At 35.9% G+C, this 121,896-nt stretch overlaps 2 protein-coding genes across 3 annotated transcripts; one reads left to right on the forward strand and one right to left on the reverse strand.

Annotated features, from left to right (window-relative positions):
- The first annotated feature begins 16,859 nt into the window (after window positions 1-16,859).
- On the forward strand, window positions 16,860-57,018 carry LOC150093737 (ras-related and estrogen-regulated growth inhibitor-like protein A). Its single transcript, XM_090413100.1, has 4 exons — window positions 16,860-17,139; window positions 42,870-42,926; window positions 53,642-53,718; window positions 56,334-57,018. The coding sequence occupies exons 1-4, from the start codon at window positions 17,079-17,081 to the stop codon at window positions 56,781-56,783; spliced, it is 645 nt and encodes a 214-aa protein (XP_090269226.1). The 5' UTR covers window positions 16,860-17,078; the 3' UTR covers window positions 56,784-57,018.
- Window positions 57,019-60,443: 3,425 nt separating this feature from the next.
- LOC150093738 (ras-like protein 1) lies at window positions 60,444-121,622 on the reverse strand. Of its 2 annotated transcripts, none has more exons than XM_090413098.1 (5): window positions 121,536-121,622; window positions 87,406-87,595; window positions 63,837-63,893; window positions 63,365-63,444; window positions 60,444-61,167 (listed from the first exon to the last, which is right to left on the reverse strand). In XM_090413098.1, the coding sequence occupies exons 2-5, from the start codon at window positions 87,563-87,565 to the stop codon at window positions 60,475-60,477; spliced, it is 990 nt and encodes a 329-aa protein (XP_090269224.1). In that variant the 5' UTR covers window positions 87,566-87,595; window positions 121,536-121,622; the 3' UTR covers window positions 60,444-60,474. The 2 variants fall into 2 exon arrangements, with proteins under 2 accessions (XP_090269224.1, XP_090269225.1); XM_090413099.1 differs by lacking the exon at window positions 121,536-121,622 and adding an exon at window positions 112,145-112,214.
- Window positions 121,623-121,896: the final 274 nt, after the last annotated feature.

The following is a 121,896-nucleotide window of genomic DNA, read 5'->3' on the forward strand; positions in this document are numbered from 1 at the left end:
TTAGCCAGTGTTTACTTTTGGAAGATATAAGGCAGAACATCCCGTTGAGTTCGTGAATATTTCGTTCTCAATCCCTAGCCATACATGGGGTGGATGAAATTAGGGAGTTAAATAGCAAACGTCTTGTTACTGTCATTCTTTCTTTTGTTTCTCTGAGTAAACCACTTATAAACCCGCTAGGCAAACAAACATAAGTTGGTTCCAGAATTCTTTTAATTCCTTAAGTATGATAATTCTAGTTATCACTGGAAGGAGTTAAAAAAATAAAACACGGATAACTTTTGTAGAGATGAGGGGGGAAGGAAAATAATACAATAGATTATGCAAATGAATATAAAGAATTTATTGCAAGCCGACCTTCTTTCATCGGTTAACTTCAAAGAAATTCATTAGATACGATTAGAATTAGTCAACGAATTAGAATTTCGTTCTTTCTTAGTTTCTCCTTGGACACTGCTTCATTTCTGACACGATATCGAGGCCATTCTCGCTATCTTTTGTTTGCCAGTAAAATAGGAGGTTTCAACCATCCTCGACTTGTATGATACCTTTACTAAGCTGACAGCCGAAAATATGCTGACAGGTATGAGAGCGCACAAACAGAAAAGGAAGGTGAGATAAAACAGGCGGTTTTCTGTACCCTCTTATTAGACGAAGGTTTTCCTTGAAGATTTAGAAAAGTCGTTTATTGGAACACACACAGAGAAGAAAAATTCCATTTCCTTATGGTTTCCTTGAAATAATTGTCACAAACATGACCATCTATAGTAAGTATTAAAGAAGACTAAAGTGTTCCTCGTAGGTTTTATTGGCTTATTTCAACAGGATCTTTTTCAGGGCATGTAAGAGAAGATTTGTTGAATAATGATGTTTCATGCTATCGCCATACTTTTACAGATCTTACATGATTAACTAAAGATTATAATATTTCTCTAAGAAATAATAATGTAAGTTATATTTAACTCAAAAATATTTTAAACAATAATTTTAATTATTTAAAATTTTTATAAATTTTCCAAATATTAACCATACCTTTTATGTTTTCATATCATAGTATAACAATTGAGATATGACAGCAATCCTTCATGTGTGGATCGTTTTAGTTTTTTCAGCTGGAATAATTGTCTATACATCGTGTAGTTGTTTTAGTAATGTTCGAAGCGTTCTTCATTTATGAAATATCAAGGTAAAGCTTTGATTAGATGCAATTTAATTACTATTGCTTTCTTTAACCTACGCTTGATATTGCTGGCAGTCCTTTGCGGCTGCGGGATATTCTATATTCTATAAAAAATTTCTGCTGGCAGGTCTTTAGACCTGCGGGATTTTTATTAACGCTCATACGCAGTTAAAACGATATGAGCGTACCCGACCTAGACGTATTCACTGATTTGCTCGATAAAGAGTCGGCTCTTGTACTTATTGATAAACTCCAAAAGAAGTTCAAGCTGACATGGCCTATTAGCATGATCGACCCCGACATCATTATCGCGTCACTCGATAAAAGGCTAGCACTCACTTTTATTAAAAAAGCTTCTCAAAACGTTTGAACGGGATTGGCCCGGCTACTTAAACTTATATTCTTCACCTGAAGTCGACGTTGAGGAAAATGAAGACTCTACTCAAATGGAGGAAAAACTCAATCTAGTTGTCTCTACCTCTAATCCTTCTGATTAAGGAGAAATCTACGCTCGTAAGAAGAGAAAAACTCTCGCTGCTGAGCCAACAAATGATGTTGGTATGGACGAGGACATTCCCATTACAGATCCCTCTGCCTCCCCCAATGAAAAGGTGCCACCGATTATCCTAAGGGAAAAGCAGAGATGGACAACACTTAGAACCATCATGGCTAACTTACAATTAAGTTATAGATCTGCTAAAAATGTAGACGAAGGCATAAAAATTCAGCCCACCACGGTGGCTGATTATAGAAATCTTACAAAGGAATTGGACGCAAGAGGAACTCAATATCACACATTTTCACTTGCTCTGAAAAAAATCTGAAAGTGGTACTACGAGGAGTCTCCGAGGATATTGACAAGGATGAAATAGTTACTGACCTTAACTTACAGGATCTACCTCCCATAAAGGTCACTAGAATGTTTAGATCAAATAAGACACCTATGTCTTTAGTCTTAGTAGAAATTCATAACATTTACAAAGACATCTATAATCTAAAATCAATCTGTGGACTCAAAATAACCCCAGAACCATTGAGAAAGAAAGCATCTTCTGGGCAGTGCCACAGATGCCAAAAATTTGGCCATGCCCAGAAGCAATGCAAAGCTCAATTCAGATGCGTAAAATGTGGCGAGAATCACCCCACAAACACCTGCGCCAAGCCAAAATCCACCCCGGCTAAGTGCGCTAATTGTGTGGGTCCTCACCCTGCTAATTAGGAGTGGATATGCGGACATCACTGAGACAGTTGAATGTATATAATGTACCCGAGCCAGTACTATGGACAAAAAATGGGAATGGGATATTTAGAATAACGCATCAAGATAGGGGTGGGATAAAGGGATCACTGCACTTCATGTATACTAATGCCAGGAGTATTAGGAACAAGAAGGAAGAATTTTTGGCCCTGATTGGCTCTTCCTGGCCACAGGTTAATGGCATTAGTGAAACATGGCTGACGGAAGATGATATAGTTAGTGGGATAGAATGTGTAGGTTACAGTGTGTTCAGGTGGGACAGAGAATAAAATGGGGGGAGGGGTGTTATTGATGATAGCTGATGAACTGCAGCCAAGGAGAATTGAAGTTGTATCGCAGGATAGTGAAAAGAGCTCATTTGAGGCTATTTGGTGTAAGATTGAGACTGGCAGAACAAAATATACAGTTGGCTGCTGCTACAGACCAGGTGATGGAATCGATGGTGGAGATAGTATGCATAAACAAATTGATGAAATGAGTGGAAGGAGGGTAATTATTATGGGGGATTTCAACTATGGTGACATTGATTGGAAGGAGGAGAGGACACACATGTGAGGAAGGAAATGGATTTTATTCAATTATTAAGGGATAACTATCTGAGACAGCATGTAATTGAAAATACTAGGGGTGTGAGAGTGCTTGACCTGGTAATAGCATCTCAGAATTTGACTGTAATGGATATGACCATGTTGCCGCCTATTGGTGAGAGTGATCATAAGGTCTTGACCCGGAAGGTGGCTAAAGGTGTGGAATTTTCGGTTAAGACAGGGTATATGTGGAATTACCGTGCTGGCAAGTATGACAAGCTTAGGAGATTGCTTAGATCAGTGCCATGGCATGTACAACTGCAAGGGCTGGATGTCGATAGAGCATGGAAAGTGCTCAAGGAGCATTTACAGGAGGTTATGGCTGATTGTATACCTAGGGTCCAAATAGTAAAACAAGTAGGGGTTAAATGGATGAATAACACCATTAAGCTTGAGCTGCAAAAAAAGAAACAACTGTGGAGGGAATTTAAAGAAAGGGGTGACCTGCAGGCACACGAACGGCATAAAGTGCAGGCCAAAAGGGTAACGAGTGTGGTAAAAAAATGAGTGTGGTAAAACTAGCTATGCAAGCTAAAGAGAATCCCAAACAGTTCTTTCAATATGCTGCAAGCAAGAAAAAAACTGTACACGGCAAAATGATTTTAAGGAATGACGATGGTAAGGAGGTCACTGAATCAGCCGATATAGTGGAGTTACTAAGCGAGCACTTTGCAAAAGTAGATCATCCAGGTGGTGACATTGAAAAAATGAAGGAACCATTAGTTTATTCGGGAATTGTGATGAATGAAGTGGAGGTGACTAGTTTATTACAGAACCTTAATGTGAATACATCTGTGGGATTCGATGGTATACCGTCACGAGTCTTGCGTGAAGCGGCTAAGGAATTATTAGTGCCCTTGACCATGTGGTTTAATCTGAGTTTCGGGTCTGGTTTAGTCCCGAAGGTGTGGAAAGAGGGGAAAATAGTTTCACTGCATAAAGGAGGATCCAAGACTACGGTTGCAAATTACCGACCGATCAGCATATCAGGAGTCGTTGTCAAGGTCTTGAAGAAAGTAGTCAAGGGAAAAATACAGGAATCGCTTGATGAAAATGAGATACTGTACGAGGGACAGCATAGCTTTGTGAAGGGTAGATCATGCCTCAGTAACTTGCTCAAGTTTTATAACAAGGTGGCGGCTGAACTGGATAAGGGTAATGGGAGTGATAATGCTGGACATGGCAAAGGCGTTTGACAGGATACCACATGGAATTCTAATCCGTAAACTACAACATATGGGAATGGATATAAGGTTGGTGAGATGGATAGGTGGGTGGTTGATAGAGAGATATCAAAGAGTAATTTATTCAGGAGTAGAGTCCAAAGACGGCCTGTGACTAGTGGTGTGCCGCAGGCTTCTGTTCTTGGACAACTACTGTTTAATCTGTTCATTAACGATATAGGGAAGGATCTAAGTGGAACAGTTCCTTTGTTCGCTGATGATGAAAGTTGGGTAGGGCGATAGTGAATGCAGAAGATGTCAAAATCTTGCAGGATGACTTGGATAGATTGGAGTTCTGGGCTGAGGAGAATGGATGTCAATTTAATGTGACAAAATGCAAGGTTATGCATTTTGGGGTGAAAAGATTAGCAGCAGTATACCATATTGGTGGAACTGTACTCCAGGAGATTAATGAGGCCAGGGACTTGGGAGTGTTGGTGGATAGGGAGATGAAGTTTAGGGGGGGCACATTGCAAAAGTAGCTAAATCAGCTCATCAACTCACTTGGTTGTTGAAAAATACTTTGACTTGACGAGCAGAGACAAGCAAGTTATTGTACCTCTGTACCGAGCCCTGATAAGACCTCATCTCGACTACTGTGCCTAGATTTGGTCATCTAGGTTCCTCTTGATGGGGAGGAGGTGGAGAGGATCCAGAGGCGAGTGACTAAGATGCTAGCGGGTCTATGGAATGAACCATATGAGAACAGGTTGAAGATTTGCGGGTTGCAGAAATTAGTTGATATGCGGAAAAGGGGAGATATGATTGAGACATTCAAATTGCTAAAGGGTTTATATAAGATAAATTGAGATGATATTTTTGAGATCAGGATTGGTAGTGGGAGAACTAGGGGACACCGATGGAAGCTGGGCAAGAGTGTGTGGTTAGCAGGGGTGTTAGAGCTGGGTTCTTTACTTTTAGAGTGGTAAATGAGTGGAATAAGCTGCCAGAGTCTGTTGCGGGTGCTTTGACGGCGAGTGAGTTCAAGGCAAGATACTGTGAGAATGTCGTATAGTTGTGTGGACATGATGATTAGGGCGTCCCTCGATGAGTCTAAGGACTCCCTGGAGTCTCCCGTATTAATAATTATAATTGTTATTATTATTATAGAGGGTGTATACATCACCCCAAAAAACAGATGGAGCGATCCAGATCATCGGTCTACCTCGTCATCTAGTGCGAGAGTTCCTGAAACTCAGGCTCCTCAGTCCTCCAAGAGTGAGATCACGAAAACAGGTGCTCGCCCATCATTAACTGAGCCCTTAAGAAAATGAATCTTCAACACCAAGCGAGAACATATGCTGATGTGGTCCGCTCCAAACAGATAGTATAAACCCAGAACCTGGCTAATCCACATTCAAATCTATCAGCTGTTATCACCTCTTCTCTTGCAAACATGCTGCAGGATTTCAGCAACTCAAATCCATCACTAAGTGTTAAAAAAGATTCTTGCAGCAAACCCAATCCATATTATCTGCACTCTCTGATACATAGGGAAAAAATCGCCCCAAATTCTCTTAGGATTCTTGCTTGGCCAACGGTATCAAAAATAAACTGTTAGAAATCCAGGAATTCAATAATAGATACAACCCAGATATATTGCTAATCAATGAAACTCACCCGAGGCCTGCTGACGCCCTGAAAATCAGAGAGTATCAGATTTACAGAAACGACAGACTTGGGTATAGAGGTGGAGGTACAGCCACCCTTATCAAAAACCATATCAGTCATCATTAAATAACTAACCCTACAACCACTAACCTCGAAATCACAGGAATTAATGTCCTCACAAACTGAATTGGAAACCTAAAATTTTTTTCTGCTTACAACCCTCCATTAAAGACATACTTGACCTCAGATCTGGATGCCATCCTTGGAGTAAAAGGACCGGTCGTCATCGCTGGAGACTTCAATGCAAAACATCCTGCTTGGAACAGTAGAACTACCAATAAAAACAGTCCCATCCTTTCTAGCTACACAGGATCAAACTATGCTGTTGTGGCTGGACCTACAGAACCAACTCATCTCAGTACGTCTGGCACTGCTGACATCCTGGATATAGCTATCCTGCAAGACATTAAACTAAACTACAGTACAGCCTTAAATCACTAAACGAGCTGTCGTCGGATCACAACCCAATTCTACTGCAATTGGGAGAACAAGAATGCCTGTCTCCTCCCTGTCAATCAGGCATATCGTGGGAGAGACTATCTGAAGCACTTAGGGATCAAATTGGACCCGTCCCTCACATATGCACACCAGAAGATGTGGAATCTGTAGTGACTAGCCTCACCCAACAGATTAAGTCAACTATAACGGTTGCAACCTTTCACAAACCTGTTCCCAAGCTTGGTCGTTTACTTGAGGATATTATGGAGCTGATCAGAGAGAAGAACAGAGCTAGGAAGAGATTTCGTAACACTCGCGCTCCTCAGGACAAGACAGTGCTTAATAGATTGAATGGAGCAGTAAGAGATGCACTTAAAACTCACAGAAACCAAGTTTGGGATAAAAGGTTAGCCTTTATCTCACCTATTGATCACTCTATCTGGGGGTTACTGAGAAACATTAAAAATAAAAACAGATCCCCCATAATCTCAAACCAGGGCCTAGTCCACACAGATGCAGATAAGGCAGAAGTCATACTAAAGAATCTTGAGGAGCAGTGTAAACCAACGCTGAGATGGACGGTCTTTCGCCCACGATTGAGTGGCCTAGGGATCGTCCGAATTTTTAGAGACGGCTTTACCTTAACATATGGCGGGGATGGGGTGGCCAATGAAGTTTATAACTGAGGCTCGGCTATTGCTAATATGAGTACGCTCTCTTAAGGTTTTTGCCTTAAGGGAGCAATTTGAGTCTCCGGGAAACGCGTTTTTCGTCACGGCCCGGTGAGGGGCTTTGTTGGTGAATGCTTTTCTTCGGAATTTGAGCGGTTCTGCTCGGTGGTGGTGGTGGGTGGAAGGCTATCACTGAGTGGAGCCAACGCTGAGATGGACGGTCTTTCGCCCACTATTGAGTGGTCTAGGGATCGTCCGAATTTTTAGGGACGGCTTTACTTATTCATAAGGCGGGGCTGGGGTGGGATTGTGTTCGAACTAATTATTACATTACAAACATTTTCTGAAACCTTCCAAATAGATGGACGGTGTGTTGCAATTACCAGTAGGTCATTATATTGCCGTCAATCTTCGAAGAGTTACAACACTTTTGAAGTGGCGCCATAAGGGGCATGCGCATACCTCATACCTTGCGGCTGCTAAGTATGAGTTTGTTGTGAATTACTTTTAGATTGTAATGTTTTTTTTTTTTTAATCGCTATGCTCTGTGATTTTCGAAATGAATTTGAAAGAGCAATAGTTCGTGCAAAGTGCTTCGGAGACTTTTGAAATGTTTTTTTTTTTTCTTTTCTTAAATAGCCATTATTGGAAAGATTCCATCTTCCCATGTTCAAAGAAAGCCAAGAAGGGCCAGTCGAACATCATAAATAAAGTGATTGTTTTCTTTGACTATGAAGAAGTTATACATCCCGAATTTTGCAGACCAAATAATAATTCAATGTTAGTGTTCTTTGCCTTTACTCACATTGCACTGTCTGTTCATTGTTTTCGAGCCACGAACCACACAGTCATGGCACCGAACTCTTCAAAACCCCGTTGACTTGGCTCCTGAAGTTTCCTATTTTTTGTCCTTACGAAACTAGCTCCTAAAATGGAGACATCAGGAAAGTTTGAGCGATGTAGAAGGAATCAGAGACAGTGCTGAAGACTTTCTCAAAGAACGATTACTAATTAAGCTTAAAACAAGCAACAATAAACTTTAAACTAAGTTGCACACAACCATCATGAGGTACTGAGACTTACTGTCCAAAATCTCTGTAACAGCTCCGCCACCAGTCTTTATGTGACAGATCCCACAATTCTGTTGGGTCATCTGCAAAATGTAGTGATATAATAATTGTACAATTTTATATTATACCATTAGTCAGTAATCCAAGATCTGTGCTCTTTTTACACCACTATCGAGAAGTTTCTTTTATCACCGCGAAGAAAATAAAATTGTTTTGTCTGTTTAACTAAAACACTTGAGACGTTATACTCTCTCTCTCTCTCTCTCTCTGTGTGTGTGTGTGCGTGTGTGTATTTTCACTGGTAATTTGTAGTTAATATTCGTAAGCTAAACTAGCTTACAAAGAGCTACTTGTACACCATCTGTATTTTGTTTTAAATCAAAGGAATGTTGTAGGTTAAAAAAAAAAACTTTTAATCTTTTTCCCTATGCAATAATGAAAAAGTAAAACAGTGGGATGAAAGTAAAAGATTGAGCAGTTTAATTGCACTAGTATTTTTATATTGTTCGATTTTTTATGTATTTTTTGCATTCGTTTATTTATTTTAATTCCTGGGGGGGTGAAACATCCATGGTCACGAATGTTTTCGAACTCGCAAGCCTATTGGTTGGCAAGAGGTTTGGTTAACCACTTGTCCAACCAGGCTGGTCCGATTGTCTCTCGCATCCATTGGGTCCTCACAGACTATTGAGCTTTACATATTGAGGAAAGATGACAACATATTTGTATTTAGAATAAATAAATATATTATGATGGTTTCTTTTTTTTAAAAAAAAAAAAAGAAAAAGAAAAAGAAAGAAATAAATAAATAAAAGAAAATTCTTCCCAGATATAATCTTGTGGGAGTTTTCACTTATGATTGAAATCTATTATTACTAAATTGAAACAATAGATTTCAATTAAATACTTTAATATCGATATGTCATATTTTTAATGGGTTTTGAATAAATCAACAAAATTCCTTAATTTTGCTTAATTTACCTTAGTTACCACAATACTCGCAATTTACTTGGAAAAGTGACGTCACCAATGACGTGAATTCCATCGTAACCTTTGTGTTGTTGAAATCAGCCAAACGGTAACGAGTATGTCATAGGTCGGCACCAAACATTGTAACACTCAACAGCTGATAAACATAAAGCAGATGTTACTTCTTCCTGAAAGAATTTTTGCGTTTACGAGAATTAAAAGGCGATGTTTTCTTTAGTTTTTCTCCTTAGAATTACATAATGTGCGAAAATTCATTATATTGTGTAATATAATTTGGATAAAATGTAGCAGGCAAGCCAAGCCATAAAGTTTACTTGAAAAGAGGTACATATTTGTCTTCTTTGTAATGTACCAACAATTAACTAGTAGTTAATTAATTTTATAAAAATAAAAAGTAAATAAATCCATTAACACGCATTTCAGTTCCACAAAAGGAGTAATGGGTAGAGTTTAGCCTTTTATCTCCCCTCCCAAAACTCGTATTTTCATCCCGCATGCAGGCAAATCGACCAGAGTACACAAAGAATTTACACACAAAAATACTATTAGTAGGAACATGGCGTTGTGTACAGATAATGGGTAGTGGAGTGCTCTATAGTGGAAAATTACATGAGGTGATGGGCTATGTGGAGTGTCCTCCCAAAACGAGTCTTTGGATTCCTTACTGGTGTCATTTAATAATAATAATAATTTTTTTTTTTTCAAGATACTTCAGGAAGATATTTCAAAGTACTTCCGAAAGCGTTTTTGGATTCCATAAAACTATATTGTAAAAAATATTATTATTATTAGTAGTAGTAGTAATAGTAGTATTTATATGAATCTCATCACGAGAATGTTGCAAAATGTCTGCTGTATTAGCGATTTGTAAATAAACAAGCATACATTAACTTAGCTAACAGGTGTAGAGTAAGTCACTTCAAACCTCCAGTAAGCAAGTAGAATGGCCTCTCTCTCTCTCTCTCTCTCTCACACACACACACACACACACACACACACACACACACACACACACCGGATAATGATATTTATCTCCCATCTAAAGGCATAAAACGCACCGTCCTCTGGTCTAGAATTTTGCGAAACAATTTTCCCACACAAGTTTCTCTTTTATCTCTTCGTTGAGTTAGCAGAATACCAAACTCAGTTCTGTCCTATTAACAATCAAAATGGTATAATTCCCACTCTAATGAAAACGAGTTTTTTTTTTTTTTTTTTTTTTTTAACTACGCGAAGGACACATTCTTTCCATCATACAATTAGATTGCTAGTTTCAAAATTATAATGTGTAATGAGTGTAGCCTAACGAATCTAACTGTGTATTTCAACAACGATGCTGACTTCCGTCTTTAAAAGGTCATGCATAAATGTAAAAGTGTCAAAACAATCATCTTGGAAAACTGGGCTGTCTATTGATCTGTCTCTATGACATCAGTGCTATAAGTTACTATAAAGATTTCTTCTGACCTATACTTATTTAAATATGCATATCTCGTAAATACCTATGAAGACAGTTGACAAGCAGTAGTTAAGTTTCCCCTGCTTGACTTCTGACTTTACCTGAATGGCCAAAGACATGACTGACAATTTCTGATTCAAACATTAAGCTTTTTCCAGAGTATAATATTGATCTAATTTTTTATTTGTTCTTAGGATTTCACCGCGATTAATTTATCTCGACTTTACGGTACGAATGCGCTGTAGGTTTGTAATCTGTAGAGTGCGGATCTGATTATAAAACATTTTGGAAACTTAAATATTCTGACTGGGCTCAGCGACAAGCAAAAGAACGTAACATGGCGATTTTCCAATATTTTTTTGAAAGGGACTACAGACGGAAAGAAAGGATAGAAGAGTTACTAAGGGAGGAAAGAACAAGACACACACACACACACACACACACACACACACACACACACACAGAGAGAGAGAGAGAGAGAGAGACCTGCAAAAGACTGAAAAAGAATAGTTGCAATACAATTCAGCATTCATTCGTTTATAATTTTAATTTTCTGGCACGGAATATTTTAAACGCCAACCGACTGAAAGGGGAGAAACAAACAAACAAAAAAAAAAATGAGGTCATTCCTCTCCCCTTTCAACACCATTTTTATTATGGCAAGTACGGGAATGCCACCTTAAGATTTGTTTAAGGCCATATCCAAAGTAGTTTCCCGTGATTAGCACAATGACCCTTTGAAATGTTGACAGTAACCTTCCCGTCTCGATGTCGATAGTTTCAAGAAGGTTCTCTAAGACTTCGCCCTCACGACGCCCCGTTAGGCGGCACCACACACGTTCTTTAAGTAAAACAATGAACATAAAGGCCCGATCGTGTTTGTCTGGGTGACTAAAAAACCACCCTGTTCGTTGTGACACTATCTGGCATTAGTCTTATCACTACACGTGTCTTGATTATGTTTTATATCCCTTGGAGTAAAAAAACTGTCACAAAGAGGTCGTGAGTTTCCGTTTCTACTTGAAAAACTTGAAGAATCGAACAAGTTGGGTTTCGAAATTCGTTAAGCAGACAGAAAATATAGCAAGATTATTTATGCAAGGAAAATTAAAACAATAACAAGGAAGACAGAATCTCATCTGAATGAACAATGACATCAGATGCATCTGTTATTCAAAATGGCTGACTTTCGGGCACTATGAATTAATATAATTGTTCATTATATGTCAGCACTCATTGTGTTGACATTTAGGCCTAATTAATACGTCTTATTTTTAGTTAGATCCTTGAGATAATCTAGCCTGTCAATCATAGTTCCAGTTTGTGCAGTACCATAGAAACCGTTGCTATGACTTTGACAGAGAGCCTGACAACCAGAAAGTAGGTTACGAAAAAAAAAAAAAAGATTATAGGTGCGTGGTGACACCAAATTATCACTGCAAGGTGATTACTCGAGTTTTTAAACCTGATACTATCGAGAGGCACTTTTTGAGGACACCACATAGTAACATGACCGATATTTTGTAACTGCATTTCAAAATAATCTTGAGTAGGACAGAGGTTATTAAATATAATTATTTTTCATAACCTCTATTAGATTCTAATATTAGATTCTGTAGATTTGTCGATTGTTTTAGGGATGCTAGTCTAGTCCTTGATTCGTTGTTTATGGATTATTATTTTTAAAGCATAGCGTGGAAAGCCCAATCATAATTTAAACCTCTTCTATCTACTTCTAGTGGGATATTTCTTGTACAGCATGTTCTCTTGAATCGTATCCTACTTAGTTTGTCAGTGATCGATAGAAGTAAGCAATACAAGGTTATCAAATACAGAACGCGATGAAGGTAAAATAGCTAAAGCGCATTCGAAGATTTGTAGTATCGTCTCTCTCTCTCTTCGTTGAATACATAAACCTACACACGAAGCAAATATCCAAACAGGTCAACGAATGGATCTTCAAGATATGGACGATGCAACTGAGGTCGATGTGTAATTCCTGTTAATTGTGTTTGGTGGGTATTATTTTAAGAACGAAAAACTTCCATAGTTTTCCTTGGAGGGAGGAAATCTCTGCCAAGTGCCGTACTAATTAACTCGCCTTTAGTCAAAAAGCACTTATAAAGTGTTCTCTTTGCATCCTAGAGGAGGGGTGGGGTTTTTCAAACGAAGGGTATCATTGCTAAGGTTTCCTGAATTTTTATCGAATAAAAATAAATGTGCATTATGATATACTCAATATGTAATAATTATATAACAAAAAATAAAAGATGTATTAAAATAAAATAAAACATATTATTAGTATTAACTTTATTTTAAAATTATGATTTATATTCCTATATGTAATTATATTTTAATCAATATTATTAACTTATATTTAGTTTCAATTTATAAAATCAATATTATTTACTGTTTTGCCACCGAAGATAAGGTGGCTAGCCCTATGCCTCTCGGTGTGTCCTATGTCTGTAGATGCGTGTGTTCACGGGGCCGGTTTGCCTGCGTGCGGGAGGAAAAACCACAGATAAACTGAGGAAAAAAACTTGCTTTCCACGCCCAACTTGTCTATGTCTGAGAAAGATCCTCGCGTCAGCGACGGGAATCGAACCCAGGATTCTTTTTTTCCCAGGCTAACCATGCGGACACATGGCAATGCTATCAATGGAAATAATCACGTGTCTTTTGAAGATGGTTCTTAGTATATTCGTGATACGTTTACATTATTATATTTCTTTAATGGGAAATAAATTCATCTACTAATGCAAGAGCATTTAATTTAACATAATTAATAGAATGAATTTAATAATAAAAAATAAAAAAAAAACGAGTGTACGATTTTTTTCATGATTTTTGTCAAACCAGAAAGAAACAACTCATCATCTTAATTACATGACGAGTTAGCACAGTGGAGACAGTCATCATGTTGGCAGATTAAGACATGAACATCACATTCAATAAACAGATGATGTATCATGATATTCCATTAGCGTGTGTGGTAAATGAAGATGACATTAAAAATCTCACAAATAGTTCAGCAGCGGCATATGATTATTCAGAGCGTTATTTTTGTCCTCCCACTCCTAGTAGGAGTTTGGTAACGTTTATAAGAAGACTTTTCCTGAATAATAACCTTAAATTTTCGTATTTTATTATTTTATATTTACCTGAGTTCTTTTTGTTTATTCATCTCTCCTTTGTCAAAGTTTACATGACCTAAGGTTTGATTTTTGTCCCCCTAATTTAATTAAATAAATTAAAATCACTTTTATTTCTACTTTCTTTGTAATAGGAAAAAGACACAAACTTTAACACATACTTGTTTAGATTTATTCATCAAAATCAAGCAGTCAGATAACAACTTTATAATCGCTATAATAAAACAACAGACCTATAGATATCGATGAGAGCAACTAAGACGTGCTTTATTTATTGTTTCGAAGTCTGCTTTCTGATGAACCTCATCGTCCAGTGAGGAGCAACCCACCTGCTTATTGCAAGTCTGAAGTGGCTCGTAACAAGGTCTTTTTGGTCCATAGAGCTGGTCTGCAGATGATCTAATCCTTAACTTGTAGGCGATTCTAATGTACTATAAACTAACAGCATTCTGGGTAGAATCTGTATAAAAGATCTGAATAAGAAGCAGCAGGTGTGATTTCTATTTCAAAATGCTAATGGAATAGTCCCAATGTAGGGATAAGAATAGCCCCAATGTAGTTCATGCATGTCGTACGAGGCGACTAAAACGGGTACCCAGGGAGGGTAATGGATGGCAATGCTGTAGCCAATGAAGTTCTAACTGAGGCTCGGCTATTGCTGTTACCCTCCTGCCATGATCAGAGCTTTATATAGCTCAATAACACCTTATCCTTACACTGTCCTCTACAGATAACGGAGAAGATGAAAAGCATTCTTGCTTCGCCTTTTTAAGCCACTCCTTTCAAGGACTTTAAGGTTTATCACGATAATTTAATGATAATAATTTAAAGAAAGGTTGATATCTCACAGAAAAACTGGACACTACAGATCCACACTTTTTTAAATATTTAATAAAATTGAATAAAGTGTACAGAGACCATTCATTCATCTTTCAGAATCCCACGAAGGAAAAAAATTAACTCCTGTTTGCATGACAGGTTTCCACCATGAAAAAAAAAAAAAATAGTTGCTTTACACAAGGTGATCGATGTAGTACATTATCAAGAAAAACAGGCTGTAAAGAGCATTCCCATCCGGCCTGTCTTTAATTACAGAGTTGTCGATTCCCATCCACAACTCTGTAATTAAAGACAGACGTTTGGTTATTATTTATACGCACATCAGCTATTAAAGAAAAACTTTCCTTAAAAAATTGTTTAATCATTCCCCTGCTCGCTCACATGATGGTATCCCAGTAATGCGGTTAATAATATTTTAAATAAACGCATGGTTTAATCTGTGTTTAAACATTTGTTAATATTTCCAATTTTTGATTTAAATTAGAATATTAAAGTGGTAATGTAAATGAAACGACTGAAGTATTTATAGATTATTTCTCTCTTTCTCTCCAAAGACATTTATTTGCTATTCCATAGAGCTACTTTACAGAACTACTTTTTATATAAAATATATCGATTTATCCCAATATTAGTTCCAATGTTAACAGCATTTTCAGAAGTCTCCGTTTTGAACTCGGCAAATTCCACTTTTTTTTAGTGCTAATTTAAGTTTCGGGAAAAAGAAAGCATCACATGTGGGAAGTAAGTGAGATAGGTATAAAACAATAGCCGTGCCATTTTTGACTAGAAATTCTGCATACAAAGTAGAATGAGCAGGAGCATTGTCATGATGAAGAACCTAATCTCTAGTAATTCAATTCTCGGTGCTTTTTGTTGCACATCTTTCGAAGACGCAGCAGAACAAATGAATACGCATATGAATATATAAATATAATGTTGGGCCACGGTTAGAAATATCGTCGGGAATGACTTCATAAAAGACAATTCTATGAATGCCAACGGATGTGCCTCTTTAAACTACACTCTAAGTATGTTGTTTCTTCTCCAAAAGCAAGTTTCAACATCTCGGAAGCTTGTGTAGCAATTATTCTTCCAGTTTGAAATAGAAATAATTTGCACTTCCATTTCTGACGAAGAAGTTGTAAAGTACGTAACCCACGAAAGATTGTAATCATATTGTAGTACCATAAATGGGCTAAGAGTCAGGCAATTTAGATATTCTGCTCTGGATACCCAACATGAAACATTTTGAGCCACTTCAGTCCTCCAGTCGGGAAAGTGGTGGTTTCACACCGCCTGATACAAATTGTCTCCCACTTAATATATAGTAGAATAGGCGGCATGTGACGACAGCATATACATATCAGTATATTTCATTCTAAAACGAGAAGAGATGTTCCAGTTATTTCAACATAGTGTACATTACAAGTCGAATATTTGTAATGTTTTAAGTTGCAGAAAACATTTAACTAGTGCAGATAAACAAAATTAATTACACACATCAACATTTATTTCATCAATCCGTAAAAAACCTAATATTTCACCGGTAATTTTTTTTTCCGGCATTGGCCTTTAAAAAACAATTCAATTTTGTTATCGATGTCTCAGAAGATGGTCAAAGGAACCGACAATGCTTACAAGAACTTCGTAAATATGCATTTAAAATTTCAATCTACTGAAAACCATTTAAAACTGTTACAAGAACTTTTTTATTAATCCGTAAAAGAATGCTTATTCAAATAACTCGAAATCACAGACTTTTGTTTTAGGCTATATAGAAAGCAGGAATTCAGATACAAGTAAGTACCACAAGAAAGTTATGTTCTTTATTGTGGTTATATTAGTTGCTTTAATATTTTTGTTCTAAGTTATCAGAACGTTAACCCCCTCCGTATATCTAGCTCAGAGTAGAGATGATTTGTCTAATCATCTCTAATTTGATAATACAATCTGAGCAACATCTCTTTCCAAACAGCAGCTTTGTTTTGTTTATGCAGGGAGAAAAAAAAATACAATTTACATGTCATATGTTTAGATTAAGGTATTTCCTTATTGCCGTGATTGTTTCCTTGCTTTGAAAACATGCGGAGTACTCACTTCTAACATTAACAATTCCACCACTTCCGTTCTCCAGTCCTTGACATGTGACGAATCCCTGAAGTTATGGTGCCAAGATTAGTCCAAGCATTAATAACGTCATGGCTGCTGGGAGCAATCCACTGAGAGTTCAGAGCAGTCAGACTACGCATCCACGTGAGCACGCACGTTGTGCGTTCTATAGCAAAATGAGTGAATTGTTAGCTTTATAATGGTGACACACGATAAAGGTTTGAGGTCTAGTTAGTGTTATATGCAGTTGTTTTCTTTAAATGAATTTTTTTGCTCTTTTGTGATAGCAAATAGAGTTTTAAATGACGGAAATAATCCTATATCATTGCTATTCAAAATATGCAATGGTAAATAAGGGTAAAACTAAGTGCATACCTGGGAAATTTCTGTTCAATGAACTGCCTTGAAGTTACCGGTCTGAAGAAACATGACAAATCTGTTTTCTATTAAGCTGATTGTGCTTGGGAGCAAACTAGTTGGGAAATCAGGTAAGTGAGAGTTAATTCAATCTCTGATTGATTTTTATTAAAATACTTAATTTAATTTGTAAATAGGTGTGTCTTAAAATTTTAAATTATATTATGATTTTTTAAAATTTGAAGATTATTTCATTTAAATATCTAAATTATAATTGATGCATTTAGATTATACATAGAAACTTAATTTTCTCAAATTTAAGTAGGGTAGAGGCCTCAAACCGTGATACTACATTGATGTACGACCATAGCGTGATTCAAACACTGCTGCCTATTGGTTAGACGGAATTTAGATTTAGATTTAAATATAGAGCAAATTTGCGGAATGCGGAATACTATTTTGTGTGTAAAATATTATTTCATATTACCTGAAAAGAAAGAAAGAGAGAGAGAGAGAGAGATTTATATATTTAATCTAAATATATATGTATATAAATCGATATTACATGCTTATAAAATACAATATACTTTTACATATCCGAGGAGCCCATTTATATTCTTAACATGTTGTCCATTTATCTTTATAATTGAGCAGAGACAACTTGCTAATCATATTAACGAGCTAACTAAATGCCGTTTATACAATTTTTTTGTTATTCTTTTGTGATAATAGCTAGCAATAAAACTAGCGTAGGAACAAACAATTAGCCACATGTTCTGCTTGTTTACTCAAGAAAAAAAAATTAGCTTGAGATTCTTCTGCTTGCTTGCTTGCCTTAAAAACTACCGTGACAGCTCATACTGTTATCTTAAGAAATAAACAAAAATAGAAATAAAATCTTATGTAAACTAGAATATTAATATTCAATATCATATAAAATTCCTTTATTTCCTTAATAATCTTTGATTATTTAAGAATCTTTCATATACCTTTTATCTTTACATATAATTCTATTATATGAAAAATAAAAAGCAACAGAACTGTTATATACATATATATTTGTTTTTCTATTTTTAAAGAAGAAATTGTAATAAAAATTTGAATAATTTTTTAAAGAAGAATGAAATCGAATGTACAGAGTAACTGCTGTGTGATATGATATGATATATTTTATTTTTTATTCATCGTTAAAAAAAGTGAGTGCATGTAATTGGTTAATAAAAACATTCGTTTAAGCTGATCATCCTCTATTGAAGATATTTTAGAGAAAATATCATAAAATATGAGTGTATTTGTAAAACGAATGGCTAATATTTACTTATGATCGTGTATAATAGTGTAAATTTTCTTTTTTTTTTGAGTTAATGGAATCACACCCACAAAAAATTTGTAAATTTATAATATAATATACGAGTGGGAGGATTCAAAACTTTTGAATTCCAGTTGAACACGAATAAAACTCCAATTGAATACGAATAAAATTTATGATAGTGTGTTAAAATTAAAACTTCAAATTAATAGGAACTTGTGCCTTTTTGATGGGAAAGACCGTGTTCGAATCCGGTCTCAGATTCGTGGAACTTTTTAAAGTATTTTTCGAGTTAAACTGAATTAGCCGGTTTCCTTCGCCTAAGGAAAATTGTACTAAATGAGAAAAGTTGACAGAGGATATATGCATTTGGCATATATTCTCTGTGAAGTCTGTCAGATGATTTGGTGAATAAACAACCAGTTAGTTAAATATCTAGATTTAACCTCTGACTAAGTTGTATGAGTGCATGAATACCATTCTCAACAAATAAACCAACAAAAAAAAGGGCTACAGATTCTCATTTATCTAACTACATTTAATTCATCAAGCTTGAAGCTGTTTAAAGGTCGAACTGTCGCTCAGGCACAAAGATTTTTAATATCATATACAAATCTTCTTGCAAGCGTAGTTGTGTTTGAATGACACACAATATTACCGTGTAACAGGCGGGTATTTCGTGCATCGGGCTGGACAAGCACAGCTACTTTCATATCTGTAATAGTGAAAGTTGCCGCACACCCACAACTTACGAGAAGCTATATTAGAATGCGTCTAAGATACAAAAATATCTGCGAATGGCAAAGTTCCAGATTGCTTTCATTGAAAAGATCTGGGGCTTCATTTTATTGCTTGTTTGTTTGTTTGTTACAAGTAAGCACTGAAAAGTACTCCTGCATAGTATAGAACAGGGATGGGAATTTTCAGGTCGCGTTCCGTTTTTCATTTTTGTATCAGTCGCCTCCTTGATTTCTAGACTCGCAGACTCTTTCTCTCTCTCTCTCTCTCTCGAGAGAGACTATCCAAAACTTTTCAATTAATAGTTAATTTATTTATATTAATTCTACTTATTCGCTTATTAAAATGTTAATATTAAATTTTATTTTATTATTATGAATATTTATTTATTTTTTGTGTGAAATTTCGGACTGCTTGTCGGAAAGTGGGAGGGAGGGAGGAAGTAATAGCAAAACGATTCTCCGTCATAAATAGACCACGAGAAATATTTCGTATTTCAAGTTTTGAACAGGCTTTTTATTTTATTTATTTTTATCGCTAAAGCGTGTTTCAGATTTCGATGGGATTGCCAGAAGAGAAGTAGCGCTGATGTCGTTTAGATAAGCCAGCTGGGATGACTTATTGGTGCAAGATAACTGGCTATGAAAACGCTTGCGAGGTCCGATTACACTTAATTTAGCGTAGCTAAGGGAACGGACAGCTTTTTAATAGAAAATTACGTAAGACTCGTTTGTGACGGAGGAAAAAGACGAAAGGAAAAAAAAAAAAAGAAAGATTCATCTCGGTCTTCTTGCATGCTTTGGTAATCGGACTGAAACGTTCCTTAACAAGAAAAAAAAAAGTTTCTGCATCTTATAATAGACAAAGTGACGACCTCCCATGATACTTAGCGAGAGTACCGCTCAAGACAGTTTTTCAGGTCAATGCATACCTGCTGCGTTCCACTAGGTAATTAATTTTGCTAGCGCGTGAGAGTTTGCTACCGTCGTTTCGGTCGAAACGAGGCATGCAATTCCAGTTGACCATCATCTGTTATCTCTGAATGGGAGTGTATGAAACTGAGAAAGTTTATATTTTGTTTCATCGCTCCCACACGCGAGCGGCCACAAATCCTACGGCAAAATTAATGCCGTTCAGGAATCAATAGAAAAGTAAGTTGTTGATATTGTTTTTGAACAGCTGGCAGTTATATTCTTTGGGGAATGCTTCATGGAAGATGGCTATTTCACAGAACCGAGATGGATGCATTGAAAGATGAACAGTAGTAGCAGGGTCGGTGAGTCAGCAGTTGAACTGCTGCGCCCAACCTGTTATGTTGGGTGCCGAACCTAGATGTTGAGCAGCTATTGCTCAACATACTTTTATAAGTATTCTGACTACTTTTCGGAAAGTGGAAGGGAGGGAGTAATAACGAAACGGTTCTCCATCATAAATAGACCACGAGAAATATTTCTTATTTCCAGCTTTGAAAGACTTGTTTATTTAATTTATTTTTTATCGCTAAAGCGTGTTTTATATTTCGATATGATTGTCAATTTAGCTTCTGTAAATTTAGCAGAAATGGAGTGTGTGTGTGGGGGGGGGGGGGGGGCATGGTGAATATCAGTTTTATTGGCAATGTTTGTAGAAGCGACACAGCGTGGAAACTTATTGTCTGTGAAAGAGTGCTGGAGAGAGAAGCTGTGAGAAAGGGATCGTCAATTAGTCAAACTGTTCTCTTATAAACAGCATCAAGAGATCAGAGGTGCATCACTAAAAATCTCAGAGACGTATACCAAACGTCGGACGGATTTCGAATTTATACAAAGTTAATAGGTGGACAGATGAAAAATAAACGTCTTGATTGAAAAAACAAGAATGCCAATTTTTTGGATGGGGGCGAGAATTTGTTTTCAAAGTTAAAAGGAGAAGAACTACATCTTTTTTTGGGAAAAAAAAATGGCAAAATTATTTTTGGAAGCTTTAAAGTGAAGTATTAACCCCCCCCCCCCATTGAGATCAGTGTTTATGGCACTAATAGGAGTCGATCTTGAAGCTTAAGATATTTCAACATTACAAGGTTTGTCGTATGAGCAGAAATATAAAAATCCTAAGACAGAACATCCTCCATTATAATACCAGCACATGACCCGAGAGAAAGCTGATAATCAAATTACAAATAGTGGAAAGCAGACTATAAGTTGGCGATTTGTTGAAAACACTTTGATGCTAAGTTTTATAATATGCCTTGGAAAAGTCAAATGCAACTGCACCAGTTTCTACAAGTCTTTCCAAGGCATTTGTTCACAAGTTGGTGATGTATGGAAAAAAATCTGTTGTAGATCTTGGCTGGTTGGCAGAATGCATAATGGTCAATAGTTTGATGGTAGATTCCTGCATTTTCTTTCTATTTGGAGCATAACTGGTGGGATACCATCAGGACTAGAAACCTTTATAGTAAGGATAGAAGTGATTTGACTTGTTCATCTGCAGAGTTCGATGAAAAGAATCATGCCAGGATATCAACTTTAATCTTTAAGTGATGCTGTAATATTGCTATCTGTGAAATAGAGAGAGATTGCACCCAACGGATTTTGTAAAGGGCCAGAAGACTTGGCTGCCATTGGCCCAGGCATCGAGTTAGTTTCTATATTTAGCCAATTTCAAAGTCAGACAGCACCTGATAATTCAGTTAATTCTGATAAATCTAGTTAGCAGATGAATAATTTTGCTTTAGGTCATTGATTACAGGAATCAGTATTGTTTCCATTTGGGTCAGTGGAATTGAAACAAAAAAAAAAGGACCAGTTGGAGTTGTGAACATCAAAATCACCGAGGAAGATGACTTCAGTATTAGGGTTGTTTACATTGAAGATTTCACTGCTGCACCGAATCTGCATGTTAAGTGCCGAACCTGGATGTTGAGCAATAGCTGCTCAACATACTTTTATAAGTATTGTAAGTTTAGCAGAAATAGAGTGGGGGTTATTAATTTTTCCCCTGAACAGTGCTGCTATACCTCTTGAAAATACTGGCATGGATATCATTGAGAATGATATTCATAATCAAGGGAGCGGTAAACGCAGCAGATAATAGCATAATGAAGCAAAGAAATCTTAAGTGTCAGAAGGGAAAAAAGAGGAAATTCATGATTATACATTATCAGCTACAAAGTTGTATCCTTTAATAACGGGATTGATCGCTAATAGCGCAAGTTCCTTTGGTGGAAACGGAACCAAAACTCGAGAAGGCTGGTTGACTTCACCAGGAAGGGTATTTATTATTGCGCATCACTGGCTGATTAGTGGACCAAAACATAAGGATTTTTTGTTCTTAAACTTAGAACAACGGTTTTGTTTTTGAAAGACGTATTAACCACTTGATTTATTAAATAATAATAATAATATGACAAAAATAAGGTTCACATGCCTGTTATGATGCCACAATATAGCACTGAAGAAATGTTTGGATACACACCGACTATAAAAACACGTTGACATAAAAGCGATGTCATATATATTCCTACACCTACGCACACTAATTTTGAATTGTGATGCACCATTAGCATTGCGCATAACAAATGGCATTATTTATGGAAGCCCTCGTTAAATTTGTATGATTAACAATAATAATTTATATGATTACCAATTCTCATTCATTGCTCTAAAGATAAAGCTGCCATTTCAAAAACTTCATATCAATAAATTAAATTATATATAAATAATTTAAAGGTTTGTTTATAAAATGAAAAGAATTTTTTTAAATTTTATTAAATTTAATCTTTTTAGAAATTATATTAATTGAACTATTATTTTATTACTTTTTTTTATAGAAATTATTGCTATAAAGCAAATTGTCTTACCAATTAAGATGTTTATATAATGACTGCAAACAGATCACTTCGGTTTAAGCAGGAATAGTAGCCTGGGCAGTCTGTAATTGCGATTTTAAACACATAGATACGAATTCATATAGGATTTAATGAATCAGAAAAACTTACAAAATGAGTATTTCTCTTTCAGAAACATACTATTTATAATTCTATAGTTGCTACAATTTCTTATTCGTGTCCAAGGACTCTAAACCTAAGTGAAGCTGAAGATCTGATAAGCTTTCGTTTTTTATAAAAAAAAATGGGTGGGAGAGGCACGGAAATGAGTTGTCGCACACCCACAAAAAAAAAAAAAAAAAAAAGAGGCTTCTGTAAGGGGAAAGTTGCCTTGGTATCTCAAGGTAGTTCGTTCAGATAGAAATATTGTTGATAACAGATGTGGAAGTGGATACCTAGTAATTATGTAAACAGAAGTGAAATTGGTGTGTGTGTGTGTGTGTGTGTGTGTGTGCGTGCGTATGTGTATATGTGTGTGTGTGTGTGTGTAAAAATAAATAAAAATACATAAAAATTAAAAAATATACCACCTAAATCGAATACTTATTAATTAGATCAAAGTCTTATGATGGAAAAAAAATAGCATGGTATATTTAATTTTAGATTCTACGACCTTCTACGAATATATCTATCCAGAATTTATTTTAAATTCAAAAGCACAAATCAAAATTGTGATGTGTCCAGTATTAACTTAAAATCCTTTCAGTCACAAAATCACTCGATATGCACAGTTGTGACGCTGAAGCAATAGAAGACGTCAACACTCAAGTGCACTTATATTCAGTGGTGAGCAATGGAAATTTTAACAAAGGGCTCGCATCGTCGAGCAAAAAAAGGGCTAACTTAGCCCTTATAATACTTATATTGAGACTTTGTAGATAATTCCTGACAGATAATTCCTGTAGTATATCAATTATTAATGCTAGATCTTTTAAAAATTCCAAATTGAGAAGTCGGTTTAAAAAGCCCTTACATTTATCGTTCGATGCAAAATGCTTGCATAAAGCTGGGTAATTTCTCCACACAGCGAGAGCCGTTCGTAAACTGTAAGCTGCCCATCGTGGTCCAAACACACGGCCGACCTTTAAAATTTCGATACGAAGGTTTTTTGCAATCGTATTTAATTCTCGTTGATTTTTTGGTGATTGATGATAAAAAGCATATAATTTATATTTATCCATAAACATTTCCAAATAATTTATTTCTTTAATGTTTTTTAATGCTAATTGTAAACGATGAGCTACGCAATGCCAAATCACTACGTTGGGAAATTTTTGTAGAAGTTTGATTGCAACACCTGATTTGTTTCCCACTAGCTCCATCAGAACAAAATGCGATGAAATGATTTTTTAAATAGTTATCACAAAATCCATATGAATTTAAAGTAGCAATTGTAGTAGCATGTATACATTCTGCGGTGGTATTTTCTAGTTCCACAAGATTATTAAACAAGAAGGACAAGGGAGGGGCTCGCAAATTTAAGAAAAATCTAACAAAGGGCTGGCGCGAGCCTCTTATAGCTCACCACTGCTTATATTCCCATTTTATTAATTCGTTTTCAACATACCAGACAGTAGTACTGTTTCAAACAAGATGTCCTTCATCGGTGGTAAATAGAAGGAAACAGAGATATTAATAGCTTGCAAGCCGTTAGCAATATGTATTGACAATATTAATAACAAACAGATGCCTGTATAATAATAATATTTTTTTTAAATTAAAATTATGATTACATATTGTGATTACATATTTACAACAGATATAGTTCTGGGTTGTTGTTTTTTTCTTCTTTTTTTTTTTTATAACAACGAAATTCGTACAAATTTTCCTATTTTTTCTGTGTAATGTATTAATCATAATTAGTGTAGTTGGTAATTTATAGTTGTGGTCGAATAACATTGTTTTTTTTACAGCATTCATACAATAACAATGAGTTATACATATACAGTATTAGCAATTTTTTGCTTTAATGTATTTAAGCGCTGAAACGCTTCCACTACAGCACTTAAATGTAATAAATGATTTTTTTTTCTTTGTGTTGATCTTTGTTGAAACGTAATGTCTCAGCTTGCATCTTCGAAGCTTTTTAGTAAGCTTATCTAAGGATAACACCAGTTAGTTATTGTTTATTGGTTTGATTGCTGTGTTGGGAAGTAGGCTGATGTTTGATAGGTCTGATATCCACAGCAGCTGTAGGTTGATAAACACACACACACACACACACACACACACACACACACACACACACACACACACACACACACACACACACACACACACACACACACACACACACACACAATAACTTGGAATGTCTTGAATGCATCGCTGAACTGGAAGCCTGAACGAATATATTGTATTTCATTAAGTTTGTATGGTATTTGGGGTGCGTGTTTCTTGTTCGTAGTATGTCCTTAGAGCTGTTTTCAGGCTATTGTAGTCTGTAAGGTTTCTGTATTCAAAAGGTAATTTGTTTATCATGTCCGGGATGTAGAAGTTTCGCGTGGCCTTTCCGTTGTGATTATTGTATTTATATGTGATATAATTAGTTGTCTGAGGTCTTGTTATACGGCATGTATTTCTGACTGTCCTGTAGTTGGCATCGAAATAATGTTTTAGCAAAGCTGCATAGTCACATAAATGTTTTGCTGTCAGTATTTTGTGTTCTGACATTGCAATGTTTATAAGGTCGCGATGTTCTCTTTGTTCCCAAAAGATCAGTTTTATCATTTTGTACTGTAGCGACTTTAATCTATTTAGTTTGTAGGGTGCACAGAAAGCATACGCTGTTATAGTGTATCTTAGTATATTTAGGCATAGTGCTTTGTATATTAGTGTTTTTAGGCGTGTGGGAACTATGTCTTTTAACCTGTAGAGTTTACCATTTATTATTCGGAGTTTGTTATGTAGATGGTTTATGTGGCTATTCCAGTTCATATCTGCATCGAAGGTATCGTATTGTTTCAACCTGAGTGATTGTAGTGGTTTTGCTGTTCTGTGTGTTTTTTGTGTTGGAAAGTGGATGTTGGATGGTTATATATTTGTTATCAACTGGCCGAGTCAGTAGATTTCTGAATATCATTAATTTTGTCTTATCTGAGTTTAGGTGTATGGAGTTTTTCGTGAGCCAGTCTATGATCAGATTTATATCATGTTGCATATTTCTTTGGGCTATGTTTGCGTTATTATGGATGGATATTGTAGCTGTATCATCTGCTATTGGAATATCTTACCTTTGAGAGGTAGCTGATTAATATCGTGCGTGTAAATGTTGAATAGAATTGGGGAGAGTACAGCTCCCTATGGTACTCCACAGATTACTGGTTCGGTTTGACCCGATACTTGTGATATGCTTTCTATTTTGAAGGTAGTTTGTAAACCACCTGTGCAGAGACCCGTCTATTCCAACATGCCTCAGCTTTTCTAACAAGTTTTGATATGTAAGTGTATCGAATGCTTTAGTTAAATCAATAAAGACTACTATGGCAATTTTGTTTTTGTCTAAGGCGGTATTAATTACGTCTGTAAAGTCTTCCAAGAGAGATGTTGTTCCCTTATTTTTCTGAAAACCATATTGTGTTTTGGGAATCATATGAAAGGTCTCTGTGTATGCTGTGAGTTTCTTTAGTACAATCCGCTCCATAATTTGATTGATAATTGGTAATGTTGCTATGGGTCTGTAATTGCTGAATAAATTTCTTTTTCCATGTTTGTATATGGGTGTGATTATGGCGGTCTTTAGCATACTTGGTATCTGTCCTGCTTTAAATATTTTATTTATTAATTTTAGTAGGATAGGGCTTAAGCTAGCTGCATGTTACTTGATATCCTTAGGTCTTATGCCATTAATTCCTGGGCCTTTGTTTGGTTTGATTTGATGTATTGCAGAGAGAAGTTCTGCTTCTTTTATGGTTGGGAACCATAATGTCTGTTTTGATTGTGGTCCAAGTGGAGGGTCACATTTTGTAATCGGGGGAATATTTCTGTGCAGTTAATAATAATAATAATAATAATTTTCTTCTTTCAGTTTCTAGATGATGAATTGATTCGTAATGAACGTCAAGCTTATTTATTATGATGATATTATAATTTTATAACACGATATTGTTTTTTTGGGGGGGAGGGGAAGATGGACTGAGTCCTTGACTCTTTATTCCTTCATCTGATTGAAGAAAATGTGTGGATGGGGTGTTATTTAGCTATAAGCTCTGGTCATGGCTAGGTAACGGCAATAGCCGAGCTACAGTTAAAACTTCATTGGCTACAGCATTGCCATATGTTAAGGTAAAGCCGTCTCTAAAAATTCTGACGGTCTTTCGCCCACGACTGAGTGGGCGAAAGACCGTCCATCTCAGCGTTGGCTCCACTCAGTGATGGCCTTCCACCCACACACCACCACCGAGCAGAACCGCTCATATTCCGAAGAAAAGCATTCACCGACAAAGCCCCTCAGCGGGCCATGCCGGAGAACACTCTCCCCGGAGACTCAAATTGCTCCCTTAAGGCAAAAACCTTAGGAGAGCGAACTCAAACTCTCGAATCTCTGCGCCCCAGGGGGTAACAGCAATAGCCGAACTTCAGTTAAACTTCATTGGCTACAGCACTGCCATCCGTTACCCTGGGAATTCAACCAACTATATCTACTTACACGATATTAATAATTATTATTTTATATTTTATTTATTTAGTGTTTATTTTGGTATAACAATGATGTTGATGATATATATTCTTTTGTCATAAAACGCTATTAATGAGGACAAATTATATTTGCAAGTCTCGTTTGGAGATTTATGACTAAGGCATGAGTTAAACAATTTTTGCTTTCCTTAATAACGATCAAAGCTTCCAACAGCGTAACAGGAAATACACTCACAAACCATTTTATAATATAATACAGCCTTCGTAATGATTGCTGGGGTGATGTTTAATGAAGTTCTCATACTAAATTTCGTTTTAGCCATGGTATGAAGTTACGTTAAAAACTAAACTTAAAACATTGAGGAAAGGATGTGTAATATCCCCGTACATTTTTTTTTTTAAACTACGTGACTATATTACATCTTAATCCGTCACAGGAAGTTATTTACCGATATGAGCAGTAATTAGAAAGTAAATGTGTGCTGTTAACATTAATATCGTGGAGAAAAACACTCCACGAAGCCATTTCCAGTTGTAATAACAAAGTAATAATAACACAGGAGGGAAAAACTGATTCACAAGCAGCAGGCACACGCGAGCAGGAGATGACCTAGATTCTCTTAATACGTGTTTTCGTTTTAGTGCACACACACACACACACACACACACACACACACACACACACACACACACACACACACACACACACACACACACACACACACACACACACGAAAAAGAAAAAAAAAAGGAGGGAGGGAGACATTATTTCAAGCAACGTCTTCAGACATTGGGGAACGTGCAACCTTGAGTGCTTCTTTAATTATGATAAATGGATTTCTTTAGTGATCCGCATTCCTAGAAATAGCCTCAAAGATTAACGCAATACTTTTTTTTTTCATGTTCCCTTATTCTCTCCAGGCACGTGGAAGCTGTTAAATACCCTGAGAACTCCTGTTGAAACAATTCGGTTTGGCAAGCACCCTCTTCTTCTGTAATATTCCCCTCTTTCCATTACTCTCCACGCTAATATCAACTGCAATCCCATTTTTCATTGCTCCGTGTCGCTGCAAGAAGGAGCGGAGTGTGACAATTATTTTTAACTCCCTCTCTCTCTCTCTCTCTTGCAAGAGAGAGAAGAGAGAACATTGACATCACCCACAGCAACAATAGAGCAATGTATACTGCTTAGTTTCCTTGACATTTCCGTCATTATGATTCAGAGAAAAAACTTAACGATGTTTAGATCAGAAGGTCTTTGCATAGACGAACATAGCAATAATTCTATCAAGATAAGCAACACTTTCAGTTTTCTCCCTTCTTGACGAACTTTTTTCTTTCTCTTTTTTATTTATTTATGGTTTTCGATTTGTGTCCAACAACTACAAAAAAGTGTATTTTTTTATTTTATTTATTTTTTTTTTTAATCAAGTAAAAGATAGAAATACTTACAAAAAGGAAATAGTTGCAAATACCCCTTAGCTGATTATTAGAAAGGCCATCCGGAAATAAAATTCAATGCAACAAAAAGGAAGAAAGAAGAAAAAAGTAAGTGAGGGACTTGTAAATAGTCTTCCGAATTATTAGGCATTATTAATTATATAGCTAATTGCTGTGTAGCTAGTTATATAAACCATAAATGCGTAGTTATTGTTTTTTTTAATCTTAAACAGGTATGAAAAGATTTAGAATCTTAAAGCAGGTGTCCATTCATTTTAGAAATTTTTGACTTTACAACCGTGCTATAAATAACTCTTTTAATTTCCCGATGTTTCGATCTTCATATTAAAATCATCATCATCTGGAGCATATACAAATATACAGGACAAACTGAGTTACATTACATACAGTAAGCTAGAGAAACAATGATTTGATCACAGGTACTGGCACGACCTCTAGTGAAAAAAAAATTACAAATTAATTAATTATTTAGAAACTACATCAAGCTAAATTCTATTTATGATAACATGAGCAAACATTCTTTCTTATAGATAGTTTTCTTTTAGTAAAAACGATGTCCTATTTTTAGCATTACAATTGTTATTTTTGATTTAGAATCCTGGATTATCTGCAGTCCTGTTTATAGCCACTCTTAGAGAGGAAGGTTAGGGATTTTTAGGGCATCGTTATTGTTCAGATTGGGGTGGTTGATAATAATCTCACAGGCATCCTTAAATTTGCGTTCATACCATGTTTTGGTGTGATGTAAACAACTGGTGCTTATCCCCCTGAAGGCATAACACACCTGCACTTGTAGGCAAGTGAAGTTGATTTATTCAGAATCATACGGATGTCAGAATTACTACCAAAGCAGGTAATGAGGACGTGAATCCCCATAGGTTTATGCCTGTCAACTGTGTGCATTCTAATTTTCGAGATAAAACCCATCATTTCGGTATAAAACCACTTCCTACCTTCCTAGATCGGGATTCGAACCAAGTCCTTCTAACGAAAGGGGAAAACTCTCGCGAATACTCTCCAAACGCATCTCTTAAAAACACCAACCTAAATGTGAAAACAGTATTTTGTTACACGAATTTATAGTTTGTGTCAAGTTATTCAGTTGGGTTTTTTGTTTATTCCAAGAAAGATTTTATAGTTTTCATCGAAAAGAAATGGGCTCTTTCTAGAGATTTGCATATTGTAAAAAAAAGTAAGTGCAGAAGGGAAAATATATATTTTATTTAATTTATGGTTATTTATTTTTCAAGGCATAAAACTGGATTGTTACCAATGAAGTAACACGTTATAAGAACTCTGCTCAATGGTTGGGCGATTGGAATTTAGAGTTGGACCAATAGGTAAGTTTCGCCCATTTGTGGCAAAATTTGCCAAATGAAAAAGAGAAGTGCAGGGGAAGAAATTCGGACTAAAAATCATTTATTAACTGAGATAGGTTTCTAGATGATCTAGTATAAAATTGAATCGTCAGTTAAACCGAAGCGAGGAGCGGTAAAGACATATGGATATTCATAAGAATGGATGGAATGGTGACTAATTTCCAAGCTATAGGATAAAAAAGTACTCATCTAATCCCATTTATTCTTCAAAGAGAGTAGAATTATTTAGTTTAGACCTTTAAATTGATATTTAGCAGGTCATCATCTTTAGCGGAAACCGACTGCATATGGCAAGTTAAATTTATGGCTGCATACGATGAATTCTCGTGGGTGGAGAGAGAGAGAGAGAGAGAGAGAGAGGCTGTCAATGAAATTACAGTCAATGTCATGTGACTTTTTTTCTAGTTACAGTGCTCTAAGCATCTAATACATTTCGCTGTATTTCTTGCTTGTTCAGAATTGTGTTTCATTTGATTTTCCATTTTTTTATTTGAATTTGTCTGTCAGCCTTCTGTTTTATTTTCTTCAAGTAAATTTGGAATTTACACTCATTCTTGCGAAAATTATTTCATGTTTCTCAACCTTTGGCAAAAAATAGTATTTACGTTTTTAAAGTATTTATTTTATCCATTTTTAGTCATCCAATGATTAATTCTCTTAAATCAGATTTTTTTTTTTTTTTTTATAACGATCATGTACGAATGTGAGACTTCCCCCTTTACAACCATTAAGTGGGGCACTTCACGAGGTGGGACAGAAACATCCGTTTAAGCTAGTGGTTGTAAATCACGGTTGTAATTAATCGTTAGGTCTGCCTCGAGTGAAGTGGTTGGCTGTCTTGTGCACCAGTCATTCCCTTATCTATGACCTGAAAATATTCGGGGACCGCGGGTGTGATTATCTTGCAAAACGCACTGAATGAGTTATGCCCGCTTGGGAATAAGTGGGCCACAAAATGGTAGAATGGTAGGGGGGGAAAGCATCAGTTGTGAGCGTTTCCTATAAATTACCATCATTTTAATCTTCCTTGATTAAAAATAACAGCAACAAACAAAATGAAATAAAGTAAACTATAGCAAATGCATATATAAATAAAAATATATAAAAAAAAATTAAAAAACACCCTCAGTTATCTTTTTAGTCAACATATAAATAAAGAAGTACAATAAATATAAGAATAAAAAAATTAAATAAATCAAAAGTTATATAATGATTCAGTACAAAACTTCAGGACTCTTTAACTAAACCGGCTAACTATTGTATCAAATTGGCATAAAATCAAAAAATAAAAAGACAAACTATGAAAATAGATAGGACCAATGAAAACATTGCATTCTCAATGGAGCAAGTAATGTTTTAGGTACAGTTTTTATTGAAAGTTGCAAATAAAATTTGTAATAGACAAAAGAGTAAGAAAAGCTAGTACACTGGGAAGCAAACCGAATAAATTTATATGGAATAAGAGAAAGAAGTTTATAAACTCGAAAGTAGGGTATACAAGGCCGTGCTCAAACCAACTAAACTTGCTAATTTGGAGGTGGATTAAAAATAAAACAATGACCTACGACTAGAGACCGGAGATATGAGAGTTCTGAGAAAAATAGAAATGAATTAATGCCATCAATAGAAGAATCATACAAAAAATGAAACTGTTAAGTAACTGATACCATTATCATTTAAACTATGTGTGAGGAACGATATTCTAATATGGGATGGTCACTTAAGGTGTTGGCTGCTACGATGACAGAAGAAATTCCACAGAAAGGCAAAGATCTGGGTGGATTGATGCAGTCAGAAATGCGTTAGACAAACAACAGAAATTTAAATGCTTACAATATTACAGACCTGAAAAAAGCAGACTGATTTGGATGAAAAACTGCTCATAGTAAGTTAGCGTATGATTAATTATGTACTATCCCAGCATCTATTTACACCTCTTAGAGAAATACTCATCAGGAATTCGATTATGATGATATAAAAATCACAAAACAAACAATCCTTATCGCAATAAATGTAAATTTCAAATTTACTTCAAAAAACAATATAAATATATATAATATCTTAAAGTTCTTAAAAGAACTGGGCGATGGACTGAGTCCTTGACTCTTTATCCCGTCATCTGAATGAAGAAAATCTGTGTGGATGGAGTGTTATTGAGCTAAAAAGCTCTAGTCATGGCTGGGTAACGGCAATAGCCGAGCCTCAGTTAAAACTTCATTGGCTACAGCATTGCCATTTGTTACCCTGGAACTGTTTAGGTAAAGGGTAAAATCTCAAAAAATCAGACGATCTCTAGGCCACTCATTCGTGGGCGAAAGACCATCCATATCTCAGCGTTGGTTCCACTCACTGAAACTCGACCACCGAGTAGAACCACTCATTCCGAAGAAAATAATTCACCGACAAGAACCCCTCAGCGTGCCGGAGAACACTTTCCCCGGAGACTCAAATTGCTCCCTTAGGGCAAAACCCCTAAGAGAGCGAACTAATCACCCAGGATAACAGCAACAGCCGAACCTCAGTTAAACTTCATTGGTTTTCAGCATTGCAATTCGTTACCCTGGAAGTCCTGAAAATGACTTTTTTTTTTCTCAGGCATCTATATAATAATAATTTGTGAGTTCAACGTATCTCATCATTGGCCTGTGGAGTAAGATAGGCTGAGATTCAGCAGATAGTAGTAGAGGAAATAAAGGTAGAGTGCATTGTAGTAGAGTAGATGAATGAGGCCTCAGCTGACCTGTTTTAGCTGTTGACCCCCCCTGGGGTTCTTCTAGAACGGTCGTTGATTTTTCACTTTAAAAAAGGAAAAATCCTGAAAAGGAAAAAAAAAGGAGAGACTAAGCAAATTTAACAAGTGTAAATAAATCTAAAGACTATGTGGAAGACAATTCTATAGAGGAATGAGTTTGCCGAGCAAACCCAGAACAGTATAACCAGGAAAAGAAGGGAGATGACCTGGCCCGGAAGACCCCGCCCTGAAAAGGGCTTGGGACCACCTCGATGTTGGCCTTCGCAGTCCGGGTTTGTTCAGGTCAACCCCAACCTGGGGGACAGAAAAACTTTCAACTGCGAAATGACTAGACATACCTGTGGGTTAAACGCTGATCGGGAAGGAAGATCGAGATAGCGTCAACACCTACAACTTGAAGGTGTTATAGGAGCAGACACAACCGGATTCCCCCCTGTATGATCTGGCAGATGGTTGGTGGGTCGCACCATCTCCTCAGGAACTGCTCCTCACCACGTAAGCACCTTTCCTGCTCCAGGAAGCGGCGGAGGTAGGCTGAGAGATAGTTCCTAACACGGAGATAGATGCGATCCTCCTCGTTAAGAAGGTGTTTTTTCCTGATTTTCCAAATGTGGTGTTTGATCACATTTATTAGGAAAATCAGGTGTTTCTTGTTTTTGGTTACTGGGGGAAGAAACTGTAGCAAAACTACTTCGGCGAATGTGAGCGCTGGGATCGCAAGCACCTCAGCCAGTCTGTGCCAAACATGCTGTACTGGCGGGCAGTGAAAGAAAAAGTGCCCTACGGTTTCTACCGCGTCGCAGACGTCGCAGAAGGGGTTGCACGGTCGCGAGCTGTAGGCTGATTTTACCAGTTTCACCGGGAGTCTGCCGTAGGCGATTCTCCAGGCTAAGTCCCGGTGAAATGGTTGCCCCCAGTTGTTTTTTATGTTGGTGAACAGCACCTCTTCGTTTGTGCCCAGATCGGGCTTTTCCCAGTCAAAGTGGTCAAAAATTTTCCAGTACAGCTTGTTTGGGCTGAGCTGAAGCACTCGAACTCCATCCGTTGCCATTTTTTTGAAAAGTTTGCATATTGTGTAGTACCACTCTGGCACCGTCTCCGCACATGGTCCGGCGTGGCCAGTGGTCCCGAAGTAGGGTAGGAAAAATCCTAAGAAGTATTTAATCAGATTGCCGGAAGGGTGATTTGATGCCAGTGCTTTCCGTATGGTCTGAGCAGTGTTGGTTAGGTGGCAGTATTTGAGGATTGGCAGGGCGAATCCCCCTTGTGTGGGGGGAAGATGGAGAAAGGCCCTGCGCACCTCGTGCCTCCTGTTGTTCCAGAAAAAATCAGTGACATGTTTGTGAATGGCGTTGTCTTGTGTGTCTGTGATGTTTGTGAGGTTAATGGTGTGCAGTAACATCGGTTTTAGGACTGTTTTGATAACTGTTGCTCTACCTTCGAATGATAGGTAGTTGGGACTGAAGGGTTTGAGTTTTTCGCGACACATTTCTATTAAGTGTTGTGTTTGCAACACTGGGGTCTCTAGGAAGGGAATTCCTAGTATTGTTAATGGGCCGGTTGTGGGTTTCAGACCATACGGAAGACTGGCAGGGCCGAATTTCCCATAAATTTTGATTTTTGTTTTTTCGGGATTAGTGTGAAGACCACTGAGCATGCTGAACTCTCGCAGTATGCCGAAGAAGATGTAAATCGAGTCGGAATCCCGAAGGGTTGCGACGATGTCATCGGCATATACGATAGTTTTGCTCTGTTTGGAGCCTAAGGGCAGCGGTATTCCTCTTACTGCGCGCGTCTCATCAATTTTTTTTAGAAGAGGCTCTAGTACTAAAGAGAAAAGAAGGGGGCTAAGGGGGAAGCCTTGCCGAACCCCTCTGCGTATGGGAATGGGTTCTGAAAGAAACCCATTAATCGCAATGTGCGTTGTTGTTCTACCGTACATGCTTTTGATTGCTTCCCTGACGCATGCCGCCACTCCGACTTTCTCTAGGATATAGTGCAGGAAGTTGTGCTTTGCACTATAGAACGCTTTTTCTAAGTCTATTGATACGAGTGCAAGTGGGAGTTCCTTGTTTGTCACAAGGCGGAGAAGGTCTCTTATCAGGAAGAGGTTGAGCTCCATCGATCTGCCCGGAACTCCGTATACTTGAGTGCTGGTTAGCACATTCGCAATGCCCATCTTCAGACGGTTGCAAATCACTCTTGCGAATAATTTGTAGTCTGTGTTAGTCAAGGAAATGGGCCTCCAGCTACCCATGCTATTTAGGTCTCTCCCTTTCTTGGGGATGAAAATTGTGTACCCACTAACGAAGTCAGCAGGTACGTCACCAGTGAATAGGAATCTGTTGAATAATGAGACCAGGATAGGCAAGATGAAGTTCCAGGCTGAGCGATAGAGCTCAACGCCTAGCCCATCCAGGCCAGAGGTTTTCCGTAGCTTAAGCTGTTTGTAGGCTTGTGTAACCTCTTCCGAAGTGATTGGTCTCATTTGAAGAGTTCTGAGGTGTTCAGGCATGTTGCCAATGCTCCACACTCCGAAGTCGCCTGTCTCCTCAGCTTCATCGGAATAGGTTCTCGTGTAATGCTGGGAAAATTGCTGCAGGATGTCTTCCGTGGTTGTGAGTGTTTGCCCGTTAGCGTGAATTTGCCGAAACATTTTCTCGTCTTGTGCTGCCGATTGTAAAAGGCGGCCGACGGTGTTTCCGCCTGCCGGAGAAACAGTCTGGCGCGAAAATCGAGCTCGGCGACTTTTTTCCGTCGAAGTGCCTCGAGTTCGATTTCCACGGCTTTAATAAGCGAATCGCTAGGAATACCGTTTCTCTGATTAGCCCGGTACCATCCTAGCTCTCGATACAGCTCTCTCATTTTTTTTCTTTGCGCGTGAGCTCTTTCTCTGGAGATGTTTTGGAAGAGCTCTTTTGCCTCGGTTTTGAACTGGGCCCGCGCGTCCCAGTCCCAGTTGGCCTTTTTCCTTCCTTCGCATAGCAGCTGCAAATCCTTGTTATAAATTTCGGGGAGGCTTGGAGGCATTTTCCAAGGTCCTCTTGATGTTTATACGACCTCGGGTAGTTCGACTTTCTATGAGAACCATTTCATGGTCTGTTATCGAGCTACCAACCGCTATATGCCTGAACCGAAACAACTCGTGGCCCTAGGTTCCTGGAGATATAAAGGCGGTCGAGTCGCGTTGCGACTCCTCCTCTCGCCCATGTGGTACCCACTGTGTCTGGATTGTGTTCCCTCCAGATGTCAATGAGGTCGACATTATCACAGCACAGTTGCAGTTCCCTAGAGCCACCGGTACCGGTGTTGTTGCTGCCACCAATTTTGTCAAATCTTACGTCAGCAATGCAGTTCCAGTCCCCCCGGCTATGATATACTGAGCCCCGTGTAAATAAGGTTCTAGGGACGTGAAGAACCTGCATCGCTGGTGGACGTTGTTAGGGGCATATACATTAAGGAAGCGGATGACTTTACCTCCAAACTTCCAGTCTATAGAGACTAGACGTCCTGTAGCATCTTTCTGTACATTGAAAAACCCGCCTAGAATGGGCTGACGAACAAGGATTCCCACCCCCCTCGCACAGCGCTCTCCGAAACACCAGAAGCTTTGTACGGGGAAGCTTCTGGAGAAGTTTTCTATGTCCCAGTACTGATAAAAATGCGTCTCCTGAAGAAAGAGTACATGAACCTCATGCAGTAAGATTAGGCTCCAAACAGCGCGTTGTGCGTTGACGGAGCGCAGACCGTTAATGTTGAGAATGAGGGTTTCTGTTGTTTATTTAAATAAATGGTTCTAGGATAATTTTTGGTAGATAAACATACTTATATATTATATATATAAACAAATTTTAGTAAAATACATTTTAAATATTTTCAATTAAAAATTATTAATTCTATGAAGTAGTATAGAAAATATTACTTTTTATGGAAAATTAGGATGTTATTTAATGTGAAATTCTCCTTACGATTATAAAAATTATCAGTATACCATTTAAAATATGAAAACGAACTTCAACATTGTTTTTTTGTTTTACTTTTTTCTCCATCCTTATATTCTGTGCGTGCGTGCGCGCGCGCGCGCGTGTGTGTGTGTGTGTGTGATCACAGAAAGCCCATTAAGGGTTCATTTTTGGCAAATACTATACAAGAAGTGACTCAGAAGAAACTCGCAGCATTATGAGGTTAATGAAACATGCGACCTCAATTTTCTTTACTTAGTAAAGACACGATACTGCTTTGCTATACAGTTGCGATGTCCTTGATGTTTGCATCGGTCAAGAAATAACTATTCATTAATAGCTTCTCTGTTGATATGAAAAAATTAGGTCTCGCGAGAAATTTTAATAGTTATTAGAATTATTAAAATTATTTTAATAGAGTTATTAGAGTTATTTTAATAGTTATTAAAATTATTAATATTTTTTTCAAAATATTAATAATTCCCCGAAGAAAAGATATAAAAGATATATATATATATATATATATATATATATATATATATATATATGAACATGTGAACTTGATAAATTATTATTATAATTATTATTCGATAATGGGATATTATAAAACTGGGACAATAGTAGTTAAAACGGGGGGGGGGGGGAACAAATTTCGAGAACCATTGGAGATCTGCTTGTGTAAGTGTTAAAAAGGCTTCAGCGATTCCTAGTGAAAAGTTCTGTGATGAATTTGGAATGCTAAAAACAGAAGCAACTATCACAACAGAAAGTAACCTTGTGGTCCAGGTGGTTAGCGTGATTGCTCTCTAACCAACAGTATCCCGCTATAGACGGATGTTTGCGAACACTTTCAGGTGGAAGATGATTTTCTTCGTCATGTGTGACATCAACACACTCTGCTTATTGAAAGTGACTTGAAAAAGTTCCTTGTTTGGTGTATTTACCTATATCTATAATTTAATTGGTTATTAACCTAGTAAAAAGTATTCGTTTGGATCGTTGATTCCATGGTCTACCTCTAGGCGGTTTTGTTTAGCTGACTGAACCACACACACACACACACACACACACATACATTGGTACGAAGAAAGTAATCACGTGTCTCACGGTCACATATGTAGGTCGCTTTGAAGTTGTTAGGTGGCGTGCATTACTCCAGGGAACGACTTTATGTTATTCGCAATCATTTTTGGTCTCCATTTATGGAGAAGCGAGCTGCGTAGACGCTCGTGTATATGTGTATGCATAAACGAAAAGTAATATGTGAATATGTGTTTGCGTGCAGGTTCTTCCCCCCCCCCCTTTCCTCACGGTTTCCAGGTGAAGGGCAGTAATAACTATTAGCGTGGATACCTTGACTCGTCGGGTCAAAAATCTCTTCAATTTAAAATGGTTCGTCAATGTTAATCTGCTATAAAATGAGTCCTAACATTTACCAGTTTTGTGCAACATGACAGAGTTCGTTTCGAGGATGCATGTGGAGTAGGATGAGTCGAGATGCTCGCTATAATTCCTAACAAGTTTTAAATGCATTTTAATAATCGGTAAAACAATTAAAGTTCAATTTTACAGATTTTCAATCTTTTATCCTCCAACCTTTATCATCCAATTATATTCCAAATCTTAGTAAATTCATTCAAAAAATAATCCTAACAAAACTGATGAAATTCAAACTAACTTTGAGCTAATTTTTCTTAAAAAAAAAGAAAAAGAAATTGAACCTTACACATAAACACTGAGATTCGCTTGCTGATTTTACACTGTTTGCGGGAATTTCGTTTCTCTGGCAAGTAAGTGTAAATAATACGCTTTTATATCTTTTTCAGATATCCTATCCTATTTTTTTCCCCTCCTTCATTATTAATGTATGTTAAGATAAGAAATATGTTGCGTCAGGTTTCAGAATTGATTCCGTTCATTAATTAACTGCCTAATTCGCCCCGAAAAGTACGTGTTATTTATTATTATTATTATTAGAAATAGTGGTATCAGATATCAACGAACACCCTTCAAGGCTTATAAATGTAGTATGAAAAGAAATAAAATAAACTGAAATAAAATAAAATGTAGTATGATATGGTGCATTATTCTTGTAAATATGCTGGTGATGTTACATATCATTCCATGTTCATCCTCCCAGAATGTAAACATATGTACACCCTCGGTCCAAAAATAAACCGAACTTTTCGAAAATAGAAGAAACTAGTGGCGCCACGTGTTGTATTTTTTTTTTTTTTTTTTTTTTTTTTGTCGAAAGCGGCAACCTTCATTAGTGTTGTCCCAACTGTTTATGACATTTGTTTCATTAGAAGCCGAGTTATAGTGACAGTGTGTTTTGACGAACGATCGGTCGTCCCGATATTCATGCCGTACGCGACGAATTCTCGCTATCAATCGCTTCAAAACTTCGAGATAAAACTCACCATTGACCATTTGGCCAGGCCGAACGAATTCTTTGTGGATAATGCCCTTGGAATCGTAGAAACAAATCAGCATTGTCTTTACTTTTGACTTCTCCAAGCGACTTTTTTTTCGGATGCCCCTCTTCTGGTGGTCTCCACTCAGCACTCTGGCGCTTTGTTTCGGGCTCATACTCAAAACATCACGTTTCGTCAACAGTAACGATCGTTTCAAAATGTTTGAGTCCTTACGAGCGGTTTTAATGAGGTCCTTGCAGTGTTCAATTCGATACAATTTTGGTCGTCGGTCAACTTGTAGAGAACAAATCGCAAATTCAATTTATGAAGGCCCAAACTCTCGGTCAAAATGTTGTGCACAGTTGATTTTGGAATCCTTAATTCATCTTCAATCAATCTTACGGACGATTTCTGGTTTTCTTTGATGCAATCACACACTTTTTGGATGTTAACTTCGCTCGGTCCAGTTTTTGGACGGCCCGTCTTTTTTCGTCATTCTCAAGCGTCTCACGACCACTTTGAAATCGCTTAAACTACTCGTAAACTTGAGCACGGAATAAGCATTCATCACCGTATGCTTTTTGAAGCATTTGATGCGTTTCGGTAAAACTTTTACCAAGTTTAACACAAAAGTCAATCGCAGCTCTCTGTGCGAAACTCATTTTCCGACAGTTCGTCAAAACACACTGCCCCTCTTGGCACTATAACTCGACTTGTAATGAAACAAATGTCATAAACAGTCGGCACAACACTAATGAAGGTTGCCGCTTTCGACAACAAAAAGATACAACAAGTGGCTCCACTAGTTTCTTCTATTTTCGAAACGTTCGGTTTCTTTTTGGACAGAGGGTGTATATGTATTCGGAACTCTAGATGCAACTCCATATAGGAAAATCACCTCCAGATCATTACATCTCTCGGCCACCATACTTCACGGTTGGGATGGGATAATGCTCCCGGGTATAAGGCGTTCCCCAAGTATTCGCCACACCCAACACTCTATAGACTAGTCGTGATTGTTCGACAGATTAGCGTACTCACTACTGTTGATTGCCATGTTATTGATGCTTGGCTTATGTGGAAATGTCCTTCAGTGAAACCGATAATGAGTTCTTTACTCAATCTTACTATTAACACAAACCTAACGCTTGTAGACTCGTGGTTGTTAGCTTTCACATCAAAGGCAGACTTCCTTTTTTTTTTTTTCAGCCTTGCTGAGTATCCCTTGGTGTTAGCTTCCTGCGCGTTACTTGGCTTGACACCTTCACATTTCCATTGGCTGATAATGTTCCTTACCATTCAAAACACAAATATATCTTCAGTATTTTAAGCGAGCTCTAGTGTTGCTACAGAGTTCTTCAGTGTTTTTGTTTAGATATCAACACATCATTTTTAGATTTAGCAAAAATCGAAATAGAATAAAATATTCGTAATTATAAACGAAATTAAATCAAATTAAAGAATGTTTTTTTTTTTTTTTTTTTTTTTTTTCGAATCCCAAGTTTTGATTTTACGATAGCTACATAAGTGGTTTAAGAGTTAGTCTGCTTTCAGCACAAGATCCGTCAGTATGCATTACTATAATTAAAAGATCCGGCTTTCCTAAGTACCTCCGTACATTTAATGCAATCTGATAGGATCACTACTTGTGAGAATTAATTTGTAAATAACTGTGACGTTATCAGTTACCAGACCTGACACCAAAAAATGAAATGTTTCCATAGATGGCAGCACCTTGCAAAGCATTTTCAACCTTGATTACATAACAGGAATTTGCGTGACATCATTCGTTGTTAGGTTCTTGGTGACGGATGTATCATAAACAACAGGAGTTTGATGCACCCCCAATCGGGCGCTGCCAACACGCACTACTAACTGCTCTGCGTTGGTCCTTCTCCTTTCTAGTTTACAGTTTCAAGATAACTGTTTGGGTAACATCTGAATTTCGAAAACTGGTTCAACGGAAATAGAAATACGATTAGATCATAAACGGACTGAATTCAAAACGAGTATTGAAGATTTTCGTTGACTCGTTTTGAATTCAGTCCGTTTATGATCTAATCGTATTTCTATTTCCGTTGAACCAGTTTTCGTTTGAGTAAAAAAAAAAGACCAAAATATCTCTCTCTCCCTTAGTACACACAGACTACATCCTATATCTTTCTTACACGTTTTAATGATATTTTTTCATGTATATTTTTTCTTTTGATCTATTATTATGTTGTACCTTTAATTTTTATTTTATGTTAAAAAATTCATTGCTTAATTTCTTAAACTGAATAAATATTTTTATTTTTTTAATATACTCCATAATTTTTTTCTATGCATTTTAAGAAAGCCTCTTTCCGCATGTGAAAATTTAATACTTGTTTCCTGAGATTTTCAAACAATTTGGAAGTTATTATAGGAGTTTTGATGCACAAATAAGCGGCTCTGCTTGGTGGTTGGAGAACTTGCCACGGTTATAGAGCCTACCGGTTCTCCGAGATTCCGAATTTTGCTCCTGCAGACCGCTCATCCGTGGGATCGTACCCAGCACTTAAACATAGATACCTGTCTATCGTGCCAAAAAAAATTCACTTAACTCTTCTACTAATAACGTGCAGTATTTTATTTCATAATTAAATTAAACATGTATTGTTCTATAATTTCCACGGTCATTTTAATTTCTTTTCTTAAATCTTAAATATAGATTTGCGCTTTGCTTTTAATCAGTCAGATAGTAATTCACATGTTCTTTCAACGGTTATTTATTATAAATCTAAGAATTCTTTAATAATATTTCTGTTTTTTGATTCTTTTATTGCGTATTTTAATTATTCCGTTCAAAATTATTTTGCATCTAGATTGATTTCTTTACTATTATCTAATAACTTTTTCTTATAATAAATTTCGGTCATTCCATGTGTAAAATAAATATATTTATTTTATAATAATTATGAGTATTATAAGAATTGTTAATGCTTATTTAATATTTAGAAAATAAGACTGAAGTTCAAATCCATCCTATTTAAAAAATAATTATTAAATTCGCGTAGAGTTTGCAGTAGCCCTCTATCGGGCATCACTGTTACTAGAATAACGACATCATAATTTTTTTCGGGTTATTTTTTCTTGCTGTAAACTAACAAACAAAGCAATGAATGATTCCACCCCCCTTGTTTATTTTTAGCGTACAGTTTGTATGTAAGCCCACCAATGCAGAAACTTCCGCTTTTGACTTATCCCCAAGGGTGACAAAATGCTTTGTAAACATATAACTCTTAACAGAAGTGTATTTATATTGACGCACATGTATGCGCTCACCAAGAAATAATTATGTTTTCATTATTTTTAGCTGTCATAGTACGATTCCTAACAAAAAGGTACATTGGAGAGTACAGTTCCAATAAAGGTAAAGTTTTATTTTATTTATTTATTATTTTTTTCTACTGACAATTAGTTGATTGAATTTTTTAGAATTTTGGAAGTCTATATAGCAGGGGTGTTCGACCGGTCGATCGCGGAGCGATTTTTAGTCGATGTCTTGTGTATTCCTCCTTACTTACAAAGTTAATTAAAACTGAAAACATAATATTTTATTTATCATTATTTGGTATTATTTTTAATTAGCTTTAAGTATATTGCTTTGTTTATTTATTTTCCCCTCTAAATTGTCAAATCAGTAATTTTCTTATAAGTCCGGGTAAATGAATTAATTTGGATCAGTGGAAGTCAAACAGCGAGCCGAGTGAATACGATTATAAGCAAAGATAAAAACTCGAGTGTAACTTAAATATTCCAAAGCACATTACATCGATTTTTTACTTAGGTTAAGTCCCATGTGAATATTGTAAAAAAATAAACTTTGTTTGTCTCGGTATAGTTTGTATTAGATGTTTTTGTAAATAACTCTTTTGAAGCTAACTGTATGTACTGCTTTAATAAGAATATGTTAGAGTGTTAAAAACAAAGAAGGTTTTTGTCGCCGAAGCTGTACATGGCGGCATTAGAAAGATTGTTATTGAAACTTGTATGTATGAGAAAGGCTTGCAGGCTCTACGTGTAAACACAGGACCGGCGGAAGCGGGCATGCGGGCGCCGCTGCGAAGGGGGCGCAGCCGCCGGGCACCGTTCATAAGTTCATTTTTAAGAAACAAAATTTTTATCATGAAAACAAAAAATTCTTAGAATGATCAATATTAAAATAAATAAGGCCAGATACACCGAATAAAAATTTTAAAAAATTGTATATTGCCGCCTCTTTGATCAACCGGCTGTTTACAATTTTAGCAGCGAGAGCAGACTAAATGCTTGCCTACAGAATGTTGTGTCTACTGCAGTTTATCTAAAGTGAAATGGTGAACGGTTTTTATGTGCAGAAACGAATTTTCGTAAAAACATTTGTTGCTAGTTAACCAGTCATATGGTACGCATCTCAGTAGGCTACTGACAGTAGCGCAGTGCGGACTATTATTTCGTCTCTGTGTCGTGTTGTGTAATAATTTCTTGTGGGTATAAAATAGAAATGGAATCAAAAATTTAAAAAAAGTTATCCGATGCACAAAATCGTAAGCGTCATGCTGCGAAAGAAGCAGATGTTAAGAAACAAACTGGGGCTCTTAATAAATTTGTTAAAATATTAAAATATTCTGATGCAGATTGTAACCAACTCGATACATCAGAAATCAGAGTTGAAGAACCGTGCACATCATCCAGTTTGCATGAAAGTACTATTGCAACTATTGAACAAGATAACAAGACGCATGATTTAAGTGAAAAACAGTTAGGAGAAGATTTAGTTGTAGTTGACCACGAAACTAACACATTGTTAGTCTCTGTAAATTTAGAAGATCCAGGTGAATGGGGAAATATTGATGAAAAATTAGGAGTTGTTTTAATTGAAATGGGGCTTGTTCAAAAGAAAAATATAATATATCCCAGAGATACATATGGTCATAAATTTGGCGACACCTATTATAATAGAAAAATGGAAAACGGTGAGCTCGTGCCAAGAACATGGCTCATTTATTCCGAAACTTTAAATTCTGTTTTTTGCTTTTGTTGCAAACCTTTCGCACCTACCGAATCAAGTAGTCTTGTAGAAGGCTATAACGATTGGAGAAATGTAAGTATAACTTTGCATATACACGAGACTAGTTTAACTCACATGAAAAATTTCTCAAAATGGAAGGAAGTTGATAAAAATTTAAAAAACAAAACTACTATTGATTGAGAGACTCAATGGAAAAGAAACATTGGACGAATGTTTTAGAATGCTTGATTGAAATTATAAAATTCCTTGGTAGCCAAAATTTAACTTTTTGCGGATCATTTGATAAATTATATGAAAGGAATAACGGCAATTTTTTAAAATTAGTCGAACTGTTTGCGAAGTTTGATCCCGTTATGGAAAATCATGTTGAAAGGACCCTACAACGAAACAATAGAGTACGCTATTTGAGTAAAGACAGTCAAAATGAAATATCGAAATGAAATAAAAAATGAAACTTTAAGTAACGCAATCAGCGATGCAATTTTATTATCAATTCGAAAATCTAAATATTATTCCATAATTTTAGACTGCACACTTGATGTAAGTAAAACAGAACAAATGACCATTATTATTCGCTTTGTTTCTGTGACAATGGAATTGTCAAGATCAGGAAAAACTTTTCAGGTTTTGCAGATATATCAGATTCCACAGGACGTGGTTTATGTGCAATGATAATAGAACAACTGGAAAAATGGAACATTCCCATTGAAGACATGCGAGGTCAAGAGTATGACAATAGGAAAAATATGAAAGAGAAAAAATATGGGCTCCAAAATTTGCATTTAAACAAAAATCCTCGAGCTTTTTACGTGCCATTTGCTGCTCAAATTCTAAATTTAATCATTAACGATGCAGCCAAAGTGAATGCAGATACATTTAGTTTCTTTGCAATTATTCAAGAAATATACAATTTCTTTTTCATTCTCTTGGGCAATCCTTTTAAAGTTCGTAAAAAAATTAATATTGAAACAGCCATCAGAAACGCGATGGGAATACGCCTCTACGATATCAGTTACCAGAAATTTACGATGCACTTTTTGAAATTTTAAATAATGAAAATTTTAATAAAGAAACTCACCATGAAGCACAAACATTATATGCTAAAATAAAGGATTACAAATTTATTTGCTCTCTTATAACTGGGCATGATTTACTTAACAGAATAAACCCTGTGAGTAAAATGCTTCAAGACAAAAATATGAACATTACACTTGCTTTAGAATCTATCGAAAACTTTAAAATATTCTTACAAGAGTATCGACCAGATACAAATTTTAAAGAAGTTCTAAAACGACAAAAGAACTGAGTGAAGAAGTGGACGGAGAACAAGAATTTAAAACTGGTACGGAAGTCCGACGACGAAAGAAGACACGGTAATTTGACTACAAGCATCATGACAAAACGCCACAATCGCCAGAAGATAAATTTAGAGTGAATGTGTTTTATACTTCTAGATGTTGCAATGTCTTTGTTAATAGAACGTTTTGAACAACTAAAAACATATTATGATAATTTCAATTTCTTGTATAGATTACTGCAAATTAATAACGAAGATTATAAAGACGTAAATGCAATAGAACTATATGACGAGTTGTGTACTTTCCGGGATATTTTTCGGATGGATAATTTAAATGTTCAAAACCCTTTCGATATTCTTAATTTTATTGTGTCCAATAATTTATCTTTCCCTAACTTTTCAATTGCTTTAAGAATAATATTAACCTTACCTGTTAGTGTAGCGAGCGGTGAACGTTCCTTTTCCAAGTTCAAATTGATTAAAACCTACTTAAGAACAAGTATGTCACAAAAAAGGCTTGTTAGTTTGGCGTTAATAGCTATTGAAAATGATATATGTGCGGAATTAGACGTTAAGACCATTATTTCAATTTTGTGAATATGAAATCAAAAACCCTAAAATTTTAATTTAAAAAAATTCAAGTATATTTATGTAATTTAATTTATTTTCTGTTATTCTGTAAAGATGTTATTTTTTGAATACTTATATTAAATGTTCTAATTATTTCTGAATTCTTTTCTTATTTTCTCATCTATCTTGGGTTTCTTTTTCCTAAAAGATAGTTAAACTTATAAAAATTATTAAAATTTTTTTCCAAGTTACTAAGAATTTAGTAACTTGGAAAAAATGCAAGAATTTTTTAAACTTTAGTTCAAATAAATTTTAACTTTAATTAAAATTCATTTTAATTCTGTTAGCGATTCGGATCGGTGAGAAGGCTATAATCCCTGTATCGTTATATTCAACGATTAAAGTGAAGTGGCTTTATCAAAATTTGCTTTAACTTTTGAGAATTTTTTGAGTATTCGGGTTTTTAACGATTATCCTGCTTAGTCAACACCCACGGTTCATTACATTTAGCGAACCAACGTGTGGCTGTTCTGTCAAAATTTATTTAAGAAATTTCAAATAATTTAAAATTTTTATTATCGTAAAAGAACCACACAAGCCCGGATCGTTACAGGGGCGCTTAGATAGACATTGCATGCGGGCGACAAAGACTCTAGCGCCGGCTCTGTGTAAACATCTCCGAAGTCAGTCAGAAAAAGTTCAAACAACTTTCCGATGGCTGGCAACTTACAATCAAAAGAAAGCGGAGAAGAACCAAAGGCGTGCCGAACTTGAAACTTAAGATGAAAGACTCATACCGATTCTTTGGGGGTTGCCAAACTTCATGCGAGGTCTCAGAAGAGGCCTAATAAAAAGGGGCTGAAGCGAGCAGAAGGGTTCCCGGTTCCAGAATTGCTGTCATAGAGGAGGCTGCTCACTCCAGAGTCGCCGGATCCACGTTGCTTGAGAGAGGAGTTCTCCGCTTCCAGAAAGGAACTTCTCGGTTCGAGACGTCACTAGAGAGACTACTTCTAGGCCGCAGACAAGGTTTCAAATTGCTGAAAGGAAGAGTTCCAATTGCCGGAGAAAAGTTTCCAGGCCAGGTTAATGTCAGACATTCACCAGTGTGTTGCGTTTTCATTACAATTTGATGAATCAAACGACTTCACTGATATTGCTCAGTTAATGGTATTTATTCGCATGGTATTTCAAGATTATTCAAGCAAAGAAGAACTTTTGAAAATTATACCACTATTGGGAAAGACTAGGGGAGAAGACATTTTTTCGGCATTTGATGAATTTGTGAAACAACACAAACTTCCGCTTTTTAAACTTGTGTCTATTACTGCTGATGGTGCTCCTGCAATGATGGGTAATAAATCAGGCTTCATTTCATTATGTAAAAACGATGACAAATATCCAGGTTTTTTAACGTACCACTGTATTATTCACCAACAAGTACTGTGTAGTAAAAGATTAAACACAAAAGATGTTTTGGATATTACATTTAAAATTGTAAATTCTGTTCGAGGAAAAAGCCCTGCAACGGTGGTTATTTAAATTACAGGAAGATGATGATAGGGAACTTCTGTTGTTCAATAATGTTCGCTGGCTCAGCAGAAGTCAATTTTTTAGAAAGATTTCTTGTATTAATTGACGGTATAAAAATTTTTCTTGATGAAAAAGGAGATATTTATCCACAATTGAGTGATAAAAGATGGTTTTTACACTTATCATGTTTAGTAGATTTCTGTACGAAATTAAGCAATTTCAATTTAGAGTAACAAGGTGGATATAAAAATTTAATTGACATGTTAAGTTCAATAAAAACTTTCCAACAATACTTATTTTTATTAAAGAAAAATATAAATGACCGCAAATTTAGACATCTCCCATATTTATTAAAATTTTCTGAACAAAATCAAGAAATGCTCCGCTATGATTTAAAAGAATTTATTCGTGAAATAGAATTAGTTGAGGAAGAAATAAATTCAAGATTTAAAGATTTTAATAAAACTGAAATGATTGTATCTTTTATCAATAATCCATTTGAAGAAAACTTGAACATCACAGAAATTTCAAATAAAATTAGTGGGCTGTTTGATGTAAACCAAGCTGAAGTAGAACTTGAGATAATAAACATTCAGAAGAGTTTACATTTAAAATCAATAAACAATGAAGTCATTTGGAAGAATGCACATGAAAAATTCCCAATATTAACTGATATTGCGCGAAAAATTCTGTCGTGTTTCGGATCGACATACTTGAAAGAATCCGCTTTTTCAAATATGAACGTCATAAAAAATCAATTCTTCTTCTTCTTCTTTCACTCTGCCTTATCCCATGTAAACGGAGTCGGCGCACCAATCTTTAACCTTCCTCTTCCAAGTTCTCCGGTCCAGAGCATCCTTCGGACTCCATCCTTTCTCCCTAAGATCCTCTGTCATCTTATCCCTCCACCTGAGCTTGGGCCTGCCTCTTTTCCTCCTTCCCTCCAACTCCATATACTCCACTCGTTTACCAACATACTCCTCACCCTTCCTCTCAACATGTCCAAACCACCTCAGCCTACTTTCTTGTATCTTCTTGCCAATTGGTCCCACCTTAACCGTCCTTCTGATGTAGTCATTCCTTATCCTGTCCTTCTTTGTCACACCACTCATCCATCTCAACATCTGCATCTCCGCTACCTCCATCTTCCTCTCCTGTGCCTTGGTTATAGGCCACGTCTCCGCACCATGGAGCATCGCCGGCCTCACCACCATCTTATAGAGCTTTCCTTTCCTCTTACAACTCACTCTCTTGTCGCACAGGACCCCGCTCATCTTCCTCCAATTCATCCAACCGCATGTTATTCGGTGCTGTATTTCCTCATCCAGGTCACCATACAACCGACCTAAGGTACTTGAATTTCTTCCCTGAAATTAGCCTTTCACCCTGGAGTCGTATGACGATATCCTCGTCACTCCCCGTTGAGATATATTCAGTCTTCACCCGGTTAATTCTCATGCCGCTCTCCTCCAATGTGTTTCTCCACTCTTCCAGGGTATTTTCAAGCTTCTCTCGGGATGATTCGCATAGAACAATGTCATCGGCAAACAGCATGCTCCATGGTGCCTCCTTCTTGACATCCTCCACTAGTACATCCATGACCAGGTCAAAGAGGTAGGGGCTCAGAGCTGACCCTTGGTGTAGCCCTACGACAATAGGGAACCCTTCTGTTATGCCGACACTAGACCTGACCTGAGTTTCTGTTCCCTCATACATCTCCTTCACCAACCTCACGTACTTCTCCGACACCCCCTTCTTCCTCATACACCTCCATACCTCCTGCCTGGCCACTCTGTCGTATGCTTTTTCCAGGTCTATAAACACCATGTGCAGATCCACTTGCATCTCTCTCTCTATATTTCTCCATCAATCGCCTTAGCGCAAATATTGCATCCGTTGTCCCTCTTCCTGGCATAAATCCAAACTGCTCCTAAAAAATCAATTAAGAAACCAAATTACAAATGATCATTTGGATGATTGTCTGCGATTGGCCACTTCTTCATATCAACTTGACTATGAAAATATTGCGTGGTCCAAACAATGCCAAATTTCACATTAACTTTTTTTTTTTTTCAATCAACCAGCATTCCTGTAACTTGTGAGTTTGTAATCAATCTGTTGTTTTTCTAACTTTGGTTTTCTAAAATAGAGAAATAAATATTTTATCCCAATATGTTTTTTTTTTTTGTTGTATTAAAATAATTAAAAGTGATAAATAAATTTTCAAATACACAAATAAAGTTTTTAGTTGTGTATTTTTTTTTAGTTGTTTATTTGTGCGTAATCAGATATCAGGTTGGGGAAACGTGATCTATATAAGAGAGTAGACCGCGAATAACGTTTTATAGAAAAGTAGCTCGCGTAGTAAAAAAGGTTGAACACCACTTCTATATAGCATTTAGTGAATAATAGCAAACCTACAGCTAGGACAATTATGATTTTACGGTTTTATTTGAATAAACAGTTGTGAAATGTAACGTTTCTTGAAGAATCAAGTCTTTTTTTCTCATAATCAGACTTTTTTTAATATTAAATCCTAGTTCTTAGGTGCACACACTGCACTAAACATATTTTTTCTTCTTCTTTTTTTTATTAATTGAAAGGAATATTTGTAGTAAATGTACCTTTAACATACCACCGTGGGTTATTTAGAGTACAACAACCGAAGTCAATTACGTGTGTTCTTTTGACCAATCTGTCTGTTTTGCTGGATGAAACACCTAAATTTCGGAGAGCTAAAAACACTGCCAAGTCCGTATGAGATCGTCGAACTTATTTTCAGTCGAAAAATCCTTATAAGGGGCTTTTCAAATGACGGCCGACCAAACGACGGACGAATGTCGCAATCGTTAAGCGCCAAGGAGACGCTACTGAATTTAGTAACGGCGCCATAACTTTTTACTATAAATATGTCCAGAGGGCGTTGTAAACGTCTTTCTGGGTAAAGAATTGTAAAGCTTCAGATAATAAGCATATCATTTGCAACACATTTTTCTTCATAATTTTTTTAAATGTATTTTTGTCAAATAATATTTCTTCTATGGACGTTGACTTGAATGACACCCTATATAACCAAGATGAAGAACTCTAAGTATGCTCAAAAAAAAAAAAAAAAGAGAAAGAGAGAGAGAGAGAGAAAAGATATATTGCAGATGCTTTGCTGACTCCGAGGCCCTAATATATTGCCAGTCACTATTATGAACCTTTAAATCATCATAAATTTGAAGCGTTACTTTCTCTTGAAACATTAGCTATGAGTTCCACATTCTGTCCGACCCTCAATAAAAAGTGCAGAAGCGGCTATTCAGGAGAAAGTGGAATAAGATGAAGTGGAAACAGTGCATTCACGCCATCAAAGGAGCTTAACAACTGTCGTGACCACGCATTACTTTGAATGTAATTACAAATCATCGGAAAGGTAAGACCGGAAGGAGGTAATCTCTAAGGGAAGGTGTAGTGGCACGTTTCCCTGAGGTTGTTCACGTGTTCTGTTAAACAAATAGATTCATCTCGTGAAAGGAGGTCTTTCGTTGGCATTCACTGGAAAATGGGGGGAGGGGGCATCAGGAATGGCATGACTGATATAGGCAATGATAGATATCAGAAATTCTTAAGATGCATTGGGATGTGATAGGTGAGGCTAAGCAGAGAATTAATGACGATGTTGTAGTTTCTTTAAATTGAGGATTGGAGGGGAAATTATTGTCCCCTTTCTCAATATTGGATCATATACGTCTATGGAAATAGTTTTTGACTGTTTCTATGCGAGAACGTGCACCACACACACACACACACGGACTTATATTTCGGATATCAACTACTATACTATTAGTGAGATGAAAATGATTTTTATCAAATACTAAGGCATGTAGGCAACAGTCCCTATATGAGAGTAGCCTACTTATGAGGACTACACGCTCAAATTTCGTTTGCTTATATTCTTGGATAACAAATTATTAAGAATACAATTTCTTGTTAAATATAATTTACTTTTTATTTAATTAAAAAGTATTCTAAATTTCTTTAATATCAAAAGTTCTTAATAATAAATTAATACACCTTTCTATTATTTCTATGTTAAAAGTATATGAATATATTAATAGAAAAGCATTCGTATGGGCGATTGAATCCACCGTGAGATGCGGTGATTAATGATTAATACCTTGGATGGTAATGCTGTACCAATGAAGTTTAACTGAGGTTCGGCTGTTGCTGTTACCCCCTGGGGCGTTGAGATTCGAGAGTTAAGTTACGAGTACGCTCGCTTAAGGCTTTTATCTTAAGAGAACAGTTTGAGTCTACCTCATATCATGGTAGGAGGGTAACTGTTGTTATCCTCCTACCATGATCAGAGCTTTAATAGCTCAATAACACCTTATCCCTTCACTGTCCTCTACAGATAAGGGAAGACGAAAAGCATTCTTGCTTCGCCCCTTTAAGCCAGTCCTCATAAGGACTAAGGATAAGGCTTTCGTATGTCTAGCTTCTATTTTTTTGGAAGCTTGACTTTCCTCGTATTTTTTGGAAGCTCGGCTTTCCTCATTTGTTTATCGCTGAGATTTTAAAGTGATTCTGTTTAGTAGCATAACGGTAGAAAACTGGTCTGGGTAGTGATCCTTCCCATGATGCATAGCATTATGCATGGCTGTTTAGGATTTGTGCTTTGCATTATAAATGTTAAGGCAGTTGATGTGAAGTCATTAACCTCTATATACAAATAGCTTAGTCGCGGTGATATTTCACACGTAAACTTGATTTGCTTATACTTGGATAAAGGATTAAACAAAAATATAATTTCTTGTCACGTGTAATTAAGAAAATAACTTTCGCACATTACGCTATGCATCAATTATCATCCTTTTTTTTTATTATTTTTAGGAGACATTAACCTAAAATATTTGCTGTAATTCTACATATAAGCGTTCATTTTTCGAATAGTTTTTCACGGTAGATTCTGTGACATTTAAGAATGCAGCTAATTGTTTCCTTCATCGTTCAGGAGAAGATCAAGTAGCCTTGAAGGTGTGGTGGGATCTGTGACAGAAAAATATCACCGGAACCTTCCCTTAGACAACTTTTGACAGCAGCCAACAGCTGGGAGCAGACTGACGGGAAACACTTCGTAGTGACAGATGGCAAGAGATCTTCTTCTTGGGAAGGTTGTGTAAACAGAATTCTGCCAGTTGCACATCGTGTACCAAACCGACTGTGAAATGTGCGCCACTGATGAATTTCATTTGCCAGCCACTGCAATATTCCGCCTGCCTTGCTGGCTATTGACGTACAGAGACCTTGACGTTAGGCCAATGTGCTGTTCCTAACAATTTTCTGCTGTTGAATACGTCATTGAGCCGTATTTCATAGTAATTCTCAATGAACTATGTGGTGTTGCCATGGTACCGCAACGTAGTGCCATCTAGTGTTTAATTGCTGTATCAATGTCTTTTATTAGATGCATTGACAATTTGTAATATTTTCTTTTCTTTTTTTTTTTACCAATAATCTAGAATACAAGGAAACTTTTAGATTAAAATATAATAATGTTTGTTATTTAATTCGATATACTGAATGCATTTGTAGAATGCAAGTTTTATTCTAATGTAAAATTATATACAATGACTACTGTAGCGTGAAATTTAATGTGTAAATTTTTAAATATTTATTTTTTCATTCCTAGACTGGCTGTATAAAAAAAGTGTGTCGTGTGATGACGTCACTACTGATATAGAAATCTTGGATATTTCTCGGTGGTCGGTATGTATTTTTTTTAATTCACTGAAACGTTTTTAAAATATGTTATTTAGTAGAATAATATATACACTATGAGAAAATACAAAACGTATAGAATTTTTATAATATTTAAAATATAATATATCAATAAACAAAACACCATTTATTTTTTCATTTAATTTGGGTATACATAGTTGGGAATAAATAAAAATTCCATTTAACGAAGTGTTTACTCTGTCTGTTCCTAGATGGTACCACCTTCGCAGTAAGTGATGGGCTGAAAGTTCTGGCTGGCAGGTGATCAAAATTCTCATCCCTAAGAAAATATTTTAGCAATGTTCTTTAAAGGTGTATTGCGCTCAAGTTCAGCAGCCTTGTAAGAGTCTTTGAACGGATGTTGTAAGTTCCATAAACTAAGTTAAAGGACGCTAAGCAATAAATGTACTTTCCTGGAAATGTTTATCACATATGTTGAAACAATACCTTGACTCAGAGCACCCAATCCTGCTATGCAAGATACAGTAAAGATCAACTAACCGCATTGAATCACTTCTGCCATTTCACAAAACTTAAAAATAGCAGGCTGATTACGCTGGGGGGAGAATAAAGGCTAAAAAAAAATTATTTCGAAATTGAAACCGAGTTAAAGTTTCTAGCGCCACCTACCGGATAAATTAATTACATTGACTTAATTAAGTAAATAAATTCCTCCGGTAGATGGCATTTTTAAGTTTAGAATTAAAAGTTAATTAATTAATAATAAATAATTAATAACAGTGAACTAATTTCTCAAAAGAAAACATTGTTATGTTTTTTATCTAAATAAATGAATTGATGCTGTAAACGTATAGTTTTTTTTTGGGCTCTCACCTGATGAGAGCCCAAGTGTTATAAATGTCACTTCACGCCGTTTTATCTGAGAATATCTTTAATGCTCTCTTTAACCCACCCTTCACACATTGTCTCGTCTTAAAATACTTCGTCTGGCATTTGTTCGGTGACTGTTAGGTTGCCAGACATTCCTATCTCAAAGAGAGTTTGTTGTTCATCTTCTGCGTTTTCTCCATTGCATCTCAGCTCCTACTTGTTTTTTACGTTGCTGTCGCAAGTGAAGCTTTCCGTGGCGAAATAGCGACTCGATCTTCACTCCGGTGGTATGAAAGATTTAGGGAGAGGGGGGGGGGGGGAGAATCAGTGAAGTATTTACTCCTACACAATTGTCTACTGCACATACTTCTTAATAAAGGATTGAGATGTGTTTTCTTTTAAAGTAGTTTATAATTTTAAATGCTTTTTTTTTTAAAAAAAAAATAATTTTAAATGCATACTAATGTCATGTTTTATGAAACTATGTAATATACAGTAAAACGATAAATGTGCTTTGAGAAACAATCCTGTCCACCTAGTGATTAAAATAATTTGTAACAACAATTAAGAATTCTTTTTCGTAGTTAATTTGCTGTTTTGTTTTTTAACACTGAAGTAAATGTGTCATTGCAAATTAAAGGCAGACGTTGTGTAGGCCTTCACTCACAGTGTTTCGTTGCAAAAATAAAAAAAATAAATAAACAATAATAATAACAAAAAAGATTTCAAACACTGCATTCTGTTGTGAACAGTAGCGATCAGACAGAGGTATTGTTAGAGAATACAGCGCCCTCTTACCGTGACAAATTTAATTCTATTTTTGTTTGTGTGAGTCACAAATTCGTTTTTCTTAAATCGATTGTCTTCTTTTTTTTCCCTCCTTGGTTATATTTTAAGGATTTTTTTTTTTTTTAATTTCGCATTATCCTGGGAACTCGAGTCACACTACAAAATAGAAAAATAGACAGTAGAATTCATGCTTTTTCAAAATCGATTTATTGATTTACAATTTTTTTTTTTTTTGTTTGTAAATTGATAATCAGGTTAAGTGAATTCTTTCCTGTCTCATTACAGAATAAAATGCGTCAGAAGACTCTTGTTTTATCTTCTATATGGATATTTGATAATGACTTTATCTTATTGGATCATAGTGATAATCTTAAATCTATCTTTTCAGTAAGTGAGAAGATACACTTACATCGAAAAATATCAAAATATTTTCTTAGAAATATGCTTTTTTTTTTTTTTTAGATTAGAAAAGCAGCACCGAAAACTATTGCATAGTGCAAGAATCATTTTACTTTATCTCGGGATTTCTTAATATTGAAGGAATGTTTGTTATAAATAATTATTGAATTTAAAATTTCGCATATTTGCGTGAGATTTTTTCATTCTTTTGTGAAGTCAAAGTTTTGACATGAGGAGGAAGTATGTTAGTTATTCATATTCGACGTCACAGGGTCACAAACGTACCTCGTGATGTTTAGGAAGTGAAGCCTTCTTCTATAAGAAGTGGTAAGGCAGGAGATGCCCTTTCCACATAGAGTTAGTAGGACAATCACAAGCATTCATGCTTGTGGAGGGATTCGAACCCGTAGTCGCTGGAGAACTTGAAGATGAAGATGCCTTCATATATTGTTTAACTGATTTTTTTTTAAATTTAATTTTTGATGAATAATCTTTTTTTTTTTTTTTCCGGAAGAACGAAGTTAATATATATATATTTAAATAAACATTTATTTCATTCGATAAATGTGTATTTTTCATTGCAGGGCGAAGGGGAATTTCCTACAGATCAAATCTTCTGGGCGGAAGCATTCGTGGTGACGTACAGCATTTGCGACAGAAGCAGCTTCGACTACGCCCTTCAGTGCATCGATGTCATCCGCCAGGTGAAGTCCCCCACGTACGTGCCCATTATTCTGGTGGGCAACAAGCGAGACTTGGAACACGCACGACAGGTGTCCGTCACCGAGGGACACGAGATCTCCTTACAGTGCGGCTGCCAATTCTACGAAGTGTCGGCAGCGGAAAGCTACGTCGGAATCAACCTCGCCCTCCACGGACTCATCCGCGAGGCTCGAACCCTTCGCACTCAGCGGTCCCTCCCTCGTCAGAGGAAGCTCAGCATCGTGACGATGTCCAAAGTGTTCGGGGCCGTTTTCCGAAAGAACGCTACGAAGGTGACCCCGAGGAAACGAAGGACGTCGTTTTCCCTGTGACCTCTGAGCCAACGGAGAAAGCGAATTAGTTGGAGGGGGGGGGGGGGGGAACTGCGATAGGAAGTTACGACATGAAAAATGTCACTTTTCATCAGTGTTCAATCTACGAAAAGGGATCCGTGAGGCTTCCCGTAAGGCCTTCGGGGAGTTGGAGGGGCGAGAAGTCTCACGGCAATTCCTATTTTTGATTACAAGATTCTTCAAACTGACATTGGATGCGAAATTTCTAACAGGTAATTTTGGACATTTTCTCCGCCAGTCTTGCACCACTGGAACTTCTAGTCTTTTACACGGTCAATGTATCGAGAGTGTAGTGACGTCACAATTCGTAAATTCTGTATGACTGAGTGATTGTCGAAATAAAAATTCATTTTAGTCACAACAATCGGTTGCTGAATCTCTAACATTATTATCGATTTTACAAACCCCGTAAGAACGAGAGGGGGGTGTAATTAATGTTGCATCTAGCACGCAAACGTTATGGGAAATATTGAGATAGGGATACTTCATGAGAAATATTAATAAACGGATTTGTTCATCATTGGATTTTCCAACATGTATTCAATTCCCTTACAGTATTGAGAGAAATATTTAAAAGAATTTTCAAAAGATGAGTAATCCGATCTGAAATGGAAGTAGCGGGGTGTTTTTTGCCTTGTCGTAATGTTAACCACCAGTCGACCAAAGAAATTGCCCCCCCCCCAAAAAAAAACCGAAGAAATTTTCCCTCTTTCAAATAAACCAGTTGAAGGCTATCAGTGTCAATACAGCAGTTTATAAGACGTATTTTCATGTACGTATTCTGCGATATTCGCTAAATAAATCATCATGCCTATCAAGGATTTAGGCCTAGAGTGGCCTGTTCGGCTTTAGAAGGCCAGAACCGGAGATCCTGCAACCTCTAGAGAGCGCGTCCCCTGGGTGACGGATAGGGGAGCCCACTATATATACATATGGTGGGAGGGTCCGAATATACTGAATAAGGACTCTTGGACCAACAGGGCCATAAAGGGCAATCATCTTGATTGTAAGGGAAGTGGCACTTCCATGGACCCCTAACTGGATTTATCCTCTTCTTCCTCTACTTTGAGGAAGATCCACTTCCTTTAATCTTTCCTATAAGACTTTATCAGCCAATTCTTCTTATTTTATGACCCTTATGCTATTAGAGTACTCGAGGGCCATGGGGGGTCTTTCCATTTCTGGTCTATATCTATGTCCCCTCTATAAACCTCTACTATAATTCTACTCTATCCCGCTATAATCTACTCTTTCCCCTTCAATATACTCTATTCCTCCTATGGATTTAAATTTGGAAGAAGGCTAGTTCAGAAGCCTTAAGGTAGCAGCCCCTACCACTGGACTATCCAACGTCAAGCTAGTCACCTGACATGGAGAACATTAATTTACTTTTAAGCCGACAGAAAACGGTAATCGGAATGGATCTATGGAAAACGCTAAATAAATAAATAATATAAAAATTGTGGCATGCCGAAAACGCACTATCTACAGCTAGTTATTCACCATGCGAAAAGTCTTCCTTAAAGGAGGGGAGGGATAACAGCTTTTATAACAGCCGCTGTGTGCTTGCATCTCGAATGGAAGCAGTGCTTAATACCACGACAAGTCTACTTGCAATTCACTGCCGCAAGAAGGAATATTTTTGGAGAAAAGACATCAATTAAGGCGAACTGAGAATTCTCGAACTCCCAAGGCAATGATCCGACATTCCACCCACGTGGTTTTAATGCTTTACGTTGTAGTATCTTCCACTTTCTTCAAGTAACGTTCGGGATTCCTTTAGACGCGGGTGAACAGCGCTGTGCCCATTCCGATGTCGCTTCGTAATTACGGTGGGTGGTCGAGAAGGGCACTCGTGTAACTTTTTTTTTTTTTTTCCGCTGCTGGTGACACGCGTTTTAACATTGCTTTCGAAACAACCCCGCAATGTATCCTAGCAACAATCTACACGCGGAAGTACAAAAACAGGCCCAATTTGTTGCTAAGGTTACTCGAAAATACGACGAGTGTTTCTTTTTAAGCTCGTATGTAAGCGGTTTACGGGATTGCACACGTGAGATCGATGGCAACGGGGAAAGAGGATTTGCATCTAATGAAGTGTTTGGGTCGTCATTCAGGAAACACTCTAGCTTGGAAAAATGCAGGAACACACACCGATAGCTGTTTTTATTTCGACATTGAATAGGAGAAAGCGCTAAAGTATTTTGGTCCGTAAGGAACGAACACAACGAAAATCTTCGTAAGCAATCGACTTGTTATCTATTGCTTCCTCATAAACACATCAGTAGAAGGCCTAACTTTCTTTCATTAATTAAATCTCTATTCTCTCAAACACTAGGAACAATTCTCTTGTTATTATTTGTGACGCACTGCTAAACATTGTATTGTTAGCACGATACGATGTTTGATAGAATTCTACTTTTGTTTCGATGCAAGAACAATCTTCATCAGGCGTTACCAACAGACGATTGTATGGAATTAAATAATTATTCGCAATCATCATTGTATGTATAAAAAGAACCCCTGATGAAAAGAAAATCAATGTTTGAAAGAGAGTTTTGCGACTGTTACTTATAAAGCAAGTCTAAAGATAAAATGACATTATTGCCAACGAGTGTTAGTTGACCTTGGCAAAGTCAATTAGGCATAAAAAAATAAATAAAAATAATAACATCGCTGTATTGAGGCTTAAGAGCAGGCTATGCTGAAAAATATTAAACATTTTTTTTTAAAGAATAACAAAAAAAATATTTAAAACATTATTTCTCATCTCCCACCGATGTATCATTCAGAGAATATTGAGAACGCTGTTCTGATTTCCCACGCAAATATTCTGTTTCTCAGAAGACCAATTTTAGCGAATTATTATTCATAATAGAGGCTAAACTTGGTAGCGTGTTGAGTCTCCTTTGGCCGAGATAACCACTTGCGCCCGTTTGTCATTGATCCCACTAGACTATGGAAGGTGTTCTAAGGTATTCTGGATCAACCAGACAATAACGTTTTGGAGGTCACTCATTGACCGAGTGAAGCACTGTCGTCGACGGGCGGATACTGCGCTTCACGTGTTCCCACGAATGTTCGATGGGATTCAAATCAGGAGAATGAGTCAATTGGCAGAGCACACGGAATGCTTGGATGTTGTTCGACCCATGCTTGCATAATACGAGTATGGTGACGCCAGGCCTTGTCTTGTTTGAGGAGCTCTGATCCATTTTGGAACGATATTGTCATCGTGTGGAGCATGGTCCTAAGAATTAACGGTCAAGGTAGATCCAATAAGGATGGGAAGACTCGATGTCTATGAGAACAATTGTCATAACAAGATAACCACTATCGGCCTGTTTCCTGCCACTGCAACTGTTCTTTCAACAATGGGCAGTCTTTTAATAATAAATGAAGATCCATTGTTACCTTTACAATAAACTGAATTTTACTTTTAACTTTGGGAAGTTACATCTGTTTACTCAGCTGTTTGGACATATTCTGCTACAACTTATCTCTTGCAGTTATTTTTTTTTAAAGAATAATTCAGTTATCGTATTTTAAAATAGATTTTATTTGTCAGTATGTTATCAAAGGAATGTACAGACTGGAAAAAAAAAATTAAAAAGCACCACAATGTAATAAGCTCTGACGATGTAATGATTGGTCTTTGATGTGACCACAATCAATTCGAATTACTTCCTCTCATGCTGATGCTCATCCGCCTGGTTCGTAGAGGGGAACTTTCCACCGTGTACATGGCGTTCACCTTCCTCGAACGCCATTTCGCCGCTGCCTGCAGGCTACCATCGGTGCAAGCCCGATCCCGAAACACCTCAGGCACTGAATCGCAATTAAAGTCGTGCGTTGTTTGTAGACGAAGCGAGCATTCGCTGGTGAATCTGTTAGTGAGTTTGGCACAGATGGGGATGGTCGGTTTAGAGAGCGAAGTGGGCGATATGAGGCTTTTGCACACCTCCGATTCGTTCGATGACCTCCGGTGTTTGAACGCTTTGGTCCAGGCCTTCCACTTTTGTTGGATGTCCTCGAACACCCTGTAAACGTCCTCGATGGACTCACGCACGGATATCTCGTGAAATCCCACGCACCCGATCTCGTGGCTGCGTTTTTCTCCTTCGCTAGTGGACACCATCCGGTCGCCAACCTGATCGACCTTATTCCCTACTAGGATCACGGGGATGTCGAAGAGATCGCGGAAGAAACTGGCTACGAATATCCTCCGTCTCTTGTTGTACAAATTGATGAAGAACTTCAGCCGGATGCACTCGTCGAAGCTGCATTTATCCGTCACGGAATACATGAGGATGAAGGCTTCTGCCCAACGGATGTTAGACTCCAAATACACATGTTCAGTTTCCTGAAAAGAAAGAAATTAATGGATGAGGTCATGATATTTTATGAGAATATTCACAATTGTCTTCATCAAAATTGATTGTCTAAAAATTCAGAGTTTCGTGTGTTCTGTCATCAGCTTTACATAGATTGGAAATTTATGGTAGAACTACTTGGGAAACTGAAAAATTCAAATTACTAAATAATAAAGCCCAAACTTTCGTTTGGGAAAAAAATAAGATAATACAATGCAGCATATTATGGATCCATCCATATTTTATTGCCAAATATAGAAAGAAACTCATAAAAGTTTCGAAAATTTACTAAAGGGCTTATGAGAATATAATCTTCACCATTGGAGGTTATATTCTATCTTCCATTTTAATATCTTACTTATACAAATTCAATCCTTTCGGCTTTGTTCTTTTGCAATTTAATTATGCACCCACTGAGAATTCACTTATGATACTGTTAGCCAGTGAAACTAATTTAAGAGCTAATAAAAAAGAACATAAGGACACCTGGATACAGTTTTGTCATTTAAGTAGTCCTACCAAAGCAACGCCGATGCCAAATGTTATTCTCATCTGGTAAATTTTCGAGAATTTTTTAAAGTTTTTTTTTTTGGCTATATTTGGCTAAAAAATATGGCTGGATCCATAATATTCTCCCATTTTAATATGAAAAATTCAAATTTTTTTTTTTTTTTTTTTTTTTTAATAGAGGGAGGGGTGAGGGATTGAACAAATATGAGAATTTTTCTCAGTTTATTTCTTTTTCGTTTCTCTTCTAAACTTTTTTAATTGATCCTTATGTTAGTCGATTGGCGGTATAGATAGGTATCTTTTGGGGAAAACTTTTTTCCCCCCACTTAGTAAAGATATTATTATTGCATGAGAGCTCTACAGAATCCCAGAACTAAATGTAGGACGTCAGCAAAGTATTTTTCTCTCTTAATTGCTTGTGTTATGTGATTGGACTACCTCCTTTGCGAGAAGATAAACCAGAGTATCCTGGAGAAAAACTCCGGGACCTCATTATGATCTCAGACAACTCACCTTTATTTGAAAAAGCTCATATAAATAAACTTTTTTGTGTGTGTCGTGACGAGAAGCGAACGCAGATCTTTTCTAACCTACAACTACATTGATTTTCCCTACGAAACTATGGTTGCATCGTTTGGTAATGTAGCAGTAAAATAAAACTTCCTGACTTCCTTCATTTTTTACAAAATATTTTGCCATCACACAATATTTCATCACTACATGCAATAATTCAAATGGAATCTAAACTTAAAACCCTCCATTTTTATTTTATATTATAAAATAATATTAATAAAGAAAAGGTGTATTTTAAACATCCAAATTAATTAACTAATTCTTTTAATTTTCTTAAATTATTAAGAATATAACCTCGTTATATGTATTTTTACTATTTTTCATGGAAATATAATAGATTAACAATCGAATAATGCAAAAGTTTTATTATTTTTAAGAATTTAGTTTCGGTAGAATGGTGTAATAATAATAATAATAATAATAATAATAATAATAATAATAATATACTGTATATCTATGGTAGAAGACAGCATTCCACTTCAAAGCTTGAAACAATAGACAATGGCAACCTAGTTGTATGTATTTATCTATTGTTTTAAAATTGGCTAGTGATTAATTGTTTAGCGTCCTATTGTTAAAAATATTTATTGAAGACAACAAAAATTACTATCCATATAGTGTAGTCAATACAACAATTGACAAACTAGAGAAAATAATTGCTGGATCAACAGTAAAACAATAACAGACAAATAGTAGACCAAAAGATGTATCAACTAAAGGCAAATGCTGGACCAATAAATATATTAACAATAGGAAAATGCTCGAATAACAGACACAACAATAAACAAAACAACAATATCGAGATACAGAATTTACCTATCGATGTTCGACCAATACACAATAACAACAACAATAAGTAAATCCTAGATATAACAATAATAGGGAAGTTCTGGATCAATATAGAAAACTATAATGGATAAATCTTTGATCAATAGATACAACAATAGACAAATGTTGGATCAATAGATACAGTACAATAATACGTAAATACTGTATCAATCGATAGAGTACACTTTCTGTTCAATGCGTAAAATTCAAACATGCGTAAATAACATGTTTCTGGGACAATAAAATGTCAGTTAATTAAATTAATTATGTACTCACTCGACTGTGACCTCCACTGTCTAGGATTTGAAAGCACACGATTTCGTTATTCAGAATAGTTTCGTGAGTATAGATATCCTCTGAAAATAAAAAATAAAAAAGTTGAGTTTTGCAACAATGTAAGCAGATAATAACCGTTAACAAAATAAAATCAGTTAACAACATAAAAATTGACTTCTGATAACAATACTTTCAAAACTACAATAAATAAGTACTGAAGGATTCCAGCAAAGCATACAGACAGCCTAGGAAACGAAACAAACGTTACAAAAAAAAAAAAAAAATCTTGTTTTAAATGGGCTTTTCAGATAGTTATTACTAAACCCCCTTTTGGAAGAAGTAATTGTAAACACATCGAACAAAATACGAAAGTAGAAACGCACAGAATGTTCATTCAAAGCTAACTAAATAAGATCATATACTTACACTTAGCTGGGTGCTGAGAATAAGATGAGAAATGCGATTAACTTACCCAATGTAGGATCATAGTCTCCTATAAAGCGCCTGGTGATGAATCGAACGGTGAGAGCTGAAAGAGTTAAAAGAATATCGATATCACTTAGCCGATTTTCTTTTGTCAACTCCTAGAGCAGACGAGAGGGAGGAGATTGATACAAATGAATGAGGACCCAGTCTGGAAGAGGGTTCCCATTACTGTCATTATTAGCGAATTGGTCCTTACTTGGAAGGAGTGAAAAATTTTTTCAGCGAAATCGACACCCCCGCTTCTTGTCTGCCCTGTTATTCAAAAATCATCAATGATTCATTCATTATTTTGTCAATTTCATTACTCTTGTAGAGTCTTAATGTCTATTATATCAATAAATAAAATGGCAATGAATTATTTCTATATTAAAGTTACACTAGAAATTTATAACCATAAAAAAGGTAAGAACTTAAAGCGAGGGGGTATACAGCCATGAAAGTGTTACCCTTATCTCAGTTGATGTTTGCACACTTCAATCTATTTTTTTTTTCTTTTTTTTTTTCACGATATACTGTACAACTACCTGGATTAATACAGTATATCAAAAATAATCGAACTGGCGCCATCTACTGAAGATATCATTAACTAAATTTGAAATTAGGTTGATATCTTCCGCCATGTTTTGGAATATAATTCAGAATATGGACTCACTGTGAAGTCCACACACACACACACACACACACACACACACACACACACACACACACACACACACACACACACACACACACACACACACACACACACACACACATCGCTGTGAAAATGTTAATGTTCATTCTATTTAGAATGATTCAATTGCTCCAAACAGATAGAAGATATTGTTGCTAGTTTTTTACTATCATTCCATTTATCAAAGTACTATGACTGACGTTTGATGATTATCCGTGAATTTCGTACTCCGAGCTTCGTTAGTACTAGTTTATTTATTTATTTATATCAAAGGCAATGGTCAGTGATTTGATTATTGTCAGCTATGTATGGCGCCATCTGGTGCAACAACGAACGAATTAAGCTCTCTTTAAATGTTTGAATATACAAGAATTATAGTTAAAGTTGAGTTTGTAAGTTGGCTGTTAACTTCTGCATCTCCTTTTACTGTTTACCAAGGCTGCTTTGGGAATTAGGGTATAACCTTCCATCTTATAAGATACTTTAAAGAATCATAGTAAAATGGATGGAGGCACGTGCGTCCTTTTCGTTGAAAAAAATACTGCGTTCGATTGTAGTAGTTAAGGCGAAGCATTTCTTTGAAATAAATGAACTTTAAAAAAAAAATAAAGGAAGGTCGGTTAACCGGTCTCAAATGGACGTGGTAGGATTTTATTCAGGAATAAGTCGGGTTTCACGTCCAGCAAAACAGACAAACAGGTCTAAGAACACACAAACTCATTCATGGCATAATTATAAAGACTCTGAATATAGAAAGGTGGTTAGAATTCTTAAAATATATCAGAGGACCCGAATGAATACTGTAGGTTTACCTAGCAGGATCTGGAATTAAATATTCTGAATAAATTAAATCAAATCAGAATGTTGCTAGAGTGGCAATATTCTGATAATGGGGGGGATATGTAATGACCGTAAATAGTAACTCCAGTTAGAAAGATACCTGTGATAGCGAGAGCAATCCACGGAATACTTGAGGACCAAGACTTGTCCCTACATAGTAACACTACAATCTCCTCGAGGGATATACACGAGTGATATTTCTAATCGAGAAAGATCTGAATGTTTTAATTGAGGGCTTGGATTATTTATTATTTGTTCAGGATATACCTTAATGTCTACGCGAAATCAGTGCAAATCAATAGAAAGCCGAACTCAACATCAGCAGGAATGAAAACACACCACCAACCTAAAAGGTTTCATGGCAAAAGAAGTCGAACTAGCCGAAGAACAGAAAAGCAAACCTAACCGGTGTGACCCGATACACACAAAACTAAAGCAGGTGAGATTATGCTAAGTAATGACTATAGCATGTTATATCCTGCAACAAAAATTAGGGAAAGGAAGCTTAGCATTCACATCAGATAAGAAGACAAACTTCTTAACTGGCAGGAAATTTCAAGTAGAGTGATGGGAGAAAACCTTAAAAATGGGGAATTTGAAAGTGAGACGTATTTGTACTTATGGTCCCATTCTTAGTAAATGATTCTACTAAGGAAGAATTGGAAGAATTTTTGAGTCACGAGAATGAGCAATTGACGTGAAGAAAAAGAAACTGTCTTAAGATAATTTAGAGAAAAATAGAGGTGCTAATAACAACCAAAGTACTTGCTGGATTTCTGTTCAGAATAAGTGCTAGTCATTATTAACACCATTTTCCAACATAAAGATGGGCACACGCGTAGAGAGAAGACATAAGAAATAAGAAAACCTTATTGGCTATATCATTGTTGATAGTGATGTCTTCATGCTGGTCTTCATGCAGATCTGAAATTGGAATTGACCATCACTTAGTTCTAAATAGGATAAAAATGAATAGCACACACATTAAAAAGAAAAGAGTGTAAAAAAAGGTTTTAAAAAGAATTAAAATTGAGCAGCTTTTACAGGTGAAGTGTAGAATCGTATATACAAATATTTAATTAAAAATGAAAGAGTTGTAAAACGATGACCAAATCTTGAAGAGTCAGTGCGGACCCTAAAGAAGACATGAATTCGGGCAGGAGGGTGTATAATAGAGTTTTGCAAGGATGGAAAAATCCAAACTGTATGACGGACTCAAGAAGTTAAATATTCCTGGAAAAGAAAAAAACGCATCGAAGTTACACGTCATATACGTCAACAGGTAGTTTGAAAGAATGCACAGAAAAGAAAATGTACAAGTAAGTTACGTGCAAAGTAGCTAAACATAAATCATTGAAAGATATAATAAGAATAAATATTATGAAGATGTCAAAATGTTCTGAAGGCTATTGGAGAAGCGATTTCGAAATGGAGGAAGGAGTACTGTACAAGGAATCAGAGATGATAAACCGAAATATGTTCTAAAGATGATAAATCAGAGAAGAAAACCGAAGATGTTCTAAATATATGAAGAAATTATTTTTGTTAATTGAAAATAGACGTGACAGAACAGTTGTAAAAATATTCAGAGGAATGAAGTTAGGAGTGCATATCATTAGATGAGGTAGAAAAAGTCATAAAAATCTAAAATATCGAAAGGCATCTGGAGTGGATGATATTCAACCAGGATTGCTGACATGTGGTTGTATAAATGTTCTAGAATGGCTGCGTTGCATAATTCAATGGTCAAGGGAGGGGGGGGGTGAGTTGCGGATGATCGGAGTAGAACTCTTATTGTATCCATCCATCGACGAGACCTTGACTCCCTCTGATTAATAATAATTATGATAATACAAAAAGTGAAACAAAATTCAATGAGAATTACACAGGAATTTCCTTAGTGAGTGTTCTAAATAAAATTTATGCAAGTATACTTGAAACGAGGTTCACAAAAATCGTGGAAGAGAACCTTTGAGATGCTAATGCCAGCTCTTTGCTTTATGCAGATGATATTATACTTCTAAATAAATCCAGTACAAGTCTTCAGGATTCCCTCACTAAATTCAATAACGGCATCAATAAATTATGAAAATCGGCAATAAAAAGACAAAGACTATGAAAATATTCAGGAACATCTCCATCCCGAATAGAGAAAGTGTATAGAACAAGTAAAACAAGATGCTAAGATGGCAGGAAAAGATTCAGAGAAAGATAAAGATCTAAGTAAGTTGCTGCAATTCGAAATGCCTTATAACATCTGCTCCCAACCGGTGGTACGCGTATCCTCGGGGATACGTACTGGGCCGTTCAGGAGGTACACGAAAAACAATCAGTAATGACGGCAAAACGGATTTAAGACTGTATCTTGCATCTTTTGAGGCACTGAACAAAAGTGTCGGTACAATTTATAGAAATGGGTTTAAAAGGGGATACGCAAGTGGGAAAAGGTTGCGAACCACTGCCTTAGAAGGCCGAAATAAGAGCTGACAATATTGGCGTCCTGGAAGACAACAGACTAATTTGGACGAAAATCCTATGAGTATCCAGGACATCCCTTTTGGACGAATCAGGAATGTGATGATGAACATAATAGTTATGATAAATCAGTGCACTGTTAGCAATTTGTTATTATAAGGTTTCCTTGAGGAAAGAAAATATTAAAACCTCTTTTATTTTTCATCGGCTCTATCGAACTATTTTCTAGTATTATTAATAGTAAATAAATGCGCCCTCCCCCTCAGTGTTTTATTTGTTTCCGCCCGCTTGAAGTAATCCCATTCATAGAATGATCGATTTCGTCTTTTTCTTTTATGAAACCACTCCATAATTCCGCTGTGTCATTTATCATAGGCATCAGATTTTCAAATAATTCTCTTCGGATGTCTTAATCACACCCACTCAACTCCTTCATACTTCTCCCACGTGTCCATTTTCTCACGACCTGTGTATCGATTTATCCTAAATGTCATTTACAAGTGTCCATCGAGTGTGAAATTCAAAGGTGACGAAAACCCTAATGGCTTATCTCAGCCGGACCATTTTTTTTTTTCGGTCCTATAGAAGTGATAGAAGAACATGCAATCGCATTACGATTCACTTAGTTCTGCACATTCTCAATAACTTTCATTTATTTGAATTTAATATACATAACAAACATTTATCGGATTATTAGACTTGTTGTCATACATCGTATGGATTACCTCTTTAGGTATGTAAAGTAAGCCTTAATCATTACAATCTGTTTTTGCTCAGTAGATTCCTTTTTTTTTAATGTTTGATTGTTGCGTTTCAGTCCTGCGTAATAAAGAGAATGTTACCAAGAATATATCGGCTCTATCAAATACGGGCACTTTATTGAAAATCCATTCGGGTATACATAATTCAATGAAGTTAATATTAATGGCTTCAAGTGCACAGAGGAAGTTCAGATATGAAAATGCAAAACAAGAATCGTGAACTTAATATTATATATTAAAGTTACACACACACACACACACACACACACACACACACACACACACACACACACACACACACACACACACACGACAATTATTTTTATTTTTATTTTTAAATAAAACACTGCAAGTTTCAATTAAATAGGACATTTGGACTCCTCATTAAAATGTCTATTTTAATCTTTGTCTGCTACAGATTTTACGCATATCGTACATGTGCAACTCTGTTTTCAGCTGTAGTCTTGATCAAATATTGTTATTAACCCTTCCTTGTTCACTGATTGGTGTTAAAGTATGGTGCCTTTAGCATACGTAGATTGGGTTGTTTTGAATTATGTTGAATTGTGCTATCCTTGCCTGTTTTGTGGGATGCAAAACCTCTTTCATCTGCGAATGAGATCAGCTAACTCACCTTCACTTGAAAAATGCTTATAAATTGTTCTTCAAGTCTGGATTCGAACCCTGTTTCATATTTTTTAAACCAAAAAGCATTCGATACTAAACGAGCTGTGGAGGCTCCCAACGAATTCTATGCTAGAAAGCCTTCGTATTTCTTTATAATGAGAAGGACAAGATTCGTCTATCATTTAAATGAAATCTAGGAACTTTGTTTGATTCTACGAATTGAAAGACCTCATCCAAAAGGAAAAACTCAAATATTTTTTCGATAATATCAACCATCTACACATCAGAGGGAGAATTACCATATAGTTTCGTACTTTATAATGCCCGTTAAACAATGAGACGGGGGCGTTTAAAGGTGTAGCATTCAGTTCTGCAGTCAGTCTCTTCTGGATGACCTCCACTGAGTCAAGTAGACATCCTCTGAATTTCGTTTTCAATTTTGGAAACAAAACAAACAAACAAAAAAAAAACGACTATGCCAAATCCAGCGAATACGTTAAGTGTTCGAGCACTGTCTTGGATTTGGAAGTAAAAGATTATTTAATTCTGCACAATGTACAGGCGCATTGTCATGCAGTAACAGCCAGCTGTTGGTTCGGTAGCGGAGCCCTCTCACTCGTCTCACGCATTGATTCAGACGATGCATGGTACCGAGATGGTATTGACTGTTAACTGTTTGATCCTCTGCAACAAATATCTTATAAACAATTCCACGAATATCGAAGAAAACATTCAGCATTCTGTGGACTCGAGAATTCTGCTGTCGAACGTTTTGCTGTCTTGGAGACGTCGGCAATCGCTTTTCAATACTTTCTCGTTTTATTTTCGGGCCCTATTGGAAGTAGGACCCGAAAAGGGGTCCTACTTCCAATAGGACCCGAAAAGGGCTTAAAAAGCTTTAGTCTTGGGTTGTAATTGCAACCAAATCGATGTCGCTCCCGAATGTTTTAATACTCTTCCATCTGCGTTGACTGACATAAAGAAATAAAATGAAATACGAATATCAACAATATTTTTATATTTTTTATTAGCACGTGAGATAGCTTCATCGATTGAATATTAAATCAAATCAAAGCAAACTTATAGTTTGAACTCCAAAAAGAAAGGAAAATGTATGTTTAACATTTTGACAATATGATAATAATAATTTATTACATATGATACATACATTACATAGTTTTGATTACGTATGATACAACATTACATACATTTCTTTACATTTGATAAATTCATGTATTCTGATCATAATAATAATAATTTTTTCGCAATAATGATTATAATAATTTATAACATACGATGCATACATTACATACTTATCATTACTTATGATACAACATTACATGCATTTGATTACATATGATATATTTATTATTTTATTTTATTTATTCATTTATTTATTTTATCTTGGATGAGATGCGATGTATTTTTTCAGCTTTCATCCTGGAAGCTTATTTGTGAACCTATCTGAGGATGACACCAGTTGGTTATTATTTATTGGTGTATTTGCTGTGCTGGGAAGCTATGAAATCAAATCTATGTTTAATTGGCTTAATTTCCACTGCAGCCGTTGATGATGATGATGATGATAATAATAATAATAATAATAATAATAATAATAATAATAATAATAATGATAATAAATGTTAACTGAAAGTTAATCGTTTGTTACCCTATACACTACGTCACGAGAACGTAATTATGACAAAGCCACAGGCAGTAAAATAAATCATGCAGTAAGCGTCTACTTTCTTGGTTGAGTGGATATTCTAAATATTTCCTTGATAATGAAATTAAGATAATCAAACGTCGGGTTGTTCAAAAGTATTTTGTAGTCAAATATTTTTTTTAAAAATCTTCACTATTTGTGCATTATTTATTGAGGAGTGCACGTGATGATGATGATGATGATGACATATAACTTCACAAATATTCGAAGTAAAAGTATGTCATGCAATATGAATGTTGACCTTGGGATTCAAACCCCTAAAGCTAAACAGAATCCAGAACTCGATTTAAGAATGCCTTCCCAAGCATTGTCTTCTTTTCTTTTTTTTCTTCCTGAAAATTTCTTCTCTTTTTTTTTTTTTTTTTTTTTGTTTTTCTGATAAGATCGCGAAGGACTTCCTTTATGAATATGCCACCAACGATCCATTACTTGGTTAGCGAAGACGTGTTCACTTGACAGGGTTTATTCTTCAAAGACATTTAAGTCCGAAATAGCCCCAGGAAGCGTAGTGACGCGAGATGAAATCCTTGTTACACGCCATCTGTTGACTTATCTGTGCGCACAGGGAAGGAAAAACACGTGATCTTCTGCCATGTCAAAACAACATAACGCAAGTGACGGAAGATAAAAATCAGAGTCAATATTTACCCTAAGAGCTTTATCAAAGTATATCTTACAAGTAACCGGAACTAGAAGCTATAACGTTGGAGAGACGGATGGAGATTTATAGACTGCTGAACTTTTTTTTTTTTTTTTTTTTTTTTTGCGTCAAGATTTTGGAGCTAAACGCACACAGTGCGCTGGTGATTTCCACTGGGACCTCATGTCAGCTTTGGTTATTGAAGAGATTTCGTGGATTTTGTATTCTCTATACGTTTTAAAGGTTTTTTTTTTTTGTTGTTGTGTTTATTTTAAGTAGCAATTGTTGACGATGGCATTGATCTGCCCGATCAATCATATTAACTCAAGCCAAAGGGAGATACAAGAGGGTTTTGTTTCTTTATTTAAGGGCAAAAAGAGGAGGAATGCTTTTATAATTGAATCCCCTGTATAATCGAAAACACTTACCATATAAATATTACTAAAAGTTATCAATCGTAACGAATTTAGTCGCGTAGATTGTCAGTGAAATAAGTTGGTAATCTTTGATAAGCTTTCATCCTTTTTTTTTTTTTTGAAAAGGTAACAAAAAAAAAACACCTTCTGCCTCACTTCAGAGAAGTAAAAGCGAATGAATACAGATTTCTTTGTGCCTTGAGCAAGCAAAGATATTCTTCTTACAAGACGTCTTAGTATACAGAGGTTAAAGAATCTTCATGGGTATACCAAGGATATCGAAGATGCTCTAACAAGTGAAAGTCAAACGTTACACTATCCTATCAAAATTATGGGGAACAGCGCTCCGAGTTGCAGGAAGTGAAGGCGAGAATACAACATACAAATTACATAACCTAAAAGCCGATCGACTATTCTCTGAAAATTATTTTGAGTTTGTTTATCAAATGATTAGCTATTTCATGTTATGCGTTTGTGCGCAGCAAAGCATCTCGCGATTTAGCCAGTTTTTTTTTTTTTTTTTGGGGGGGGGGGGGGACACTTCTAAATATTAATTTGTACTCCTCGGTGTGCAATAGATGTCCTTCTTTGAGAAGATTGCGATCTCGAGCTCACTTGATTATAAGTTTGATGAATGTTGGTGTTTGTTAAGTTTCATGGTCGAAACAAAATTAAAAATGGCTTCCTGTGGAGTTTACTATCTGGTATCCATGGGAAGGAAGACACGTTGTCATTGTAAACGGAAAGCGATCTTTGCTTCTATGTCTGTGCTGGAGATAATGGAAGTGCGGAAGTAATTATATGTCCATTAGACCTCTTGCTGTCACTCACACTGGGAGCCTCAAGCGCAAGTTTCTGATAAACGCGCGCTCACTGAACATCCTAATTAAAGTCCACAATAGAAGACTCGTAGATCGCTGAAGCCTTAAGAAATGTTTTTTTCTTTCTTTCTGTCACTTCTGCAACTGTGAACATGCAAACATTTACCAACTTGTAGTTCATATTATCGAATATTAACTGCAAGGCTTCGTGTAACTCTTTGTAACTGTAACTGTTGTATTTTATCTGTGATATAACTCGTTTCATTTGTAGGAAAACAAAATGGACTACAAGAAGCGGAAAAGAATAGTAAACCCAATAGAAATTGTATCTGTTTTACGATATTTTGGTGCTTTAAGGAACGTAAAAAATTCTACAATACCATTGCCACAAATGTCACATTTCTCGTGTACATGTCAACAGCGAAAGATCAAATTATAATAATAACGTAATTTTAAAAATAAGAAATCAATTTTTTACTATTCCATTTTTGTTTCTGTTTTTAATATAAGTAGTTTCAAAAAATTCATGGTAAACTGACAGGAATAATCTCCTAAATAAAGTTGGTGGGTTAGTTGTTCATTACTCAGATTACATTAAGCAATTAAGGCGATGTCTATACAGTGGGTGCATTTTCAGGCTAGTTTGTAACTTGGTTCGGGAAAGAAAACTAAAACTTCACGCCTTCGTACGAGACCCACTAACTCCCCCTTACTTGTCAAGTTCGAATGAAAGTCCCTCCTAATCTACAAATAGAGATAACGTTCTCTGGGACGTCATCTCTATTCGTAGGATAAGTAAGAGGAATTACAGATGATATCAGGTGAGACGTCATCTTTACTGAATCTCCACAGAGGAAGGCTCCTAAATTATAATGAAAATTATCACTTCTTCAAATATTTTGAATTAGATATATTACAGTTATAAGTATACCCTTGATAGTGTGGTATCAATGTGATTTTTTTTTTTCAGATTCTCTTAACTAGTGATTAATTCTCAGCTATTTTTACAACAATGGTTTGCTTTATACTTACAATCAGGGGCGGTTCGTGCATAGGCACTGCGGAACTGCAGCACCCCAAATTTTTCGATACATAAATATATTTATTAATTTATTTATATTTGCTTGTAATATTTAATCTTATCATCAACAATCCTATACAATTCTCTTCTTTTGTATAAAAAATAATAAAAATCCATCTTGTAGCAGCACTGTTTACCACAGTGTCATATTGCTACACTCGCAAGCATATGCACGTTATACGAGCTATTAGCGTAATGCGGCACTGTCCGTCGCGCAGTTCCACTGTTGTTTATATGCAGTTTGCGCCAGTAGTAGAGTGTTCGTAGTGCTTATCGTGTTTACTCCGTCTCTTTAAATATTTGGACATTACAATTAAAGACATTACATTTGTTATAGTTTTTATTTTAGAACATTATTGGGGTTATGATAATGGATTTTAGTTTTAAGTAATTTTGAATTATACGAAACTGTATAACTTTATCGATAACAGACAATATTTTTTCATGTTTAATTTTTTTTTAAATTTTTACCATAATTTTGATATTTTATCCAAACACGTACACACTGTACTTACAGTGTGATGTATATTTCGAAAGTTGCAGCACCCCCATGATTTCAAGTCACGAGCCGCCACTGCTTACAATACAATTAGAAATACAATAAAAACATCTAAATAAACAAAGGAATTACAATAATTACAAAGGGGAAAAAATGACGATTCGAAGAGTGATGAAAAGTCTCAAGAGAAACAAACCAATAATGAATGACTGACTTTATGAGCTAGTCATAAAAACTATCAACCATATCTTCTGGAGTATTTCAATTGCCACTTTATATCAAAACGTTAGCTGAAGTATACCCGACCAATTGTAAGCAATCGTTATGTAAAAGGTGACCCTGTCTTTTATTAAAAATTAAATGACAAAAAGAGAGATGAAGTGAATAAATTTTGACATAATACTGCATTGCAGATTACTCAGTCACATGAAATCCTGGAGGCAGTTTCTTTAAAGCGATGCTGTGAAAAAAAAATCTTTGCAACTGAATAGAATAATGAAGGGAGAGAATCCTAATTGGCCACGCGCTAATTGGAATCTCTTTTTAAAGGCTTACACTCTTTAAGATCCTTTGAATATCATCTCATCAGACAATCACGATGAGAGCAGGAGAAGACAAAGGTCGAAAAGGGGAAGAACACCTCCGGGTACCGTCTTAATTAATTGTTGTGAGAGATTCTTCTATGGTAGAAGACAGCCTGTGGGACATACGAACAGTTCATTGTTTTTGATATTCAAACACGTTTCCATTAGTGGTATTGCAATTTTCTACAGCAACGGTGACGTCACTTCATAAAATTTTTGCACTCTATTATTCTTTCTCTTCTCTTAACTCTTCGTTAATTTTAATTTATCTTTACTTTACTTTTTTGGGTGACTATGCAAGGAGTGTTCGCTTAACTCTTTTTTTCATTTTTCCTAATCTTCTTTTTTTCACTCTATTATTCTTTCTCTTCTCTTAACTCTACGTTAATTTTAATTTATCTTTTTTTTTCGGGACACATCTCTCTTGGAAATTCGGGTATTTTTCTCCCATAAATAACAGATAAAACTGGCTATAGCACAAACTATTTAAGGACATATTATACGAGGGTGGTATGAAACGTTCTCGGCCAAACAATGAAAAAAAAAAAAGAATTTATAATTTCAAAATTGTTTTTATTTTTCAACATAATCTCCCTTAAGACTAATACATTTATTCCAGCGATAGTACCATTATCCCGTCCCTGTAGTGGTTCTCAGTAAGATCTGCAAAATACCCCTCTACAGCTGCAATCACCTCTTGATTCGAAGAAAAACGTTCACCAGCGGGGAAGAGTTTTCGTTTGGGAAAGAGATAGAAGTCAGAAGGAGCCAAATCTGTGGAATAGGGTGGATGTTCCAACAATTCATAGTGCGGATCCCTTAATTTTCCCATTGCCAAAATTCATTTGTGGGCAGGTTCATTGTCCTGATGAAAGATGATTTTTTTTTTCTTCTGCAAACCGGGTCTTTCTCACGAATTTTTTCGTCCAGTCTGGTTAAAAGATTGGAATAATATTCCCCGGTTATTGTTTTACCCTTTTCAAGATAATTAATAAATAAACAAATGCCTTTAGTATCCCAAAACACCGATGCCATGACCTTTCCTGCTGATGGAACTGACTATCTTCTTTGGCGCTGAACAATCTTCTTCTGTCCACTGTTTTCACTGCTGTTTGGATTCTGGCGTGTAATGGTGAATCCAAATCTCATCCATAGTAATAAATCGACGCACAAAATCAGTTTTATTCTTGTTAAAACGCTCCAAACACTGCTCAGAGATTTTCATGCAAGTGCGTGTTTGATCAGCGCGGCACCCATCTTGCGCAAAGCTTTTTCATTTGCAATTCTTCATGCAAAATGTATCCTACACGTTCTTTTGAAATGCCATAATCTCAGCAATTTCACTCACTTTGACCCGCCGGTCACCCAATACCATATCGTGCACTTGATCAATGATTTCTAGTTTTTTTTTTTTTTTTTTTTTTTTTAAAGTACAGTGCGATGTGATCTATATGCATAAATTGGATTTCCAATAATGAATGGTAAAGGAATCATTTCAGTTCTGTGATAGGATGAAGAACTGGTGTGACGTATTATTGAGAGAGAGAGAGAGAGAGAATTTGCGTAGGATAATCACTGCCATGCAGATCATGTTTCCGACCAACATCTCGTAGTCACATGATACTCTCGTAAACAGGAACCTCATTAGAATAACACGATTCTATTGATGCAATACGGTTGCATCAATAACGGTACACACTGATTTGAGCGCATATCGAGTGTCGTTGTTAGCTTTATGGATTAATTGTAGCACAGCTGGACCGTGGTTGCTTCTGTGAGCTCACTTTCTCCATTGCTCTTCATGCCATCGATCAGTTTAACCACGAGCGCCTCGCTTATGATCCTAAAATAAAGCGAACAAATTCTCGCTTCAAAATACGCACTATATTATCTAACACTGGAACGGGAAATTAAAAAAAAAATTTCTCATTAAAAACGATATTAAAATAGAAGATTCATTCATTCAAACTCACCATTTTTGAATCCATTTGAAGACATTGAATCCATTCATTCAAAGGATTGCTATGATATTAAGAGAGTTTTTGCTCCGATCTCTGATGAAAACGAAGCAATGGAAACAGCTGTCAGGCCAGTGAAACCCAATCGAAGCACTAATAAAAGACGAACATACGAACTCCATATGGGCAACGCTTATATGTTTCAAGTAGTGCATACCAAAGCAACTTCCATGCCGAAGATTAAATTCTTATAAGCTCTCTGGTAAATTTCCGAAATTTGATTGAGTTTCTTTTATATTTGGCTATAAAATATGTCTGAATCCATAATATTCTCCAATTTATTATTTTGAGTATGCCCAATTGAATCCTTCAGCTCTATAATTTAGTAATAACCTAAAAAGTTTAAAAAATAGCAATATATTTGTTACATAAAATAGTGCTGTGCCATCCTGTATGGACCTAACAGTCGTCGTATCATCATGATAAACTAAATAAATAAATATAAGTTCATGAAATTCATCTGAATGATATAGTAATCATACTTTAGATGGTGCAGAAGCGATATACGAATCTTGCCTTAAATGATATTTCATTTTTCAGAATGATCAACTAGAATCGTTTAATTCCAGAGACAGTTTTCAAAACTATAGTCGGAAATATTTACATAGCGAAAGACCAAAATGCTATATCAAAGCCAACAGCACTCTCAAAGACTACTCATGTTCCAAACGTCCACTCGCAAGCGATTCCAAGTTGTTGTTTCTAGTCATCAATGCCCACAGGCAGTTGAATATTCTCAGCTGAAATAGACATTCCAAAGGAAAACTGTGTGACGTCATCTTCATCAATTTTGACTAAGAGAAACTTCAAAATAATGTATCTTTCCAAATACCTGAATAAACCCCGCCTCGATGTTTCGTACAAAATTGCTCATCAGTTCCATCTGGAGTTGTTCATCGAATGGACTATTTCCTACAAAGTGGAGCTAATTCAATAATGCACAAAAGTTCATCAATCAACCCGCTGATGATAATTCGACAATATTCAGTAACTCGAAGATTTTTTTTTTTTCTTATCCGCAAAGATAGGGCCTAGTATTGTAGAAGACTGAAGTGCTTGTGAGAAGAGATGATACAGCATAACGCATTAAAGTACAGCATTAACTAAAAAAAAAAAAAAAAAAAAAAAAAAAAAGTCAAGATTTCAGAAAAATAAACTCTCGGACAAGCTGCGTATATATAACATGAAATAATATGTCATCGATGTTATATTTTCTGTCATTTTATTTTTTAATTCAAATATATTGCAATGATTTTATTTATCGATTACAACAGCAGCCTTCGTATGCCCTCCCTAAACTCGAATGTTTATATGAGAAATTAAAATTAATTAATTCAAGTATATATTTAATTACCTGTGTGCAGGAGCATTGTTATGGTGAAGTTTCCATCTAGATTTCTCGCTCCGCATTCAATTGTTGTCTATTACATTAACAATGTAAAATTGAGTTTTTCCGGTGTTTATTACTTTCATCCTATTATTATTCTCTTAAATCCGTGATTTAAGAGAATAATAATAATAGTATAATAGTATAATATATAATAATATATAATAAATAATATATAATACTATATAAATATATAATATATAATAAGTATATAATAGTAATAATATAATAGTAAATAAAAATAGAATAATAAAAAATCAAAATATTTATTAATGAATTAAAATTAAATTTAGTCAAGCTTGTATAAATAGAAAAAAAGGATCACCTTTTCTATACTGTATTGTGATTTTACTGTACTATGCTATTGTGAAATCTTATGATGTCATAAAGGGATTATGATATCGTCATGTAATGTTTCTGAAATAACCGACGAAAAGTTATTTTTAAACCTGTAAGATAAAAAGAAATTGCTGACCAGAATATGCCCATCCATCTTTAAGTTGGCAGAACTACTCCATAATCTAATCCTTGCACAGGTTAATACTAAACCAAGAAATGTTGTTGGTATTAATTCGTATGTCTCGATAACCAGATTTTTGTTTTGCATAAAACATAAAGCAATACAGTGAGAAGGATATGTGACAAGTTGTGTTTCTCCGTCAGCCATATGGTAGGTGGGGTAGCACAATGCTACTTGACTTAGGGAATATTTATGGTACAAAGTGGTTACATGTGTGTGTGTGTGTGTGTGTGTGTGTTTTCTTCCGAGGTTGCAAGGGAAAATCCTCCACCTCCTCATGAGATCGGTTAACTCGCCTTTAGTCGAAAGAGACCAGATAAAGGTTCCTCGCGTCATGGACGAAAATTGAACCCAGGTCTCAATTTCTCGAGAAATAAGGCTATTTTTGATACTTCTCCCTTACCCTTTAATCATGTCCTGTAATTAAACCTAAGCAATTCAATGTCGGTATTTTTTTTTAATTTATATTTCAAAAAGCAATGGTATTTTTATCATAATATTATGCACATGCAAAAATATTAGGAACATACGACACCATCTTTATTCCAACGAATTTATAGGCGGCATAAATTCTCTTCCTCTCTCTCTCTTGAGTATTTTATTTAGAATTTTAAGACATTCACTTTTCAAGACGACTCCATTTTTTATGAATAATATTCGCCAATAAATTAGTTAAGACGAACGTTGAAAAATTCCTGTTTTTCAAAAAGTGGAATTTTAAGTCTTTTCTTTCTTCTCACGCAGTTGAATAAGCAGACGTTAACGACCTAAAGGAACTGCTTAGATTCTCACGGCATTGCTACTACATGAGGGAAAAAATGTTCTCGTTAAAATCATCGTATGACTTTTTTAAAGTTTCTGAATAAAGCCTGTTCGCTCAGAAGAAAGTTCATAAGATTCCCTTGATTAGAAACTTGTGGGAAGAAATATTTAAGTACTGTTTATTCGTGCAAGCACATCTCAATTCTTATTAAGCTCCTGCGATATAACGAATTCTATTTTTGGAAAACTTTGGAATTTGAGCGGTAGAAGAACAAACTACATTTTTGTCATGCACATATTTCTAAATTTCATTATTGGAAAATTTGTTTAATTTTATTCAAAATCGATAGTTCTTCATTATCGGAAATTTGATTTATTTTTAGCTGTTGTAATATATCAGTGATTCGTTTTAGAAAGTTTACCTGCGTTCAGTATTAGAAAGTGTATTTCCACTATCGGAGTATTTTCAGTGTTTTCACTATTGGAAAATTCTACTAAGTTCCATTGTTGAACAATTCTAGTAAATTTCACTGTCGAAGTAAGTTTTATTGTTGAAGAATTCTAATAGATTTTATTGTTGAAGAATTCTAATAGATTTCACTGTCGAAGTAAGTTTCACTGTTGAAGAATTCTTGTATATTTCACTATCGAAGTAAGTTTCATTGTTGAAGAATTCTTGTATATTTCACTGTCGAAGTAAATTTCATTGTTGAAGAATTCTTGTATATTTCACTATCGAAGAAAGTTTCATTGTTGAAGAATTCTTGTATATTTCACTATCGAAGTAAGTTTCATTGTTGAAGGATTCTTGTATAGTTCACTGTCGAAGTAATTTCATTGTTGAAGAATTCTTGTATATTTCACTGTCGAAGTAAGTTTCATTGTTGAACAATTCTAGTAAATTTCACTGTCGAAGTAAGTTTTATTGTTGAAGAATTCTAATAGATTTTATTGTTGAAGAATTCTAATAGATTTTATTGTTGAAGAATTCCAATAGATTTCACTGTCGAAGTAAGTTTCACTGTTGAAGAATTCTTGTATATTTCACTGTCGAAGTAAATTTCATTGTTGAAGAATTCTTGTATATTTCACTATCGAAGAAAGTTTCATTGTTGAAGAATTCTTGTATATTTCACTATCGAAGTAAGTTTCATTGTTGAAGAATTCTTGTATATTTCACTATCGAAGTAAGTTTCATTGTTGAAGAATTCTTGTATATTTCACTGTCGAAGTAAATTTCATTGTTGAAGAATTCTTGTATATTTCACTGTCGAAGTAAATTTCATTGTTGACGAATGATATTTACAAGAATTCTTCAACAATGAAACTTACTTCGACAGTGAAATATACGAGAATTCTTCAACAATTCTAGGAAGTTTCATTATTGAGGAATTAGTAAGTGCTGGAAATTTGTCTAGCGTTGCTGTGGTCTGAACTCTAATGTACAAGTGAGAAATCTCTTTCATTTCAATGGCAAAAATTCAATCAATTATTTGCACTGTGCAAAAATTAGACAATTCCCCACCCCCAAGTTTCTAGTGGAAGTTAGTTTTGCTCTTTCTTTCTTTTGTTTTTGGAGCATTGTTAATGTATGCACAAGAAATAGTTTCTCAGCTACAGCAGATTATTCTAATACTATTCAGCTATTCTGTTTTAAATTGAGTTTCGACGGATAAAAAAAAAAAAATTAAAAAAAAAATTCTGTCTATTACGAACTTCCGAAGAAACGATGCATATATTTGCATTAACTCAACACATTTTCTTGATCGATTTCTATCTCATACTTTCTTTTGAAGAGGTTAAATCTTGAAGATAAAATGTGAAATCACACACGTGTTGTTTGAAAAAAAAAAAAAAAACTGACGTGCGGGAATTTCTTGCGTAGATGTCCAGCTGTTCGCCTAAGTCCTCCATGACTGTAAGGATCATACCTACATGCATAGTGAAGCCCATTGCGAAGCCTTACTACATGCATAGTGAAGCCCCGGTACGCGTACCCCGGTGGTACGCGTACCCCCGGGGGTACGTGCTGGACCGTTCAGGGGTACACGAAAAATAATCAGTAATGGCGGAAAAACCTCATTTCCACTATTTTACATTAAGATAGGCACTGAACAAAAGTGTCAGAATTTTAAAATAGCTATTTTAAAACTAGGGGTACAATTTATAGAAATGGGTTTAAAAGACTACATAAGTGGAAAAAGTTGGGAACCACTGATCTGGTTCAAACAGAAGATTGCTTTTAAAGAGTAAGTATATCCGTAATGTGTGGAACAGTATAGCTTTTTAGACTGATGTTTCAAAACGGAGAAAAATACACCCCATTAACAAGTGTTCGTGATTTTTTTTTTTTTTTTCGGTCGGAAGAAAGTGGGTTTATATCTCATCTGAAAAGGAAGGAACATTACAGCGAATTTTCAACAAGGTGTATTAGCCCGTCTCACAGGAGATGGCGTTGGTTAGAATTATGGCAGAAGCAACTAAGGCCATGAGCCCAGTATAATCCAGTAGACATGTCTGTTAATTATACGTGGGTGTGTTCTACAGCTAGTTTGACTATTTCGTGGGGAGGAAAAGTTGGTGGGCGGTATATTAAGAGGATGGAAGGAAATAAATTTATGTTAGTTATCAACATGTTAAGAGAAAAAGTTAGTCATGCAACATTACTTTGATCTTTTTGAGTATTGAATTATATAACAGTTTTTTTATATTGAAGTGAATGAACAAAAGCACACACATGAAATGAATATTTATTAAGAGTAAAGCAGGTCATTTGTCTTTTTCATTTCTTTTTGTATGCCTCAGTATGAAAAAAAATAAATCGGAATGGCTAATACATAAGACAGATTTCACTCTCTGCCAATGCCGAGTAGAAAGTGATGAAGTACGGCTATCGTTGTCTATTATGGTTGGCTAGATTTCTTTTTCTGCGTTTATCAGTTTGAGTAGTGCGCTAGTTGATCATGCAGTAGAGAAGATTATATCCTCTTCCTAGTAAAAATTAAGTTTAGGAAATTTACGTTATTTTACCGTGGTGGCTATCTATTAAAAAAAGATTACATTTCTTATCGAGGTTACGAATGTGTTGTTCTTCATTTTTTTTTTTTGTTTTGTTTATGAATTGGTTTCTTCCTTATTGTCCATTTAAAGCGGTGCATGTAAAGGGGAGTAAGGAATTTCATTGTGGGAGGAATGTGCTCTGTTTGGAGAAACTAATGGATTGACGTAGATGTATATGTAGAAAGTTTTTTTTAATTTGGCTATAATATATGTTAAAGATATCAAGTTATTTTAAATATAAGCCTGGTTTTTTTTACTCCATTTCCCATTTACTCCATTTACTCCATTTACCATTTTACCATTGACTCCATTAAAAAAAAAAAAAACATGTTTATATTTAAAATAACTTGGTATCTTTAACGTAGATGTATACGGTTAATTAATCGCATTGCCTAGTGTATTCACTTGTTATCGGCGTGCTTTCTTGCCCAAATTGCGTAACTTGTTTTCATCAAAATAAGTGCACGTAAAAAATAAATAATATTTTTTTCATTTCCAAATCAATTGACAGATGATGCATTTTTTGAAAATTATTTTATATCACAAAAATAGATTCAGACGAATACGATGCGATCTTGAAAGAAACTAAGAACTATCTAGAGATAAATGGATTGAAATTCCGATCATCTAAATATTTTACACAAGAATGAAAATTGGATTTCTTTAAAAAACGAAAAGACCATTAAAATGATTTCATTTCTTTCTTTATTTTTAAAAAGACATTTACTATTCATTTTACTTCTTTTATTTTACAGAGAAAACATGAAAAATATGGAGAGGAAACACCTATTGAAGAAATCTCGAAGAACGTCAAGAATTTGATAAAACCGAATCCATAGCTTCCATCGATGAAAAAAGAAGCGACCATTACGTTGCCATCGCATTCACGAGTGTGCATCAAAAAACCATTCTCATGAGTCGATGTTTCGTTTGTAGTTGCGCCATTGCTTCTGCCTCGAGGCAATGACCTTCTTCTGAATAATCCATTGTGCTCCTCATCTCACTTGATCCTTTGCGGTGTTCCGTACTTCTCTTCGTCTCGAACATGTCGAAATGGGGCTTCAGATTCAAGTATGAGTCGTGTTTTTTTCCAGAACTCGATCGTCGACAACACGGAACCCAGTAATCTTCTCTGAACAACAAGTAACTTGAAATTTGGGGTTATTTGAAGTCTCAAAGAGAGAGAGAGAGAGAGGGGGGGGGATTGTAATCTTTGAGTCTGTCTATCGACGATGTAAACCTATACAAAAAAGCCAACTCCCCCCCCTTTATTACTTTGAGTATGTCCTGTTTTTTTACAGTGTAAAGAAAAATAGATGTAAAGAAAGAAGCAGCTTTTTTGGTGTTACCTTCCCGCATATTTCATATTAAAAAATTAAAAAGTGTCTTCGCTGTGGTCAAATTTTAATCAATTTACATGCGTGATGTGCTCATGTTACCCTAAAAAAAAATCTAAGCCACAATTTTTCTTCAAATTACAATCACCCTTTATGTACTCAGGAAGAAAGATGAATGCAACTTTTGGCAGCATAATTAACGATCGCATGCATCTCGGATTGCAGAGAACAGCCTAGAAACACATAGTTTGCATGCCTTACTTAAGTGCATGCATGTATGTGAGAGTATGTGTGTGTGTGTGTGTGTGTGTGTACGAGAGAGAGAGAGAGAGAGAGAGAGAGTGTGTGTGTGTCTCAGGATAGCTCATTGCTTAAAATATGGTCAAGGTATCCACAAAAATCTAAAAAAGCTGACGGATAGGTGAAAATAAATCTTGTCTAGTTTTGATAAGCATTTGCGTTGACGAACTTGTGATATGTAAGGAAAAATGCGTACTATACTCATATTATAAACAGAAAAAAAGAAAGAAGAAAACGAGAGAGTAGAGAAGGAGGGAGACACAGAAGTGCCGAAAAAAAGGATATAAAGAAATACTAAAAGGAAAAGAAAAAAAATAGAAAAGTATAAGAGAGAAAAAATGCATAGTAAACAATTAAAGAGAGACAAAGAAGAGGGTAAGAAAACAAGAGAGAGAGAGAAAGATGGAATAATATAGTGACTTGTGCTGCATGCAGTATTTTGCATAATAAAGATGAAGACAGATTACAGGACATGCTTTGCATACTTCGGCCAGTAACGAACACAAACATTAATTGTATGGGATCAACTCGGCCTAACGCTAAGTAGCTTATGTTGCTCTAATTGAATGGTGAAAATCTGTAATTGCTGTTGACCGAGATGAGGATTTCTATGCAGAGAATTTGATGTCAGCTGTTTAGGACTTCATCCTCACAAATCATTATTAAGACGCTTCTCTTTCTAGTAGCTTAGTTAAGTATTTGCAATCGTTTAATTCAGCCGGTTCTCGATGAAATGTGTCCTCAAGCCTTGAGCTGGCTGTTATCGAGAACGCTATTACCCTTAGCGTTATTATTACTATCGTGCTGAAATGTTAATCGCTCGCCTATGGCTCTAATGCGCTTCCTCCTCTACCCCCCCCCCCCCCTCTGCTTAAAGTAGAAGATAAAATGCATCTTCCTTTCGTCTTGTTCTAAGAATACGAGTCTAATCTAAACATTTAGATCTTTTAAATCTGTAGATAGTGCAAAGCTTCTCCGCTAGATGTAGGTAGAGTAGAATCTGCTTTTTTTTTTTTTGCCATTATTTGTGGTTTACACAAGTCACAGGTAAAACTACTACTTGTAAATTGTAAAAGAACGATCAGGAAAAAAAAAATTCAAATGAATCTTGCATGTTTATTGGTATAAACCTTGTATAAATAATGCTGTGATTTATTCAGTGTTCTCGTGCTTGTTGCATCACTTCTACATCTCCCACGATACTCTGTATTTAGAAAACTTTTTTTTTCCCTAGAAACTAATCCTATATGAATTATTAAATGAATGCTGGTATTTCATAATATTATTATGTTCTTTCATTCAAACTGGCTCTTAGCTAGCGTTAGTAAACTAAAAAAAAAAAAGAAAAAAAAAAGGAAATAGATAGCGACAGACATGGTGATCTGTGACATTCTTCTTACTAATGTATGTATGAAATCTTAAGTATTACAGTCGACGTTTTGCAGCGAACTGCATCCGTTTATCAATGACTCAATACATTTCAACATCACGAAACCAACATTTTCTTTTAAGTTGTCAAGATCAGAACCGAGGTATTTACTTGCTTTTTGCATTCTTCATTCCTTTCCCCTTCTTCGGTGACAAATTGAAAGAGCAACTCGAGTAAACATTTTCATATTTATGAGAAGAAATTTTACTCTTCGTAAAGTAAAAGCAAAAAAAATTCTATGGCAAGTATGTTTCAATGTTTATCAAAAAATCCGCTGTCAAATTACACTCTAAAAAGAGTACGATTTAAATTTCGATCTGCTTCAGGATATTTCTAAGAAAGCCATAAAATATTTCGACAACTTAAACTTTTAAATACAACGAAATAACTACAATCGAACGAAAATATTTTTAGTATTTAATATTTAATACAAATTTAAATGTACTGAAGTATGAAATAATACATAAGGATAATGTGTATCCATATTTAACTACACATTATCCTTATATGGACTGGCTTAAAGGGGCGAAGCAAGAATGCTTTTCATTTTCCCCGTTATCTGTAGAGGACAGTGTAGGAATAAGGTGTTATTGAGCTATTAAAGCTCTGATCATGGCAAGAGGGTAACAGCAATAGCCGAGCCTCAGTTAGAACTCCATTGGCTACAGCATTGCCATCCATTACCCTCCAAGGGTATGTAGGGATAAGGTGTTATTGAACTATTAAAGCTCTGATCATGGCAGGAGGGTAACAGCAATAGCCAAGCCTCAGTTAGAACTTCATTGGCTGCAGCATTGCCATCCAATACCCTCCAAGGATATTAATCATCACCGCATCTCACGGTCGATTAGCTCATATATCTCCCTCGCCAACTACAACTACACATTAAACTTGGAATCAAATTAAAATAAAATACTTATTTAAAAAATTAACAGGTGTTTAACAGTATTTTGAAAACTAACTTAACTACTTTGATAAAAATTATATGCAAGTTATAAATAGTTAGTTAAATTGTTGAATTAAATAATATTTTTTAAAATTTACTTACAGTATTTATTCTTTTTTTTTAAAAAAAAAGAAAAGCAGCTATTCTTACATACGAATATGAAAGAAGTTGAATGTTATCATTAAAATGTTCTTGGAAAGAGTTCTCAAATACAGAGAATTGTTATTTCAAGTGATTTTAATGTCATGGAAGAAAGATAGCATCCTTTGTAACTCCACAATGAGTGATGTAAAAATATTATTTAAAGTAAATGCATGTGTGCTCTATATTTACTTCAGTGCACCGAATATTAACACTTGCTATAATTGTCAGCGTGCTTCTTTCTATGCAGGTTGGCTATTTTTAATTTGGTCGCCTCTCTTAAAATATTTTTGTTTGAGATTGGTTTCTTAAAGAAAGCACTTACCAATCGTTCGTCTTTCATTGATGATTTTGTGGGGTTACATTTTGCTGACATATCTAAACCAAATTAAATGGGACAAGTTAGAGCTTTCAACACACCACCAAGATTTGTCTGGTGTGAGATTGCATTAAAATCAATATAAAAACCATACTTGATATATTTTCGAGAAAAATATTAAGGAAGACATTACCTGATTTCCCCACTCCGCTAAGGCCTAGAACTAAAACTCTGAGCGGTTTACGCACGCACTGTGACAACTTGCAAAGCATTGCCTTGGAGCAAGTCCGACGAAGAGGAGTGAACATCAGTGGGGAGTTTGATAAGCCATTTTCCGACACCGGACTTTGCATACCTGATAGAGAAATTCTGTTTCAAGTTACCTGCAAAATAAATACGGTTTTGGAAAATGATAATCTATCTTCCTTTGGAGATAAAAATTAAAAAAAAAAAAGCAAATGCTTATTCTCTTGAATCCCCTCCACACTTTTTTATAATCCAATCAAAAATTAGATTGAATGGCTTATTATAGTAATTCTTCAGTTTACGAACCTTTATCATAAGTGTGAAACTTAACAGAAATATTTCGAAATTGCTGGTCTTGTTTGCTGGCAAATTTGGAGGGTGTGTGTGTGTGAAACGTAACGAACACATACCAATGTAATCAATTTATTTGTTCCCATTACTGTAGTCCACGAAAGAGAACAAATCTTGGTAACAAATAAAGAGATTAACAGAAAGAATATAGGCTTCCTTATATTTTGTATACAGGTCAAAGAATGGTTATATTTCTGTAAGTTTCTTATGAGTATATTTCCGTATTCGAACTCAGAGCGCAGAATAGTAGTAAATAAATCCATATTGAAATAAGATCGGTTTTGGTTATACCAAATGAAAACATTTTTCATTTGGTATAACCAAAGGGTTCCATCATTTTATTATTCATTATTATTTATTATTCTAACAGGCACTTAGGCGTCCACGACCTACCAAGTATCTTTGGATCTCATAATCGTAAATTGAGGATGAGGTGGTTAACCCTATAAGTGTTTTTTTTGTTCCTAAATTACGTATGCTACCGGGAGGGATAGCCCTGCCACCTCACATAAGAGCTGCTAACTCATCTCTAGTTGAAAAGCCCTGCGGTTCTTCGCGTCGTAAGTGGGATCCGAACGCAGGTTTTCCAAACTAAAGAGCTTCGTCTATACCACTGAGCTACGTAGGCTCTCCGACATTTTTTATTAGGTATACTATTTAGTTGGTACATTTATTTGTTATACTTAATTCTACGACTACAATAAATATTATTTTTGTATGCGACGAAAATGTGTTTATATTGTATTCGTGTTTTTCCAATATAAATAAAAATTTCCCGAAGTTAATAATAAAAATTCTCTATTTTCGTTACTGCGTTCAATTGAAGTTAATCCCTCTCCCCGCAACACACACACACACACACACACACACACACACACACACACACACACACACACACACACACACACACACACACACACACACACACACACACACACACACACGCACGCACGCACGCACGCACACGCACACACACACACACACACACACACACACACGATTGCTTCTTGAAGATGTAACAGTCTAGCTTATTTTATCATATTAAACTGAGCACTCTAATCCTTACGTATTATTTAAAATCATTGACATTGAAAGATAAGAATGAATCAAACTTACAAGACTCAAGCATGCAATAACATTAGTGTTGAAAATGTTTAAGTTTACCAAACTGTAAATTTAAACATTTCAGTTGAGCTAACTGTATGTACCAGTTAGCTCAATTGAATTTAGAGCACAATCACTTCAATGATGAAAATTACACAATCACTCTACTATAGCAAATTGAATCCCAGCTAGCTCGTACGACTCCTTATGGAATATATACTATATAGTTCATCTGCAAAATTACTAACAGCTAAGTTTTAGTTTCCAAATTTGCCTTCCGTGACCAATTAACGAGTAGCAATCCTACACTAGAGAATAAGTGACAATGAAATATCTTAATCATTAATACTAACATCTGTGCTTGTAACGAGCTTAGCAATTTATTTCAGATTATATTTCTTGGAATACATTACTTTAGCTTGTCTCTTCTCGTCCTTCATGAAGCTAATTTTCCAAGTAAACGCGAACAACACTAATCCTGCTTACAGAATGGAAATGCAGTATAAACGTGAGCCGAGTATATACTAAAGAATAATCCTTGTTTGTTTATGGATTCGACTATTTAATGCTCGATTGTAATTGTGATCACATCTGCAGTAAATTACCTCAATCCAGCAAGTACCATTTCGTAAGACATTCTCTCTCTCACGTTTCTATAGCTATAGTTACGATAACAACACTGCGTAACAAAGAATTTGTAAATACAGATTGGAAACAAGTTTATTCGTTTATTATGGAAGATCATTTAACGAATTTAAAAATGGAATGTCTTCCTCCCTCACACGTTAGTGATCTTTATCAGCTCAGTGCCAAATTAACCAAAACAATACCTAAACCATCTTATATACGTCGAATATTCAAGTGTTGTAATTTTTAATATGGAATCGGATATAGCACAGAGCAAAACATCAATCAGTTGGGCTTATTGTTTCTAAAATAAGTTACTCTTTGTATAAACGAACGAATGATTCAGTGGTTATCCTTATAATACATAACGCCAGGGTATTATCTATTATGTAAGAAAGAGAATCTATGATGACTCCGAAAATAAGATTTCTGTTTGACTGCAGCTTTTCTATACTTGATTAGTAAGAACAGACACATAAAAAAAAATTCAGGAAACATGCAACAGTAAGTTTTCATAGTTGTTTGGCAGGCTACTTGCACCTGCACATCGATAAATCGTATCGGAAAAAGACACCGAGCGGAAACTACTGGATGCACCTGACAATATTTCAAAAGAAACATGATTTCGTAAGGTTCGAAAGTTGTCAGAGAGCTTAAAATCACAGAACTCGAAGCTATGATTTCGCTTCTTCAACGCAATATCCAATGGTGCACTGCAAACAATAGACAAGCTATTTCATTCACAGCGAATCGAGTGTTGATGAAAGGGGAGATGAGCCAATAAAACAAACATTGTTCTTTTCTGACAGTCAATTGACTTCCAGCACCCTCTAGCGCTGCTTGCAATAAACATTAAAGATCGAAATATCTTTGGATGCTCTTCTACCAGCCGGTAAAACAAGCACGACTTCTAGACATACGTGACTGCTCCAGATTAGATTACACGAATATCTTGCAGACAGGTAGTTCGTTGTATTTCTCGTGGGAGTTTTAGGGGATGTTTTTAAGACGAAAGCTTTGCAGTCCACTGCGCTCATCTTCATTTACATAAAACTTTAATCTGAGAGGACTATATCCGCAGAACAATCTCCTCGATCCTTCGCATGAACGATTTTATGCATCGCACTATTCCTAAAGTAATAGGAGAGAAAAGACAACTAATGTTCTTTATGGCATCTTTCCACATCTCGTGGCCACATGCTTAAGGCTGCACTTCTGCATGAGAGCTTCTACATTGTTTCAAGTACTTAATTGATTCGAGTGACTATGTTCTATGCATTCAGCTAGTCTTCCGTTTTCATCCCGCTTATGCTTGCTTTTATCTTGCCTTGCACAGCATCTCTTAATATTATTTTATGGTTGTAACAATAAAATGCTCCAAAATGTCACTTGTCGAAAATTTTGAGAATGTGAAAACAACTACAAAATATATAAATATATAAATCTCATAAAGCTTAACCATAATCCCTTAATGTCTTCCGGTTGAGATCCGATGAGATCGTTGTCCGTAGATGGGTGATATCCTACGTGTGTTCCTTTAATTAATTTCTTTCTTCATGGACCAGACGAAAAGCACATTGCCATTCTGGAAGAATCCATTACATGCTAAATAACAAAATGCAAGTGTTTTTCTACGAGAGGATAGGCGTCACTACAGTCATACGTTGTTAGTTACTAAAAACAATAACCCTAATTCTGACATGGACTCTTCTGGCTTGGTGGATACCAAGCCAGAAGAGTCCATGGAATCACATTGTTTGTGTCATGGAATCGTTTAGTATTAAAATGTAATTTTTTTTGTGTTGTTGTCAAATCATCAATCTATGTGATACTAAGAACAGTAAAAAAAGAACACTGAAGTCTGCAACTTACACCCTCTGTCCAAAAAGAAACCGAACTTTTAGAAAATAGAAGAAACTAGTGGCGCCATCTGTTGTTGTCGAAAGCGGCAACCTTCATTGGTGTTGTGTGAACTGTTTATGACATTTGTTTTATTAGAAGCCGAGTTATAGTGCCAAGAGTGACAGTGTGTTTTGACGAACGGTCGGTCGTCATGACATTCATGACGTAACGATCGTTTCAAGGAAGTTTGAGTCCTTACGAGCGGTTTTAATGAGGTTCTTGCAGTGTTCAATTCGATACATTTTTTGGTCGTCGGTCAACTTGTAGGGAACAGATCGCGAATTCGATTTACGAAGGCCCAAACCCTGGGTTAAAATGTTGTGCACAGTTGATTTTGGAATCCCCAAATCATCTTCAATCAATCTCACGGACGATTTCGAATTTTCTTTGATGAAATCACGCACTTTTTGGATGTTAAGTTCGCTCAGTCCAATTTTTAAATGGCCCGGCTTTTCGTCGTCCTCAAGCATCTCACGACCACTTTGAAATCACTTAAACCACTCGTAAACTTGAGTATGGAATAAGCATTCATCACCGTATCCTTTTTGAAGCATTTGATGCGTTTCGGTAAAACTTTTACCAAGTTTAACACAAAAGTCAATCGCAGCTCTCTGTTTGAAACTTATTTTCCGACCGTTCGTCAAAACACACTGTCACTCTTGGCACTATAACTCGGCTTCTAATGAAACAAATGTCATAAACAGTTGACACAACACTAATGAAGGTTGCCGCTTTCGACAACAAAAAGATACAACAGGTGGCGCCACTAATTCTTCTATTTTCGAAAAGTTCGGTTTCGTTGGTGTATATTGAGAGATCAGGCCGAACAACGTTACCTGTCCATGTATCAGGCGATGTACTCTTCTTATATCACTAGAAGATGATTTTGTCAATTTAACACCATTCTTGGGTGCGCCGTAAATGTTTTAGATCTCCATCTCGAATACAGCATGCCTTATTGTTAGCAACCGACACTCGTAGCGGATTGATCCATCCTTTTAGAATTTCACGATGTCCTTGCTTTTCCCATGATGCAATTTTATACATTGGTAGATTGAAACGTGTTCTTTTTCGATAAGAGTATTCATAATTCAACGTTATGTCAAAGTACATACGAGGTGTGACAATTTAATTTCCGGAATGGCCGCGTAGTGTCGCCACTGTGGTGATTTAGTTGGTGTCACGTAAGTAATCGTGTTTGCACAGCTTTTAACTAATGCGTGCGTAAACCTTAACCCTTGTTAGTTGGCTATCGCAAAACCAATCGAGATCTGCTTGTAAACTTTGGCGTAAAAATTTGTGATATCGAAAATTGGAGCGGCGTATTAACATCAAATTTTGCGTGAAAATCGGCAAACCTGCTACTGAAACGTTGGAGCTGTTGAAAGCGGCATATGGTGTGGATGTTCTGAAAATGTCCAGTATCTTTGAATGGCATAAGAGATTCAAAGGTGCGCGAGAAGATGTGAACGACAATCCCAAAAGTGGACAGCCCAAAACAAAAATGACGAACCCAAATGTGAACAGACTGCGAAATTTGGTAGTGTGCGATTAATGACTGATGAATTGCAAATGAATCGAGAAACAGTCAGGGTAATTTTAACTGAAGACTTCGATACGAGAAAGTTTTCGAAAGAAATCACGACAATACGCCAAGCCATAGTGCGCTCATCGTGAGAGAGTTTTTAGCCAAAAAATCGATTACCGAATTAGATCATCGTGCTTATTCACCCGACTTAGCTCCCTGTGATTTCTGGCTATTTCCAAAATTAAAGACCGCGCTAAAAGGACGAAGATTTTCTGACATCGCTGATATCCAGCGTAACGTGATAAAGGAAATCAAGAGTATTCAGAAAAACGAGTTCCAGGCCCGTTTCCAAAAATGGGAACACCGTCTAAACCAGCACAAGGGGACTACTTCGAAGGCGACAGTAGCCACTAATGTATAAATTTAATTCCCTGAATGCACCTGAATGCTCCTTTAAAACCTGAGTTTTAAAGAAGAAAACTTCTCCATCCTCGAGAAATCAAACCATGTAAACATATCGACCACGACCAAATTGATAAGCAAACTGATGGGAGAACACACAAAGAGCCAACAGCGACCCTTAACGCATGACAGCCATCAATCTGGCTACAATTAACATTAGTCATAATGACCGAGTGAACTATTAGAGTTCTCTTCTGGGGGTCACAATGAAAATCCATTCAAATCACAGACATACATTAATGGATTAAATCCTAATTAATCACAGAACAGTGGTTGCAAATCTTTCCTACGTGATACCAGTGAAACATCGGAGATTAATTATCGAAGAAAACTAAATCAAACGTTTGCCAGATGACCACATCTTCCTCTGTTTTGTACGTTTTATTTTGGTCCAACTTTAAAATAAGGAATTATTTAACTGCGTAAACTGTTTCAGAATAATACGACGAAACTTATAATTAATGGTAATCAATACAATAGAATACACCAGAAGATGGTGATAAAGCTTACAGACTTTCAAGACGGTAATAAAGCACACAGACTTTGTTTGTTTGTGTGTTGTGTTTTCAGTAAAGATTAAGTTAACACATCTTTTGTAAGTTGAACATTTAACAAACTATAGCAAGAAATGTTCGAAAAGCAGCGAATTTTCTTTTTTGTTTTATTATACTCTTACATGCATTTTTTTTTTCCAAAATACGTCTGTCCATAATTACCCATCCAAAGAACTAACAAATCAAATATACAAAAATAGATTTCTTGACTCCATAGAGATTCTCAATTCTAACTAAGCCTTCCCTTATTGGATATCATTTGAATTACAGCATCCATTGTAATCCATAAACGATTGGTTATTTGTTTTTATAATGTCAGCAGGGAGATTTAGCCGAGCATTCCGTGTATAACGAATTCCACATGCATCGATAAAGAAATGCGTTTCTATGGAGATTTGATTATCCAAAAGTCAATCATTGTTCAGTACTCGCAGCTCCAAATGATACTTACACGAAGATGATTTTTGCTTTTGTCTCGTTTGCTCATGAGAGTTACTAAGTGACGAATGCAAGCTTTTGGATCTGATGAAAGAAGTGATTGTCTTAAGTGATACAAATGTGTTGTTATGTTATGGTCACTTGTTTGTCTCACCGTACGTAACAGTTCTACTCTGACTGGAATAACTTTAATTTGAATTGCGCAATTAGTAGTAAATTTTAAAATATTATGTCAAAAATGTTAGATATATATACTGCGTTGCAAAAATTATTCGGACACACCCATTTTCTTCTAGTAGTGCGTACACTATTGGAAGAAAATGGGAAAAAAGCTAAAACAAATTACAGGTGGTAAGCTAAATAACTGTAGTTGTATGCAATACTAGAAATGGAGTTGGTTTAGTGTTAAACAACCAGCTGCAAAGAGATATTCTACCATCTTAGTCATCAGTCAGTTTGTGCGATTGCAGTACAATTGATCAACTTTTATTCCACAAAGGAAGTGAAAGAGGTCATTTATTCCTAACTAACTTGTTAAGACTAGTGAGCAGCTATTCACCTTTAGCCAATCGTAGAATAGCTGGTCTAAGACTATTAGCGACTTAAATTGACACCCGGGGAGGAGAGGACGAAAGACAAGTGCTGCCATCTCGTGGTCCCTAACTCTAACACTATATATTCTTGTCTGAAATAGTGTGAATTCTATGATTGATTTTTCATGAGTTTACGGGATAAAAAATCTGCTTGCCTGTGCCAGAGAGTAATTAACTTCAATTTCAACTTCAATTCATGGCTTCATTATACAGATGCTAAGAATCAAATAATGAAATTAAATCGGTTGTCATTTTTTAAAAAAATTCTTTAAGATAAGTTTCTTGTCATTCTATCCTCTAAACTAATTCAGAACAACCGAATTAGTTTCTCTTGTCAGAACTTCCATTCGAAATATACGTTTTCCAGCTTAGAAAGAGAGTTCGAATTCTATTTAACGAATGCTCAATGGTATTTCGTTCAATTTGTAACTTTTCTTTTCAAATATTATTCTAATTTGTGCCTAAGTGATCATTTCGCTTCTAGTAATAACAACGTTCTCTAAATTTTCCTCTGATCAAAACAAATTCCTTCACAGGCCATCTCTGCTTAAGAATATGGATCGCTGTTTCTTCCACCGACTGTCAGCCCCATTTTGTTTGAGTATGAGCACGCTTTGTTCCCGATGAAGCCATTTACTTCGTCTCCGTAAACAAGACTTCAATAGCCTATCACACAACGTTTTCAACGCTGAAGCAGAGCTCTCTTTTGTTCGTTAGGCTTCCTCATTCATCCTCAGATGTATAGAAACAACACGAACCTACACAGTCCTTTTATATTTCCGAGTACGCCTTTCTATCCCTACTACTTAGTAGAGGAACACACACACACACAAATGGCCTCGAGATTGCTGGTTGTTTTAGATTCAAGAGATGTGCAGACACGTGCTACTGTTCCCAGAGTTCTGCACGCACACAGTGACACCTTAAATTTGTTCATCCCTTTATGGCCTAATGGTTTTGAAGTGTTGAAATAAACTCCATATAAACAGTCTTTCATAACCCATAATTTTTACGAAACCAACTCCAGTATTGTGATGAAAAAGACATGAAAGTGACAGATCATTTGTGTCAAGATCCACGAGATAATTTCTATCTAATTTGTTTTCAATTTAATTCAAACGTTTTTTTTTTTTTTTACATCATCATACATCTCGATCTTTTCAGACCTGTAGTCATGGCGACGATACAAAATTCACACGTCATTCGCATAAAGTATTCTGGATATATTTTTTAAAAATTCAATTAAACTTGATATAGTCGGGATTTGTGGTAGTGGTTGGTGCTACGAAAACCTGAAATGAATATCTCCCAGCAAAATGCATGTAAGGCAGGAACACTAATCGTATTAAATGCATCGACGTTGTGGTACTGAGGAACTAACTCAAACTTGGAAAACTCGCAGAGACTGGTATATGTCGTAAGAATTAACGGGGAATCAATATGTGTATAACTCCGAGAAACCATAGGGAACGAAGAAAGGTCACGTGTTTAATGTGGATAAGGGTATCGACGTTCTCAAATTATAGAATTGCATGCCTTCTATTCTGTTCAGAATTCATTTAAAGAATTGAAGATATTTTCGTAGAGTGATTAATTAAAGAAACAATAATGTAATTTTTTAAAATAAATTTAATTTATTTATTTAATTCTTAATAAAAATCAACAAAATGAATGTAAATAAATAATAATTAATTTCAAGTTAATAATTAATCTTAGTTATAAAAATAAAATTTATTTTTCAGAATCAAATGTGATTGCAAGGCTAAGAAATTTCATTTTTTTTTTATTAATTTTTAGGTTTTTCGTATTTTTTATTTACTTTTTACATGATTCGAAAAATCTTGCTCGAAACTAAACATTGAATTATTTTCTTATCCAATTAACTTTCTAATAAGCGCAGTAATGTCCTTACACCTGGTCGTGAAATTCATCTCTCTTAGTTAAATAAAAAAAAAAAAAAAACTGCCTCTTGAATGGAATCAATCGACCGTGAGATGCGGTGATTGATTCATTCAATCCAATACCCTTGGAGGGTAACGGATGGCAATGCTGTAGCCAATGAAGTTCTAACTGAGGCTCGGCTATTGCTGTTACCCTCCTGCCATGATCAGAGCTTTAATAACTTAATAACACCTTATCCCTACACTGTCCTCTACAGAAAACGGGGAAGATGAAAAGCATTATTGCTTCGCCCCTTTAAGCCAGTCCTTATAAGGACTAAACTGCCTCTTACAAGATGTTAAGGGAATTGGATTAATACCCTTGAAGGGTAATGGATGGCAATGCTGTAGCCAATGAAGTTCTAACTGAGGCTTGGCTAATGCTGTTATCCTCCTGCCATGATCAGAGCTTTAATAGCTCAATAACACCTTATCCATACACTGTCCTCTACAGATAACGGGGAAGATGAAAAGCATTCTGCTTCGCCCCTTTAAGCCACTCCTTATAAGGACAAAATGTTAATCCCCGTGTGGTGGTCGTGATAAGAATAGCTCCGCTGAAGCCCATGCATGTCGTATGAGGCGACTAAAATGGGTACCCAGGGAGGGTTATGGATGGCAATGCTGTAGCCAATGAAGTTCTAACTGAGGCTCGGCTATTGCTGTTATCCGCCTGCCATGATCAGAGTTTAATAGCTTAATAACACATTATCCCTACACTGTCCTCTACAGATAACGGGGAAGATGAAAAGCATTCTTGCTACGCCCATCTAGCAAAAAAAAAAAAAGTTAACAACGCAATCTACCTTTTTCCGGCTAAATGTCAGTTAACCAGTCTCATATGGATGTAGTGAGATTTTGCTTTCAGAAACTTTGATTTTTTTCTTAAAAAAGGAAGAAAAACTGGCTGGAATGGAATGTATACGCATATTACTGTCAAATGCACCATCTTATGGCCTTAGTTGCCTCACTAGATACATACAACTCACCTCAGCTACTATTGTCCTGAAATGAAAGAGTAACAAAAACAAATCCCCAACGAATTCTCAGTCAAACAAACAAAAAAAGTACACGAACATATTTTGTGTATAATATTCGATAAAAATATACTTACGAGAAGTTATAATCGAATGCCGGTACCAGGATGTGTTTTTCCAATTCAAATTGACATTGTCTAGTAAACATATCTGATTTCGATAAGCATTCAAAAGAAGACTTGCGTTTTCTTTTCTTTTCTGTTTTGTGCGTGTTTGTGTGAAATGTTTGCCTCTAGATATTCGGTAATCTTCTACTAATGATAGAAAGAGAGGAAAGAAGAAGATAAAGAAACGATCAAATGAACTGTGGTATGTAATTGGAAAGAACCACCCAAGTGTGTCAAGCTGCTGTAAGTGGCAAGATGCATTGGCATTTTTGCTCACATCTCTGCACACCATTAAGGTACTTCTCCACTTCCCAGTTTGCTTCTATCTCGATACATCCGAGAGAAAACAAGTTCCCGCTGGACAGGTAATTACTTGCTTGTCAGTGTTCTTAATACTTTCGCCTTCAAATTAATCAATCGATCCTGTTGTTACCTCTGCAAAATAATGAGAGAGAGAGAGAGAGGTCGGAGCAGTAAAGTTGAGTTCTCTGAATAAACAAGAATCATTGAATCCAATGTATAGCACTCATAAAACAGTTAGAAAGCAATTTATTTTCATTAAATTAATTTAAATGATTCATGGTAATTGAAAGATTTCACACGACACTATTTATACTTAGCGCTCATAAGTATATTACATTATATTTTTATATTAACAATTAGGTTTTTTTTTCCGTCTAAACAGCAGTTGAGTGCACACTATTGATGTAGAATGCGGGGATTATTCCAAAAACTGTGAGTGATCTCCAAGATCACTGTAAACCTCACAGAATAAACTCATCTCCCGTCGAAAAATACGGTCTAGAAGTCTCTTGCTATACCATAAAAGCAGTTATACCAATTCAACATTGGAACTTCTTTGGGAGATGAACCGAGTCCTTGACTCTTCATCCCTTCATCAGTTTTTAGCTTGTGTATGAGTGGTTTATTGTGGGTAATTTACCCGCTCATTGTGAACATTGTAAGCTGTATTAGCTTTCTCTTGTGATGGCGGATTTCGGTTTTTTATATTTGAAACGATCTGAGGGTTTGTAGTCCGTTGCCTGTGGAATTAGTTGATTTGGATGATTATCTGTGATTGTGAAGAATTTTTCTGTTATGCCTGTCATGTAAGTCTTGATATCTGGAAGGTTGGCTTCTTGGTGTAACTGGAGGTTTCTGATGAACCAAGGGGGCATTAAATGCCGTTCTTAGGCATTTGTTCTGGATCGCCTGTAATCTGTGAATGTCCTGTTTAGAAGTGTGTCCCCAAGTTGGTGAGGCGTAAGTTATCTGAGGTCTTATCACTGATTTGTAGAGGAGAAATTTGTTGTTTATATTTAGGAAGCTGTTTCTATTCAAAAGTGGATAGAGCTGTGCATAGTCTGACTTGCTTTGGTGGAGACACTATTTATGTGTGTCTTGAAATTTAGGCGCTTATCCAGATGAACTCCAGATACTTGGTAGAGTTGTGCCAAGGGACTTGTGCAGAGTTGTGCAGAGCTTTTTCCTGGGTTGATTGCGATACGCCATTTTTTGTACCAATTCTATAATTCGTGGACTGTTCTCTGTAGCTTGTTTGAGGCTAGATGTGGACGGAGGGATCTGGCTATGATAATTGTATCATCGGCATAGAGAGCGGTGATAGATGGGGACAACTTGGGAAGATCTACCATGTATATGGAGAAGAGTAGGGGAGACAGCAGAGAGCCTTGAGGGACTCCAGCCGTGACTCTCCTCTCTGTGGATCTGATTCAATTGAGTTTTATTTAAAATGTTTTGTTATTCAGATATTATATGATAAGTAGAACTAGTGGTAATGAGATTCCTACTTGGTGTAGTTTAAAAATCAGACCATAATGCCATATTCTATCAAATACTTTTGTTATGTTCAGGAAGACTGCGCCAGAACGATGGTGCCATTCGAACCCTTGTGTGACGTATTCAATGACTCTATAAATTTGAAGCGTTGTGGAGTGATATTTCCTAAAGCCGAATTGCTCGTCTTGTATGACGTGGTTGATATGGGTTGCCTCTTGAATCCGTGTGAGGATAGCGCGTTCGGCTATCTTGTCTACACATGATAGAAGGCTGATCGGTCTATAATTCTGGGGAAATTGTGTATTTTTCGATCTTTTGGAATTAGGAAGACATCCGCAACTTCCATCGCTCTGGAAAATAATTTAGCCGAAGGATGGCATTAGTGATGGCTACCAGATGCATGACCCCTTTTCGGAGAAGTAGCTTGAGCGCCTTGTTCGTCATTCCATCCGGACCCGGAGCCTTTTTGTTGTTTAGTTTTCTTATGATCTCATATATTTCTGTTGGTGACACGGGTTTGTTGTTGGATTGGAATGAGGCGTTTTGAGTAATTTTACTCACTTGTGTGTGGATTTTTCTTATGAAGTTTATATCTATATTGATATAATTTGGGCTGCATTGTCTTTCTAAGCTGTCTGCAAATGCTTCTGCTTTATCCTCATCATTGTAAACAACTCTATATTCACCTTGAATTGGAGGAAGTGTGTAACGCTTCGACTGAAGTGATCTGATCATTCTCCACAATGACTGATCCTCTGTGTTTAGGTGATGTATTTTGTTATTCCAAAGTTGGTTTCGGTGGCCCTTTAGATCATACCGAACCTGCTTTGTTGCTCTGTTAACTGCCTGATTATCTGCGGGATCCATTGTTCTGTGATATTGTCTTCTTAATCTGTTTTTCTCACGGATAAGACGTTTTATGTCCTCTGGGAGTTTATTTGGTGGTGCACACTTGGTTATATTTCTTATCTGTGTTATTGCTGTTAGTATTTGCTTTTCAAAGGTTTTCACTGCCTTTTCTATATCTTCAGTGGATGTTATATGTGGAATTGGGCCAATGTTATCCTGGAAAGCTGAGGGTAGTTGTTTCCAGTTTATAAAGGTGGTGGGGTTTTCTGTTAGATCTTGTATGGCGCCTAGTTGTAATATGATGGGGTTGTGATCAGAACTTAAGTCATTAACTGCCTGTATTTAATAGCTGTGCGCAATGTTTTTTTAGTATTGCTATATCAAGTGCATCTGGACGGCCGGTTGCTCCGTAGTGTGTGAGTTCTGTGGGTCCTATTACTGTCATATTTCTTGTAGTGGTATATGAATTCAGTAGCCTGCGGTTGATATTTCAGTTTCTGCTATTCCATGTGGAATGTTTGGCATTAAAGTCGCCTACTACGATTACTGCTCTACCTGCGTTTATTATTTCATCCAGATCTGAATCTAGGAGTTTTTTATTTGGGGGGTTGTAGGCTGCGAATATCCTGATAATGCTTGTGTTTTTTTTCCATATGTATTTCTATTCCTGTGGTTTCCATGTGTTCTGTTTGGGGTTCGGCTATTGTATTATGCTTTATGTTTCTTTTGACAAAGATGGCAGTGCCTCCTCCTCTTGCATAGGATCTGTATGTACGGTAAGTGCTATAATTGTTGATTCTGACCTTGTCATTTGGACGAAGGTGTGATTCATTTATGAGGATGATGTCTGCTTGGGTTTCTGCTGCAAACTCCTGTAGTTCCTGTATCTTGGTGGATAGTCCGTTTGCATTCCAGCTGAAAATCTGTAATGATTTAGGTTTTCTATTAGCCTTATCCATTAAGGATTTCAACAAGCAGTGATTGAGTGTGTCTTAAGATGATATCCTTGGCTTCTTGAATTGGATTGGTTTGCCGGAGTTCAGCAAGCATTTCTCCAATGTGGCTTGTCATGTTCTGTAGGATAGGCTTGTTGGTTTGCTGTGACTGGTTTGGTTTTGACTTTGGGTCTTTTAGGTAGGTTGGTCTTGTTACTTTAGCATACGTCCTTCCGTCCATTGTGGAGACTGTGGTTTGATGGGAGGATGTGCGTTCTTGTATAGGTTTGCTGGTTTGGAGTTGTGTCTTTTGGTTTTGAGGAAATGATGTGCAGCCCCTATAGTTTGCGGGGTGTGGGCCTCCGCAATTTGCACACTTTGCTGGTTGTGTGCGGGGTTTTTGGCATTCATTTATTGCGTGTTTGCCACCACATTTAACACATCGGTAATCTGTTTTGCAGCAGCGTTGTGAGTGGCCAAACTTTTGACAGCGATGACATTGCGTCGTTGTTTGTTTATGTTTTAGCGATTCAGTCTTTATGACTAAATCACAAATAGTTTGAAGATCGTATATGTGTTTTTAGTCTTTGTTGATCTCTATCAATGTTAGAGGATATGTGTTTTTTTATTTCCTCTCTGAGCACAACTTTAAGGTTCTTTTCACTATTGAGTGTAAATATGTGGTAGGTAGGTTGCTATTATTCAGAAATTTTGTTAGTTGATTGTAATCGGTAGAATTTTTGGCTGGATGCAAATTCCTTCTTCTGTATTAGTGGATTTCGTAAATGATATTTCTAGAGTTCGGAGTGAAGTAACAACTGATGTCCAATGGTTTTTATCCCTTAGGATGACTGTGGATATTCTTTCTTTTGAGTTTGTATTAATATCAGTCTCCATTGCTACTATTTTGGGTGATTCTCTAGTAACGGAAATTTTCCTTTTTTTAGTTTTAACGGTTTGGAATTCTTCCTCTGTGTCAGCTGGATCCAATATATGGTGGGCATTGTTTTGGGATATTGCCGCATCCTCAAGATCTAGTGGCTGCTTCCCCCAACTTCGCTGTTCAATGTCCAATGCCTTCACGTTTTCCAGACTGTCGTCTGTGACAATTGTGGGTGGGAAACGTGTCATAGAGTTTTACTTTTCCCGGCCACCTACTATTAAGCACCTCACCTAAGCGGATAAATTCCTGATAAACGTCTTCAAATTTTGTTTTGTCTATTAGTTTTTCCATGTCTATGTCTATCAATTATCAAAACTTAAAGTTTGAAAAGCTGGTTCTAGAACCAAAATGTGAAATCACGTAGACCAAATCGATGATCTACCAGCAAATAGAAATCCCGCAGTCACAAAATGAAGAAAAAGCTTACTTTTAAGTATTTTGATTCTTGCGAGTGAATTGAGCAAAGCTTATGGAAGGTCGACGAAAGACAAATCACTTCTCTAATCATTAACAACCCACAATTCAATCCGTAATTTTTATAATCTTAATCCTCACCAGGCAAAAAAAAAAAAAAAATCCTCCAGAATCATGGACCATGAAACTTGGCGCACCTTAAACTTCGCAAAATCAACAATCTTATATGGACTGGCTTAAAGGGGCGAAAGAAGCAAGAATGCTTTTCATCTTCCCCGTTATCTGTAGAGGACAGTGTAGGGATAAGGTGTTATTGAGCTATTAAAGCTCTGATCATGGCAGGAGGGTAACAGCAATAGCCAAGTCTCAGTTAGAACTTCATTGGCTACAGCATTGCCATCCATTACCCTCCAAGGGTTAATCACCGCATCATCGCAAAATCAACAGTCCTTATAAGGACTGTTGATTTTGCGATGCTTTTCATCTTCCCCGTTATCTGTAGAGGACAGTATAGGGATAAGGAGTTATTGAGCTATTAAAACTCTGATCATGGCAGGAGAGTAACAGCAATAGCCGAGCCTCAGTTAGAACTTCATTGGCTACAGCATTGCCATCCATTACCGTCCCAGGGTTTCCAATTTGGCTTCTCTTAAAAAAAAAATTTAAACAAAAAAATAAAATAAACTCTCCATCGCAAAACCAACAATTGACAATTATTCTTTAAGGGTGAAGCAAAATGCTTTTCATATTCCCCGCTATCTGTTGTGGTTACAGTGAGGGTAAAATTTACGAGCAGTTTGCCCGCCCTGAATGGGCATGGAGATTATGCATCACTAAAGGAGGCTAATATAGCTTTTGGTCTTCTATATTTGAATATGTCCGTTGGCTCGTATGCTGCAGCTTGTTGAACCAAATCGTTGGGATGTGTGGACGTCTTTAGAAAAATCCTTATAAGGACTGGCTTAAAGGGGCGAAGCAAGAATGCTTTTCATCTTCCCCGTTATCTGTAGAGGACAGTGTAGGGATAAGGTGTTATTGAGCTATTAAAGCTCTGATCATGGCAGGAGGGTAACAGCAATAGCCGAGCCTCAGTTAGGACTTCATTGGCTACAGCATTACCCTCCAAGGGTATTGGATTGAATGAATTAATCACCGCATCTCACGATCGATTGATTCCTTATAGTCCTTATAAGGACTGGCTTAAAGGGGCGAAGCAAGAATGCTTTTCATCTTCCCCGTTATCTGTAGAGGACAGTGTAGGGATAAGGTGTTATTGAGCTATTAAAGCTCTGATCATGGCAGGAGGGTAATAACAGCAATAGCCGAGCCTCAGTTAGAACTTCATTGGCTACAGCATTGCCATCCATTACCCTCCAAGGGTATTGGATTGAATGAATCAATCCTCCCTCGATTGATTCCTCCTACAGGCTTGTTATTTCTAGTTGAAATATTTGAGCTTATTTTAGGTTTGTTTATATTAACTATTGAATAGAAAAGATTTTTCCTGCATCTTTAAATTTTAACAAGAAACTCTACACATTTTTATGTATTCAAAAGTGTTTTATATACATTCATTAAATTTTTTCTTTCTTTCATTAATCTTCGGTTTGTACAAGCGGATGAAAATATTTATCTTTCCAGTCAATGAGATGCGAACGATTAGTTTCGATCAAAAAGATATTTATTTCAAAGGAGAACTTTTGTTTAGATGTTACAAAAAAGCGGAAAAATGTTTTGCTTAAATGGAAATGGGAAAAACAATTAAATTTTTAAATTAAAAAGAATATTTTATTTGTTACTTTCAATATTATTTTTGCTATTGGAGATATTCATCGGTCTGAAACTTTTTCCACATTTCCTCTCTTTTAAAAACACTAAAAACGAAGTCAGCAGATAATAGCTTGTAGATTACTGTACAGCGTTTGTTTACTACTGATTGGAACTCTCTTCAACCCCCCCCCTTCCTTTACTTTCCACTTGTTATTGGTGTTATACATTATTTGAAAAATGCACATTATTCTCAGCTGTCCCAAACTTCTTTCTCGCTAACGTATAGTTGCTGAGTTTTTTGAGATTTCAAGTAGTATAATAAAATCGAAGTAATAAAATAAAAATAAAATAAATCTTTCCATTTTTTTCGGGATTATTTAAAAGCATGTTCACAACTTTGAAGACTGTCAGCTTAATTTACAATGAACAAACCAAAATGTTCTGGAAGATAGATATTTGTATGAAATTTGTCGCCATTTTTTACTAGTTTAAGGTAATTGCTGCTAGTTGGCGCTAGTGTAGTGTAAACAAAAATGGTGATGCTAAACATTACAGAACGAAGACATCAGATTTGTTATTATTATAAACTAAAGATTTTGAGAATAACCTGATATCGTACAAATCATGGATGATAATTACGACAAGAATGTTTTTGGAGAGATTTTTAAGAGTGCTTAAATCAGATTTAGACAACTATGGATCAAGTAATAGATTTAGATTCTTTATGTGTTCCTCTTGGACCGATTCACGGGCATTCCCATTAAAGATAGGTTTAACTAGCGATCAAATTCATCTAAAAGTATGCTGCTTTACAAACTCAGTTAGTAAAGCACCATATCTGATCTTTTACCTATTTAACCCTATTTTTGTACTCTTTTTCTCCATATGAGAAAAGTATTGATTATACATGCATAAATGGCTATTGGGATTCAGTAGCTAGCTCAATAAAGTTCCATGCATGAAAATGATTCACTACTTTGCATAAAATTCTTCTGTAACTCCATGACAATGTTTATTAATAGAAATCAAATGTTAGTCGCTGATATTTTCTTGCATTGAATAAAATACCCGTTCCTTCCCAAAAATGTGTTTGTTTATTTTCAACAACTTCGTGATTCTGGCGTGTTGTGCCTTTTAAAATGCAGGTGCCAACATTTCTAAAACTGTCACTCCAATACGAAGCTGCAAATGTCAAAGTTTAAACAACTTTGCGAACACATTTCTTTATAATTCCATATTGGAACTGACATTACTTGCTATCGGCGTGAGATGTTTCTTTTAGATTAGGAAATTCAGGATTTATGAGAAAACATTTCAGGTACATATTCCAGCTGGCGCCGAAAAAAGAAAGAAAAAAGAACAAACTTAGAATCATAAATTTTCGCTATCTTTTTATTATTTTTTTATTTTATTTTATTTTTAGGACTGAATATTGCATTCTTCCTGTAGAGGTAAACTTACTGTCTAGAGAACATCATATTAAGAAGGATGAGAAAAACAAATTAATGTTTCAATAATAAATAAATTAATAAATAAATAAAGGATTCAATACCTGATTGTGATCAGAATAATTGCCCATAAACCTCTTATTAAAATCTAATAAAAATATACCAACTATTGAGTAAATTTAATAATAATAATAATTTATTATATTAATAGTACTAGTAATAATAAGATGTTTCTGAGTCAGTATGACATCGATCACATAATAAATACAACATATTTTTTCTTTTTCTTTGCAATCAAAAAAATTATTAATCCTTATTAGCAGTCAGTAAGCTATCCTTTATTCGTAATTGAGGATTACACAATTAATCCTTATTTTTTTTTAAATTAACGAATTAATAATTCTACGAAAAGTTTGGAGCATAATGAATATAATTAGAAAATCACTGTCATAAAAATCAATTCTTCTTAGGCGAAATATCAACTTGCATTTCCATGGCAACGATCATTCGTCTAAGTGACGTGATAAAAAGCAGTTTTTACTTTTATCAGTAATGAAATATGCTTGTCACTACTTCTACAAGGTCTGAGTTCCAATTAGCTCCTCAATATATAGAATGCCCTTTTAAGATCGAAAGGGGAAATATTTTGGGGCGTTGTGCAATCCGAAACAAATTAGTACCGTCGAAAAACCAGCATCATCCATTTGTTGAGCCGTGAATTCCCATACATACATATATATTTTCTACTTTTCTGGCTTTATAAAAATAAGAACAAAATCCGTGCGTGAGCTACCGCCCTATTTTATCTACTTGGGTTTGGGCGTCTCTGTCGTACACTCTGAAGAGTGATGCCCTTTGGTTGAAATGACCTGTTACGAATCTCGTCTGGGAAGTGAGGAATATTTATAAGATTTTTATAAATCTTTCAACCAAAGATCGGTTAGCTGATCCCATACGGGGGTGGGAAACTTTTCTTCGAAAAAACTTGGTTTTGATACCACAAAAAAAAAAAAAAAAAAAACACTGGACGCATATACACTGCTTGCAAAGAAGTCAACGGACATCCCCATGGGCAAGGTGCTATGGTTGAATCCGATGGTTCGATAAGCCCAAAACTCTGCAGTAAAAAGGACTGAAACCAGTTTCATTCAGAAAACAAAATTCCAGTGCAATGGCGCAGTGTCTTCATCCCGATCGCATTGTGGAGTTTCACAGTAATAACTGTGTTGCTAGTCCAGTAATTCATCAAAACCCACCGAATTGCGGGTGATCAATACCCATTTTCCAAACTACTCCTCTCTTTAATTATGTAATGGTAAAAGATGGCGGTTATCTGAGAAGCAGCAATCTCAACTTGAGAACTACGCAGACAACAAAACAAACCTGTTAGCATCAAAATGCTATTAAGCATCAACAGAAATATATTACTAGATTTACATTAATCAGACGAGACGTTTTGTAAGAGGACATAGCCCATGTATCCGAAGCTGGGCAGTGAGGTTTTTGAAAGGGATTCTTACGTAAAACCTTGGGTGCCCTAATCTGTCATTCATTCTTCTCTCTCACGATCGCTTCCATAGTTAACTGTCCAGGACGTCAAAATATCTGCTTTTCGGTCTAGAACGCATGAAAAGTTTTTAAATGTGAATTGAACCTAAGAAAAGTTGTAAACCTCTTATACATCTAATACCGTAGTGGTTAATAATTCAGAAAGCTTTCTGCAGAGATATCAAATACGAACTTTTTTGAAGCACTTCAGGCCTCCAGTAAGGAGTGGTCTTACGCTGAATACTATCTCTTACCAACCAAACCAAAGAATAAAGCTTTACGAGTACACGGGCTTTTCAAAACATACAAACCGAGCAGAAGAATGTACACAATAATAAACAGTCATAATAGATTTGTTTCATAGCCTTAGTAGCTTCGTCCATAATTCCAGACAACCCACCCGCTTGTTTTATCATTTCAAATACCTTAACAGCATGCTTAGCACACTTGATGTTTAATCTTTGTTCTTAACTACAATTATTCAGCTTTATAACCATACTAAATGCAGTTCTTTTTCGCCAGTTACACTGTAAGTATACCAGAAATAAACTGATTCATTTTGCTTATTCTTTCTATTGGAATTAAGGTGCTCAATAAAAGCGATGTTCTTAGATATTCATAGTCACATCTATGAATGTATAAGAACATTGATTTTATTTTCAAAATATAAAAATAAATTTTTAAAAAATTAATTAAAAATTTAATCTAAGAATAAAATTTTTAAATTTAAAATAAAACACATTAATTCACAAAAATAAAACGATTTAAGAATTATTATATAACCTCCTAGAATCTACTTGCCTAACAAATGCTAAGCGAATCTATAAAACCCATCAAAGAAAGAGGGGATCAGAGTTTAATGTTCGAACGGATTTCATTGAAAAATATTGAACGACGCCAATGCATTTTAAATACATAAAAAATCGTTCTTCCCATCACGATGTCATTTTTTCAAAAAGACGTATCATCCGTACGAATTCTTGAAGAAGATTGGCATTTCCTTTGTAAGACATACAAATGCTTTGTAAAGTCTGCATTAAATCGATACAACACTGACTTCTTTTTTAAAATTTAACGAGGTCATCAAGGTGGCCTCAGGTAGAACGAGGAGTGATTAAAAGCAATAGTGTTAATTAATCCCTGCAATATACCGAACAAATGGTTCATTTCTTAAATTATCGCAGGCGTCTTTAGGAACTGCATCAACCTTCAGTTAAGAAGAGATTAGGCATCCAATTAAGAAACTGGTTTTCGTTGGTGCTAGTTAGAGATAATTTGGGGTGTTAATTGGAAATGTTCCATCTTTAAATTTAATTACTTACTTGGCTCATGGTGATCTTCGGTAGTTGACTCAAAACGGTTTTCGAAATTTGAATAATTAGTGTTGTTAATTGTACAGTTGTTTTACGTATATACTTTCCTCCAAACACATTAACCCATTTTTTTCTTTTTCTTCGTTATATTTTAATTACATACATTAACAAGAAACAACGCAAACAATTAAATCGAATTAAGCTAAATGTGTATTGGTGAACGCAACTTCTATGACAATTTCTACCAGAAATAGTATTAAAACATTCCTAACTTTTGATGAATACGAACATATTGCTTCAATTAGTTTAATGGACACTTTTATTTAATTAATAGAAAAAGACTGCATGGGATCATCGACAACAGTTAAGAGTACAGAGTACCCGAATGGAAATAATCTCTTAGAAGCGGTTGCAAACAGTTGTGTGATTGATTTATTTCGTATGATGATACAAAGGCCGTGAGTCCCTTTTACGAGGAGGTACGGCACCATCTCATTCCTCCTCCTAATTTTATCCTTGCTCGGGATCGGCATATACAGCTGACCAATTAGGCCTATGGCTGGATCTTAAGAATTCCTGACTGTAATACGTGTGTGTTCACGGGGCCGGTTTGCTTGTTCTAGGGGGAAGAAAAACACGTGTTTCGGGGTGAAAAAAAATCCCCTGAGCCCGGCGAACTCACCTTTGGGCGAAAAAGACCAGATGAAGGTTCCTGAGGTCATGGATGGGAATCGAACCCAGGTCTTTCCGGCCAGAGACAAAGATCAGTTGGTACAGATGAAGCCCTTTGCCTTCGTTTATACCGACTGATTTACGGAGGTTCTCATTGTGTGATAATGAACAAGAACAAAGTTATATCAGTTGGTAAAATTAACTATTAATGCAAAAAAAAATAATGTTAGCGTTTTACTAATACCAGTCTGATTAATTCAACGGATCTTTACTGGGTAGAATTTCAGAGATTTTAAGATCGGAATGTACAATTAATTCAAAAATTAATTAATTGTACATTAATTAAAGGTTGTACATTAGTAGAGTGGATGGGCTAAAGAGTTTTTTTTTCTATTTTCATTTTTACTTTTTTATTCATCTTTTTCCTGGTTCGAACTCCCTGCTCTACAACCAAATATTGCATTTTTTTAAAGCCACTTCAAGCTTCCAATAAGTAAGTGGTTTCACATCGCGTTAATAAAATCTGTCTTTCGCATAAGTTAGACAATTTTGCCATTTAGATAGTTTGTTAGGAATTCATTGAAACCGTATTGCTGATAATTACGTCCTTTTAGATTAAAACCCCAACGGTTTAAGCAAATCCCACTCTACTAGCGTATTACACAATAGGAAAAAGTGTGTGTGTGTGTGTGAGAGAGAGAGAGAGAGAGAGAGAATCTCATTTATTAGTAACAATAGAATGCGTGTAAGATCTACTTTGTAATGAAGTGTTTAACAAGGTAACAGCGTCCAGTGATCCATTAATTGATTATTAGTCTTTGACGGACAATAATGCGAATTCCAAACAGTTTAGCACCAATCCTTCGAACCATTGTTTCCTATTAGCATTAATTAGGAGACGGAAAGGACAAGAGTAGAACTATACAATATAAAAAATAATTGTGTTCTACAAAATATACGCTATTAATTCAGTGAAAAACAAACAACAAACTAGATTGATCGTGCTATCATTTGGGTGGTGAGGTAATAAATTTTGAGTATAAAATAATCTTTTGTTTTTCTTTTCAAAATAGAAACTTTAAATAGAAGGCTAAGTCAGCGAAAACAATACCGTGAACATCATCAATCTCTCTCTCTCTCTCTCTCTCTCTCTCTCTCTCTCTGTCTGTCTATTTGAAGTAAGCATATTTTTGAAATCAACTTTCTGATTTCTATTTTTGGACGTATTACAGAAAACTGGAATTCTGCCAAGCATGAAGTGGACTTTGCAATCGCAAGCATGAATGATGGAGATAATTCTTTCAAGAACTTGCTACTTCAGTATTTGATAGGTTTATGTTCGTGTAATGAGAGAGAGAGCGAGAGAGAGAGAGAGAGAGAGAGAAAGAGAGAGAATGAAACAGAAGTTCATAAAAAAGTGAAAAAAAAACTGAACAAATTAAAGTGAATTCAAATTGATAGAGGAAAAAAAAATTAAATTGGATAACTAAATGGATCGCCTTATACTAGACTAGTGTCCTTATACTATACCAATGGCCTTATACTATACCAATGCTCTTATATACCGTACCAATGTCAGTAGCATAGTTTTCAAAGGGACTACAGTTAATTGATCATGGCTGGAACTGTAGAGGTAGGTTACGACCCCTTCATAATTTACCAACATATTTATTCAGCATGAATACAAGTGATGTGAATAGCTTAAAAAACGTATCTTACTTCGCATACATAAAAGAAAACAAAATCAGCTTCCAGTTTCCGTTTTCCCATTGGCTTTTGCTTTCACGCTCCAAACCAAAATCAAACTCCTGAATGGCAAACAAAACGACTTTAATTTTTCGCTTCGTGCCCTCACACCTTTATCGACGATATACATGTAGCCATGTGAAAGGAGGTTGGTGGTACTAGAGGAGGAAAGAAAATAAGAGATTCTAAAATCGTTACTGCAAGAAAGGTTTTGCTTGACAATAACATTTCGATCGTCGTGTGAATGTAAAAGCAGTGCTTCGTCAAGAAACAGATTCCGCTCGTAGTGATAAATACTTCAGCTGTAAGGGATAGTAGAGCCCGCCCCTCCCCGTGAAATAGACTAACTTGAAGCGAAAAATATCTTAAAGAAATCTTACTATTCTTGAATTCGGGAGAGAGAAAACGTGATTCATGTGGAAATGAAATTTCTGATAAGAAAATATTTACTTTTCTCAGTATAAACATTTTTTTTTTTATTGTAAAACAAACCCGAGTACCATAAATGGAATCTATTGTTAGGAATAGACAAATTTTTTATCAGAAGAATGTTAAAAGTTATTTCTGTCTATTTCATAAACCTGTATTGCTATGGTTACAGTTACCTGATTTTGTACCATTGAGAATCTCGAAAAAAGGCTTGTCGTAGAGGTATGAGGATTTCCCCCTTTTCTCTGTTAATGTTTTCAATCGAGGATAGAAGACAAAAAAAAAATCACTTCATTATATGACAATATCTTGTGTTATTTTCAAAATCTTATTCTAAAATTTTCGAACTTTAAATTTTAAAAAAAATCATAGAAAAATAATTTTTGAATTTACTCGGCATTCACTTACTGAGTGCTACAAAAAAGACAGATCCTATTCTCGATGATTGTTTTTTTTTTAAAGAAAATAACAAGAAACAAACACTAACCAATCAGTTAGATTGTGGAAGCACTTGAGAGGATTCAGAGGCAGGTGACCAAGATGATATCAGGTCTATGGAATGTTTCATATGGGAATACTTTTGAAGATTTGTAGGTTACAAAAAAATGGTCGATAGATGAAGGTGGGGGATGGAAACGTATATAGAAGCTTCTATAAGGGTTTTATAAAATAGATAATACCGGGGAATGTTTTCAATATATCGCAAAATAGGAAAGAAGAGGGAGAAGTAGGGATGTAAGATTTAGATTTTTTGCTACGAGAGTGGTGAATGAGTGGAATGTTGTTGCCTGACATACTTGTCAGTTCTTCTATAGTGAATCAGTTGAAGAAGAGGTATGAGAAGTATTGTGGGAATGAATAATGGTAGTCGAGGCATCTCACTGTGAGTATTTTGGCATCGCCGAGTGTATGAGAGATATGATGGGTATTGTGAATCTCCTGTGATAAGTCTTAGACTCTGTGGAGTTCAAGACTCATCGTGGAAATCTTGGGCACTGTATAATAATAATAATAATAAAAATAATAATAAACAGTGCTCATAAAATGGTCTCCGTCATTTACAATAAAAGGCTAAGATGGTTAGCCTTTTACCCATACATATTATTTTGTTTGTAAAATGTATATGTTCAACTGGCTGGTTTATCTGGTTGGAGGACGAAAAACCCGAGTTTGAGAGAGGGAAAAACCCTGTCACCTCCTTATTAGAGAAGCTAACTCACCACCAGTTGAACTAATTCTATCACCAACACAATCATTTTAACTTAAGAATGTCTGGTTTGAGAGTGGTGTTTCAAACATTGTTTAATAAGGTTGTTAAGGGGGAGAAGTAGATAAAATATTAATTTGGAACAAAATTTGGCTCCCCTGCAAAACGGTGACTCGCCTAGCTAGTATAATTCTTTGGTGTGTGGAGTGCATTTTGCTACTGACAACATCTTAAAGATATAAGAAGAAATGGAATCGTAAGGAGTCGAAAAGAAATTGCAGATGATGCAAATTTCTGATTTGCATCATCTGCAATCATCAATTTGCATCATCAATATCTTGATGATGCAAACTGTAATAAAACTGCAACAATTATTTATATATTTTACAACTTTTAATGATATTGTCATCATATTATTACTTCTATTAGACTAAAGGAAAATCTACATTGAAATCCTGCCACACAACAACGTATTAGGTAGATAGATGCTCGAGATTGGTTACAAATGTAACATGAAATGTATTTTTCTTCAGTGATTAACACACCGTGACCTTCTTAATGAGGTACATTATTACACTTTTAGCAACCTTATTGTATTATCAGCTCAAAGATTATTTATAGAAACCTTGCTAAAAGAGAGAGAGAGAGAGAGAGAGAGAGAGAGAGAGAGAGAGAGAGAGAGAGAGAGAGAGAGAGAGACCATTGTGGTGATGATAGGTTTGACCTTTACGAAATGGAGATAACCGCAAATTTTTCGCTTTTCCCAGAGTGCATTTAATGGTAGCATAATCTAAAATTACAACGGAGCACGACATTTTAATCAACCCATGAGAGATGGCTTGGTGATTAAGAATGAAAGATTATATGGAGCTAGTTCGTTTCGAATTCATTTGCTTTCATACAATAACCTCTTACTAATACCACAAAATGGTTATTTTCTGTGAAATGTTTTTTCCAGTCGATATCACAGAAGTATCCGAAAATTATATTTCTGTTTGCGTGATACTGCTGGTAATAAATCTCAGTCGTAGACCAAAGTGTATTTAATATCTAGCCCGGGTTCAAAAAAAAAAAAAAATTAAAGCAGCAAGCAGTTTTGTTTTTTAAATATCGTTTACTTCTGTTCTCAAGTTACAACTGAGGTTATCTACCAGAAATATACACTTATGAGCCAAAATATTATGACCACTTACTACCTAGTAGTGTTTTGAGTCTTCTTTGACTGGATCAACTTTTGTCTTTGTATCGACTCCACTAGACGACAGAACGTTTCATTAGTCAATGTGACCACGTCTTACCCAACACCTGGTCTGAAAAAATTCCCAGGTAGGAATTGTTTCAGACCTCTCATCCCCAGTGATGAGAGGTCTGAAACACGATGGATTCACTGGGGATGAGAGGATCCAGTGATGACCATGAGAACAATCCTTATGCCAGGATACAGCCATCACCAGACTATTTCAGATCAGCCGTACAATATGATTGGCCGCAAATAGGCTATGTAGTCATAATCTTTTGCCTCATATGTGTTTTCGAATGCACTCATGAGGCAAAACACAATGCGATCGTGTGTTTTGTCACGTGTTTGTAGGCGGTATAAATTGGAGGACTATGATACTCCCAAGTGAGTGCCACTGTGTTCGGTGAAATGGCTGCTAAAAGGGAACTGACGAAATTTGAAAGAAACGTTGTGATAGGATGATTAAGAATGTTGCAGGTCTATCTGTTAGGCAAATTGTTGACAAATTAGGCGTTTCTCAGGGTTAACAATCAGTCACCATACTGAGATGGAAGCGCGACAGTCAACTGCAAGTGTAACCCGCAGTGGACGACTCACCACACTCACCGAACATGACTGTAGGGTGCTACGAAGAATAATATGTAAAAACCGCCCATTCGTCTGTTGACACGTTGAATGCGGAGTTTTGGACATCGACTGAAAGATGAATCTGCACAAAAAAAAAAAAAAATCATAACCGAGGGGCTTACAACATGGATTTCCATGGTAGGACCTCAATATGCATACCAACCAACATGCAGCGTCGTCTTCGGTGGTGCAAAGAGCGTGCACAGTGGGATGCAGAAGATAGGGAAGCTGCGTTATGGAATAATGTATCTCAATAACCCCCCTACTGAGAAATGGATGGGTGTGGCAGATGCCCGGTGAACGTCCCATACCACAGTGCGTAATCCCAATTATGAAGTTCGGAGTTCGTGATGTGATGGTCTGTTCCAGTATTTACTGGTTTTGCTCACACCTCTGTTTTTTGGTGCCACGAACATTGAACTCTGAGAAGTGTCTGAACATTGTGGAAAATGCAATGCTCCCCACTTTGCGGCGTTTCTACGGAAATGTCTCTTTCAGCAAGACAATGCACTGTGTTATAAGGCTGCTGTAACTGCGTGGTTTGTGGACATGAACCCCTCTACAATTGATTGGCCTCCACCGATCTGTGATTTCAACCTATTGAACACCTGTGGAGGCCAATCAATTGCAGCGTTGGATGAGGTCAAGGGATGTCTGTCCCCAAACAGTCCAGAATCACATTGCATGCCTACAGGAATCATGGTCCAAAATTCATACGCTTGTGAAAAGTATGCCCTGTGGGCTGCACTAATCGCAGCGAAAGGTGGTCCTACATCTTATTAAGGTGGGCATCATTCACATTATGGTGTCTGTTAATTTCTTTCCAATCAGTGTGTATATATATATATATATAGGTTGTTAGTTAGTTATTGACATTTGACGTCACTGGATACCGTATGATCACTCTTATACCTCATAGGGTTTTGTGAGTGAAGCATTCTGCTAGAAGAAGTGGTAGAGTCGCAGATTCTCTTTCCACATAACGTTAGTAGCGTATCCGCTCTCCACCTCTTGGCTGGAGAGCGGATACGCTAACCAACAAGATCGGCTACTATGTAGGTTGATTTGGCCAAAAATCCTAAGTTAATTATGGTAAAGATGCTTGAGGCTATCTCGACCAAGTGTGTCTGGGTGGAGTGAGGTATAGAGCCAACAACTCTACCCCCCCCTTCCCCCCAAATAAAAAAAGAAGTTGCGAAATTGAAATACAAAAGAACTGAGATTGAAAAGAGTAAACAGCATCATTAGAAAAAGAGGAAAGAAATAGGATAAAGAAAAATGATTCAAGAATGTGCAGAAAAAGGCAAACTTAGATCTCTAAAAGTAATAAAATAACTATTGCCATCCTACAAGAAGTTGAGTGTCCGGAAGCTACTGAATTGTACAGCGGAAATGTAGGAAATGTCTACAGCGGAAATAACCGAAATGGATTTATTGGATTTCTTACCAGTTAATGGAAGAATTTGTACACTTAAATAAACGTTACGTTCTTGGATGTTACCCTCATTTGCACCAGTGCAGCAACGGATTAAGCCAATGATGAAACAAAAGATTTTTTAAGTTAACAAAGATAGGACAGAGTAGCAAAGAATAATGTGAGAATTATTTTACGGGATTTCAATTGGAAAAAACAAGAGAATTATAAATCAACGATGTGAAAGAAAGTCTTGATACGAGTAGCAGTGATAAAGATCATACACTTTGCTATAAGTAAGAACATACGAGGGTGTGCTGAAAAGTTGTGATAATCACCATGAAGGAATATACATATATATATATATATATATATATATATATATATATATATATATATATAATATATATATATATATATATATATATATATATATATATATATATATATATATATATACTTGAGAAATGCTGAATGTTTGACGTAAATCATCACCACCTCTTCACCAACTTCAGGCAGTTCTACTTTTTCTGTAAAGATGGAAAGAAAAAAAAAAAAGAAAAGAAAACTGTGTAGAGCGAGTTTGGAATTTGTCGGAAATTAATCTTTGTGGTCAAGCTGACCAAAATGACACTGACCGATCCAAAGAGTGAAGTGAAAGTCTTAGAAGGAATTTAGTATTGATTCGAAGAGTGATTGAGACATTCGGGGGTGGGGAGGCAGAGAGGAAGGAATATTATCTACAGCTCTCTTTAACTTTTCTTTGAAAAAAAAAAAAAAGGGACCAGAGACAGCTAGATATGAATTTGGGAGGTACGGTTTTCAAAAGAATACTGCAAAGTTTTGCATGGGGGGGGGGGGGGCGTGATCTAAACTTTAGGTTAGAAGAAAGAGATTTGGAACCGAATCACTTCGAGTGAGGGAATAATGAAGTAGGCTTGGCATTCAGTTTCTATTGTGTTTTTTAGTTAAAGTTTTTTTTTCAAGTAAAGATGAGTTAACCGGTATATTTTTGATTCATATTTAATATTCATATTTATTTTGGTCCTAAGTTTTAATTTTTTTTTCGCCTTCTACATTACACAAACATGGCATCACGTCATCCAAGCAGTGCAAAACTAAGCTTGCTTTTTTATTCATTATTTTTCTCTGTGGTTGTTTATTTCACGTGAATGTTTGTATTTATATACAAAAATGCACTTTTGATTTCTACTTTTCTGTATACAGTATATTACAATTCATATTTTTTTTTTATACACCCTCTGTCCAAAACGAAACCGAACTTTTGATAGAAAATAAAAACAGGCCAATTATAATTATTCAAATCATTTATTTAAATCGATATACTCTCCCTCAGCTTCGATATAGCGTTTGGCGGGGTCAATCAATTCGTTACATGAGTTTTTTTATATCGGTTTCTGGGCTACTGTTGAGGGGACGTGGTTACTGCCGCTTGAACATTTTCAATAGTATCATGTTGCTTTCCTTTCATCGGCAAATGAAGTAGGGGAAGAGAAAGAAGTCACAGGATGCTAAATCAGGTGAATACGGCGAGTGATCCAAGACCCAAACTTGGGTTTTGCTCAAAAACTGTCTCACAATGTTCGAACGACGACATCATGATATTCATGCTGTACGCGACGAATTCTCGCTATCAATCGCTTCAAAACTTCGAGATAAAACTCACCATTGACCGTTTGGCAAAGCGGAACGAATTCTTTGTGGATAATGCCCTTGGAATCGTAGAAACAAATCAGCATTGTCTTTACTTTTGACTTCTCCAAGTGACTTTTTTTCGGAGCCCCTCTTCTGGTGGTCTCCACTCAGCACTCTGGCGCTTTGTTTCGGGCTCATACTCAAAACACCAGTTCCGTCACTAGTAACGATCTTTTGAAGGAAGTTTGAGTCCTTACGAGCAGTTTTAATGAGGTCCTTGCAGTGTTCGATTCGATGCATTTTTTGGTCGTGATAACTTGTGGGGAACAAATCGCGAATTCAATTTTTACGAAGGCTCAAACTCTCGATCAAAATGTTGTGCACAGTTGATTTTGGAATCCTCAATTCATCTTCAATCAATCTCACGGATGATTTCGGGTTTTCTTTGATGAAATCATGCACTTTTTGAATGTTAACTTTTTGAATGTTAATTTATGAAATTGATTTTCATAAATGTTTATGGGCACTCTTCTCCTTCGTTTTCAGCAATTAATAAATGGGCTGCTGAGTGTAAACGTTGCCGTACCAGCCTTGAAGATGATCCACGTGAAGGACATCCAAAAAGTGTAACAAACCAGAAATCATTGATCAAATGCACGATACGGTATTGGATGACCGGCGAGTACTATCTGGGTGTGAAAGAGATGTACGATTCACGAACGAAGCTACATCTATCATGCCATATCTATTTGTCTTAAAAGAATTAATAATAAATTATTGTTATTAGCTTTTGCACATTCACCGGTGACTAATTCGAAGCCAAGTTAACAGCGTTATTAATAGTTGTCCTATTTCAAATATCCTTTATTCATGATTTGTCAGAATTACCAATATACAATCATGAAGTTGCAAATGTCAATTCCGAAACGGCATATATCCTTACGAACCATACCATTTCAATAATACGAAAAAGAATAGTTGCTTGGCATGTGTCCAATTTCCAGTTATATATACATTTTTTTCTTTTTTGTTTGTTTGTTGCCATAGCAACTGTAAAAAAATGTGCAACAAATATTTGCAAACGATCTCAACAATACCGAAATGGTATAACACGTGATCAATGTAGATTACACATTCATTAATATTGAAATTTCATTTTCTTGAAGTCTCTTCATTGAAATTGACGTTTTTTTTGTGTCTGTTTTTTAACTGTTGCGTTTCGAAACAATTTCCAATTATTTAGTCATGGCATTTAGTCATTGTAATTGCCTTGTTTGGCGTTCTTTTGTTATCGATCGACCATAACAATTACCGGAAAGGTAGTGGTAGTTGATGACTAATTAAACAATCGAGAAAATTGAATATCAGAAATTCCGTTTTAAATAAATGGACTTTCTTAAAAATTAACGAAACAATGTAAACTTAAGTTCTAATTTTCTAGAAGTTAATTTAAAAGCAAGTATTTTTTTTTTCTTTAATATCTTATTACAAAACCTTTATTAACGTAACTCGAAGAACACAACAAAAAAAGTATTGAAATGCCTCAATAACAATCCAGGGAGGAAATTCTATTTTATTCAAACGAGAAAATAGTAGGAATAAATTTGCAAATCGTTTTCAATAAATGGCAAAATAAAAATGGATTTATATTGCCGCCAAATTAGAGTAGTTTAGATCTTATACGGTAATATAACTGGCAGAGCAGTGTATAAAGATGAAATTGGTGGTTATTTCTTACAGCGTTTCACAAAATTGGCATGCGTAGGAAGTAAGTAATAGAAAAGGATAAATGATACATCGGATGTATACGAAGTTTTCGATTTTCCATTGTGATATAAGATGAAAGCATTTTATTATTATTTTTTTTTTTTTTGTGTGTGTGGGGGGTCCCAACTAGAATTTATAACGAGCACAGATAGAATAAATACTCTACAAGGAAGTTATTTCCTAGTAAACCAAAGAAGTCGTGGTGCATTGGTTTGTGAGGTTGGTCCTATTACAAAAGGGCAATGGGCCACCTCAATTACTATCGCGCATCCTCGCAGTCACGTGCTGTTTGTGCATTCTCACAGAAACCCGCAATAGTCGCTAAATTAAATTGTTCAAGTTCGTGGATTATGAAATTCTTGAGGCTCCGTAGTCTACTCCAAGATTGCCCGAGATAATGCCTTAAGGTCAATCTGTAACTGTATAATAAATATGCACGTTCGTACGGAATTAAACAATCACTGCCAGCCCTGTAAACGAAAGGACCCTCAATGTTCGGTATTTGCATCGCGAATAGTTATAATGAGTCGAATTGTTATGAACAGCTTCCACATCCAATCGAATTGGCAGTCGAGCTTAGAAAATCTGTTAACATGGCATTGTAATCCATTCTATTTTCTCTTATATTCTACGTTAGATTAGCGGCACTGCTTTGTTTATATTGTCAGCGAGCGACCGTGGGTTTGAATTCAACATATTTGAATAGAATTTTATTCGACATACTTGAATAGAAATATTCACTTTAGGCACAAATCATTTTAAAATAATCGAATATATATTAAAACCCTTATTTAAGTAAATAAAATCAATATATAAAACGAGTTTCAGGTGTACAAATAAATCTTGACTGGACTAATTTTTTTTTCCGCTTAGCTGATTTTTTTTTTTTTTTCTGTAACAGCCGTTTAAAAAATATTATATTGAATTCACATAAAACTGTTATATTTAATCGTATTAATCTTTATAGGTTTTATTGTTTATGTTAATATACGACAAGGCCTTGGCACTTGTCTTTTGACACTGTGTCTAGCGGTGACTAATCAGACATCCAACAATGCTACAACTAGTCTACGAGTTGATGATATCAACTAATTTGCATTTCAACAATCGGATATGATAAAAAAAAAAAAAAAAAAAAAATCACTGATATTTTAATAATCCGAAATCTACAATGCGTGTAGGTTTCATCTGCTGCTAAAAAAATATATTTTCTCTAGCAGACGAAAACAATCACTCTTGACAAAATGCATTGTTTGATGAAATCAACCAGATAATAATTCAACAGAAATAAAAGGGGTAAAAATGACAATGTATGTTACTATTCTGAAACACGTTGATATATATATACAATCTCATTGTTATACGCTACTAACAATACGTTATTTCATTTGAAATAGAAAATCTCCACCCCCCCATCACATACGTAACATAAATTATGAAAGTTTCAAAACTATTAATAATGGAATAATAAAAACACGAAAAAAAATTGAAAAAAAATTATGAATTATTAATTACAATAATACTGTCTGCAGTACTTTGCGTGCTTTGTTCATGTGAAAAAAAAAAAATACAAGGTAATGAGCACTAGACAAATTACTACAATAACGAGACAGATCGTAAATATAATTACTCATGAGAGAACTAAAAATGACTCACCACTTATTCCCGTTTCTCTAAAGTCGCTATTGAAATAAAGAGCAGCATAAAAATGCTACAGTGAACTCCAAACCATATCTTCCCAATCTTCCTTAATACAATATAATCGTCTCTCTCGTTCTATCTTTTCAAACTTAATGACGACACAGCCTAGAAACCGGGTTTCTATGTCGCGTGGTCGCCGTTAACATCTCTCGTCTTTTCCCCATGCGCCTGGGCTGCATACATGAGCTGTCACCATGGTAACGGAGTTTGGAGATCTCAACATCACTGCATACGTAGCCAATAGAAACAGTTAGAAACGTCTCTATTGATAAATGCGTATGGATTTTTGTCTTGTTAATGGATTCTCATCCCAAAG

Source organism: Typopeltis vanoorti, chromosome 23 (assembly GCF_054136105.1).
Source record: "Typopeltis vanoorti isolate ZY-2024b chromosome 23, IOZ_Tvanoo_1.0, whole genome shotgun sequence".
Lineage (NCBI taxonomy): Eukaryota > Metazoa > Arthropoda > Arachnida > Uropygi > Thelyphonidae > Typopeltis > Typopeltis vanoorti.

What these genes read in the sequence shown, in the direction of transcription:
- LOC150093738 (XM_090413098.1), bottom strand. Translation starts at nt 87,565, where the DNA reads ATGCAAAGTCCGGTGTCGGAAAATGGCTTATCAAACTCCCCACTGATG. An exon ending in AGACTATGATCCTACATTGG is followed by an intron (nt 63,445 to 63,836) that starts GTAAGTTAATCG and finishes TTTTATTTTCAG; the next exon opens with AGGATATCTATACTCACGAA. An exon ending in ACAGTGGAGGTCACAGTCGA is followed by an intron (nt 61,168 to 63,364) that starts GTGAGTACATAA and finishes CTTTCTTTTCAG; the next exon opens with GAAACTGAACATGTGTATTT.
- LOC150093737 (XM_090413100.1), top strand. Translation starts at nt 17,079, where the DNA reads ATGACAAATCTGTTTTCTATTAAGCTGATTGTGCTTGGGAGCAAACTA. An exon ending in AGAGTACAGTTCCAATAAAG is followed by an intron (nt 42,927 to 53,641) that starts GTAAAGTTTTAT and finishes TTTCATTCCTAG; the next exon opens with ACTGGCTGTATAAAAAAAGT. An exon ending in TGGATATTTCTCGGTGGTCG is followed by an intron (nt 53,719 to 56,333) that starts GTATGTATTTTT and finishes TTTTCATTGCAG; the next exon opens with GGCGAAGGGGAATTTCCTAC.